The sequence below is a fragment of the Alosa sapidissima genome, chromosome 1, assembly GCF_018492685.1.
Source record: "Alosa sapidissima isolate fAloSap1 chromosome 1, fAloSap1.pri, whole genome shotgun sequence".
Taxonomy (NCBI): Eukaryota; Metazoa; Chordata; class Actinopteri; order Clupeiformes; family Clupeidae; genus Alosa; species Alosa sapidissima.
Window position 1 is genome coordinate 48933622 of NC_055957.1, and position 135001 is coordinate 49068622.

General features: G+C 44.1%; 5 protein-coding genes across 9 annotated transcripts in view; 3 read left to right on the forward strand and 2 right to left on the reverse strand.

Annotated features, from left to right (window-relative positions):
• The first annotated feature begins 8469 nt into the window (after positions 1–8469).
• On the forward strand, positions 8470–63028 carry LOC121677507 (adenylate cyclase type 1-like). Of its 3 annotated transcripts, XM_042056255.1 has the most exons (20): positions 8472–9490; positions 13311–13460; positions 13767–13885; positions 21989–22100; positions 34346–34473; positions 36784–36942; positions 37093–37234; positions 42416–42571; positions 49033–49227; positions 49824–49921; positions 50152–50236; positions 50790–50879; positions 53071–53333; positions 56992–57124; positions 58779–58895; positions 59134–59280; positions 60630–60728; positions 60863–60977; positions 61562–61686; positions 62634–63028. In XM_042056255.1, exons 1-20 carry the CDS (start codon positions 8882–8884, stop codon positions 63009–63011), a joined length of 3420 nt encoding a protein of 1139 aa, XP_041912189.1. In that variant the 5' UTR covers positions 8472–8881; the 3' UTR covers positions 63012–63028. The 3 variants fall into 3 exon arrangements, 2 of the variants coding, with proteins under 2 accessions (XP_041912201.1, XP_041912189.1); XR_006021019.1 differs by lacking the exons at positions 53071–53333; positions 56992–57124; positions 58779–58895; ... (3 more) ...; positions 61562–61686; positions 62634–63028 and having other exon boundaries at positions 8470–9490; positions 50152–50632; positions 50790–50868; XM_042056267.1 differs by lacking the exons at positions 50152–50236; positions 56992–57124; positions 58779–58895; ... (3 more) ...; positions 61562–61686; positions 62634–63028 and having other exon boundaries at positions 8471–9490; positions 53071–53158.
• Positions 63029–66040: 3012 nt separating this feature from the next.
• LOC121717218 (mucin-1-like) lies at positions 66041–70285 on the forward strand. Its single transcript, XM_042102531.1, has 4 exons — positions 66041–66154; positions 67545–67698; positions 68018–68206; positions 69784–70285. The coding sequence occupies exons 1-4, from the start codon at positions 66135–66137 to the stop codon at positions 69913–69915; spliced, it is 495 nt and encodes a 164-aa protein (XP_041958465.1). The 5' UTR covers positions 66041–66134; the 3' UTR covers positions 69916–70285.
• An 893-nt stretch (positions 70286–71178) lies between these two features.
• igfbp1b (insulin-like growth factor binding protein 1b) lies at positions 71179–72777 on the forward strand. The gene is made up of 4 exons (XM_042097509.1): positions 71179–71615; positions 71721–71845; positions 72319–72447; positions 72549–72777. Exons 1-4 carry the CDS (start codon positions 71270–71272, stop codon positions 72672–72674), a joined length of 726 nt encoding a protein of 241 aa, XP_041953443.1. The 5' UTR covers positions 71179–71269; the 3' UTR covers positions 72675–72777.
• A 1668-nt stretch (positions 72778–74445) lies between these two features.
• Positions 74446–83617, reverse strand: LOC121723422 (insulin-like growth factor-binding protein 3). 2 transcript variants are annotated; one of them, XM_042109081.1, is made up of 5 exons: positions 83473–83617; positions 82261–82560; positions 80368–80612; positions 79060–79179; positions 74446–76003 (listed from the first exon to the last, which is right to left on the reverse strand). In XM_042109081.1, exons 2-5 carry the CDS (start codon positions 82514–82516, stop codon positions 75878–75880), a joined length of 747 nt encoding a protein of 248 aa, XP_041965015.1. In that variant the 5' UTR covers positions 82517–82560; positions 83473–83617; the 3' UTR covers positions 74446–75877. The 2 variants fall into 2 exon arrangements, with proteins under 2 accessions (XP_041965015.1, XP_041965005.1); XM_042109071.1 differs by lacking the exon at positions 83473–83617 and having other exon boundaries at positions 82261–82821.
• A 41240-nt stretch (positions 83618–124857) lies between these two features.
• LOC121715776 (tensin-3-like) overlaps positions 124858–135001 on the reverse strand; it is a 44485-nt gene continuing 34341 nt past the window's right edge. For both annotated transcript variants that reach the window (XM_042101699.1, XM_042101708.1), the window contains exons 17-27: positions 132689–132815; positions 131819–132327; positions 131146–131232; positions 130843–130974; positions 129320–129415; positions 128849–128926; positions 128321–128398; positions 127964–128132; positions 127589–127657; positions 126922–126951; positions 124858–126720 (exon numbers count right to left, since the gene is read on the reverse strand). In XM_042101699.1, coding sequence (XP_041957633.1) covers positions 126579–126720; positions 126922–126951; positions 127589–127657; positions 127964–128132; positions 128321–128398; positions 128849–128926; positions 129320–129415; positions 130843–130974; positions 131146–131232; positions 131819–132327; positions 132689–132815 — 1517 coding nt within the window. In that variant the 3' untranslated portion in view covers positions 124858–126578. The remainder of the gene's footprint in view (positions 126721–126921; positions 126952–127588; positions 127658–127963; positions 128133–128320; positions 128399–128848; positions 128927–129319; positions 129416–130842; positions 130975–131145; positions 131233–131818; positions 132328–132688; positions 132816–135001) is intronic.

Here is a 135001-nt window from a genome sequence, read left to right on the forward strand (position 1 = left end):
CTGCTGGGTGTTAAATTGAGCCGCTTGTGCTGGGAGAGGGAAGTCTTTTATTAGGCTCGTGTTGTAAGACATTACAGCCTGAGACACTGTACACCACACAGCAGCGTTTTCAAAAAAAGTTACATAGACTGGTCAAGAGTTTATGAGTGCACATGGAATTATAATGGATGCGTGGGTTGTGAAATATCAGGCAGAAGAACAGTTTTTGTTATCTTGTGCTATGTAGTGATCACGTAGATGACCGAATTGGCCTCCTTTGAATAAATACACATGCCTACCATTAATAAGAATGTCTTCATAAAACTGTGGAATTTTGATTGTCTTGTGCTGCTGTGTTTTCTCTGTAATGTGCTGTTCACTGGAGGAAACTGCTGAAGTCAAGCATTGTGCAGCACAGACAGATGCTGCAAAATCAAGCAAAAGCTCAGCAGGCCTCAATCACGATCTGTCTAAAAACACCTCTGTAATTACTGGGCAAGTAGCTTGACCACGGGCAAATGTTTGCTGTCATCATTTGAAAGTAAATTGAACAACCTGTGTGATGTTTTGTGTTTGTCAAAGAGCACTGATTTCAGCTATTGAAAATAGTGTTTGTGTGTATTTTTTTGGCACAAAATAGATATTCCTAGCCTGGGAATACCTAGACGAACCTTTGGCAAATTTGGGACACGGGCGGGCACGCAAATACAATCACTAATCCATCATGGATGTGTATATTTTTTCGAATTGAGTAAACAACTGCATTTAAAACCTTTGTTTACAAGATTGCTACACTTCTGAAACAATGTGGTAAGAGTTTAATGCACCAATTTAAGTTTAATTTCACTGCTAGTTACCCCCCTGCTGCAAGTTGTGAGTCAATGAACCTTTTCCAGACCCACTCTCAATTATAAGTGAGAAGGTCTGCGTGCTAATCAGGCTAAGATATTACTATTTAATTAGTTAATGTCAAATGTTTTGATGTTAAGTTGTGTGATTCATGTGAAAAGAAGTGGCAAATGTGTCAGCTTTGGTTAAAAATGCCAAATGTAATGTAATGTAAAGTAGGCGTATAATCAGAGCTGCAAAACTCCCCACAAAAGCTCCCATTTACTGCACCATACTGCGGTGCGGTAGGCCTGTCAACAATATCGCAAAAACCATGGTTTTACTATGACAGAATAACCATGGTTTATTTGGTAACCATGACCATGTTTTTTTGTTTTCATGGGTAACCATGATAACCATGGTTTATCTATACTTGATAACTAAGCACCATGCCCCGCAAGGGGCGCTGCTTGAAAATGGGGGCCCTCTGGGAGCTCCCTGTCAGTGCTCGGCCCTTAGAATCGCCCTAGCTCCCTAGCCCCAGTGGCACCCTTGATGTCCCGTGTGAGGATCAAACTCATAACCTTCAGATTATGAGACTGATGTGCTACCTACTGTGCTAACAAGGCTTCAGCTGCATATGTCAGTACGGAGACCTCATGGTTTATCACTATTGTTTTATTACTATTGTTGTTTTCACTGCAGTTAACCCTTGTAAGGTGTTCAGGTCTGTGGGACCCGTTTTCAATGTTTGCTAAAAGAAAAATTATGCTATTTATTATTTGTCAATAACTCATTGTATTAGAAAATAACTTATTTTCAATGACTGCACACAGTACACTGCCCTTACACATAACTGTTACTATGTGGTGTTCGTGTCTACTGGACCCAAGTGTAATAATTGTAGGTGATGTGTACCTTAACCGTGTCTTCCTTTTAACTGGGCCTGCTGTCTGTGTCTGTGTGTCTTTCTGCACCTGCTATTCCCACACAAAGTCAATTGTTACATTTCAAGCACTTTCACCTGTTCTGATTAAGTTCTAAGAAATAAGCACCTATAATGATCCAAAATCTTGTTTTTGTTTTACCTTTTTTATAATTGAGTTTTCTCACATAAAAACCTGAAAATGATCATATGATCATAAATGTGATTTAACAGGGGTAAATGGCAAATATGAACCATAAATTATGTCTATATCATTGGTAATTGGGCTAAAGTATCTGTTTACATCTTTTTTTTTTTTAAATTGTTATGGCTGTATTGATTTAAAAGAATTGGGCTAAAGTAAGCTGTTTACATCTTTTTTTTTTTAATTGTTATGGCTGTATTGATTTAAAAGCCTAATAATGTGGTTGGTCCACCGGGAACCACATTGATTTTTGGAGCCGATCAGACTCAAAGGTTTAAAGCATTTTCCATATTATTGTATTTTCTTGCAATGATCGTGAAAATGAAACTTAGTGCCCTTTTAGTTTAAATGATGCATTTGTAGATGCCTGTGTCATTAATTTTTTTTCACATGTCTTAGGCTACAACATAAATAATGCATGTTAGTAGTAATGTCAGAAATTAACCTGTTTATAGGCCTCTTTTTAACTGTGCGTTTTTAACTGTGAGATAAAATGCTTCATGAATACGACCCCAGATTTCTGAAGAGTTGCAGTGTGCAGTGAGCCCCTGTGAGGGCATTTTCTCAGACAGGAGTCCATCTCAGACAGGAACCTCCTCGGGCCACCTCGGCTCTATGAGGGCCCGTGTGGGCCACAGCTTACTCATGACAAATGGAGTTTGTGCCGCCCTGAGAGGAAGCACACCTCCACAGTGTAATCAGCGTGCCCCAGACAAATGGACTCCCACCAGCTATGTTCCACTGGTGGACACTTTAAAGTGTCACGCAACAAATGGTGAACTTATTAGTGGTCTAGTAGTGTAACTTAAGTGTGCCCCAGGGCACAAAGTATATTATCTTATGATTTAGTTTGATGTAGTTACAGTAGGAGTGCATTTTGTAGCTGCACATTGCAGTGTTGTTTCACAAATGATTAAATGATCCTGAATATGAAATACAGTATGAACATATGAGGATTTGTTCAGTATATCACAAATGGGTCACTGCACCCAGTCATGATGCATCTGCTTACAATAGGGTTTCTGGGTTGCAATGGCTGTAGGCTTTCATCTCTTTCTCTTTAGTGTAAGAACATCTGTCTATCCAATGTGCATGTCTCTCACAAGGATGTGATTCCAAATGTGTGTGGCTGGAGCGTGAGAGAGCACCAGCACTGTGTGTGTTTGGCATTCACACGGCTTCATCTGGGCCAGAAATGGGCTTGTGTGGAGAGATGATCCATGATCCCAGCCAGTCCCATTACAGAGGCATTGAGATGGGGACGGCTGCTATTTCATGTGTGGTGCTCACAGTGTGTGTGGGGGGCGGGGGTGTCCCTCTGAGCACAGCACTAATACCCACCTGATGACAACTAGCCCTACTGCGCTCAACGCTACCAAAACACCTCTGGCCACACACAGAGATATGGGGAATGTACTGTAGAACATATTGTATGTTGCACTAACACACTAATACACACACACACACACACACTGCTGATCCATCATGTTTGCAGACTCATCAATATACAGGGTAATAATGAATATACGTGAGTGAAGAGTCCTGCCATAGGGATGAGATGGGTTATAATATAGTAGCCTACTGTATACCCAGTGACTGACCTATAAAGAATGTGAGCTCAGTCCAGCTCAGATAATGGATAAAGGCTTAGCCCAGAGATGAGTGGCTATGAAGTGGGAAACACATAAGATGCCTGTGATTGTGATACAGGATGTGTGTGTGTATGTGTGTTCGTATGCATGTGTCTGTGCGCGCGCGCGTCTGTGTGTGTTTGTGTGTTTGATCCTGCATGAGAAGAGACTTGTAGCGAAGATGAGATGAGTTGTTGAGATATGTGTGTTTGTCTAAAGCCCCTCACAGGGCCATCATGTGTGCATGGGAGTATGCACAGACATAGCCTATAATAACTATAAGGTGTTTGGGTGTGTGTGTGTGCATCTGTGTTCGTGTGTGTGTGTGTGTGTGTGTTTGTGTGTGCATGTGTGTATTTGTGAGCCAGCCATCTTCCTTTCTGGGCTATTTTTGATCCAGTGTCAGCTCCTGTTTCTATGACAGCTCTGACAGACAGCAGAAGGGAAGTGAAGAGAGGGGGGGACCCCTCCAAAACAACAACATAGAAATGACTCAAATGGGATTTTTCTGCTTGTGACTCTGAGACATTGCCTCTGAGTGTGGATAACGATGGGCAGAGACACCAGCTGAAACCCAGGCCAGTGCACTCTCAAGTCCAGGCAGCCACACTGGCTCTGGTCTCCTGAACTGCTGGCCTTTTCAGAGACATTAACCAAAGGATTCTGGTGTAGGACTTTCTCTTTGTAAAAAGTGCATGGCCAGAAGTAATATTACTTAGTTTTACTTGTGTTGTAATAATTATTATTTTTATTATACACTGTGCATGTGTGTGTGTGTGTGTGTGTGTGTGTGTGTGTGTGTGTGCGCACGTGCTTGGGAGGGGGTGAGTATCGGATGGCCTGCAGAGTTTCACCGTGTGTACCTGGAGACTGGTGAGCAGGAGATTGAGGTGGGCCAGGGGGGGTCAGGATGCTCTCTCCTCGTCAGATGCAGATCCTTGGACCGCGGCTCACTGCAGTCTGCTCCCACCAGACATCATCCTTTGTTCTCAGCCGATGAGGGCTGGGCAAGTGTGGCCATTGACTGACACCTGATGCCCATCAAAAGCTCCAGATAATGGCTTCCCTTCGCCTCGCCTTTCATCCCAGGGCTTCATTTAGGAGCCGGCCGGGAGGCCCATGAGGAATTGCCCTGTTTGGAATGATGGGAAAACTGCTTGTCTAGCAAGGGACACAAGGTGCCTCATGACTAACCCTGCCTCCTTTGGAAATCACCAAAAAGTGGTCCATTTTCTGATTGCTAAGTGAGGAGTCTTTTATGTGCACACATACACCGCACACAGAGGAAATCATTACCACTCCGTCCATCATAAGATGCTTTGGAGCTCAGCTGCAGCTCCCTCAGACAGGTTTCCTGGAGCCGAAGTCCACACAGACCAGCATGTGGGTGGCTACTATGAATTGCAATCTGACATTTCTCCTGTCAAGAATAAAGCATGAGTCAGAGTGCCGCACGTCGAAGTAACTGGACAAATAAGGCTTCACGGACACGCATGCATGCACACACACATACAAGAGGCATGCGCACATGCACGCACTCCCACATTCACATGCACGCGCGCGCACACGCACACACACACACACACACACACACACACACACACACACACACACACACACACACACACACACACACACACACACACACACAAAGGTCCTTTCCTTGCTTTTGCTTTCTTCTCACTCTTCCCCGGTCCCTCTGTCCATCTCTGTGTTCCCACTGCAGTCACTTCACTTCCTGTGTGACCCCCATCGCCCTCTCCTTCCCTCTCAATGTACTTCAGTTCTCCACACCCACAGCAGAAACTACTCCAGCAGCCATTTTACCCATCACACACACACACACACACTTTGCAGTGTGTGAGAATCTTGTTTGCAGAATAATTCAATTTGACTAAGTTACATGAATCCAAGAAACATTTCCGCCCCCTTTTGATGATAGCAGCCTGAGACTGCTAGAGCCCTCCCGGTGGACCACTGCGGACCACTGTATCATAATGCACAGAATATTAGAAGAGATGTCTCTGATGACTGGAGATGAGAATGCTGTAAGACATTACTTATTTCCTTTTGGGTAATAACCTGCCCATAAGCACTGATTAACTGCATGTCCTTTCTAAGGACTGGGTTTGCATCTGTTTGTGTATTATTATTCTGTCAATTAGCTGATGCTCTTCTCCATGACTTACAGGGCCTGTCCCCCTGGACCAACCTGCTTAAAGGTGCTCTAAGCCATGCTGGGTAACGTCACTTCTGTTGACTTTCAAACAAAACAGAGAGCTAGCTTGCTACTTCCTCCCCCTCCCTCCCATGCTGCTCCCGTGCAATTGAAACCCTCCTAAACGTGCATCTCGTCTGTGATTTGCTGGAACAGTTTGTTATAATGTTATGGGCTAGATTTGCCCAGGTTGATTTTGTTGCCGTTTTTGGAGCCTGGGCTGTCCACAGAGATTGCGTGTTTTTAATTGTATTCAGGACACAGACAGCTAGCAGTTGGTTAGGTGATGTTTGCAGAAAGTGACATAAAAAATGCATGGCATCGCTTAGAGCACCTTTAAGCGTCTTACTCAGGGGGCACAATGGTGGCAGCCCCTGGGACCAAAATTACAACCCTCTGGTGGAAAAACTTGCAAGTCCAGACCTCTAACCACTAGACCACATACCACCCCAATGAATACAATAGGTAGAATTCCAACATGTCACAGTAAGATGGTGATTTAACGTGAGATTAAAATTGCCTTGTTGCTTCCTCTAGTCACTCATGGGATGGTGGATTCTATCAAGTGACAACTGCTCTGAGGTCAGTGAAGCAGATGGGGAGAGTGTGGACATACTGTATGTTGCCGTAGGGAACACAGGCTGTGACATTAGCACCTAGCCTGTAGTTCCTCTGACACAAAGTGCATGTTCATCTTGTGGTGTCTCAGGTGTGAATTCTACAAAAGCAGCCCTTTCTGTTGGTTTCTGTTCATTTCTTCTTTTTTTCACTGGTCAACTAGCTGTACTCAAGGAACGATGTGATGGATCTTTTTTTTTAAAAGGTTGTCATCTGGAACTAGAGATTCATTATTCACCTTCTAACTGGTGAGGCCAAAACTAACAGAAGAACTCCACAGCATTTCTCAATCTGAAGACAACACAGCTTCAGTATAAGTACTCTTTTAATCCTGTGAGGGAAATTTGGTCTCTGCATTTATCCCAATCCGTGAATTAGTGAAACACACTCAGCACACAGTGAACACACAGTGAGGTGAAGCACACATTAATCCCGGCGCAGTGAGCTGCCTGCAACAACAGCGGCGCTCGGGGAGCAGTGAGGGGTTAGGTGCCTTGCTCAAGGGCACTTCAGCCGTGCCTACTGGTCGGGGTTCAAACCGGCAACCCTGAGGTTACAAGTCCGAAGCGCTAACCACAAGCGCTAACCCAAGATAATCAGATAATGTCCACTAAAAATGCACACATTGTTATTGCCCTAACAGTGTTTTCTTACTAAACAATAGTGTAAAATATATTATGTGTACAAAAGAACAAGCACGGCTGTTGACAGGGTTAAATCCAGACAAATATTGTGGTTCTGATGGGTAACAGGGGATAGGTGTGGGTGTATGTGCATGTGTGTGTGTGTGTGTTGTCTGTTTTAATGCATCAAAAGCACCTTCCTGAATCTGTTTGGAGTTACCCATGTGGACCAAACACATTTTCCCAGTGGGGCTCAGACCTCCAGTGGTGGGATCTGTGATGGGCTGGCTGCTGGCTTCAATTGGGTAATTATACTGGGAGCTAGAACAACAAGAACAATACAAAAGAATCTGATACTGAGAAATGCAAAGCATAATGGTAGATTATGGGGCTTTATTCCTTACTGGTTCAGCGAGAGACAGACAGAGAGAGAGAAGAGAGAAAGAGAGAGAGAGAAAGAGAGAGAGAGAAAGAGAGAGAGAGAGAGAGAAGGCCCCAACCTCCACACTGTTACCCTACTCTCTACCTACCTGTCATTGATCCATTTGGTTGCTGCTCAGCTGCAGATGTGATGTTTTCCCTCTTCTTCTTCTTCTTCTTCTTCTTCTCTCCTGCCCTCTTTATTTTTCACCTTCTGTGATAATGTGCCAATCTATAGGTTCACTGTGAGCTACCTGTACATACTCAGCTGAAGTGACAGGGAAGCACTGGTGACCTCCCCTATATATGTGCCACAGCTTTTTCACAAGCAGGAGACAACGACATGAGGCTCTGAATTCTATTAGTCTCCAAGGCCTGGTGTGTTATACCTGGAGTTTCCAGATGGGAGAAATTAGCACATAGAAGTGTATGTTGGAATTTTTTTGAACTGTGATTTAAGTAGTTTATTTGTTGTACAGTCAGGTTGTGCATTTCCATCTAACATTATAATAACTGTAACATACTGCTGCCTTTTATAGCTTATTCCTAATGTAGATCCACAAACTGTAAAGGCCTACTGAAAAACGTATGTTGTAATGGCAATGTACTACTATTGGCCAATAAAAAGCAAGAAATGTGCATTTCACACACACACACACACAAATAGCAGTGATGTTAAGATTTTTTTTTTCAGTGTCAGTGCTTGTAGAGCTTGCATTATACCATTTTTCAAAGATTGTCATCTGTCATGACAAAATTGAAAGATTTTGGTTTGGATAATTGCGTACAAATATGCGTGTGTGTGTGTGTATGACAGGGCTTTGTGTACACGGATTATTGTGAAATCCAGTGTGCCACCTGAATTGATTTTACCTTCTACCAATCCAGCACCAATTCAAGTACAGTTTGACTTCTAGATTGCCTATAATGTTTTGAATATTATCGAAGATACATCTAAATTTCGAATTACCAATTACCTGAGCATAGCTTCTTTTGAAATCTTGCTGGTCTTTCCAATCTGTTGAGTTACTGAGACGTGCTTTATCCGAAGCTCACATTGCGCAGGCGTGATCCAACCTGAGCCCTGCGAATTGCAGTTAGATAGCCTAGACTGTTCGTCGAGTCAGCGGCAACAGCCCAGTTTCCTTTATCACAGACAGGAATTTACTCCGGAAAAATGCCGTCAATATCTACCCGTTAGTAGCGTTTCCCCTGCCAGACTGAGGCACGCATGTATCCTCGGCTGCTGCTGTTCTCCACGGCATACAACAGATTTCAACCTGTGGATAGCGGGCGGAAAGAGCTGGGCACAACACTGCCGCTGTGCCCGCTTCAGACACAGCTATCTGGGACGCTTCCCCAGAACTTGCTTCGCGTTTGGTCAGGGGAATCTCTCCGCGGCGCAGACTGTGGTAGAGCATTATCTTTCGGCTTATGAATGGCCCTGGCATGGAGGAAATACCGTTTCAGAAAGTCAAAACCCGGCGGAAGAGAAGCCACTGTCCGCCCGGCGTTCATCTTACCGCCATCGCTTGCGAGGACGAGTTTGATTGCAAAGAGCTTGAGTCCCTCTTCCACAACTACAACCTGAAGCTGGAGCAGACCTCGACCCTGAAAGCGCTGGCTGTACTTATCATCATGGCTTTGACCCTGGCTGTGGTGGAGCTGCTCTCCGGTCCTAACCTCACCATTGCCAAGGGGTCCCATCCGGTGCACTGCATTATATTCATCTCGCTGTTCATTGTGACCAATGTCAAGTACCTGCAGGTGACCCAGCTACAGCAGATCGTCAACCTGACCTTGCTGTTCAGTTTCACCTTCTCATTCCTCAACTGCCCGTTTCCACACAGCACGGTGGGCATGGAGCCGCCGACAGCTCCAGAGCAGGGCATGTGGCAGCTCATGCTGGTGACGTTCGTCGCCTACTCACTCCTGCCTGTTCGGACACTCTTGGCCATTATTTTCGGCGTTATGGTTGCCATATGTCACATCATTGTTACTGCCACGTCGGTGACAGTGAAAAGGCAGAAATTGTGGAGAACGGTGAGTGTGCTTTATGGCTCATATCTTTTGCTTTCCCTCTGCAACCCATCACACCAAAACAGTTTTAGATCTTTGCTCAGGTGTTGTTTACTGCTAGGCTATTTGTGACTTAATTCCCATGCGATACGGGATTATTAGGTTCAGTCAACAACCTTGTGAAAACACCGTGGCGTTACACTAAAGTTACCAACCAAACTGTTCATTTCAGCACTTGTATGTGGACAGCGAACGGTACCGTTTTTGAAGCAGGGTTCAAAAACACTCGGCGCAAAGATCCCCTGACTACTGAAAGACCTGTTCCATAACAACAACATTTCCGATTCGTGTGAAGGCTGTCACCCTTAAATACCAAGACCATGCTTTGTATAAATGAGTTAACATGCAAATCAATCAGCTCTGTAGTTGACCAACTACAGCAGATCAACATAGATACACAGATGCATAAACAATGAGTGAACATTAGTGAACACAGCAGTCACATTGTGCCTATATAATGCCAACAAAAGAAAGTTCACGCAATGGCCGTGGAAATGCGGAGTAAGCTGACAACGCTGTGTTGGCGGACCTCTAAGTGACGCGTCTAAACTCATGCTTATGACGCGAGACGGATTTTCTCAGTGGAGAGTGCAGGAGGTGAGGAGCGTGGGAGTGCTTGCGCACTGGGGCCTTTCTACAGGAAACCTCATCAATTCCATAAAACTGGAAATCACACCGCAACGAAATGGTAGCAATGGCCAGAATCAAATTATTTCTGCTTCTAGTGTTTGATCGCGCTTTGATAACAAATATTGACAGAGGAGAATTGCAGAGGAGAAATGAGATATTAACTCAATGCTCTGTCCCAGCCATGACTCAAAAATCCCCAGACACCACTCCATCAGTTCTTCAGTTTCCCAAAAATTGTACTGAAATCAATGGCATAATACATTTACCACTGCAAAGCAATGCATCATAATGAACTTTGAGGCAAGCTGCTTTGCTTCACATGTAATGGGAATAGACACAGTCTGGCTTAATCCAGTCTGGCCACCTCATGTCTTCTTGTTGATGGTGGATATAATATCCTAGTGAGCCCCCACTGCTGCTGCCAGCCCTGTTTGTCTGTGAGTGGCCAGGCGGTCTCAGCAGGTGGCTGTGGAAGGGTTGCTGGTGTAGGGGCGTGCGCTCCCTGTCAGTGATTAGTGTTCATGTCACCCTGTGTCGAGGCTCCTACACAGACCTAAGAATGTCCCAGTGTAGATGATGGCTGCCTTTGCCCTTCAAAACCAAGCTCCAATACTCTCGTCCCAGAGCAGGGCTCTGTCTCAGCATGCAGCATGTATATGTGTGTGTGTGTGTGTGTGTGTGTGTGTGTGTGTGTGTGTGTGTGTGTGTGTGTGTGTCTGTGTCTGAGTGGGGGGAGGGGGAGGGGGTTGGACAGCTGAATCCCCAGAGGATGAGGCTGAAAAGTCCTTGATGCAAAACCAAAGTGAAGACCTCAAAAAGAAGAACTTGTGAAATTAGGACATGGTCGAGGGTCCAATCCACTTGCGTGCTCTCTGGGCAGAGAGAGAGGGGGGGGGGGGGGAGGGGGGCACTTCAGAAGTTATTTTAGATGTGGAGGATAGAGAGGCAGGGGCTGCAACAGCACCAGCAGCAGAATCCCTGGCTTGCTTGAGCTAGCACAGATAAGCTGTGTGTCTCTGTGTGTCTGTCATGCCATTGTTCACAATGGAGACTATCTTGGCTTAAGCTTAGAAGAGGAGTTCAACATTTGTCTGAAAGTCATAAAGGAAGCGCTTCTTATAACAATCCTTCAGGTCTAATATCTTTAACTGTAGGTTTACTTGAATTGTAACCCTGTGTTTAAACCCCAGAGACCATTATGCCTGAATATTACTTAATGCATAAAATCTTTTCTAATGTTCTTTTCCAAAGACAGACCAGAAAACACATGGCAAGCACACTGGCTGGCTACCTCAATGTCTAACATTCAAACAAAATCCTCTTCTGAGGCTACACGGAATCCTCCAGTGATTCCTAACCCTTTTACATAGATTTTTATCCAGCTAATTAAGGAGCATGTTTGACCCAAGTCTTTTAGATATGTGTGCCACAGTATTAAGCATGGCCTTGATCTAGTCCCGCTGGTGGCCTTCGCCCCTAAAATAACTCCCCTGAAGTGTGTCAGCAGCACACTGCTTCATGTCCGGCCATACGGCAGATGAGCCCAAATTCATAGGCCACTGGAGTGGCCCGGGAGCTGGACAGTGCGAGTGGTGCTTGGACAATGAGAGTGTGGCGTAATCCATATGGTCTTGTGAGCAAGTCAGTGACTGACTCAGCCTTAAGACGGGGGATTAAACAACACTGTTTCCTCTGTGTGTCGTGCAACCCCTTTCCACCCCTAGCACTGGTCAGAGCAATCCCAGGTAAACTTAGTCCCTTAAGATCCTCTGGCCACTGGCCAGTGACTATAGAGTTGATAAGCTCTGAACACAGTGGATGTGGTCATCCAAGGAAAGATGCTGTGCTTTTCAATAACATAACAAGATTTATATAAAGACAAACAGCTCTACCAAGCATATCCAAACCATGTTCTATATGTTATTTCACCTAAAATCTTTTACAGTATAAAGATCTTCTTTAACAACGAATCTCAAATCATGCAAAGTTTATTAACCAACAGAAAAGCTAAGGCACATCAAAATGCAATACACTGGATTGTAACAGTATCTGTGTAGTATTTTTATATGTACTGCAGGTAAATATGTTGTGTTGATATCTATGGCTAACCTGACTCTCGCCAGATGAATTTCGTTCCGCCTAGCTCCACTCACTCTGGGATCGCTTCCGTTGGGAGTGATTTCGGCACTAGATTTTATGGTAGAGCCAATCAGGACGCAGGGCGGGAGTTTCATAGATGTGACGTAGCGGAGAAGCGACTGTGAGACTGTTTTGATTCAGACAACAATGGCGGCTCGCATCAGCGTCATGGGTTGGCTTCGATGTGAGTGGTTGAAGTAGATGACGGACAAGTGGCTTACCCAATCATATGCAAGGATTTTTGATAAGGCCCAGCCTTCTGAAACACCTCTCCAATGGAGCGATCCCAGATGGATGAGTGGAGCTAGGCGGAACGAAATTCATCTGGCGAGAGTCAGGTTAATCTATGGCAGCAATAACTGAAAATGCATCATTATGAGGAATGAATTCATATTCATAACCATTACTAAATAGCAGCATATTATGACAAGTAATTGCAAGACATCAACAAGTCATGAATATTTTAGGTTCTAGCAAATGGTTCAGCCGTTCTATGATGTACTGTATTTTTTGCTCCCTAGACAATGACCCCATTCATGGGTTTCATTAGGTCCCTTTCCACAGGTGTATTAATCAAGCACCATGCAGTCTGCATTGATAATTAAGGTGCTTGATTTTATACACCTGTGGAAGGGGACCTGATGAAACCCATGAATAGAATATCCATTACATTAATGTGAAGTCTGTTTGCTTAAGCCTCTTTTCCCCACCCCTAGCATCTATGAACCAAGCCTGGTGTTATACGTACACATATCCACTCAAGCACAGATCAGAACATTATTGATAACAATGCACACTGCACACACACTCAAACACATCAACTCAACTGTTTCTCAACTCTTTCTAGTTATGAACTTTACTGTGGGTTTATCGTGAGCACACAATCACATACAAAGTATGTCTGTTGGGGTGACAGAAAGACTAACTGTGATGATGTGAAAGACTAACTGTGATGATGTGAAAGACTAACTGTGATGATGTGAAAGACTAACTGTGATGATGTGTGTGTTTGCAGCTGGTGGCCAACACGGTGCTCTTCACAAGCGTCAACCTGTCGGGGATGTTTGTGCGCATTCTCACCGAGAGAGCCCAGAGGAAAGCCTTTCTGCAGGCGCGCGACTGCATCGAGGAGCGCTTACGCATGGAGGATGAGAATGAGAAACAGGTACTGCATGGTGCACGTACAAACACACACACACAAACACAGACACACACACAGTCCAGAGGGTATCTGTGCTCTCTCAGAGTGAGTGGTCTTTAGTCTCTCTCTGACACTATTTGTCCTGCCCTTGGACCTGTTGTTCTCTGCCCTCTTTTTGCATTCTCCTCTTTTTCCCACCACCCCTGTTCTCATTTCTCATTTTGTCTCTTTCTTTCTTGTTCACACACACACACACACACACACACACACACACACACACACACACACACATACACACACACACACACACACACACACACACACACACAGGAGCGTCTCCTGATGAGTTTGTTGCCCAGGAATGTGGCTATGGAAATGAAAGAAGACTTCTTGAAGCCCCCCGAGAGGATTTTTCACAAGATCTACATCCAGCGGCACGACAACGTCAGGTAAGGGAACCCATTGGTCCGCTCCGACGGCTCCACCAATTTGACGTCGTTGGCGTGATTCATCCTGGGAGCTAGTGAAATAACTCCCTCACCCACCATGTGCTCCCTGCTAACGGAGGAGCACAGACAGAGTGCTGCCAGACATCAGGCGTGGTGCACTAAAGTCAAATGCGCGTGCCAGTCAGATTTGTTTTAGGCGGAACATCGTCCGAGGCGTTCTCCGGAGAGCCGGCTGACTAATTTGGATTGTAGATGTTGTTCCGAGGTTAGACAAAAAGATGGCGAAACAGGACCCAAATAGTGGGAAGGGAAGGGTGGCAAAAGGCTAAGATCGTATCACTAAACTTTCTGTTGTGTTAAAAAAACAACAACAAAAAAAACAATCAGAAGTGAGAAAAAGATAACTACAAAGGTTCTGTTTGGAAAATATATACAAAACACACACAGGCAAACAGCACAATAAATGAGGTAGATGAGAGGTAGAACAAATCGTTTTGATTTTTAGAATGTGTCCATTCTGTTTTACTCATGGTCAGACAGGACAGGACAAGTCAGGACAAACAGGCCAGTGGCCTCCTGTACGGAGGGGTGTGTCGGTCACTCAGCACTCTTTCTCACACACACACACACACACACACACACACACACACACACACACACACACACACACACACATTCTCTCTCTCTGGCTGAATGTAATGATTCGGTTTTTACCATTATCAGACCGTGAAAGCAACTGATTTCATGAGATATTTGAATGTTTCATAAGTGTACACACAGTGAAGTGTCTCCCATTGTGATGGGCTCAAATTGTTAGATATCTGCGCAATCCTATGGTTCTTCCTCAGAGAGGAAATGAAATTGAAATATAGATGTAATGAGTTGAAAGCTGGACGCTCTCTCTCCACGTTGTGGGTCCATGTGTCCAGTAAAGAGGAGAGGCAAAGTATGAGTGCTCTCTCTTGCTCTCAATCAGTGGGCAGGCTGGGCCCTCTGGACATGTCCTGCTTCTTATCCTGACTCAAATGAACAGCCAATCTAGCGCAGCAGCGCTCCCAGGCACCCAAAATGGCATCTGACTTCGTTCTTTAATGTGAATGTTGGCTATTTATCTGCTGTGTCGGGTCTGTTTCTGGGTTTGTCCTAGGTTAGGATTTATGTCTACTTTGTTTTGAGTTGTTTTTTGAGATTTGAGTTATCTTCATTAGGCATTAAGGGAGATGTTGTAACTCAGCAGAGGGAACCAGGGGCAGATCAGACACACAGACAATATACTGCAGAGTCCTTGCAGTGTTTTGTGCAGGCTTCCATTACATGATCTGTGAGAACATACATACCATTATTTGCACAACTTGCCCATGCAGGACTAATATGAGGTCATTTCATATAAGTCTCATGGAAGTGGTCAAGGGGCTGTTGTTGGAAGAGGGCCAAACTAACATACACTAATGGATGTTCAAAGAACATCAGTTGAAACATCTGCAAATAGTTACTTACAGTCATAGATTTACCTGTTTTCTTAGTACAACATGGCATCTGAAGGGAAGCCTTTGTGTCATTGTGAGGCCTTGAAAATGTCCTGTAAATGTATATTCCTATTCTGAGGAATATATATTTTTAGGTGCCAGAGATTAGCCTGGAGACAGCCAATTTTCACACCCTGCAACTTGAAAAATGCATTGCGGTGGAGTGTGACAAACTATGCCTCTGCTTGTATTTTTCTGGTGGTTTTGATTTTGCAGGGTGTTCAAAAACATACTGAAGCAGAATAATGTAAAGTGCAAGAACCAGCATGAACAGCAAACGCATGAATAATAACACATACATGTGGATGGCATCAAATCCTTCTTTTCCATTTCTCTGTGATTTAGGGACTGACTTAATCAGTGGCAATTGTCAGCTCTAATAACTTATATCATGCTCAGGTTCTTTAACAGACTAAACAGATCCAAAATGGCTTTATTTATACTGACTGAGGGGGCTTTTACATGACTTACACAACTACATCAATATGTATAATTTTAATTTTAATATTTAAGGTTTATGCAGTAACTTGAGTGATTAAGGTTGCCTTAGATGGAAAAAGGCATCTGATAATGATCTTTATTGTTCAATTAATAATTTAGCCTGTGTGTGTGTTTGTTTGTGTGTGTGTGTGTGTGTGTCTGTGTGTGTGTGTGTGTGTGTGTGTGTGTGTGTGTGTGGTAAGTGTCCACAAGGAAAGGGGAAATCAATCAGAGCAAGTTGATTTGCCGGACGGCTCCTATCACTCAAGCAGAGAGATGAAGTGATTATATTCACCACAGCGACTTCACTCTTTCGTCCACTTAAATACAATTATGTTACTCTTCCTCTGATCTAGCCCACTCCATCACTTTTTATGTGAGCCCTCCCCCCCCTCTTTCTCTCTCTCTCTCTCTCTCTCTCTCTCTCTCTCTCTCTCTCTCTCTCTCTCTCTCTCTGTCTGTCTGCCTTTCTTTAATGTGTCTCCTCCATAGTGTGGAGGCCATTGAGACATGCCCGTGGGGTATAGCAGGGTTTGCTCAGCCCCCAGGATTAGGCAGCGGGTGGGGATTAAGTGCAAGCGACACTAAACTGTCCTTGCCTGATGCCATGTGAGTGCAGGTTAAATCTGGACTCGAGGGCCCCCGGGGGTCAGGGCTTTCCTTCTCGCCTTGCCACTTATTACCGTCCGGCCCCACGACCCAGTGTCCAGGTGAGCGCCGCAGCCCTCTGCCTTCAAAGCGAAAGTCCATGCTACCCGCCTGGGGAGGTGACGGGCAGCTCAGACCGTCTGCTCTGCAGCTCTGAACCTCCAGACCGAAGTAGCCATTTATCCGACGGATTTTGATGGATAAGTGGTCTTCACTGTTTACGGTCAGCAGTATTCTGTGATTGATGGATAAGTGGTCTTCACTGTTTACGGTCAGCAGTATTCTGGATAAGTGGTCTTCACTGTTTACGGTCAGCAGTATTCTGTGATTGATGGATAAGTGGTCTTCACTGTTTACGGTCAGCAGTATTCTGTGATTGATGGATAAGTGGTCTTCACTGTTTATGGTCAGCAGTATTCTGGATAAGTGGTCTTCACTGTTTTCGGTCAGCAGTATTCTGTGATTGATGGATAAGTAGGTCTCAGCAGTATTCTGTGATTGATGGATAAGTGGTCTTCACTGTTTACGGTCAGCAGTATTCTGTGATTGATGGATAAGTGGTCTTCACTGTTTACGGTCAGCAGTATTCTGTGATTGATGGATAAGTGGTCTTCACTGTTTACGGTCAGCAGTATTTTGTGATTGATGGATAAGTGGTCTTCACTGTTTACGGTCAGCAGTATTCTGTGATTGATGGATAAGTGGTCTACGGTCAGCAGTATTCTGTGATTGATGGATAAGTGGTCTTCACTGTTTACAGTCAGGAGTATTCTGTGATTGATGGATAAGTGGTCTTCACTGTTTACAGTCAGCAGTATTCTGTGATTGATGGATAAGTGGTCTTCACTGTTTACGGTCAGCAGTATTCTGTGATTGATGGATAAGTGGTCTTCACTGTTTATGGTCAGCAGTATTCTGGATAAGTGGTCTTCACTGTTTTCGGTCAGCAGTATTCTGTGATTGATGGATAAGTGGTCTTCACTGTTTACGGTCAGCAGTATTCTGTGATTGCTCCGTGATTCTACTGGCTCTAAGTGATGTTGACATAAATGTCTGTAGTGTTGCCATGTTGATACGCTGGCCAAGAATATGGTTGAAGAAGTGAGGAGAGCGAAACAAAAGAACGGAGCCTCTCATTTTGTAGATGTGTTGCAATAACAAGGACGGGGAGTCTAGTTAGGAGTAAAACCAATAACAGGCTATAATTCCCCTTGATGAGGACAATAAGGCCATTACAACAGTGTTTCATAATGTAATATAATACTCTCTCGGAGGTGGTTCTTCACCATGCTACACACACACACTCTTCGTCTGTGCACATTTGTGTCACCAAGCGAGCGGGGGTGTTGCAGCAGGGAGAGGGAAAGAGAATTACACAGCGTGTGAGAAAGGAAAGAAAAGGAGAGAGAAAGAAAGATGGAGTGGGAGAGAGAGAGAGGGATAGAGAGAGAGAGAGAGAGAGAGAGAGAGAGAAAGAAAGAGAGAGAGAGAAGATTGGGAGGATTACTGTAGATGCATACGCTCTCTGAAACTTATCATCATCCCTCCTTTCCTTCCAGTGATGACGATGCTGTTTTCATGCCTCTTTTTAAACATTGCTGTCAGCAGTTGAGGCAGCCAGTTTTTTGCACGAAGCCCTCCTTCCTGCACGACATTGCACTGCCGGCTGTGGCGGCCTCTATGCTGCCACTGTCACTGTTGCTGCTGTCAGTATTACACGGTTCACTTAATCAACACAAGTAATTGCCACAGAGGAGAACCCAGGAAGCAATTAGCATAGAGTTTCAGGTTCAAGGTGGTTAGCCTAACATGTCTGTGAAGGGTGTGACGGTTAGACACGTCTGAGATCTCACTCTTCTCCTCCCGATAATCACTGCAATCTCTTCAGACTGAGAGGTGAGACTGAGGAGGTACATGCTCCATGCACACAACAAAGGTGCAGTACTTTGAGCTTTGCTCGTTGTTCTCCTTTGGTGCTTCCTAGTCTAGTGCCTTATTTTTTTTCTTTAAGCATTATCTCACCGAGCCCAAAGGTCATCATATTGTGAGGGTTATAACTTGCTGTTGCATTGCCTCTTCTTAGTACTTTTTTGTGTTTTTTTTTTAGGTAGTGTCATAGGATTTATGAAATGTGTGAGCTAATGTTATTGTATGTTATTGTGTTGTTTTAGAGTTGTATTAACACACAGTGATTTGGAATGGTAAACAGTGGGTAGGTTGGTAGCCTAGTGTTTGTCAAATAGAAAAGAAATGGCTTGTTTTCAACGGGATACACAATGGTGAGATGCATTGTACATATTTGTGTGTGCAAGAAAAGCATGCATTAAGATTGGTAAATAACATTGCATCAGCATATTTATTCCCTACTGGTGGTATGCACTTATCCATCAGTTTTTGCCTCTCTCTCTCTCTCTCTCTCTATGTGTGTGTGTGTGTGTGTATGTGTGCGTAGGTGTTTCTCTCTTTATCTCTCTCTCTCCTTTGCTCTCTCACTCTCTTTTCTCTCTCTCTCTCTGTCTGTCTCTCACACAGAGAGTGCAATCTCGTGCAATGCTGTGGAGTATTAGGCACACTTCATTTCAGCCGTTTTTAAGGGTGCATTTATGAGGGATTAAGCTACTTAACAGCTGCCATCAAATCACCAGCTCATCAATTATTTCCACCTTGCTAGGCAATGTTCTGTGTTTAGCAGAGGAATGTTTTTAACCTCTTTCCTCGGTCTCAACTCGCCTATGATATATGGGCAAGAACCTTTTCATAATACAAATATGTGTCAGTAATTGATGGCGGCAGCTCGTGGGGTTTAGGGCTTGGTGACTCATAAGCGGTCTGCTGTGGATGTGTGAGGGTGACTCGTCATTTGCGGTCCTGAGGCAGAGGGACGCGTGCGTGGGGGGTGACAGTGGCTGAGAGCCGTTTCACAGGTTTGTGTGCTGGTTTTCCCTAGTCACCACCCCTCCTTCCGTACACACACACACACACACAAACACACACATACTGTCCACCACCACCACCTCTCCCCAGACGCCACACACACACACACACACACACACACACACACACTCCCCCCTACTCTCCCCTCCAGATGAATTTTCAGCCTCATCCTCCCTCTCGTTGAGCAGAGTTTAATCAGGGCCTTGACTCTCCAGCCCCTCAGACGAAGGGGAATGACTGGGATTACCGGGGGAGTAATTGACCCCGGGCTCCAATGTGACATTTCCCCCCCCGCGCCTCACAGATAGCCTCATCAAATCAGCCGCCCCTGGCAGCGCCTTGGCCACAGTGCCATATGTCAAAGGCTGTCAGGCACACACTCACGCACGCATGCACGTATACGTGGAGACACGCAAAACATATTTGCTTCCTTAGGCACGCACCACACGCATACTCACTGTCTTTGGTGCACACAGTGTGCATGCTTTGTCAGCTGTGGTGCATGCACACTTCAAGTCTTTAGTGCAAGCCACACACATACTCATTGTTTCTAAGGGTATGCAGTATGCATATTGTTTACATCTCTGTTGTATTTCACATATTTATGTTGGCTCTAGTACATGCTCCGTATACACAGTGCATTCTGCCTCAGACACAAGCAACATGTAAATTCACACACACACATACTCACACGTGCATATGACATGCTTTCTTTGCTGTGTCGGACACAATGCATGCACCAAAGGATCTCCAGCTCCTGCACGTTCTCCCGACACACACACAGCGGCGAGCCGCTTGGCCGGTCATCTCATTCGCCTCACGCAGCGGCAGGGCGAGATTGCGTGATAAAGTTATCAGCATTAGCATAATTGGGGGAACTGTCCCCCTAGACGTCGCCGCGTTGATAGATGAGTGAGTGACGAGGGTGGACGTGGTGGCGGAGGGAGATGATTGTGTAGCGGGGGAAGGGCGAGGGGGTGTGCGTGTGGGGTGTGTGTGTGGCGCGTGTGTGCGTGAGGTGTGTGCGTTGCGTGCATCGCATGCCGCACGGAGGCCCTGGCCTGATGGAAACGGATGGCTCATTGTGATTGGGAGGATAATGAAACGCCGCTGTAGGGGGCGGCTGGAGCTATGTAAACATGTCCAGCTGCTACCACGCCACTCCACATTCTGTTGCACTGCCAACAACACAAACCAAGATAGACATGCTATAGTAACCACAGATTCACATGGCACCACATTAGTGTGTGGAGCGTCAGCATCTCCACCTGCTTTTCAGTATCATATTTCAGTGCTTGAAATATCAATAGTGTTTACTTCTTAACCTTACCCTAGCTTTATTAACTAATGCCCTGGAGGGCTCCCACTGGTCTTGCAGTTAGCAGACTTGAAAGACCTTGACAAATTTGAAACATGTGATATGGATTATTCAATAATACTTTAGGTTATTATGAAAACCACAGACCATCTTTGTCAGTAGCTATCATATATCACTGCAGAGCTCACTGAATGCTTGCCTGCTGCGGGCCCGCCCATGCTGAAAGCCAGAGTACACTGATGGATCACAGGGGGCTCAAGGGGCCATTCAGGTGGCCCTGCTCAGGCCGCTGTGGGTTGCTGCGTGGCTGTCACCAGTCCAGAGTGTAGAAGTTAGTTCTCCCATCACAGATGGCCACCGGCTAAAATATTCACTGCAAATTTGAATTTATAGCACCCAATTACATAGACATCTGCGACATGACAAAATGGCATTTAGCGGATTCCTCCAAAGACGCTGTGTTCTGCAACAGTGTCAGAGATGGCAGCCCACACGCTCGGTGGGAGGCTGGAAAGTTAGCTTGTTCAAGTTTCTCTTTTCTCTCAGCGTGTCTTTTTCAGTTCACCTAAATAGGAGCTGGTTCCAGCCACTCAGTTCATCGTATCCTTAAGAAATAAAAGTGTGTGTGTGTGTGTCCTGAATTTTTGGTTTTTAAAAGGAGACATGAAAAGAACTGCCTTATTAAAAAAAATGGTTATACACTTAAGAGAAACACTGAATAATTAATCATTAATACATTGAAGGTCTGAATTTCAAACTTTTGGAAGGAAGATTGGATGAAAGTGTTGCTCAATATTATACAATTAAAGAAACTCAGCATTCAGTTAAGGTTTAGATTTCATCAGTATGAGTCTTCTGTGAGACTCCTGGTATCAGCCTTCCCACCTCACACAACCAGTGTACTGGAGCACAAGATTAGAATGTGCTGTTAGCATTGGCCAGTGAATTGATGTGTCACAGCAGGACTTTACATAATGTTTAGCACAGCGCAGGGGAAACATATCTCTCCACTACAGCCTTTCAACAGCCATTGGAAATAGTTCACCAGCAGGAACCAGGAACACAAGTCTCACTCACTCCTCTCTCTCTCTCGCTCTCTCTCTCTCTCTCTCTCTCGCTATCTCTCTTTCTTTCTCCCTCGCTCTCTCTCTCTTTCTGTCTCTCTGTCAACTCTCCCTTCCCCTCTCTCTCTTGCAGTATCCTGTTTGCTGATATAGTGGGCTTCACCAGCCTGGCCTCCCAGTGCACGGCGCAGGAGCTTGTCAAGCTGCTGAATGAACTCTTTGGGAAGTTTGACGAGCTGGCCACGGTGAGTCACCCTCCGCCCTCACCCCCAACCCGCTCTACACACACACACACATGCAGACACACACACACACACACACACACACACACACAGTACACTAACACATACACACACATACAGACACACACACACACGCACACACACACACACACACATACACACACACACACATACAGTACACTAACACATACACACACATATAGACACACACATGTACGGACCACACACAAACACACATCCATCTTCCTCCACCGTCCCCGGATGAGTTCCCATGGCAACTTTAACAGTCAGGGAGCAGTGCGACAGGTGCAGGGGCTGCTCCATTAGGTGGCTAAGCGGAGACAGGAATAACCCCTCTGCATGTTAAACTGTCCCCACTCCTCTCCACGGCTGTCTTTCCTGGCGCACCCCCTCCTCTCTCTCTCTCTCTCTCTCTCTCTCTCTGTCTCTGTCTCTCTCTCTCTCTCTCTCTCTCTCTCCATGTCCTCTTCGCCTCGCCGGGAGAACTACTTAACCTAGCGGCGGGGTTTGGACATACGCCTCTGATTGTTTTTTTTGTAGGGGATTTCTTGAAGTGACAGCGTTGAGTGCAAAGGCATTGAGCCTCGTGGTGTCTATATTGTTGCACAGTGATGCTCTGACTCATCTGGCATGCAGCACGTGGAGCCTTGGCACGCCGCAACGCTCCTTCTGTTGATGTGTGTGCATGTGTGCGTGTGTGTTTTTGTTTGTGTCTGTGTGTGTGTGTGTGTGTGTGTGCACACGTCTCTCTCTGTCTCTTGCTCTCTCTCTGTCTGCACGTGTGTATGTGTGTGTGAGAGAGAGAGAGAGAGAGAGAGGGAGCGAGAGAGAGTGTTTTTGTTTGTGTGTGTGAGTGTGTGTGTGTGTGTGTGTTTTGTGGGCCGTCTGTGGTGTCCAGTGTAAAGCAGAGCGATCATATTAGATTAGCATGATGCCATGAGCGGCCTCAGCAGCACATATGATGTTTAATGTGATTACACACTGTCCCTGTTGGAGGCGAGGGGGCTGACAGAATACTTAATCCACGCCAGATTTAGCACACTCGCTTATTGGCCTTGTCCGTCCCATTGGGGCTGGAGTGTGCTGCACCAGAGAGACAGGCGCGCACAGATAACGCGCGGGATGCTCACTTCAATCTGTCAGTGTCATAGTGATATTAAAGGGGTGGGGGGCACAACCGTCTGTTGATGTGGGGATAGGTGTTTGTTTAGGTTGGGGTTTTTTCTTGTTTGGGGCATGTACTGTATGTACACATCAGCGTGAGTGATACACACACACACACACACACACACACACACACACACACACACACACACACACACACACACACACACACACACACACGCACACACACTGCCGGGTGCTGCAGTGGCAGAGCTGGTGAGTGGTGATGAGAGGCAGGGCCGTATGGAGCCAGAGGACTGATCTGTTTTATTGGTGTGAAAACTGACGAAAACCAGAGCTGCTGCTGTCCTTAGGCTCTCTGGTCTCTTTAGGCAGGGCCTTCCTAAAACGCACATCCACACATCCACACACACACACACGCTCACACACATATACACACTCACTCACACACACACAGACACACACACAGACACACACACAGACATACACACACACACACACACACACACACACACACACACATACACACACACACACACACACACATAAACACACGCATGCATGCTGAAGTTTACGCAGATACACACACTCACTTACACACACACACACACACACACACACACACACACACACAAGCATGCACATGCACACTTCAGTTTCAGTTAAATTCAGTTGAAGGAAAAGGACACACACTCACAGATGCATGCACACAAATCTATCAATGTAATCTGTCTTCCATTACTTGCATTACTTGCACTTGAACATGTGGCGATGATAATCCTCTAATCCCATGGATTATGCTTAAATATTTTTCCTTTCCTTTTTTATTTTTAAAGACAATGCTTTCATGGAATGTTTGCTTGAGTGTGTATGTGAAATAGATTGGATGCACAGGTCTTGAGCAAACACTGGGTTGTGTGTGTGTGTGTGTGTGTGTGTGTGTGTGTGTGTGTGTGTGTGTGTGTGTGTGTGCGCGCACGCGCACGTGTGGGGGTGTGTGTGGGTGTGTGTGTGTGTGAGATCTAGTGACAGAGCTAGAGGTTGCGACCAATGCTGGCTCCATATGACGCATCTGGCTCAGCTGAAACCGATCGGTCAGAGCAGACCCTTTCGAGGGAAGAAACCTCAGATGGACAGAGGAGGTTGCGGGAGGATTGCCTCCCTTCACGGAAGGCCTAATGGCAGCTCACATTTTTTCTGCCTCTCTTTATCCTCCAGCTGTCATGACCTCTGTCATGGGCTCCATCAAGCCCCTCCGAGCGAGCGGCTAAAGCCTGTGCGGACACAAAACATGGGACGTGTTTAACCCCAAAATGCCCGGAGTGGGTCACGCAAGGGGTCAGGGATTAAGATTTATGAGTGTAAGTAATGGGACCATGTGATGTGATGTTACAGTGTGTCCCGGTGCCTGGCCCTGCCCTGCCTCAGGCCTGTTAAAGGCACTGCCATCTCAATGTCCCACGGTCTGGTTTGAGTGTGAAAACATTGACAGCACCTTTTCACACGATGCCCTACACCACAGCACACACAACCAGTCAGAAAGAGAACAAAAATAGTGATGTTCGTAATGTTTTTTTGGTTGGACATCTCAGGACATTAAAGGCAGGGGCAAACCTCCATAAATCTCATACACGCTTTAACCCCTAACCCCACACATGGAGTAATCGGCTTGAATTTCCAGTGTGATCTGGAAGGCAATTCTACAGGAAGACAACCACACAGGCTGCAACATTTCCAGGAGCTGATGTATTTCTAGTATCAGTAAAAAAAAATTGTCAGCGAGCTATATAGAATTCACAGCTTTGTCAAACGTGTGACTGCTAGGATGGAGGATGTGCTGAAACATCATGCCTGTTCTGGGTAGAGCACTTCAGTTCCACTTGGGCTCTGACCCTGTGATGGTCATTTTGATACCACAGATGGATAGAGACCCAGTCAGACCAATAGTATGAAACATCGGGAACAGAGTTTTATTTACAATTATGTGCATCAAGGGAGAGACAGCATGACTTCACCTAAAGATCCATCAGCTGCTCTAACTAGACAAGGAAATAGTTAGGGTTTAAGTATCCTTCCAGGCTGACGGGAGATGGTGTTGGTCATCCCATCTCACGTGGACTACACTGAATCAGACTCTGATTAGCGGCAACCTGGCAATCCGGAGCAGATAGCTACTGACCATGGCCGTAGCTACCATAGAGGACACCGAGGTCATGTCCTCGGTATTTTATTCGTTTCGTTTCATTTATTAAGTAGGCTACAAATAGGCCTAGTCGACGAGACAATTATCTTACGCATCAACGGACCGTCACGTGATAGCCTACCTCTGACATGTCAAAACGAAAGTAGAGTCGAGTCGGCTATCGCGGAGTGTGTCCTAAACTAATTAACGAACGCAACGTAGCTCACATAGTTTAAAAATAAACTTCAAAATAAACTTGACGTCTTGTTAATTTCTGCCAGTAGGCTAATCTTAATTCACCTGACCTGAACAAAGGCTGTCACAAAGTTAACGTTTGGAAAGCCAGCAGAAGAGCAGACAGAGAAGGAGGGAAGGTGAGAAATGTAGGCCTAATGGTTGAATACTAGCCTAGAAATCTAGATGCACCCTAGCGGCAGCAAATTAATGTGGGTCTGGCTCGTCAGGCTATTTGAATACAATAACTAGATGCAATAGGGCTACCAATGAGATGCTAAATAATGTAAATGTATGTTGAAATTCAGTGGAGATACAGTTAGCTAACCTGCATTGAAAACGAAGCTATATCAATGTTATATAGGATGATAAATGTTGTGAAGGATATTATCTCATGGCACAAATATTACCTATTGTCAAATTGTTCAGTAATTTAGAGACTTGTTGTTTTAAGAAATCCAACACAGGAGACAGGGGATAGAAATCAGGCAGTTGAGAAGAAAGAGGAGCTATGGAAATGATAGGTGAAGCGCCCTCCCAAGTGAGTCAAGATGTGACGCTCACTGTGCCTATGACCCTGCAAATTATGCAACATTTGCTACACTGATGAGGAGAAGCAGCTCATTCTTAATAACAGATGGAGCAGGGTCCAGTATAAATTTCCAAAGCCAATTTGGGAAAAGGCTCAGATATACAGGTGCATCTAAAAATAATATTATTGTGGAAAAGTGTGTTGGTTCAAGTTATAAACAAAACATGTTATAATCTGAACAAATATATGGTTGTTGGCAAAATGGGGGGGGGGGGGGGGGGGGGGGCTAGGAAGAACCTCCATAGCATTTTGGGGTGCCCAACATTTCTAGTGACGCCCCTGACCTCGGTATTTGAAAAATCCTGGCTACGGCCTTGCTACTGACGCAGCCATGCAGAACAGTGAAAGTGTAAAGTCATAATATTCCCGCTGTATATATCTCTAAATACAGTCACACAGAGATATACACAGGGACAGTACAGGTATCATACAGAGTCATTACATAGAATCTTACTTTTGGTGTCAAAGTGACCCACGAATGAGCAATGCAGAACATTAAACCACATATTGGAATATTGGACATAATGCTCTATTCCATTTTCTCTCACCTGTGGGGAGACCAACCAGGTCTGGTTAGACAGGGCAGGACACTCTTGGCAGGATTAGCCAAGGAGACATCCCTGTGCTGATTAGTTTTGTTCATTCTGGTGAATGAGCACTCGAGAGTCTCGCAGATGTCCCCTGAGGAAGCCAAAGCTTCAAATGGCCACTGCTTATTGCAATTAGAAGCAGAGCGATGTGGATGAACATCACTAAACGAATGTTAACAGTGGCATTAAAGCCTTGAAGAAAGGATGATTATAATTATGGCATGCGAAAAAAAAAAAACAGTGACTGAAATCCTTCGCCTCTCTGTCAAACTAAACCAATATAGAGCTGTGTTGTTGTGAAGGCTGGAGCCTGTCAGGCTGACTACATGTCAAGAGGGCGGATGCTCTGTCAAAGACAACTGCCTACTTATTGTATGTCTCCCTCAGCATCTAATTGTCGAAGAGCCATGCAAGCTTGTCAGTGGGAAGAAATCTTGTTAGAGAGAAATCAACCCACACATGGTTGTCGTTACAGGATGCTATGGGAGCAACTAGACCTAGGCGCCACTCTGAGCTTCTGCTTCGAACACTGATGCACCATCATTTCCTGCAAAAGCACTTAACACAAATATGTCCAAAACAGACAAGACAAATACAGGCTATGTAGCCATGAGTAAAATGAGTGCTAGGAAACAGACATGTAGCCAAAGGAAGGAGACTAGCATTGCAAGTGTGTGATGTTTGCAGAAGATTACACACCTTCTTGAATAGGAAAAAAAAGATCAAAACAAGAGTTGAGCAATTCAATTTCGATTTATTGTGCTTATAGAGCGCCAAAACATAACACATGTATCATGGCGCTTTACAGAATGTAGGCAATCAGAGAAAAAGGAAAGAAAGGAAGAAAAGAAAAGCAAGAGGCCCATGGGTAACAGGGGCGAGGAAAAACTCCCTAGAATTGGAGATATATATAGGAAGAAACCTCGAGCAGATCCACGACTCAGGGGCCTGACCCATCTGCCTAGGGTCAATACAGGACAGTAAGGTCTGTATACATGACAAATGCATATGATAGTCGGGTGTAGAGAATAAGACATGGTGTTAAAAGCACTTGAGCTGAAAGTTACAAGAGGTGGGATGATTACGTATCCGTTATGGTAATTCATTATTCCTGATTTAGTGACAGAAAGTTCAAATAGTCCAGCGTTGGAATTGTCCAGGGGAAGGGAGTTGTCAAGGGGCATGTGGTGGGTTGGCAGACGGGCCAGTAATCCGGGCAGAGTTGCAGAGAGCAGAATGCAGCTCTTACGGATGGACTCTCAGATCAGACCAAAAGAACAAAGAGTTGTGGAGCATAGTTTTCTTTGTCATGTATATAAAACGCTTGACGTCTTTACAATGCCAATGCAATTGCTTCTGGACGTCCATGTGTCTCATGAGGACCTGACACAGCTGTACAATTACTTTAATGTGTGTTGGGGGTTGGTGTCAAAGCTGTTTGTGACAAAAGGATGTATTCTCCTCCCCCTGTTGACATTCACATTACTGTTAAAGCTCCAGAGCTTCATTCTTTTGGGGATGCCAGCTTTTTGACAACAGACACAACAGCAGCAGCAGCAGCAACCACGGCCTGTGATAAAACTAACAGCACCAAAACGAATGGAACTGTGCCAACACCTGTCTCTTGTTTCATGCAGTACAGTGTCCAGGCCTGTCCTCACATCCGGCTCTCACACATACATTCACACACACTCACACACACACACACACACACACACACACACACACACACACTCACGCACACACACACTCACGCACACACACACACACACACACACACACTCACGCACACACACACACACAAGTATAAGTATTTATATGTATACACACTTGCATATGCATGCACCCATAGTCTTGTTCACATACTCTTGTTCTCTTTCTTGTTTGCTTTCACACTCTCACTTAGCGTGCACAATAAACACACACTCACAGGCGCACACGGTGTCCACCCACAGCCTAACGCGCTCATGTTTGGTGGCTGCGGAGGCGCTCCAGACGAGGAGCGGGTTAGGTGGCCTGTCCATGCGTCCGTCCTCCCACTGCCTCGGCGCTCCAGCAGCCCGTGCCACCTGGCACACGCTCACGACACACGCTGTTCTCCCAACTGCTCGCCTCGTACCGGCCTCAGCAGCCAAACACTCCCTCACACCTCTCTCTCTCTCTCTCTTTTCTCTCCCTCTCTCTCCCTCTCTCTCTCTTTCCCTCTCTTTCTCATTCTCTGTTTCTCTCTTCCTGTCTTAACATTTCATTCTAAGTGCTTCTGGCTTCTGTCTCCTTCCTCTGTCGTAATCTGTCCATCTATGTACTCTGTAGGCTCTCCCTCCTTCCTGTTCCCCTCTTTTGTCCCTCTCTCTCTCTCTCTGTTCTTCTAACTTCCTTTTGCTGCTTTGAACCTCCGCTGTTTCTCTTGGCCGCTCTGCAGGAGATCTATACTTAATAATCTGTTTTCACTCGTTCTCTCTGTCCTCTCTCTGTCTCCCTTCCCCTTTCATTCCTCTCACTTGCGCTGGAGTCTCTTGACACCTGTGCTGCCTCTCACCCCCCCCCCCCCCATCCTCCACTCCCCCCCAGCTCCCCCCCCCCCCCCCCCCCCCCCACACTCTCCGACTCCATTTCACCAGAGTTTTCCTCCATTCTGCTAAAAATCCACTCGACTTCTGTTTGAATGGTACAACTGTGAGTCATCAGCGGCCGCTTGTGGGACAACTTTGAGACTGTGCTCTTGTCAGTTTTATTGGTTGCAAACCCAGCATTTCAAACATGTGATGAGGCCAGCTTTGTGAGCCTCCCCTCAAGCCCATTCAAATCGGTCAAGAGCTGCGTTTGTTTTAGGAAGTGCTTGTGATGTTATACCATATGCACATTTATTTTAAAAGAGCAAGCCAACATTTTAGGAAATGAGCTTATTCAACCTTCTCCCTCAGAGTTAGATAAGATGATGCACACCCTTCTCATCTCTGTCTGCAGAAACTCAGTCTAATGCACTCTGTTAGCCTAGCTTAGCATAGTTCATTGATGTGGTACAAAAATGTACAAATGCAAATGTAAAATTAGACACAGCGATTTCCTAAGCATATATGCTAAGAACTATATGTTCTCATTCAGGCACTGGTATTTTACTGTAGGTACTCTGATGAGAAGGGTATATACCATCTTATCTAAATATGGGGGAGATGGATATATATCATCTTTTCTAATCCTGAGGGAGAAGAGTATATACCATCTTATCTAATCCTGAGGGAGAAGAGTATACCATCTTATCTAACTCTGGGGGAGAAGAGTATACCATCTTATCTAATCCTGGGGGAGAAGAGTATACCATCTTATCTAACTCTGGGGAAGAAGAGTATACCATCTTATCTAATCCTGGGGGAGAAGAGTATACCATCTTATCTAACTCTGGGGGAGAAGAGTATACCATCTTATCTAATCCTGGGGGAGAAGAGTATACCATCTTATCTAACTCTGGGGGAGAAGAGTATACCATCTTATCTAATCCTGAGGGAGAAGAGTATACCATCTTATCTAACTCTGGGGGAGATGGCAAATAAGCTCAAATGTTGGTGTGCTCTTTTAAAGGGAATGGAACAGCATAGAGGCTTTGTTGGTAGTGTGCTGGCAGTTTCCATGGTAGACTATGCCAATCTCTCTGTCTTTCTCTCTCTAATATTTCCTGCCATCATCTTGTTTTTGACACTGCATTCTTATCTACCCTCTGTTTTATATTCTTCATAGTTGTGCAGCTCTGATTTTCGTGTGTGTGTGTGCGTGTGTGTGTGTGTGTGTTTGTTTGTTTGTTTATGTATATGACTCTGTTCTAAAAATATTGCTTTTCTAGACCCAGAACATTACATAAAAAGCCCATAGATATCCATGACCTCCTTCAAGTGAATTGGAGAAGAAATGGAGCAATGATCCATGTAATTAATATCCCAGTTTTTCCACCCAGACATTTAAAGTATAGGAAACATTTTGTTTTTCACCAGAGCTAACACAAAAGTACTTTATCATATTTTGTCTTTCATGGCAGTATTGCGCTGCACGTCTCTGTTGCATTGATGAGGTTTTTGAAGCAGATCAAAACTGGCGTTTTCCCGTGTTTGTATGTATGTAGTGGTCAGTCACAGTGACTGGCGGTGGAGGGAGATGAGGGGGTTGGTCTGGTTGACTGGATCAATGGCAATGTATGTCATCATATGCTCCACAGCTTGGTGTCATTAAATGCATGTGGCTTGTCATTTACAGCAGTGTAAATGTGTGAATGTGTGTTAGTGTGTGTATTTCAGAGGGCAGAGAGTCTATACACATTCAATTTACTCCCTCTCACTAACATCTCTATCTGTCTGTGTTGCTGTGTGTGTGTAAGAAAGAGAGACAGAAGGAGGAAGAGAGAGAGATAGAAGGGGGAAAGAGAGAGAGGAGAGTATGAGATTCACTCTCTCCCTATCTGTGGAGGTTGAGTGGAGCTTCAGCTTACCCGTGGTGCCGAGGCCACGTGACCAGGGTAATCCTGCTCGGATCGGAATTGGCTCCTAAGCCGTGAGCTGGGAGATTAGGCCTGGAGAGCAGGGCCTGAATCTTGGCTGTGCCCAGTCTTCCAACAAGCGACCACACACTGAGCGCAATTGATTTGCCTCCCTCCTCGTGACGCACTCTGCTTTGTTCTAGGCCTCCTGTATCTCACTCCAATGCCCACTGTGTGCACGGACAATGCAGAATCATGTCAAGATGTAAAATGCAGTGTTACCTGCTAATCACTGATATGTTTGTTTGAGCGAAAGCCTCCTATGTTGGCACTGTTCTCAGCACAGCCGTAAAAAGCAACACTTACACAATAGAAACACTGTCATTGATCACTGGTCTTAATATAGACTCGACATTTATTGATTATTAGAGTTAATTTCATGGCATGTTACCATTTCATGGTACATTAACAGTATGAATGTTTTTTTTATTTTAAGTACAGTATATATCACAATGCATTAAAGCCCTTCATGTTTAAGGATTCTCTTCTACCTGTGTGTGGTGGTGGCTTCTAGGCAAGGTCATGTTTCCTATCATCATTAACACTGGCCAAGGCATCAGTATTTGTTGCTCAAGGACAACGAGCCACGCAGCCAGAAGAAGCGGAGCTCCCCCGCCCCTGAACCCTCCAGGGATCGCTACGAACAGATTTACAGTACTGGCAATTTATACCAGCACATGGATTCAGTGCACTTTAATTTACACACTGTTATTCACTGAGAGACACGGGGACATCGATTGTGTTTTCCACCATCTCACCACCGACCCACGGGAGCTGGGCAGTGCGGCGCCGCGGCTGAGATTTAAATGGGTGTAATGGATGTAGTGCTATTTGCATTAGCACAGTGTAAACATGTGGAGGAGGCAGCTTGTCTTGTTGCTGAGTTAGAGGCCAAGGTGCATGTATCTGTGGGTGTGTGTGTGTGTGAGGCTGACACCAGAGATTTGTAATTCAGTCCTCGGTTGCTGTTTGCTCCGGGCGTCCGAGGGGAGTGAGCGGGGCGTCTAGCCTGGCCTAATAGAGATTTATGGCCCCGGCCTGTTCCTTTAGGAGCCTCGGTGAGAGAGCGCTCGACCCACAAAGCCCTTGGTCTCACCCGCAAAGCCACGGGGACAGATTAGGTGAAGATGGCTGCATATATCTGTGCCAGCGTTCTCTCTCTTTCTCTCTCTCTCTCTCTCTTTCTCTCTCTCTCTCTCTCTCTCTCTGTCTCTCTTTCACAGGATAATTCCCGAGGCCAGCAGACTGCCCACTATACAGTATGCTCTCAGACACAGCTACAGGTAGCTCTTAATGGAGGGAGTTGAAAAGGGGCTAGAAAGACTTCTGAATTTGGGAGTGACAGATTATTAAAAGAACTTACTATGATTGTGGTTGTTCTCACTACCTACTGGATCTCTGTGGGCTTTGTCTCAAAATAGCTGACTTTCCATTTAATGGAAATATATTGTTTTGTATGATGATGTTATTAATGATAATAATGTAAATATATTTATAGAGGTAGAAATTAGTTTTAGAGTGTTTTGTTGGGATAATTAAAAATGATCATTAAAACTGGAGCAGTCTCAAATTATTATTTGAGACATTATAGTGTGAGACTATAGATTACCTCTATTAAATAATCATAGAGCGACACTAATTCAAGAAAGACTAATTTAGAGCAACAAATGGTGAAGTGGATTTAATTCAATAGGGCCAGTGCTTTGCAATCATTCAGACCCGTATGGAATGAATATGATTCAAGGCTGAATCTCAGCAAAGCACTGGGGAGGTTGTGGAACTGAGAGATATAGGATTATTATTTAATCAGCTGTGCGAGCTATAATCTTATTGCAAATTCTCTTTTAAGATAGTTTGTCATGCCTCGTATGTCTGTTCCGTATATTAAAACGGTACACAACTGATTGTTGAACATATTTGGCAGTGTCATACATCAAAGAATCTTGTGCTGAAAGACGCTGCAGCTGTCTGAGGTTTCAGCTGAAATGTACGAGTAATTCTCTCTCTGGGTTTCTTTTTTTCTCTTTCTTTCTTTTCTCTTTCTTGTTCTTTCTTTTCATTCATTTCTTGCTTGTCCGTGTGTGTTACAGCAGGCAAAGTAGGGCATTTTCATTCAGCAGGCAGCGCCTTTTTTCTTAAGTAGCAGGAGGGACGCGTGGTACATCTCATCGGGCAGGCCGGCATCCGCTCGCATGAGGACAAGCTGAAGAGCCCTTGACACTCTGCCCATGAGAGCAGCCCACTCCTATGGGAACAAATAGCAACCCATTAAACCCATCCACCTCTGCCTGCCTGCCTGCCTGTTGGTCTGCTACACCCTTAAACACATGGCCACCACCTCAATGACCTCCCCAGCCACAAACAGGGCGATGTATTGATCACTAGAGGGTTTACCTATGTAAAAGAAGTATATAGACGGTGAATGTCATTTTGAAAGACGTTACAACATGTTGCACTTGCTGCCTTTGTAAAAAAAATCTAATTCTTGTTTTGACAGCTCAGGGTTACGCAGGATTGTCAACAAGTTTCAAGATTCAACAAGTCATCTCTCTTTCTAAGGATATTTGGACTGGCTTTGAGCAGTATAGCAGCTCTGTGCTCTGTCACGGGCACCAGTGAAATACTGTAGGAAATACTAATGTGTGTGCAGTGGCTCCACACTGACCCATATGAATGCGTGGCTTGTCTGTGCTATCGTGGGAGAAGGCTTGGAGTGTTCTTTCATCTGGTAAATGCAGACAAAGTCTGTTGGTGTTTGCATATGAATCTAGTCAGTGCAGCAGCCGAGTGACATGTCCTTTGAACAGTCCACTCATCTACCGTGCCCCCGCCACTTTGATGTCACCAGGGTGTAAACAATACGCAGCTCCCTGCGTATTAATCTCCATTCTCCTAACATTGTAGAGAAACTCTAAAAATCACTGATTACTCTTTATCTCTCTCTCTCTCTATGTGTGTGTGTGTGCTCGCTCTTAACAGGAGAACCACTGCCGGCGCATTAAGATTCTAGGCGACTGCTACTACTGTGTGTCAGGCCTGACCCAGCCCAAGACCGACCACGCCCATTGCTGTGTGGAAATGGGCCTGGACATGATCGACACCATCACGTAAGAGTGTGTGTGTGTGTGTGTGTGTGTGTGTGTGTGTGTGTGTGTGTGAGTGTGTGTGTGTGTGTGTGTGTGTGTGTGTGTGTGTGTGTGTGTGTGAGTGTGTGTGTGTGTGTGTGTGTGTGTGTGTGTGTGCGTGCATTGGGCCATGATGAATGGCATCCTCAAGGGAAGAACATTGCGACCCAACGGTGCATCTGGGTCTGCATGATCGCATTAGGCTTTGTTAACGAGACAGCCACATCCCAACCCACGCACGGAAAGTCAACATAAACACGCAGGAATAATCCCTGCTCGCTCTGCAACTGGACAATAACACAACATATACAGTACTGTACCTTCATGTGCATTTTAGCCTTGGCACTCTGTGGCCTCTCTGGTCTTCTTCGCAGCTCTTGTGCAGTTTTTGGTGAAAAGATACACGCCGTGCCTAAAATGTCACACAGCTGGATGACTGACCTATGCAGGGCACTCTGGCTGACTGTCACGACAACATGCAGACTTTTTCTGTGTGTAGATGACTGACTCCAGTCCCTGGTTTCTTTGACTGATATTGCAACTGACAAGGTGACTGACAGCTAAAATTGCGTCCCAAAATGAAGGCACCATCGCCCCTGTCTTCATCTGCCTCAGTGTTATAGGTTAGAATGACCTTCTGTAAGCACACTTTATCACCCGTGCAGCACCACTCTCTAGGGGGTCCACCCCCCTCACAGTGTGGACTTAGGGATGGGGTTGGGGGGCTCGATCCACCTAAACTAATTGATCAAAGCAATTGCCATGTGTCCTTGCACCTGGTATTCCAAGCCGTCAAAGTCTTCCTCCATTGAGAGGTATCTACGGAGGCCAGCGAAGCAAGGTCGTCATTGATTTTATGGAGATCTGGGATGCAGCGGCGTATGTTAAAGCCCTCGCCACACACGTCTGTCCAGGGAAATGGCTTATTTTATGACAGCAAAGGCTTGAGGCGCCACACGTCAAAATGGAGATGTCCAGTATGTCAGCCTGCCTGTCTGATGGGGCAGGGGAAAGGGAATATCACATGAGCGGAGGAAATACGCCTCACTGATCCTCACAAGATTTGGACGTCCCATTAACATGTCTGACACACTCTGCTCAAATGAGAAAAGAAACACAGCATGAAGACGTCTCTAGACAGAGACAAGGAGACAGAAAGACTGCCCCAGGCCCCCCTTCCTCCACACACACACTTATTGCACAACAGTGCTTTGGATTTACGAATTATGTCACCCTAAAATGCGAATTGACATGTGACATTCTAAAATTCGTTATTTTTTTACGTTTTAGATTTGTAACTCAGGTTTCTCATTACTTTCAGAACATATGCTGAAAAAAACAAAAGGACACGCTCATTATTAATCTTGCAAATATTACATTAGATAAGTATCAAAGCAATCTTCCAGTCTGTCTTTAGACTACAATCTGCCCGCTCCACTTGGCCACAAAGCTAAGAGGGACCCCTGCAAGAGGTCACCGCGATGGTACCAGGCTACAGTAGCTGTTTAGGAGACTCTCACTGTCATATGGGGATGCTGTCTTCTTAGTGTCCTCATTGTGTTCTCGTCTATAGGCAATTGTCTCATTGTGAAACTCTGATACTAGTTGCATTTCATTGAACAACACATCAAAATGCTCACTGGAACCACTTCTTGAATCACACTTAGAATAACTGCTTCCCTGAGAACCAAGAGCCTAGTATAGAGGCCACACACAGAAGCAATTTCCGCCCCATTCCTTTATGTCTTAAGTTGAACCAAGCCTCCTTGAGGAATAAAAGAGTGATTCTCTGTGAATGGCTCAGTGTTGTCTGAGAGAGAGAGAGAGAAGAGAGAGAGAAGGAGCATGGCTAGCCACATAGCTGAGAGATGGAGAGAGAAGGGGAGAGAAAGAGTCTCTTGAATCCTGGGCAGCTGCCATGCTGTTTTTTGACCTTATCTCCCCAGAACATACACACCTTGTCATTCATACAGACAAGCGGAAAAATGGGAAAGTCTGAAACCGTTTCATTTTTTTATTATAAAACCCTTGCTGTTAATAACACCAGATGTTGAAACAAATGATGTGTGTTCAGTTCATATAATCATATACACACATACTATACATGAGCACACAATCCTATACAAGTATGTACTGTATAGTTACACTGTACATATAAAAGGCTTTTGGGCATTTCATCCAACACATACTCTTAACCTCTAATGCATGCACACACACACACACACACACATATGCAGGTACACGTACACAGACAGATATAGACTCATACTCTGAACAAAATGTGTGTTGCAGGTCGGTTGCGGAGGCGACGGAGGTGGACCTGAACATGCGCGTGGGGCTGCACACTGGCCGGGTGCTCTGCGGGGTCCTGGGGTTGCGCAAGTGGCAGTATGATGTCTGGTCCAATGACGTGACGCTAGCAAACGTGATGGAAGCTGGGGGACTGCCTGGGTGAGTGTGTGTGTGTGTGTGAGAGAGAGAGAGAGAGAGAGAGAGAGACATTAGCCTCTCTCAATCCTACTTCTCCATTAAGGCATTATGCACTTTTGCACACACCTCTGATTGACCCTAAATGCTCAGCAAATCTTGTGGATCCCACAGGAAGGTCCACATCACCAGGGCCACGCTGGAGTGCCTAAACGGAGACTACGAAGTGGAGCCGGGCAACGGCAAAGAGAGGAATGCCTTCCTGCAGAAACACGACATCGAAACTTTCTTCATAGTGCCATCTCACCGCAGGAAGGTAAAGCAGGACCGATGAAAGGGGGAGACTGGGGTGCAGGTCTTAATCCCCAGCTCTGTCTGTTAGGGTTGGGCGATGTCGCCTAAATTGGCATTTGACGATGTGTACAGTAAAACATTGTGATGGACGATGATATCGTGGGGGGGGGGGGTTAGTGTGGTAAACACTAATTAATTAGCCTATAGCCTAGGTATGTCTGTACAGAAATACATTTAAAATGTTCTACATAAAAAAATAAAAAAATATATTAGGCTATACGGCCTGATGAAAGTGGACAGCTAAGAGAGACATATACTGACCAGGCTACAAGTTGTGTGGAAGATCTGCTCCAAGAAAATTGTTGTAAAAGACGGATAGACAATCAATCTGAACACTTGCGTGTGCACAAACCAGCGGAATATTACACATTGTCAGCCTTCGCTGGGCCCAGCAAAAAAGCTACTTAAGACTACTATCGTGGTCACTCATTTAAAATCTTAGTACTATGCAGCATCCCACCGTCTATGTTGACTATGAGAGCGGCGGGAAGTAAAAAGTAAAGGGCTGCGTTCGCGCAGTCCAGGCTATATATAGGAGGGCGAAGTTAAAACACTTTTACAAATAACGAATCCCGATTACCACTCCGCTGCTGTCTGGGACTTTTGCTAAATGCATGAAATACAAGCCTTACAGTGAAAGACGAATAGGCTACCTTCTGATCCTATAATTAACGAAAGAAATGGTTTATTTTAACACAGAGGAGAAGGACGCATTTGGCGCTGGCTGTAGCCTTGCAAAAATATTTGAGCGCTAGAATGTCCTAGTCGTAGCCTAACAATAATAAATCTATATTTATTTGCTAAAACATTAGGCTACCTATTACGTCCAATGTAGGCTATAGGCCTGCGAGACATGTAGGCTACAAAAAGACAATTAGGCTACACATTTACGTCACAGTCAGGAATTATTTGAACTAGATGTACCGCAGAGCAGTACAAAATATGACCGCCGCCCAGTCCAGCACATTTTTTCCACAAAAATAAATCACGCTGAAAGGACTATATGATTCTAACTGTCTCACTAACTCTCTCACTGCATTATCCACACTCAATTCTCACTGATATCTGCTAGACAACAAGTACCAAAACACGATTAGTTCATAGATTTCACATGTAAAATTAATTTTATACAACCCCACCTCCATCTTGCCTGTTCATAATTCTGAGCGTACATATGTCTACTGTGTGAGTAAGTGTCATACGTATGATTACTGTGAATGTGTGTGTGTGTGTGTGTGTGTATCTGTTTGTGCACATGTGTGCACATGAAATGGGTTAACATGACCCCTGGAGGCAAACATACGGAAAAAAATGGTCATCCTAGTCCCTACAGTTCTCAAGATATTCACAGAGAACTGTGTCTGAGATCGAAAAATGACGGTTCCATGCTATCCATGTGGGGTTACATGCCCACCAAGTTTCATGTACCCCGGTCTTTCAGTGTCCCGGGAATCCTTGTTGGTGTACGTCACTAAATGTACACATACATTATTTTATTGTAAGGCCCCCCATGAACGAAAGTACACAAAACTTGGCATGCATTCGGAGGGTGTCATAATGATCCTACACTTTTAATTTCGTGCAGTTTTGACCTTGTCAGCCAGAGATATTGTGATGAAAACACCTAATTTTTTGCTTTTTAATTTTTAACTAGGTGGCGCTATACATGAAATAAGTGGTAATGGAATGGGTTGACATGCCCCCTTAAGACCAACATACATAAAAAAGGTGGACCTCCTAGGCCCTACGGTTCTCGAGATATTCACAGAAAACTGTCTCCGGCCACCTACAGGCCAGTTGGTGTATAGTAACATAAATTAATTTATTGTGTGGCCCCCCATGAACGGAATTCCACGAAACTTGGCGTGCATACAGAGGGTGTCATAATGGTCATAATGATCCTACGCTTCCAATTTCGTGCAGTTTTGACTATGTTAGTTCCCAGATACCTGCGATTACAACACCTCATTTTTACTTTTTTGTGTTTAACTAGGTGGCGCTATACATGAAATGAGTGGTTATGGAATGGGTTGACATGGCCCTTTGAGATCAACATACAAAAAAAAATGGTCCTCCTAAACCCTACGGTTCTCGAGATATTCACAGAAAACTGTGTCTGCCCTACCCTCCTTTCGGGGTGTCCAGTCCAGCGGGGGGGCTACAGATCAAAACGAAAAACGATGGTTCCATGCTATCCATGTGGGGTTACATACCCACCAAGTTTCATGTACCCCGGTCTTTCAGTGTCCCGGGAATCATTGACGGAAATTTGGGCATGCGAAAAAGAAAAAAAAAAAAAAAATCTGACTAAACCTATATGACCGCCGCTTCGCTGCGCGGCGGTCATAATAAGAGGGTAGACCAGCATTACTCATTGCGCGTCTCGCGAGCCACATGCGGCTCTTCAAGCTATAATTGGTGGCTCGCATGCAGCTTTGGCGAAATTTCGCCAAATTTGGTTTTACTCATTTTAAGTAGGCCTAAACTGTTCGCTAAAGGCCATCATCTCTGGCCCCAGCTTGATAAAAACAAAAGTAGGCTCTGATTTAGCCTAGTCTACTGTATGACTTCAACGAGGTGATCTTTAATTTCGTTCTGCTTACAGTATCTCACTGCCACTTGCAACGCTTTTGAATGCAATCCGCTGCCCTGTTTACCGGCAATGCTACAGCGGACTTAAACTGCCGCCTTGTGGCAATAAGTTGTAATACATTTCATGCAGCTGCGTTTATCACGGAAAGTGCTATGTGGCCATTTCTAAATGGGACCCACAGGCTATGTGGTAACACAGCCAATATATTTTTTTCAAATGTGCTTCATAAACATACAATACTGTACTACAAAAACGCAAACATCTGAATTATACTTCTTCATTCACCCAAATAATGAAGGTGAAAGGAAGTTATTAAGCATTAGCTGTATATATTTAGTTATTTCTTTTTTTGTGGGATATTTATATGTAGAAATGCACATTTGCAAAGGTGAGTTAGTATGTTGTCGTAAAAGTGGCTCTCTTTTTGATTTTGCACTGCCAATGTGGCTCTTGTGAAAAAAATAGTGAGGATCACTGGGGTAGACTAATAAGTCTTTTATTTTACAAGACGGTAGACTAATACGTGATAACTGTTTGGTTGACAGCCTTTAAAGTAGGCTCAATTTTATTTTCAGGGAAAGGTTTTTTTTATGTTTTAGCCTGTTGCAGCAGGAATTAGTGACTGCCATGTGGGGGCGTGGCATCACGATGGTTGCTTTCCATCGTGATGCCTGTCAACCATCACGATGGACGATGATATCGTCCATCGCCACAACCCTACTGTCTGTTCTCCACTCAGTTACCTGTGACTGCTCCTCAGCAGGTACAATGGCAAACATGCCCTGTCCAGGAACTCTCTCTCTCCTCCTTCTTCTTGTCTCTCTCTCTCTCTCTCTCTCTGTTTCTCCTTCTCTCATTCTTTCACTCTAAGCCTCTCTTTATTTGATGTTTAAAGCAAGTGAGGCTTAAGTGAAAATAACAGGACAAATGAATGATGAATAAAACTCTCATTTAGTATGACTGCATTGAACTGCCATCTCTCCCCTGTCTATCCAAATCCCTTGCCACCATTTGGTAATGGGAACCCAGCACTCTACCCAGCACTCTACCCAGAGCAGTACCCAGAGCAGCACTCTACCCTGAGCAGTACTCTACCTTGAGCAGCACTCTACCCAGAGCAGTACCCAGAGCAGCACTCTACCCAGAGCAGCACCCAGAGCAGCACTCTACCCAGAGCAGCAATCTATCCAGAGCAGCCCTCTTCCCAGAGCAGCACTATACCCAGAGCAGCACTCTACTCAGAGCAGCACTAGAGCAGCCCTCTACCCTGAGCAGCACTCTACCCAGAGCAGTACTCTACCCAGCACTCTACCCAGAATAGCACTCTACCCAGAGCAGCACTCTACCCAGCACTCTACCCTGAGCAGTACTCTACCCTGAGCAGACTCTACCCTGAGCAGCACTCTACCCAGCATTCTACCCAGAGCAGCACTCTACCGGTAGGGCACCTTTCCATTTAAGTACGGGCAGGATGGTCTGCCTCTTTTGCCACTTCAGGTTCTTGATCTTTTCCACCTGAGGTGGTGCCTCCTCCTGAGCTTCAACTGAAATACATGAAAAGAGGCAAAAGATGATACACTGTAACCTTTTTTACCCTAGTGTGCATGAACGCATGAACAATTGGCATTTCAAATGAAATACTAGATACAGCTCCTATCAAGTATAGAATGGTAGAACATGTGTGTGTGTGTGTGTGTGTGTGTGTGTGTGTGTCTGTTTGTCTGAATGGGGACTGCACAATGACATTTCAGCCCTCCTCTTAGCCTTGCCATAGAATACTGCCGTGTTCATTTTCTAAACAAAATAAGTGTATATTTTACTATTAAACTTTATAAAAATAAACAAAAAACATAAATAAATGAGCAAAATACAACCATCCAACTATATCAGTCCACCTATACATCTAAATGTCTCATTCAAACAAAGCTACTCTGCTTTTGCATTAGCATGAGCAAATATGGTTCCACTACCGCACAATGTTGCCATATGGCAACATACCTATTTTATTGAATAAAAAGGTAATAATCCTATCAAAACAATGTGACAATGATTAAAAAAAGATAAGAACTTACCCCAGATGCATGAAGTTATTTTTAAATTCTGCAGAAATATGAAATATTGAGGAAAATCTTCACATATTCAGGAGCACTTCTGCAGCGACTGTAGTCATCAAAAGTGTGGGGAAAGACTGACAGTACACGGCAGCATAGTGTCATGTGATGTAATCAAAGCATATCATTGGTTGCCACCAGATTCTACCATGAATTTAAGACCAATCATAGCTCATGTTTATTTTCAAATTTGATAGATAGATAGATATATAGATTTAATATAATTGTCCTTGTTTGTCTTCATCTTATCTGTTTATCTGGATTAAGGTTTTGCTTTGTTTATTGTTTATTGTGTAAACACAGCCACCAGGTCTGTGATATGATGTTGCAGGCCTCTTTGTGAGCTGTCTGTTATGGAAGTGTAGGATCTGTGGCGCCATCCTACTCCCAATCTCATATTTCTCATATTTCTTTGCTGCTCTGTTTTGGGTGTTGACAGATTTTCCCTGGCCTGATCCTCTCCGACATCAAGCCTGCCAAAAAGATGAAGTTCAAGACAGTGTGCTACCTGCTGGTGCAGCTGATGCACTGCAGGAAGATGTTCAAGGCTGAGATCCCTTTCTCCAATGTTATGAACTGCGAAGATGGAGACAAAGTGAGTAAGATGCTGGAACATTTGTGTGTGTGTGTGTGTTTGTACACAGGGAGGCATTATACAGAGCTGGACGAAGTTCCACCCCCATTCACTTCATTGGCTAATGCTAGTACTCTGTGGGCAGTTGGCATCTTTAACCTTTAAACACTGTTCGTTGCTACCCCCCCCAAACGTGAAAATGAACGTTAAGGGTTGTTTCAGGACATGTTTGAGCATGCCTGTTGGCAGCCACTCTGAGTAGTCAAAGGTGATTCAAAACGAGTCAGAAAAGTCGAGACAGGACCAATCGTCAAAATTTCGGTGTCCACCACTCTATTTCATCCAAAACAAACCAGAAAAGGGACTCAATACTGGAATTTTCCTTTAATTTACTGTTCGCGGTCAAATTTGACCGTACAGTTTTAACTGCTCTTATTGTAACATAAATAAAAAATGTACACTATAACAATAGTAATAATAATATTTTTTATGAATATATATTTTTAAGATTTGTTGCCTCAATGGATGTTGGTATGGTAGTCAGGGCACATACTCAACCATAGTGCTGGCACTTTGTAAAACTTCATGAAGCACACTCATGCACTTCACACAAACAGGTGCCCCTCGTACATCCTTCCATCCACTGTTCATCACAGACACAGGGTGCCTCACTAATGCATCACCTTTCCATGGGAGCCCTCATACAGGGGTCAACCTGACCTAAGGGTCCCTCATACAGCTCATACTTTGAGCACACTTCCGTTAGCATCACAGCAAGCCCTTTCACTTCTGGCATTATGTAGCAAAACTAGAAAGCAGTCACCCCACCTGGCCTCAAACCCCAGTACAAAACCTGCACTCTGATTGCATTTTATTTGTAGAGCGCTTTATCATGTACTCAAAGCACTGAACATTGTAGGGTAAAGAAGGGAGGCAGGCAGTATTAAAAGTAAAAAGAAAGTAGAATGAAAAAGTAAAGTATTACATATATAACTCTTTCTAACAAATGCAAACAATACATTTGCCAGTTTACTTACAAGTATAGGCAATACATTTGCTCACATAGGTTCCTATAATTTACACAGGATTGATTTGTTTGGCAGGTGTGGTTGTTCACATTGGGGGAGAAGTACATCAAGAAAACACAGGGCTCCCATAATTTACTCTAAGCTTTCTTGTGGAAAGTATGATGTGTAGAATGGGCACACAAGCACAGGAAAGTTGTAGGAGTGCGTGTATGGAGATGTCTTTCATCTACTTAAAATTATACTCTTTCGCATTCATTTCCTATGGCGGTAGCCTGGGTGTTCCCATGCTGCCTTGCGCGCGATTTGATTCACGCTGCTAAGGCAGCCTGGAGACCATGGAGCAAATTTTCGCCTGAGATAGGGAACCAATCACAGAACAGGGGGGAAAGCAAGACGATGATGAGCTATGCACAGACGCATTTGATAGACATCCGTGGCACCCAATAAACGGATCTGGGCATTTTTTTCTAATACGAGAAAATGAACGTTTGGTTCCCAGACCACGTCTCATTGAGAAGTGGTGGCGCTGGCCAGGCTAATGGCGGTCATTTTTGACCGTAAACAAAAAAAGTGTGACCAAGTTGAATAAATCACTCAGAATTCAAAGAAATTAGTCACAATGAATTTCATGTGTTCAAATTCCTTTTGTGAAGGATATCATGAGGCAATCTGATGAAAAATGTCATATTTATGGTACAGGGAATGTGTAAATCGGTCATTTTTGACTCAGCGCATATTGGAATTTTCCCTCCACAGGTACATGCCTGTAAATTAGGGAATTCGATTGCGCCCACGGGGGCGGTTCAGCGAAAAAAAGACGGGGCGTGTTCCAGCGAACGTTCACTGTTGATATTTTGCAGTTTCAGAAAACAAATACTTTGAGCACACTTCCGTTAGCATCACAGCAAGCCCTTTCACTTCTGGCATTATGTAGCAAAACTAGAAAGCAGTCACCCCACCTGGCCTCAAACCGCCATTATTCCAGCTGCGCTAAGGTTTTAAGCACCATAATTTTGCCTACCTTGTTGTAGCCCATCTGAAATAACTCCAAGCTTTGTTATGTTCCCTCTATCCTTTCGTTATATTCAATAAAACGTTTTATATCCATGATGGCCTTGAAGTCTTGAGTTAGTGAATTAGCTTACATCAGCTTTTATGTGCTGTTAACCAGCAACCATACACTGTAGATAGTACAAGAAAGCAGCAAGTATGGCTACAATTTCTGTAGTTGCTGCATCCATTCATTGTTATTCTCTCTCCTGCTCAAACAAATGTGCGTGCATTAAGTTGATGATAACGTGTTTACAAACTTATATTTTAAATAGCCTACTGTCATGCAGTTAATGGGATACTGTGCAGAGTTGAAAGTTAGGTCAACTTGGAAACTGTTTCTTGTTGTTGAGTTTGCTGAGGGTAAGGAGCCCTTGCTTGGCCGCCTGTGCTGGGCAACGCACACTTCGCTCCTCTCATCTATACATCGTAGTCATGGCCGTAGCTACCATAGAGGACACCGAGGTCATGTCCTCGGTATTTTTTTCGTTTCGTTTCATTTATTAAGTAGGCTACAAATAGGCCTAGCCGACGAGACAATTATCTTACGCATCAACGGACCGTCACGTGATAGCCTACCTCTGACATGTCAAAACGAAAGTAGAGTCGAGTCGGCTATCGCGGAGTGTGTCCTAAACTAATTAACGAACGCAATGTAGCTCACATAGTTAAAAATAAACTTCAAAATAAACTTGACGTCTTGTTAATTTCTGCCAGTAGGCTAATCTTAATTCACCTGACCTGAACAAAGGCTGTCACAAAGTTTGGAAAGCCAGCAGAAGAGCAGACAGAGAAGGAGGGAAGGTGAGAAATGTAGGCCTAATGGTTGAATACTAGCCTAGAAATCTAGACGCACCCTAGCGGCAGCAAATTAATGTGGGTCTGGCTCGTCAGGCTATTTGAATACAATAACTAGATGCAATAGGGCTACCAATGAGATGCTAAATAATGTAAATGTCTGTTGAAATTCAGTGGAGATGCAGTTAGCTAACCTGCATTGAAAACGAAGCTATATCAATGTTATATAGGATGATAAATGTTGTGAAGGATATTATATCATGGCACACATATTACCTATTGTCAAATTGTTCAGTAATTTAGAGACTTGTTGTTTTAAGAAATCCAACACAGGAGACAGGGGATAGAGGAGCTAGGGAAATGATAGGTGAAGGGCCCTCCCAAGTGAGAGTCAAGATGTGACGCTCACTGTGCCTATGACCCTGCAAATTATGCAACATTTGCTACACTGATGAGGAGAAGCAGCTCATTCTTAATAACAGATGGAGCAGGGTCCAGTATAAATTTCCAAAGCCAATTTGTGAAAAGGCTCAGATATACAGGTGCATCTAAAAATAATATTATTGTGGAAAAGTGTGTTGGTTCAAGTTATAAACAAAACATGTTATAATCTGAACAAATATATGGTTGTTGGCAAAATTGGGGGGGAGGGGGGGGGCTAGGAAGAACCTCCATAGCATTTTGGGGTGCCCAACATTTCTAGCGACGCCCCTGACCTCGGTATTTGAAAAATCCTGGCTACGGCCTTGATCGTAGTTCCCATTTCTGTAAACCATACATAATTTCAAAGAAAAATATTACCATTCGAGGAAAATCAGTGTGGTGTCCATTGTCCAGATGTGAAAAAATAGGCATAAATCTAGCGTTCACATTTTCACGAATCACGGATGTGTTGATGACATACATTAGGAAATATTAGAGGACTTAAGGAAACGTGATGTTGAAATGCATGCCGATGCCATTTAACCCAAATGCCCCAGCGGCAGCACGGGAGAGTATGTTAGATTACATTGTACATTGCAAAAATATCACCATGCATTCATAACCTCGTGATTCAGTGAGAGTGATCCCAAAACATCGGAAAGTATGTCTTTGTGACAATTCTGCATTATATTTTGTCAAGAGGAAAAATCAATAGCTAACTGTTCCCAACTGAACAGTGATTATAGCGCTGTGAATGCTCCTGGCTGCGCCTTGCAAATACGCCACCATAATAGCAATCAGCTATGGGACAAGCGTGCCTGTTGTTAAAGGGAATGTGAGATGACGCTCTGATTGGTTTATTGCACGTTACGCCCAAACCACACCCATGATTAAAGTAGCTACTTCAGACCACCCCATTTTAGATTTGCGTCGGGCGCAACAGTCAATTATCCCGCCGGTAAAATAGCATCAGCGCCCAAGATCCGCCCACAAAGTAATTTGCGTTTTGCGCAAAGACACTTCCGTTTCAGACCATTAAAATAGAGCCCCATATGTTTGTGTCAAAAAATCATCAGAGGGGAGATTCCAATCTTCCGGGGGGAAGGCGCAACAACAGTGGGGTCTGGGACTTTAGCATCAGAGGCTAGGTTTTTTTAAACTGTGAAATTAGCTCGTCCCTTTCCATTAAACTACCACCATTATGATCTTTAACGTCTTTCCCACAGCCTAGTAAATTATGACGGCACCTGTTAAGGCAGACATTCCAACCTGCAAAAACTCATTTCAGAGATGTATCATGATTTTTTTTAGCATTTGTGATAGTGATTGTGTGTTGATCATTGATCATGTGTGAGACAAGTGATAGCACTTCTCCATATTAGTGAATGAGAATAATGTATGCTAAGCTAAGGCTAGGTGTCATTGATTTTTTTTTATTGGTTCAGAGTGATACAAGTGTCCAAAGTTAAACCTAGTTAGCAGTTACATTTTTTTCAATGGGAATGGCTATCTCACCGCCATGAGAAGTGGTCTGTGGTTTGTGTCCACCAGTGATTTGGCATTTAATTGGCTTGTTTGTAAACATGTGGGGAGGTGAGCACTTGAGGATGCTATTTTTAAAGATGGTGGATGCTAACTGGCTAAAGCTAACCCTGCAAATCCTGACCCCCTGGAGAGCCTTAGTGGTGTGATCTGGATGTGCAACTTAAATGAATGCAACATTGTAGCATTGCTTTATGTTGGTGTATACAGTGTGGTTGTGGCCATATGTGGATGTGTGAATGCTGGCTGGGTGTGTGCATAACTTTCAACTCTCATGTACTTCTGTGTAAGCATGGGGGTGACATATAAACCCCTATGGTCAGGATTGACTTTGCCATTGACCACAGGATTCACATGTAGGTCACAGACACTTTGTCCACAGACACAATGAGTGACAGAACATTAAAAGCAGGACAAAGTGGTGGAAACTAAACAGCACAGTTCCTGCTGGAACATGGATGTGTGCACTGCATTTGTGTGAGGTTAGCCTCTCCATCATGGCCTGTGCGCTTGGTGCCATGCACGTTCTGTAAACACCAAACCCATCTCTTATGGACCACAGCGGGGCACATCCTACCCCCCCACCTCCACCACACTGAGCCCTGTCACGCTCCACTGCTATCAAACTCCTCCACCCCTGTCTTGCTCCAGTGAGCCCCAGCTAGGGCTGCTCCAGTGACTACCTCCCGCCCCTGCTCAAACTCACTGGAGGAGGAGGTTCAGAAACACACACACACACACACCTCTGTGGCTCCACTGAGCCTCTGCATTCTTAACACCTGGGCACACTCCACTGAACTCCCAGTGCCCCCCCATCAGGTGTGACGCACGCGGTATCGCTCCCCCTATCCATCACTATGGATACGATCCTCCACGCGACAATGGGCGTTGTCATGGATATCATCTTTCACACACGTGCCTCTTTGTCTGTCTATATCGATAATGAAGCGTCGCTAATTCGGAATCGCATGTATGCATGACGTGTCTGATGCCTGATGAGGTCACAGAGTTCATTACGCACGTGCCGTCTGTCGCTGCTAGACTGAGGCGCCACTGCTGGCCGCTGAACCCCGCCGACAGCTCCACAGCTCGGCGGCCCTCCTGTCTGCATGATGTGTCTGGGGGGGGGGGGGGGGGGGGTGGACAGGACGTGACACAAACAAGTGTTGTTGGTCATTGCCACATCTTCCCAGGGCTGCCATCGTTGTTCACGCTCATGCATTAGACATCTTGTCTCCCTACACAGCAGCATCGACGTCAACAGCGACACTCATCCATCAGTTGCAAGGCATGGCGACAGCACAAGTTGCCGGCACAATATTTCAGAGTCGGTGGCTCCCGGAGCCCACTGGAAGAGCGCACCTGCCGAGAGTTATGCTCATTAGAGACCGCTGTCAGACACCGACACCGTGTGTGTGTGTGTGGGGTCTCTGTTTGGAAAAGGGGCTTGTCAGAACTTGATGTACTGCTTTGTTTCAGTATTAATGAGGCTGAAATGCAGTGTTGACATTTCTGACAGAAGGATGTATGTGCTTGGATAGGAAGGCATGTGTGTGCTATCTGTGCTTTGTGTATCATTGGTGTTGTTGGTGATGACTTGATGATAGATAAACTACATGTCCCATGATCGCTTTTGTCCAGAGACGGGTGCTGCGCTCAGTGCCGGAGAAGCTGCGGAACCGGACGTCGGTGTCGGCCAACGTTACGCAGAGCAGCCCGGGCACGCGGGTCAACCGCTACATCAGCCGGCTGATCGAGGCGCGCCAGACAGAGTCGAACACCACAGACCTGCACTTCCTCACGCTCATGTACAAGAGCTCAGAGAGGGAACATAGGGTATGCCAGCACGTGCACACACACACACACACACAGGTACACATACAGTATACACATAGAAGTACAGGACATGCCACAAGGTCACTCACACATACACACCCCCTCATATACATATAATATATATATAAATATACATCAAACTATAAATATAAAATATATATAAAAACTGAGATCGACACACACTCTTTCTCACACACACACACACACAAACACACACACACACGTGCAGGGGCAGCCGTGGCCCACTGGTTAGCACTCTGGACTTGTAACCGGAGGGTTGCCGGTTCGAGCCCCGACCAGTGGGCTGCGGCTGAAGTGCCCTTGAGCAAGGCACCTAACCCCTCACTGCTCCCCAAGCGCCGCCATTGTAGCAGGCAGCTCACTGCGCCGGGATTAGTGTGTGCTTCACCTCACTGTGTGTTCACTGTGTGCTGTTTGTGTTTCACTAATTCACTGATTGGGTTAAATGCAGAGACCAAATTTCCCTCACGGGATCAAAAAAGTATATATACTTACTTATACTTACCTGCATACACTCCCCTTTAAAATTCTGAAATGTGTTGTCCTTTTCTCTCTGTCTCTCTTTTTGCTCCCAGTACCACCAGCTCCATGATGAGTACTTCACCAGTGCCGTGGTGCTGTCTCTGCTACTCGCTGCCTTGTTTGGACTCATTTACCTCCTCATCATTCCACAGTAGGAACTCCACTTTTAGCCCCACTCCTGTCCTCATCTCTCTCTCTTCTCTCTCTCCCTCTTTTTCTCTCTCTTTCTCTTTCTCCCTTTCTCTCTCTCTATCTCTCTCTCTCTCTACACGTTTAGTCTCTAGGACATTTACCAAACAGCTGCTCTGCCACTAACAGACCCACTCACTCAGGCCTTGCTCTCTTCTGTTCCTTCTCTTTCACTTTCTATTCTTCTCACAGGAGGACAGTGGTTCTAGGGCTGCTTGTCTTCTGCATCTGTTTCCTGGTGGCTTGTATCATGTATTTGCATATCACTAGTGTACAGGTAACAAATTTCAGCACGTCTTTTTGTTTAACCCTCACTGCTTTCTTTCTTTGAAGTACACACGCATGCTAATTGACCACATTTAGCATACCAGTCCAAAAGTGTTCACCTTCAAATGCAAATGTTCCGTCTTGGCTGTCATAACTGCAGTATTAACAGACACGGCATGGCCTAACAAATTCAGTGTTGGAATCATGTGAGCAGAGAGAGACTGATGTTTTTTGTTGGATGTGTTTTTGCCTGTTAGCCTTGGCTCAGACTGCTCATGCCATTCCAGCACGCTAAGCTAGTTAGCCAGATTCTCTCGTTTGTGTGGAGCGGAGGCTTCACTTTTTCACATCTGACACTCCTCTTAACCCCACTGCTAAGTGGATTTTCAAATGCAAATTTGCTCAGGTAATCTCTCTCTGCCACTGGCTTCCCCCCACATTCATAATCTCCATACTCTCTCTACCTTCCTCCACATTTATCACTACCCCCTCCCCTCTCTCTCTCCTCTCTCTCTCTCTCTCTCTCTCTCTCTCTCTCTCTCTCTCTCTGCTGTCTCTCTCAGTGTATCCCAGGGTGCCTCACCATCCAGATCCGAACGGCTCTGTGTGTGTTCATTGCGTTCTTAATCTACGCCATGGCCCAGGCTTGTGTGGTAAGATGACCCTTCCTGCTGCTCGTAATCCTCTCTCAAGCACAGAATCATTCAGAAGACACTTCTGTTTGGATACTAGACAAATCAATTCAGTTAAATTTAACTCAATTCAATTCAGTTGTAGTTGTATAATATCTACTCTCATAGCTAGCGTGTTGAAAGGTTTATATAAACAGACACAACAACAGACACAGAAAAAGGCTATTGGAATGTGATTAGAAACATTTTATGTCATGGATCAGCATAAAGATGAAAATGAAGACCTAGGGCCCTAACTTACACCCGCCAGAAAGAGTAACACAAGGCTTACACTCAATAAAGTGATTCATTTTTTGCCATGCACACTTTTATTAAACTTTGCGCCCAGTGGTGTGGCAATTAATGACACAAGCTGTGGTCTGACGCATGATCCAAAAAACGCTTACACCCTCTAAAAATCATTACGCCACTGATCAAGAAAAAACTGGTCTATAGCGAAAGGCGCATATAAAGCACAGCTGAAGACACACTGTCATGAGATGTAAGCAGCCCTTAGCAACCAGTTCCAAACAACTTCTCTGCAGGATAAATATCCTTAGGATATTTATTCAGTCATTCGAACATTATTGGGGTAAGCGTTGTTTTTTTTCAGGCTATGTTTTCGATGGTAACTCCTTGTCAGTCAATAGTGAAAGTAAATAACTGTGTAGTACTGTTTTGTTGTTGACTATGAGACCATGGTGAAGTTAGTTTCACTTTGCCTAAGAGTTCAAATAATAGGCTAGTGCAGATGCATGTAGGCCATACTCTGCTAGTCACACACAGGATTTAGTAAAGCAAGGTTTATTTGAATCCCTGTGTTCCCTACATAGTCTAGCGTGCAAGCAGATTCTGTCAAATGTGATGCTGACTGTCAAAATACTAATAAGCTATTTGAAGTTGTGCTGCTTGCTGTTAAAGGGAATGACAGATATTACTCTCATTGGTTTAAAGGATGTTACACCCAAAACACACCCATGACTGATTAAGAAACAGAAGATCGCAAAATCACCTCGAATGTGGGCTGGACACGCCCTAAATATCTTGCCTCTGACCAAGCGTTTCTGATCGCCAAGATAGGGCCCTAGGAGTCATAAGACATAAGCATTTATATTGCTTGGAGTGTGCATCAACGCACAAAATATTTTTATTTGCATAAAATTGTGCAGGTATGTTGATGTTTAAAGCTGCAGTTGGCAAGATTGTTTTGAACACATTCACTGAAACCGACACTATTCTCCAACAGAACAACATCAATCAGCCGGTTTTACAAAAAAACCCGCACTTCTACCTTCACCTAGAGCCTGTTATTTGTTTTGCAAAAATCCACAGCTTCCGGTTCTTCTGGTCCAATCAGAGCAGGGCTGTGTGAGATCTGACTGTCAATCACAGTCTGGTGCAGTCAGATAAGAGGGTGCTCGGTGGTAGTGGGGGAGTAGCATGAGAGTTGTAAACATTCAAAATTTTGGCTAAAGGGCCATTCACACCAAGAACGATAACAATAACTATAAATAAATATCGTTCTCGTTAATATGAATGACGACGTTCACACATAAACTATAACGATAACGACATGAAGAACGATATCGTTGGGGATCACTTTCAGAGTGATTTTCACAACGATAAAATGCTAATAGCCAATCAGAACCCATCGAATTTTAGCCCTCACATTTATTAACACAATGAGAGACTTTGTTTATCGTTGTTCAGTGTGAACGCTTTTATCGTTATGGTTATAGTTATAGTTATCGTTATTGTTCTTGGTGTGAATGGGCCTTTACTCCCTTCAATCTGTTAGACTTGCCAACTGCAGCTTTAATGTGTAATAGTAGACTGGTATGGAGTTAGATTTGTTCCACTTTTATGAGCGAGCAATAGCACAATTTGAGCGCAGAAAAATTGCGAGCGAGTACACAAATTATATTTTGAGGAAAAATGAAACTCGAGCACAAACAAACTTGTAGTTGAGCAAACAGGAATCTATGTTGTGCTCCACAAATGTCTTTGCCTGTTTGCTAATATCAATATGTATGTGCAACATCAGCCCCCTTTCTTTCAGTTTCACTGTACGTGCTCACATAAACTGTTCCTCCGCTAGCTCAGGAGATCTGTTTCACTGTACGTTTGACTGTTAGACTGGCGCCAGACTAACCAGTGTGCCCAACTCTGGCAGGTGGGCTGCATGCCGTGGGTGTGGAGCTCCAACTCCACCAGCTCCATCATTATTATCGACATGGACGGCGGCGGCAACCGCACCATGGACGAGTTGCCCTGCGATGGCGCCCGCTACACCTTCCTGTCCTGCGTGGTGGGCACGCTGACGCTGGCGCTGTTCCTGCGCGTGTCCTGGCTCCCCAAGATGGTGCTGCTCGTGCTGCTCAGCGTCTTCTACATCACCGTATTGGAGCTGAGCGGCTTCCGCAAGACCTCTGTGGGGTGAGGGCATACACACACACATGCGCGCACACACACACACACACACACACACATACACACAAACACACACACACACACCAGGGCTCCAGAGTAACTTTTTGCACTGGTTGCACTGGTGCGCCTAACTTTTTGTTGGGCTATGAGACATACGTTCACACTCGGTATCATGTTTCAACACACTTTAGGTCAATATCACACCGGAATTCTCCTTTAATGAAGTGTTGGTGCTTTAAGTGCTCCACTGAGCTGAAATTTAAACTTAAAAAATCTCAAGATGAATTAAATAAAAATAACAGTGAGTAAATTAACAGTGTCTTTTAAGGGCTTCAAACTGCACATCTCATGGCTCAATGTCTTACATACTATCCTTCATGATCTTTAGGCCTTGGCTAAACCAGCTCGCCAGGCTAGCATCTTCCATAGAAATGTAGGATATTTGAGCACAATTTAAAGAGATGTTCCAAGTAGCCTGGGGGATTTTTATGTGATTTTGCAATGATGATTGCAATAATCATTTGACAGCCCCACAATGCAATTTACTTTTTAATTTTAGTATTTTTAAATTTTCAATAAGAACATCCCTATAGTTAATGCAGTAACGAAATGGTAGGCCTATTATTATAGGCTATTGCAATGACTTGCCATGCTCAATCTAAATGTGTCCATTCAATTCACCGTACACAATGACCACAGTTATACATGCAGGGAATATTCAGGCTTTAAATGTAGCAGCGATATTCGGTTTGCGCCAAATACCGGATTAAATTGATTGATGCCATCAGAATGAGTTTACACAACTCGCGCGCAAAATGAATGTTGCTGTTGAAAACCGGGTTACTCCCTGCATGTAAATGCGGTCCTTTTCGGCGATATCTGTAGGCTATCTCTGTAGTTCGGAAAGGCCTTGTATGCATTGTTCGCACTTTTAAGACGTCTTTTCATCTGCAATGACTCCTATAAATGTGGCGCAAATGGCATTCCTGTACGTCGGGGTTACGTTCAAACTATTTTTCTGGTAAATCATTTTTTCGGACTGAACTTGGTGAAGGGAAGTTTCACTAGGCCTATCGTAGGCAACGATAAACTTGATCATTATCTCGGGCTCGTCTGATCGGTTTGCTGCTGCCAGCCGCCGAAAGGCAGTGGGGAGAGGGGACATTTATCTCGGCCTATGTGACCACACTGTAATGCAACTGCATCCACTCTGTTTATCTGACGGGTCTCTGACCTCTCTCTCTCTCTGCAGCACACGCATTTTCAAATTTACACACAGGCACTGGGCCACGGCCAATCAGGCCAATCCCGCCCTTCACTATCTGTGATTTGTTTAAACCACGATATTGGCCAAATATGTGTTTGTTATTGAACCAAAGGTAGAGTTTCAATGCGGACACTTTTTCCTCTCTCGAATAGCTGGTCGCACCGGTGCGACCTCCGATTTTTTTTAGTCGCACTTTTGAAAAATTAGGTCGCATATGTGACCAAATTGGTCGCACTCTGGAGCCCTACACACACTGAGCAGCTCAGCATGCACCACATCCCACATCTGTGTCGGAGAGCATACTGCCTGTGTGAACTGAGCTTGAGGCAAACAGCACCCAGCAATTGACTTCACTTCACTTGACTTCACTTCTCTCCATTCAAGTCCTATGGAGTGGCTCTGTCCATTTCTTTTACTGTCTATGCAAAGAATACACACACACACACACACACACACACACACACACACACACACACACATACACATGGCGTGGGGTGCAAGGGCAGAAACACACCCATGCACATAAATACACGCATGCATGGTGACACAAACCTACTACAGTCCACACATGCATGCACAAGTCAGTCATGTATGCACACACACTCATAGGTGTAAATGTGAAGAGGCATTTGCATGCAGCATGCATAATATGTATGAGATGAGCACAGAAAAAAGGCAAGAAAATATGAAATAGTGGAATTTATTAATGGCCTTTGACGTTCATGTTACGTTTAATGTCCAAAAGAGGAAGTAGTCCTATAGTAATATAGTCGTGGGTTAAGCTCTGTGATGCTGCCTGTGGGGTGGGTTTGCTTTGACCGTTTTAGCACACCAGAGCTCCCTCACTGCAAGGCAGCCTCACTGAGCTCTCTCACAAATAGGTCAAATCGCTATTTGAGGGAAATCACTTAGCTAAAGATCTTTCTATCACTCATTGTTGCCTTTCATTTTCAATCTCTCTCTCCTTTCGTTTTCACCCCCCCCCTTTCTCTTTCTCCCCGTGCCTTTCATTTACGTGATCATTAGAGGAGACATTTCTATTTCTGATGAGAGCAACTGTGGGTCTTTGTGTGCTCCCATCCCACACGCTCCCCCCCCCCTCGCAGTCTGAGGCCAAGCGTGCGCTCATTAGCCACATGAAAAACAATCAGGTGCTCACCCCGGCAGTCTCGTCACAGCACGCCCACTCCGTCTCCACAGCCTCGGCAGGGTGGAGCGGGGCAGAGGAGAGGGGGAGCTGGTGGCCAGGCAGCAGGTGGGGAGAGGTGGTGGGGGGTGGGGGTGGGGTGAGAGACAGAGAGGATATGGACGGATTGGAAGCGAAGGGTCACCGAGGAAAAGAGAGCACACAACAGAAGGAGAAAGACAGAGATCAAGAAAGGAGAGAAAGCAAAGGAGTGTGTGTGTGTGAGAGAGAGAGAAAGAGAGAGAGAGAGAGAGATGATAAAGAAGCAGACTCTGTGGGAGACAAACATTACGCCACAACCGGCCCAAAACACATAGATAGATGAGCAGCTACTGATTACAAACATGCTTCCCACGGTGCTTGTAACAACAGTTCTAATCACAACAGTGGGAGTCATTCTCTAATAAATCAAGTATTGGATAGCCCATCATACTGTGCAAAGTGAAAAATCCTTTGGTAAACAGAAACGGAAATGCTCCTGGCCTTATATGATGTAACACTCAAGAGATAAACAGTGTTCCCAGATAAATACTATCTACTGTATTATATGTGTTTATTGTACAGCTCTTCACAATGCTAGTAGAACGCTCCATTGACTTGAATGGGATTTCCCAACGTTCTACCGGTCAATTGTGTTCAACACCAAGGACCATGCTGGAAATAAGTTTTGTACTTTTGCATGTCATCCTTTGGATTGCTGTATTTTATTGTCTTGATCCTGAAATAAATAAAATCAAATCAAAATTGTATTCATGTAATTACAGTTGAAAACATATAATGACCGCTGTCAATGGCAACAGGTTTTGTGCTTCTGATTCACGTCTTTCATTTCACTCTGCAAGTAGCCCGGTCACTTCTTGCAGTGGAACTTCATTCAAAAGTGAAAGCAGATGGTTGGTCAGCTGTGTTCTAAAGAATATTTGATTCAGGTTCAGCGTGTGTTGCAGACTATTTGCTTCTCAGCAAAAGCCACAACGAAATGGTAGCAAATGCAGAGACGGATCACCTAAAGTTTCTTTTCCTTGTGTTGGCAAGTAGCCGGATTATAAGTTTCAATGTATATTCTGGTGTGTCCAGGCACTCCAAATGGTCAACAAATGCATAAAAAGCATTTGTGTGTGTTATTTCTCTTGCATGTGTTTGTGTGTGTGCTACTGCTCTGGTGCAGGCGTGTGTACTGATAGCTTGTTACTGTGCTTCCCTCCACAAAGGGTCGGCGTGGGCTACTTCCAGACGCAGGGCCTCGAACCTCTCCTCTCTCTGCTGCTCTTCTCAAGCGCCTTGGCCCTGCACTCCAGACAGCTGGACCTCAAGCTCAGAATGGACTTCCTTTGGGCCACACAGGTCAGTGCGACAGCACCATGCACCAGACTGACCAACAGCACCATGCACCAGACTGACCAACAGCACCATGCACCAGACTGACCGACACCACCATGCACCAGACTGACCAACACCACCATGCACCAGACTGACCGGCACATGCAGGAGACTGACCGACACAAAAGCATTTGAGGAATTTGAATGCTCTGAGGTTTGAATGTGGCCTTTCATGTTCAGCTGCAGAGTTCTTATTTTGAGTAGATACTTAACTTACTTACTTACTTAACTCAGGGCTAGTTTTAGATTGTGTTTGTATGTTTGTGTCTGTGTGTGTGTGTGTGTGTGTGTGTGTGTGTGTGAGTCATAACCCCTTTCGAGTGAAGGGGATTCCTTTACCACATTTCAAAGGATCCTGTACATGATGGCTATTGCTTTATTTTGTCTTAAGTTGATGTCCGCTATGGGTAGATATGTTTATGTGGGAAGCTGGCTCACATGCAAATGTATCAACATGTAAACATATTGAGCATGACAATGACTCCAACTGTTATCTGCAGTGTTGGATTTGGTTGGGAACTGCTGGTTCGGAAATGAAAAATGACAATCACTCATGTGTAGTTTGAATTCAGTGACGGATGTAGTTCTCATAGAACTCCACATAATGAACTTTGAATTGGAGTACTGCTTGTGTCCTTGCGTGGCCTGTGTGTGAAGTGCTGAAGGCTGGTCGGTGGCCCGGTGTGAACCTCTGGCTGCGGTTGATCTATGCTCAATCACTTTGGCTCACAGCTCCGAGTGCTTGTCATGAAGACCAGTTGGTGAAGTGGAGTGAAGGCCATTGGCTGCCATGCTCGGGGCTGGCTGGCAACATAATGGGATGTACAGCGAGCAAGGGCTGGGGCAGCGTGGCACAGTGGGGGCATGGAGCCCATCTGGCTTTGTGTGTGTGTGTGTGTGCACTGTCTATGTATCTATGGCTTTGTGTGTGTGTGTATCTGTGCACTGTATATGTGTATCTATGTGGCTTTGTGTGTGTGTATGTCTGTGCACTGTATATGTCTATCTATGTGGCTTTGTGTGTGTGTTTGTGTCTGTGCACTGTATATGTGTCTGTGGCTTTGTGTGTGTGTATTTGTGTGTGTGTGCATGCGCACTTGTGTACACATGCATGTGTGTGCTCATTATATTTATGGGTAAGGATTATAGCACTGCAGTCCTCCTCCCCATTTGTATATGCTATTATTACATGTCACTTGAGTTGTACACTCAATGGATAGATAAATTATCTGCAAATGTTCTATCCCAGTCTGCAGTGCTTTGGAGATATTGCAGTGTTCTTGAGGTTTTGTCACGTTCTTAAAAGCAGAGTTAGCATTGAATTATTTCATTTCTGCTTGGCTACCCAAATAGATATCTGCTTAGCCCCAGGAGTGTTTGTCAGACATAATTCGGAGTGGGTGTGATTTCCTACATTAATTTGCCTGAGGGTGTATGCTGGCCTCTAGTGGTGAAAAGGGCTGCCTACTGCAATAGAAATGTTTGATGTGTTTGTGCTGATGTTTAAAATACGAAAGTTACATGGAATCAATGCAATGAGTGATTTTCCAACAAAATGTCTGTGTGCGTGTGCATGTGTGTTTATGTGTGTGTATGCGTGTGTGTGTTGTCTCTGCAGGCGGAAGAGGAAAGGGATGGGATGGAGAAAGTCAAACTGGACAACAAGCGGATCCTGTTCAACCTGCTGCCGGCCCACGTGGCCCAGCACTTCCTCATGTCCAACCCTCGGAACATGGTGAGTCAGCTGGACGCTAGACCTCGAGACCAGGAGCCATCAGCACAGACCCAAAACCAATATTCCCTATTGGTTTTGAAGAACGAGGTCATTATCATCACTTCTAGCAAACATGCATGGGCCAGTACAATGATGTGACAATAATGGCTTTGTGTTGACACAGGCTTTCTAAATATTTGTTGTGACATATTGTGACATGCCGGTACTAAATATATCTCAATATCTCTCTCTGTCACAGGACCTGTACTACCAGTCCTATGCCCAGGTCGGAGTGCTGTTTGCCTCCATTCCCAACTTCAATGACTTCTACATTGAGCTGGATGGAAACAACATGGGCGTAGAATGCCTGCGACTGCTAAATGAGATTATTGCCGACTTTGATGAGGTCTGTGTCTCATTCCTAATCTCCATGCCTCCAACAATTCAGTGTGTGTGTCTCTCTGTGTGTGTGTGTGTGTGTGTGTGTGTGTGTGTGTGTGTGTGTGTGTGTGTGTGTGTGTGTGTGTGTCCGTGTCCAATGGTTGTCTCTAAAATTGCCCTCTAAGTTTTCTTATCATCTTAAGAAAACTTAGGAGGGCTATTATCATCTCTCTACATTCTGAATAATACATGCAACAAATATGGACAAATGAATAACACTAATCATTATGGACAACCCATTTTCCCAAAAAGTTAGCATTCTATTTGAAATGTAAATAAAAAATGCTATGATGCTATGATTGTAAATCATATATCTAATCAAGAATAGTGCAAAGACAACATATCAGTTCTTGAAACCGAGAAATTGTATATTTTTTTGGAAAGTATATGTTCTTTTTGAATTTGATGTAAGCACATTTCAGTGCTACATCACTTCATCTTTTAGCAGCAGTCTCTAAACATTGGGGAACTGAGCAGACCAGTTGCTAGAGTTTATAGAATTAGATGTTCTTGCCCAATATAGCCCAGGGTCTTCTTAATCATGTTTTTCTTTCCATGATGCACCAAATGTGACATTTCTGGACTGCAGGCAGACCATTTTAGCACCTGGACTCTTCTACTACGGAGCCATATTGAGTAATATGTGCAGAACGCAGTTTATCATTGTTTTCCTAAAAATATCCAAGGCCTTTCCTGAAAAGAAATTTGTCTGGATGGCATCATATGTTGACAACCTGTAATAATCATTCAGCAATAACTGAGCCTTTCCAGACGTGAAAGCTACCCATGCCATAGACACTGATGCACTCCCATACTATCATAGATGTTGGCTTTTGAACTGTGCCATAATGACAAGTTGGATGATCCCTCTCCTCTTTAGCTCAGAGCAAGCCAAATCCATGATTTTCAAAAAGAATGGCAAATTTTGATTGGTCTTACCGCAGGCCAGTTTTCCACTTCGCTTCAGTCTATCTTGGGCCCAAATAAGGCCACAATTTTGGATTGTGTCTAAATATGGTTTCTTCTTTGCATGGTAGAGTTTTAACCAGCTGGATGTGTCAGACTGTGTTCATAAGACAGTGTTTATCAGACGTTTTCCTGAGCCCATGCAGTGATTTTCATTACAGTAAAATGTCTGTTTTTAATGCAGTGCCATCTGAGGCCCCAAAGATCATGGTCATCCAATATTGTTTATCAGCCCAGTCCCCCTATTTGTCCCACTTGTCCCCCCAAAGATTTCTCTGGATTCTTTGAATATGTTAATGATGTTATGTACTACAGATGATGAACTGTATGATGTCTGATTTTTGTTAGCTCATGGACAAAGAGTGTTACAAGGACATAGAGAAGATCAAAACCATTGGCAGCACTTACATGGCAGCAGTGGGACTGGTGCCCACCATTGGAACCAAGGCAAGATGATATCAAATCATTTTCTTTTATAAATACAAATTCATAAAATCGGGTAATAAGCATGACTTATTTTACCAACTGATGCACATAAAGTGTAGACCTACATGCTAACAGCCCCTTCTTGTGTGTTGCAGGCCAAAAAGTCTGCGACCACACATCTAAGCACAGTGGCGGACTATGCCATTGAGATGTTTGATGTTCTAGATGAAATCAACTATCAGTCCTATAACGATTTTGTCTTGCGAGTTGGTATGTTTCTGTGTGAGTGAGTGTGTGCATGTTGCGTTTGTCTTGCGAGTTGGTAGATATGTATGTGTACATGTATGTTGCCTTTGTCTTGCGTATTGGTGTATTGGTAGGTTTGTGTGTGTGTGTGTGTGTGTTGCTGTTGTACATGTATGTGTAGATGCTAGGTTTCTGTGTGTGTGTGTGTGTGTATGTTTTTTACTTGTCTTGCAAGTTGTTAGATTTCTGTGTGTGTACAGTATGTGTATGTGTGTGTTGCTGTTGCCTGACTGTGGGGCTTTCTACAGTAATGCATCCTATTTGCTAGCCCCTATCAGGCAGACCACAGTAAATTGGCTTTCACTTCAGCAGTGGTGACAGTGCACCTTAGGCGTCTAAGCAACAGCTGACTCCAGGATTAATGAAATTAATGAAAATTCATGAGGCGTTGATGGGTACATAATGCATCGCTCAGGGACTTGTTATCACAATAAATCATGAGACATTCTCGTTGCCTCCGCATAGCAAGCAAGTTCATGGCTAATTCATGGCTAATTGGTAGCATGTTTGGTGGTCATTAAGATTCTACCCTTCTACTGTGTCCACAGGCATCAATGTGGGGCCTGTGGTGGCTGGGGTCATCGGGGCAAGGAGGCCGCAGTATGACATCTGGGGGAACACTGTGAACGTGGCCAGCCGCATGGACAGCACAGGAGTCCCTGGCAAGATCCAGGTATGCAGGGTCACTATCAGGCTGGTTGTCTTTTAATCAGCATGTGTTATGAAGTCAATGGTTTACACTACTTAACGGTTATAGCATTGGGAACTAGGGCTGTCAATTGATTAAAAAAATGTATCTAATTAATTACATACTCTGTGATTAATTAATCTAAATTAATCGCATATATCATTTTTGCTGTAAAGGTATTTTAAATATTTAAATTCAAATGAATCATTGATTAATCAGCATTAGTGACATTAAAGTTCAAAAACTCTTTTGTTATTGTTTTCACTGTTCAAATAATTGCCATAATAATCTATGATATGACCTAATATGCTGAGGAAATAAATTCAAAAGTGCTTCGGGAAGAAGTTTTTTTTTTTCACATTTCAGTCCACAGATATAACCTAGGGAACACAATGAAAATAAATTAACACTCCCCTCAATGTCAACACTTATTTCTTTGCATTGATGTGCGACTATAGAGTTGATGAACTCGGTAATATGCAAATTCCTTGCTGCAGACATTGCAGAGGACTTTATTTTCAACACTTTATTTTTTATCAACACCATCAGGCCGTTTTTTAAAAGTAAATGTTCTAATCAATGATCCAGGCAGCACGTTTTCTTCTCTCTCCTTTATTTTACAGTCTAATTTTTACTGACTAGAACGGATCGGGGTCAAAGGTCATACGGAATCGATTAATCTGCACTAACTTTTTTAATCAGTTATTTTTTCTCAAATTAATTAATCCAAATGAATCAGTTATTTTGACAGCCCTATTGGGAACATAACATAAATGAAATGCGTCATCCCAATACACAAATACACACACGTGTTTACATTTATTAATGTAGATGAATCATGTGTTTCCCAAATAAATCCCAATACAGACCTTTTCTGGTCTAGCACTATGCACTGCATCCGATGAAACACAAGTTTGTTATTTGTTGCCCAGGTGACCGAGGACGTCTACCGCATGCTGAAGATCAACTACGACCTGGTGTGCCGGGGCAAAATCAGCGTGAAAGGCAAAGGGGAGATGCTCACCTACTTCCTGGAGGGCAAGGCCCAGGGTCTGGGAAACCAACCACGCTCATCCAGCCTGGAGAGACGGCCGCCCGCCTGCGGCCGTGGCAGCATCAGAACCAAGGCGGGCAGCATCTCCTCCGTGACCAGCAGCTTCACCACGCGTGCCAGCATGAGTACCATCCAGACCTCAGCGGGCAACAGCAGTGCCACCCCTGTCCTGCACCTGCCCTCCACCTGCGTGCCCTGCCTGGAGGCGGAGGAGGAGGAGGAGCAGCAGACGGAGGAGGAGGACGCGGAGGTGTAGGACAGACAGAGAGCACATCTGAGAGAGAGAGAGAGAGAGAGAGAGTGGGGGAGGGGGGGGTGGTGCTTAGGGGGCCTGTTGCTCAACACGGGGCCCAGAAATCGGTCTGCCAAAGGGGACAATGCTCAGGCAAGGCCAGGCCAGGCCGAGCTGCAGCCAGGGAGGTTGCATGGCCACCCCCTTGCTACCACTCCCAAACTGGGCATGCCACTGTCTCCAGTGAGGACCCTCTGAGTCATGCAGTCTCTCCTCCCACTGAGTCCCTCTGCACACAGGGAGACGAGGCTCAGGAGAAGGAGGCATCTCCCCTCTGGGGGTGTGGAGCTTCATTCCAACTCCATTTAGAGCAGTGTCAGCATTCCAACGAGGTGCTTTTGTTTTTGCTTTTTTTTAATAATCACAAGCACACTTGAACTGAAATACTTAACATTGTATGGATGTTCATCTAAACCGAGGCATGACTAACTAACTTTTCTTAAAATATATAATGCCAAGATTACAACTTCTATTATGCTGTACAAAAAAGTCCTTGGTGTTGTAAATATTATATATTTCTCTCATTTTGTATACTGTGTGTGACTGTGTGGATGTGTGCTTGTATGCATGTGTGTATAAACTGTATGTAATGCAATTACATGATATTTTTGCAGTGAAAGCACACTCTGGTTGCTTCTGTTACTCAGTTGCCACTTCTATGAGGTTTTTATTTTGGTTCTTTAATGGGAAACGAGTAGACTTCTTTAGCCAAAGCAGTGGCTTCATGATTGTTGCACAAGGGCACCCATTCTTGAAAGATTACGTTAGCAGCATAAACCTCTGAGACAGTATTGATGCTGTAACACCACATGTAACAATATTGATATACACTGATTAATGTTGTCACGATACCAAAATTATGGCTTTGATACAATCCCATGCCTAAGTTTCTCAATACCAATACTAAAGTGATATCACATCAGTAATAGAAGTGGTAGATTAGACTGACACGACAGAACATGAAACTATTTTTTTTTTTTTTTTTTTAAACTGATGAAAATATGACTTTTCTTATAACCTTATTAAAGCACCTTTCTTCAAGTATTGGTACTAATAAAATAATAGGGTATCGTATAACATTTTCTATTTCAGGGTACTGCGATTCCTTTCTATTATCAGTGTACCGTGCAACACTACTACTGATAAAACATTATTTGCTAATTAATATGGGCTAGAACCGGAAGATTCCTTTGTGCTACTATGACATAAGTATGTCATTCCACCATTAATGCCTTGCATGCTGCAATTGGAAATGTGGTTCTTCAACATACCTTAGCACATCATACCCAATTCCTGGCTCTCTCAGACCTTTAAGATAACCCTACAAAGCCTCTATGAAATATCCCAAATGTAGTCTTAAAACATTTATGAGCAATGCAGGTCTGTATAGGCATTGAGTTGTATTCATGAGTTGTAAGCTGGACACTCACTGACATTTCAAGATAGGCCTGATGATGGATTTAATTGGTGATGAGATTTGCATCTCCTCCTCCCTCAGATCTATGGCCTTGATGATCAAGCTGATTACTCCCACTGTTTTTTATTTGTTTTGGGGCTTCTGCTTTCCATATAAGGACACTGAAGGAGTGTGATGACTGCACAGAAACACACAAAGCCAGCACACGCACGCGCGCACACACACACAGCTCTGCCTGTTGCCAAGGCTTTGAAGTGAAACTCTGCTTGATAACAGCTGAATTGAGAAGGGCTAAAAGAGACAGTAGGATGGCTGAGAGTTTGTTGACCCACACTGACTGCGCCATCGTTTGGCGGGCTAGTTTACACACACAGACACACACACCCACACACATTTGCAACCATATGTAAATAACCCAGGACTTACATGAGTATATTTCATAACTACATGCACTGTCACAATTGATTGAAGCGATTGCGAAAGCATTGGATTGAACTCAACATATTCACACACACTCTTAAGTGTCCTGTCATTGTTATTTGGCTTTTGCTATGACTTTTCCTGTGATTCCCTATCATTGATAATATGTGTGATTTTGCCTTATTTTACAAGCTTACAATGATTATACTTATATTTGCCTTGTAGTTAATCGATTTGATATGCAGATCTTAATTTTGTAAATAAAGCTCTATACAAATGGACTGTACAGTGTAAAGTTGGATAAATAACATTTTGTAAGAAATAAAGTATTGGTGTTTAAAGACTTTGCATTTGTGAAATGATTGAAGAGGGTGACAATGGTGGAGATGACTATCGTGATGACGTCATTGTAAATTAATTATTACCCACGCAATAATAATTAGAGGTGATTTTCAACAGTGAGAATTAGAGAAGGTCAATACAGAAATTAAAATGCATGATATTTGAATAACTGATGTGACAAACATAGCAAGTGGAGCCATTGGACAATGCTATCACTCAATTTGTTTAATTTGTTTGTTTATTTTTGTATCCATTTGAGGCCTTGGAAGTCAATGATTCAGTGGCAGCGCACAAACAGGTATATAGCTAGCCTTTGACGGCTGAAAAAGTAACCCATATCAAGTGAGCACCAAATTTCGTAAATAGCTTAAGTGATTACGTGTTATTCGAGACATAACTTAAATCCAAGGCTATGCGGTAGACCTACATAAAATGCAGTTTGGAACACTGTCACACCAAAGGAAGTAGCCTAGGCCTACACACAAGTAGGGCACCATGGCCTAACCAACTGCGGTGCTGTTTACGTGCCAATAGGGAATACGTCCACAGTGTGCCCTTGCTGTAACCACTGAGTCAACATCTTTCACAATGCAAGCCAACACACAGAGATGTCTTCATATTCTAACTTTCAGAGCTGACAGACGGCCCTCAATTAGCCTACCCAAATCTTGATTTACCCAAATCTTCTGTGGTAGTGGCGTTTAAAACCGGCTACCCCAGTTTAACCCACGTCGTATAAGCCACTTTTCAAGTTTCCGTGCCTTCTCGACTTACCCAGACTGTTCTATTGATTGCGTAAGAGAACACTCCCACCTGGTGGAAGAAACAGGTGACATTGTTAAGGTAGCCAATTGTTCAGAGACGTCCGAGATGTGCTGCCTTTTTAGTGGTGTTCTTCGTTAGACAACATGAATCCGTGTCCAGAGAGGTATGTTTTGCGAAATAGTTTGTAAACATATCCAATTAGCTCTTGAATTATCGTAGTCAGTGTGTCAACGTAGCCTAGTCAGTCGTAAGTCAGTTCAAGAAGGCTATTTGACTTGAGTAGGCCTATAGGCTATATCATACGTAGCCTAACCTGTTAAAAAGCACGTTTACTCTCTTAAAAGAGCCTAATTTGTATTTTTTCAATCCCATATAACGTTTCGTTGATGTGGCTGGCTTTAGGTGATGGAGGGTTTGGAAAAGCCAGTCTCACAACATTAGGATACCTTACTAACCTCTGATTGTCTCTTTGGTACTATGGTTGCTCGCGCATGTGTAGACACAGAGAGAAACAAACGAACAACCTGCAAGTATACATTATCCTATGTCCTCAGTTGTCCTTTTGCGCAATTGAAGTAACCACGTTTCTATCACTTGTTGAGCAATGCATGTAGAAGTGTTTGAACATAAACAGGCCAGGCCAACACTATTTCGCCACACACTTACAACATACTGAATGACATGTTGATATAGAGCAGTGTTTTTCAACCACTGTGCTGTGAGAGATCATCAGGTGTGCCGCAGAAAATTACCCAAATGTCACTCACTGGTCCAGAAAAGCAACTGTTGCATCAAAGAATTTATAACCACATGCTCTCATTGATTGTATGATTGCACTATTTGTGGTATGCAGGCATTGTACAACGGGGCCCCCATATCCAGTATTCACAGAATCATCACATAGCCAGTTCATAACAACAATTAAATTAGACATAGTCACCTACAAATGAAACAGAGGGCGCTTGTTTCATTGAGCAGGTCTTGCATAGAAGCCATAATAAGGCCATATCTGTGTATTATTTGAAATGTTAGGCTATGGTATTTTTATTTTTTCTTCACACAGGATGTTAGTGTGCCGTGGGACATTTTAAGTGTCAAAAGTGTGCCGTGGCACAAAAAAGGTTGAAAAACACTGATATAGAGTGTTATACTGTAATACATAGCCTACTCAATTTTTAGACCCATTACATGTCATGAATTGAAAATGTCCCCTCTAAAAGTAATTTTACAGCTAGACATTGTATATGTTACTTTAAAAGAATGTGTTAGTTTTGAATGATACTGGTTCATTCAGATGTGTGCACTGTATTAGAACTGAGTGGTGTATTAAGGATAGGAGTGTGTTTCTGTTTAACTGTCTTAAAATTACAACTTATTTTGATAAAACATTTTACTAATATACATTATACTAAAACGACATTTACGACAATTACACACTAAAATGAAATGAAGAACTCCATTTCAAACACTCTTCAAACACAAAGACCTTAGTATGGTGCAGACATCACACACCAGTTTGCGAGTGGCATCTCCACATCTGTCCTTTCTGTTAGGTGTACCCTCACGCCTATCCAAGAGAGTGAGGAGTCTGCTGAAGAGAGTCAGAGCAGCTTTGGCATCCTGCACAGTGAACTGCCCACACCAACTCCCACAGGGAAACCCACTGGCTGGCAATCTCCAGATGATGAGCCTTTCAGTTCCCCACAGGTGTGGTTATTTGTTTATTTGATAGGTAGCCTACAGATGTGTGTGATGTGTGCGAGTCTGTGTGGTGTCAAGCCCTTTGGCATCTATTTGCTTTAGATTTCTTTCAGCGCACTGATAATGTTTGACACTTTAGGTTATGTTATTTATTCACTCAATCTTTAAAACAGGCATGATTAACAGGACTATAAGTAAATGTTAAAACAGAGTAGAAAGCTAGGCTATCTCCTGAAGAAAAAATGGGCATTGAGACTGGCAGAGAGGATGAATTCCTCACTAAGCCATCAGTGATTTTGAGCCCTACATTTTAATCATTTATTAGTCCTCACCTGTGGAGCCGGGGGACTGTAGCTCCACTTCAGAGGCAGAACATGGGAAGTCTTCACATGAGCATGTACTTAGTCAGCACAGTGTCCTCCATCAGCAACCTACAGAGTCACCTGCAGCGCCACCACCACGCGAGACAGCCAAGCGTCCAACCAAGAGGAGGAGAGCCAAGACCGATGGAGAGGTACACACTCCAGCACCTCTGCTGACATGAAATGTAAAGATCATCACCATCAGGCTTGCTCCCAATCAGTGGGTCTCATTCCCTGATCCAGGGGTCCCTCCTGCTGTCTCACTTTCCTTGACTGAACTCGTTAGTGGCCCCTCTTGATTAGTGGAGCACTTCTGATTAAGCAAATTGAGAGTTTGTATGTCAATCAGGTGTAATTAGAATATAGCAGGGATAAGTAGAGTGTATGGAAGATGGTTCCAGGAAGGGGACTGAGAACCCTGGTTTTAAATCACAGGACTGATGATGATCTCAGTTGTCCTAGTAGAAACTAGGATGTAATATGAATGATTCCCTCATCCTCATCCATTCCCTTAAAGGAAAATTCCGGTATTTAGCACTTTGAGTCCCTTTTCTGGTTTGTTTTGGATGAACTAGAGTGGTGGACACCGAAATTTTGACGATTGGTCCGGTCTCGACCTTTCTGACTCGTTTTGAATCGCCTTTGACTAGTCAGAGTGGCTGCCAGCAGGCATACTGTAGGCTACTCAAACATGTCCTAAAACAACCCTTAACGTTCGTTTTCAAAACTGTGCAACTCACCGAGTGGTTAGTGGTGTTCGTTGATGTTCCAAAACAAGTAGCGTAGCGAAATACAGTTTCTGTCATGTTTTATTTGGCATTTTGTAAAATCCCATTGATTTCTGTTGGAAGACTCATTGCACGTTGATATTACTGCGCCACCGTCTATGCTTCAGGTTCAAATATTGAGCGGTTGTGAATAGTTCCACAATAGCAAATAAGACGGCTGGAAATCATATATTGCGCCGATATATTTGCTTTTAATAATCAATGAACACCACTAACCACTCGGTGAGTTGCACAGTTTTGAAAACGAACGTCAAGGGTTGTTTTAGGACATGTTTGAGTAGCCTACAATATGCCTGTTTGCAGCCACTCTGAGAAGTCAAAGGCGATTCAAAACGAGTCAGAAAGGTCGAGACAGGACCAATCGTCAAAATTTCGGTGTCCACCACTCTAGTTCATCCAAAACAAACCAGAAAAGGGACTCAAAGTGCTAAATACCGGAATTTTCCTTTAATTGTGCATACCATAATTTTCATGCATACTGGATACATACAAAACCCAACATATAACACTGCAAAATGAAACTATAGTGCAGTATGTTTGACTTTATGTGCATTGTACAACATAAGGAAAGAGTTCACTGCCCCATACACTAAAAGTGCTTAAAGCTCTTAAAGCTCTAGTCTGTTCCTCCTGCGTCCTTCTAAGAGTGCATGATGTGCTGTGTCCTATATCCTTCTAAGAGTGCATGATGTGCTGTGTCCTATATCCTTCTAAGAGTGCATGATGTGTTGTGTCCAACATCCTTCTAAGAGTGCATGGTGTGCTGTTTCCTACATCCCTCTAAAAGTGCATGATGTGCTGTGTCCTATATCATCTAAGAGTGCATGTGTTGTGTCCTATATCCTTCTAAGAGTGCATGTGTTGTGTCCTATATCCTTCTAAGAGTGCATGATGTGCTGTCTCATACATCCTTCTAAGAGTGCATGATGTGCTGTCTCTAGGCTAAAAGCCAGAAGCGGCCTGCGAAACAAAGAGGTGCCTCCACACCACCGCAGCCCCCTCTACCCCTCTGGCTTGTTAGCCTGATGCATAACATTGAGGAGGCCACTCACTATGAACTGCTGATAGAATAGGTTTGATGGAAGATTGAAGAAGAGGTTGAGAGATTTCACAGAGGTTTCAGGTTTCACAGATTAAGCTCATTCTTTTTTTTTTATATGCCCATACTATGTATCGTCAATCTTTTTGTAAAGGTCAGACATTTTTATTATTTGTACTGTGTGTGTAGATTTGTTGGTCTCGCTGTCACCTGTAATAACTACACAAAAAATGGGTAGCCTGTGAACATTCAGTTTTGAGCAGCGTGTCAGGTCTCATTCATTACACTGCACCTTACTTGGTACTCTTTCTGTTAAATAATACATGTTTTTAAGTATTATGTTATTGTAGGAGTACTGCACAGGCTAAAAATAATAAAAGATTCAATATGATATTTGAGTAACATCAATAGTGTTCTTTTAAAATATTTCCCATAAATGCGTTTGGCTTAGCCTCGAAAGTGAACGAGTTCATTTTCTAGGGATTGCTTCTGTTTGCTTTGAACAAACAGAATTGCACTCTCATCACAACATATTTGCCATCAGTGCTTCTCCGGAATTTTCCCTCTCAACTTCGTCCACTTTGAAAACACCTCAACTCAGGTTATAGTATTAAAAGCTTGACCATCTGTGACACATGAACACAGTTGTGTTGATCACGACAGCATGAAAGAAGCGAAATGTACGCAGTGTTTGCTCTAGATAAGTGGCCAACTAATACTACACCAGGAAATTAGTACACCTTTACAACAAACATGTTTTCTTCAAAGGCCAGTAAAGTTTATCTAATTATGCAATAGGAAGATGACCTTGTTTTTATGACCTGACAGCAAGAATATTGGGTAATAGTTGTTGATAATGCCTGACTCAGAAAGACTGTTAGGTGACTAGACTTTTAATTTACACTGATATTATGTGATAAAGAGGACAATAGTTAAAAAGGTTAATTTGCCTAATCACTCATCATTAATTCTGATTTATGCTCCAGTTTGTTGGTATATCTAATAGTGACATTCCATCCATTTTTCTACTGACAATAGTACAAAAGTGCAGGTAGACACCACAAACAGAGGTTAGTCGTGTTTTCCTGTTATGACTACACTGCGTTCAGGCACTCCTCGTTCCAAAGTAAATATTGACATGCACTTCAAACGACCCACAATCTGGTTTTACGCACCCCAACCACTGGGCATGGCCTCGGTCACAGCTGTTTTTGTGTTAAATAATTAATATAAAAACAACTGCGTGAAATATTAACTTCCTTAAGGTCAATGGACCGTATAAATACTACAGAGGACTTCTCAGTAGAATTACAAACTTAACGGAACGTGCACCGATTGAGAGGGAACATATATTCTCATAGGAGTGATTCTTTTTTTTCAGTTCTGAAATGACCGGATTATCTATTTGTTTCACGTGGGCCTTGGCAGCTTTTGTTTTCGTGACACCTGCACAGTCCTCTCCAGTTATCGGCCCGGAACCTATCCGCTGCGCTCCTTGCACTCCAGAACAGCTCAGTCAGTGTCCCGCAGTGCCCACAAACTGCCGTGAGGTGCTTAGAGAACCAGGCTGCGGATGCTGTTTCGCTTGCGCTCTGGAGAGAGGAGATCCCTGCGGTGTCTACACGGCACACTGCGCCACCGGCCTACGTTGTTCTCCGCGACCAGGAGACCCAAGACCCCTCCACTCACTTACCAGAGGACATGGTGTCTGCACAGATCTGGATGGGGGTGAAGGTGCAACTGAATTTCTTTTATTTATCAGAATATTCTCATCTCACCTGTGCTTATACAAGTAATACAAATATTATACATGATACAAGGCCCTCTTGTTTCCTTCAGATGAGGGTACAGACCACGGGTCCATTCATCACTATCTGGGCCTGAACAAACCGCTGGACGCTGTGGATGCCCAGGAGAGCTTGAAGGCAAAAGTGAACGCTATCCGAAACAAACTTGTCCAGCAGGTAGGCTGAGACTTACATTCCAAGTCTCACTGCCTCACAGTTATTGTTAAAATGTTATTTAAGATTACATTTTCTTTATTTATGTATAAAATATGGCTTTAGTACTTAGTTCATCTTATGCTCGGACATGCTCTTCTGATATACGTCCTCAAGGGGGAGCTGTTGATATTTTAAGAATTTGCTAAATGAACATGTATTTTAGTAAGATTTTGACTTTTCTCATTTGTGCTTTTATGATCTGGTTTTGTAGGTCATAGCTCAGCGTTAACTAGTCATATTGTAATGATAGTCCTTTTGTCCCTCATTAGCAGCAATTATATTTTCACTTGTCAAAAACATCACTATCAATCAAAAATCTATTTACCGGTATCACCTAAGATTACTTCTGTTTAGTTAAATCTTCAGGGTGGGGTTTGTCAGGCGTTTCTTTGTCTTTGTTGTGGCACTAAATCCATGCTTTTGATCATTTTTAGGGTCCATGCCATGCTGAACTGCATGCAGCCTTGGACATGATTGCCACATCCCAACAGAAACTGGGAGAAAAATTTACAAGCTTCTACCTCCCCAACTGTGACAAGCATGGTTTTTACAAAGCCAAGCAGGTGAGAGTTGATCGAATTAAAAAAAGATAATAATAATAATAATTCTGCAATTTCATGTAATCTCATCTAATCTGAACTCTATCTGTGTCTGTGTGTTCCAGTGTGAGACATCTCTAGTGGGACAGAGTGCACGCTGTTGGTGTGTGTCACCATGGAATGGCAAACAGATTCCGGGATCCAGTGACATTCCTGGAGAGGCTCAGTGTCATCAGGAAGTCACTCATTAAAGATACTTAAAGCCAGACACACGTGCGCACACACACACACACACACACACACACACACACACACACACACACTACACTTATCCACACACAAACTCTGACACACATGCACACCCACACAAACACACACACACACACACACACACACACATACACACACACGCACACACACACACACACACACACACACACACACACACACACACATGCTGATGGACACATATACATATATGATGGTTTTCATGACCTTTTATCTATGTTAGCATTATATTAAGACTTATTTATTCCAAATGTATGAAGAGAGTAATATGCCAGTCACTGGTGATTTGTTTATGACTATTTATATATTTACTTATTTTTATTGTAAGTAGGAAAACACTGTATTCATTTGTTTCTGACTAAACAACTCCATCTGCAAAGACCACACACCTCCAGGTTCAGCCAAGCCTAATACAGAGTCCTTGGGATCTGTTTTTGATTCACTCAAATATTGGATCATTGCACTGTGGATCTTTCCAATTAATTTAGCTCTGGGGCTACGTGTATATTTTTCTGAGAAAAAAAATAGAAATGCCTTTTTTCTGTTTATGCTTCATCATATTTCATGTTGAGATATTAGGGCTTTCCAAGTGTTTAAGGAAAACTACAGATATCTACAAATGGCATCAGGCGTACAATTGATTTGTTGGTTATATTTCTTTAATATAAACAAACTCTGGGTGTTCTGGCTGAATGATACTGCAATACAGTGCATGTTTTAAGACTGCAGGTGGATAGGTTTGACCAACCCCTACCTCTTTGGGCTGTAGCAGACCGTTGCCCATTTCCGTCTCTTGGCACAGATGGTCAGGTTTCCGGTTGTCTGGCTAATAGGAGGTGTAGCTAGTTGAGTGTGCACTGGATTGGCTTTGGCATTTATCACACAGACATTATATAGACACAGATATATTATTGTGTCAGTAAGCCTGTGATAAAGTTTTATGATACATGTGCCATCCAATGTGATCTTTTTAAAAATACTATTCTCAGGGCCTGGCCTTTTGCTTTAGCGAGTCTGCTCAGCTGTGTGGTGTTACATTGCTGCAAAATTCAACATACAAACTAATACAAACCCCTATCTTTGGGAAAGCCTATTATCAATGTAGGCAATGTTTTGTGTGTTTTTTTTAACTGGAGTGAAGCTGATGCATAGAGGACTGTACTTAGACTGAGGTCACTTTTGTCCATTATGCTGCTGTTGCTGTGTGCAGGTGTAAACTACAGTCCCTCTGCATCGGTGTAGATGAGTGCTGCTACTGTCTTATTTTTGGCTATTCCATTTTGGATGCAGTTCTTGAAAGAGTTGTTGTATTGTTACAACGCTTGTAGTGAAAACTGTATATTCTTTCAATAAACCTGTTGTCTTTGACACAATTCTACCGTTGCTTCATTTCATGTGTCCTTGTCAGAGGGATCCTCTCACTGATGTCAATTTGTGGAGACAGAGCTGAAAGGGCCATAGTTGCTCAGAGCACCAATTAAATCAAAGGCCTATGCGCTTAATAGCCCATCCAGTCACTAAGAGATGTAATGTACAACAATTAGGTCAATGTACTTGATCTCGTAATTGCTGTCAATGGCTCATTGACCAACAATGAGAGCTTAAAACAATGTCCTCCTTTTTGGGCATTCTCGATCCCACACACACACACGACCTGAAGGGAAAGTCTAAATGTGGATGGTTACGTAACATGTCCTAATTGATCACACAAACAAAATGGAAAAAATGCTGATGTCAACAAAAATCTGGAGTTTATTTTCTTCAATAAAAAAACATACTGTACATGAAATGCCTCCCCCAACTGCAATGAGTTTCAGTATCCCCCCTCCCTATCTGAGGAGAATGCTTTGAGAAGAGACTTCATACGTTTAATGCACACTAGCCTTAGTGTGGACCTGCTGGGGACAGGAAAAACAACAACTGTAAGCAGGAAAAAAATGAATAGAAGATGCTTTAGACAAAACAGGAAAGAAACACCAGGGTAGGTGAGTGGTTATGCATACTTTGAGTAGACCACACACCTTGAACTTGACACATGATTTCTATAATGATGCCTGACCTAGAATGATGACCTAGACTAGACTAGGCAACTGAAAGCTTTATATAAGACATACATACCATTTACAATGGCAACCTTTAGCATGAGTGTTGTATGAGGCCTGAATACATGGTGCAAAAAGATTCCAGCTTATTATTATAATTGTTTACCACAGAAGTGATGATGTGCAAAGCAGCCTGAGTATTTTTATGTGATAAAGGCATGTCAAACGACTCCCTGACAGATTAGTGCACTTCAATGAATTGCTTTGTGTCATCCTTGATGCATGCCCATGATCCACTGACACAGGCCTCCCATCTTTTGACAAAAAATTAAATACGAACAATCGTAGGATGCAAACACGGGGAAAACAAACCAAGTAGCAATCATTTATTCCTGGTCTCTCCTCAAGTCGTGTCGTGTAGTGGTTTCAGGGCGTCCCTGTGTGGCCCTGCCATCCGCAAGTGTTCAGAGGAGTTTGTCAAGATGAGCTTTGCCTCTCCCACACAAGCTTACCCAACACCCCCAGCTCCCACTCTGTCCTGGGGATTGTAGTTTTTTCAACACCCTATTGCTCCTCCATGTCCTCAGAGCACTCTCTGCCACCACCCGGGACACTTGCTCATATACCTATTCATGATAGGCAGTGACAATTTATACCATATATATACATAAACATACATATAAATACACATCTATGCGTGATGGAAGCCTTTTGTGGCATGGCTGCACAGTCCTCCTGGTGTGTGTGGTGGATGAGGCATGGCACAGGCATAGTGGTCCATGCTGCCGCTGTGGTGATGTGGCTCGGCGAGTCTGGGCTGTCCCGATGACAGGCTCGGCTCACACTTCAGTCCCAGTGAAGAGCCGCAGGTCAGCAGGATCAGAGAAGGGAGGAGAGGAGGAGACAGGAGGGGAGGAGAGCTTTATTTCCACGAAGCATCAGACAGGCCCCTGCCGAGCCCATAACCAAAAGTCTGTGAGGCGAGGTAGCTCCCTGAGCCAGTAGGCTGCACCTGACTCTGTTCCTAGCATCCTCAGTCTAGCAACGTCTCATTCCAATCCACCCTGACAATCTCTCTCTCTCTCTCTCCATCCCTCTCTCCATCTCTCTCTCATAAACTGCTTCTATTGGTTATCCAAGTTGTAACAGTGGGTGTCGCCTCCCCCTCTCCCCTTGTAACCCGGCAATGGCTGACCATACTTGTCCACACACCAGCAGAATCCACGCTTCCGTCCATTGGATGGGCGACACTGTGGGGGCAAGAATAAGAGAGAGAAAGAGAGATCACTGGTGAGATATAAAAAAACAGCTTTACAAAGCTTCCACAGTGATTTGCTTAATCAATTAAGACTTGATTAGAAAACAGTGGCACAGGGGGTAGAGGAGTCATTTGGTTACCGGGATTCAACGATATGAGATTTGAGAGTACTGGTCATGGATTTTGGCCTACAGGTGAAACAGTATATTTTGAGGATGTCTGTCCCATTAGCCATACAAACAGAGGGCATGGTGTGTGTGTGTGTGTGTGTGTGTGTGTGTGTGTGCCTGGGGCAATAGAGAGTCCCATGCGGCCAACACAAGCAGACAGAAAATCAGGGTCAACACCATTCGTCTGCCCCCTCACCCGCACACATGTGCCCCGTCAGCAGTAGGCGCACAGTGCACAGGTATATTTTCAGACACCGTTTTATGATCAACTTCCTGTTGCCAATCCGCACAGAGTGCACTGAAAAGGTAAACAGAGAGCTGCTAAAATATTTGCTTAGGCCCGTTTGCGAACAAGCAAGCGCCAGGCTTCTATTTTCAGAAAACCCGCCGGCCAGTACAAATCATCTGTTGCTGATTATACCCCGTGGCCCTCAAATTATGGGTGCAACAAATGACTTGCAGAGCACTGTGCATTTCCCCCTCCAGGGCTGTTATTTTACTGCCAATTTTACTAAAGGTCGGAGTCCTCCCCAGTAAAAACATCCAGGCCAGCCTCCAGAGAGCAGGAGACAGTGATGACTCTCTGCATGGCTGTTGCAAAGCCTCGGGGGACCGCCGTGTGTCCGATGGGAGGTTTTTGGTGCGTTCATATGAAAGAGCCATTTGAGAGGGACACATAGAGGAAATGCTGTAGATGCATGGTGGGAAAATGAGGCCACTACTCCAACTTACAACTCACGCGTGAGTAAGCTAGAGACCCTTCATATTGTGTTATGTTGGAGCCAGGGGAAGCAGTATACAATGCCACCTGGTAAAATAATTCAGGGATGTTTTCACAGCAGGAACCAGGCATCTCTACAATATTGTTTCCCCTGCTCGGTTATAGACCTTAAATCCATGTATTTGTTTTGACATAGGTACAAGACACAAACTAAGAAATATAGTTGCTTGGCTGTAATCTGTAAACCAGATTTTTGCTGGCTGAACTCGCTGAACTCAAAGTGATGACAGGTGGTTGCCAGTTGATTGGTGGCGTAACTGTATATCTCTATGTATTTGTCTGTGCTGTGAAAGACGAACAAGGGACATATTTATATTTATTTTAACTGAATGTGATATTGTTTTCCTTTGAGGGCTGTGTGTGTGTGTGTGTGTGTGTGTGAGAGCATATGTGAATACATCTTCAGTTATTTTTAGAGGGGTATTTTCATTGCAACCTCCCAGCTTCCAGTATTCTGCTAATTAGGTTGGAGCATCACAGAGCAGCATATACACCATGTGGTCTAAATATTTAGCTGTGTGCACCCTAATGAAGGCCTGGTCTGAACTGTGTGCACCCTAATGAAATAAAGAATTTGCCAATGTAAACTATATTGGAATAGCTTGTATATTTGAACACAAGGTAAAATGTTCTGCATCCTTTAACCGGCCTGGAGGTCCACAATGACCCCATATCACTGCATCAAATCTATATAAAAAGCCTACATTAAACAGCATATAATGCATAATAAAAGTCAGAATTTCAAATAAAATCGTCTCGCAAAGAAGAACATAATCACTTCACCATTTCGGATAATTGAATCAGACCCGACTCTCCATTAATGAACAATGCATACATTTATAGCTAATGGCTACAACATCTCCTAAATGATTGAAAGTAAAAACCATGGCAACCACAAAAGTAAACACCATGCCATAAATGACCACCACTCCCTCAACTATGTTGTTTTTTTCCACTTCTAATATAAAATCACCACGGTAATAAAACATGGGAAGATAATGAGGCTCCCAGTGGTGGCCTGTTTTTAAAAATGATTGCAGGTCAACAAGAAGACAACCATTAGGCCGCGCCTGCCATGTTGTATAAATATTGCTCTGGCAAAGGGATGGCACGGGGGGAATAACTGCCTCCATATGAGCCCGTAACGGGCCCTCATTTATTAAAACCCGATTGTGGGCACACCACACGGGCCTGGACGCCTCGCGGCGGCTATTTTTGGGGCACACACAATTATGGCCAGGGTGCCGATGGCCACCTTGACGTCGGTCCCCCCAGCGCCGCCTGGATGCAATGGGAGACGGCCGCTGCGTCAGCCGCCGCGCCACGCCGCGTTTTCTGGACATGTGGTTCTCCTCTATCTTGGGGACTGCCGGTAAGTTGTGCGGGGAGTCTGTGACGCACCCGTGGGTAGACGGGAGCGGTGGCAGGGGTGCAGTGTTCTCCCCTCACATCTGACTTGAGTTAAATAACGCGAGTCTTTGCCATGTGGCTGCAGAGCAGGCTGAAGAAAAAAAAGAGTGTCTGTGTGTGTGTTATGTGAGCACTGCTATCAAACTGTGCCCTGTAGTCGATACGTCAATGTCTTCCTCTAGTTTTCCCCTCCTCGATTACATTTCATTTCTGTTTATGAGCACCACTGCTGGGCAGGGCTGCCATCCTTGACTCACAATGGCAGGTAAAGAGCATGTGGCCTTGTTGGGTGAACATCATGACAACATAATGAGAAACACCTCAGCATCTGCGTCTCTGGTTTTATAGGCTTGGAATGGCGCACCCATCCTGTGATAACAGGTCTTCAGCACCTTGGACAGAGATCATGTGACCTATTGGATGAAACCTATCACATCCACACCAAGGCCACTGTGGTTGCGCTTTAATGGCTTCTATTCCTCATCCCTGCCTATCTCTCATAAAAATGTCATGTGACGAACCTCACAGGGAAAAACAAGGTCAGGAGGTTGTGCTATACTATTGCGGTCACCTGCTGGGGTATTCCAACTAATGAGTTTATTTTGTCTGTATTTGCAGAAAAACTGCAAAATTTGATTAATATTCCATGGTCTCTCATTGCTGCTCTCTGTTGGAATGTGGCTTTACCTGTCTTTTCTTGTAGAAGCCTTTTTTGTCACAGTTTGGGATGCGAAAGCCTTTGGGATTGAGGATGTCTGTGACCTTCAGACTGTTGAGTATGCTCTCCATCTCCCGTCGACACGGACCCTGCAGAACGAGGAGGACAAACAGCACCATTACAGACCTCAGCACTGGCCCAAACTACACAGGCTGGACAGGAAGCAGTAGGAGGAAAGCATGCTATTTATTACTACTACTACTTATGCTCTTATCCAGAGCAACTTAGAACTTCCAGAGACCAATTACAGGGGCAGTCCGATCAACTCGGAGTTCAGTGCCTTGCTCAGGGGCACAACGGTGGCAACCATGAATGAACTGAACCCGTGCTTGGAAGCCCAGTTCACTGACCACTACACCAGCCCTGTCTCCTTATATTTAAAAGGAACAAAGAGCAAAGAGTGTAGAACAAAGAGTGTTGAACAAAGAGTGTTGCTTAATATGATGTACATAAAAAAAACACCATGTAAGGGCTGCATAAGGATTTGAAAAGATGAAGTTGTATTCTCCCACACTACTCTCGCTATGTTGAAAAGTAAAGCGGTTTTTAAAAGAAAATGTACACATGCCTGACAACCAACCATGGCCCTCTTGACTGACAAGAAAAGTCTGAGTTACTGAACTCTGTTTACATTTGCAGTGTGCAAGGGGCGGTGCGGCTGGGCAACAAAACACAGCAGCACACACATAGCAGACAGCCCAACGCTGCTGTCCAGCTCTACTCACTAATCAGAGACCCGATGCATGCACACCCCTTGCGTGCACATACACACAGACACACACATGCACGCACGCACACACGCACGCACACACACACACATGCACGCATGCACACACGCACGCACATTCAACCTTAGCCATCCAAAAATAACACACACACGCATACACATACACACACACATTCAACCTTAGCCATCCAAAAATAACACACACACACACACAAACACACGCATACACACACACACACACAGACACACATACACATCCATAAAGGCCCTCAGCACATGGATGGATGCCACAGCAGGGAATTACAGCCATGCTGGTAGGGTCAGCCACAAAGCACACTGCAGGAATCTCCCTGCTGGGGTGAGCTAGTGTCCACCCCCAGGAAGTTTCATCATCTTTCTGAGAGAGTAGCTACACAGGAGGCAGTGAGACACAGAAGGATAGAATGAGAAGAGCCAGCGAGAGGGCAAGAACAATACAGGCAATGAAAGAAACATTGAGTGAAAGCGAGAGAGAGAGAGAGAGAGAGAGAGAGAGGGTAAGGTTACTCACAAATTCAGGCTCTGGCTTGGTTTCCAGGGAGAAGTTCTGCTGGTCCGTGTTAGGTCCAATGGGCATGTCCTCCATCTTGAAGCTCTGGGTCTTTTTGGCGTGCTCACGGCGGATGACCTCTGCCTTGGCGTGGCTGTGGTAAAGGGGGTGCTGCTGCCGAGGAGGGAGGGGGAGATGCGGGAGGCTGGCCAGTGGTGGCTGGGGACTGGCGGCTACTGTCTCCTCCCCGGGGACCTTCTCACCGCCTGCCCGACGGGAGGACACAGAGAGAATGCAGTCAAAGACCTGTGGGACTGGGCTCTTCAGACCGAATGGCACTAATGCCGGTCACTCATTCCTGGGCATGTGCACCATATTACCTTATTAAGTATAGTTATTGTATTATGTGATGGCTATGATACAAACTCTGATGGATTCTGATAGACATGCATTTCAGCAAGTTTTAAGAACAGCACAATGTTACTGATGTGCTTAAAATGTTTTAAATACCTGAGACAACATCCCTAGAATGCATATGTATTTGAACAACATTGCAAGGTCTACAACCAATACAATTACAACAGCTGAACTCTATAATTCTGTGTTCAATATCTCTACCAAAATCAAGGAAACCCCTTTGTTATACAAAGGTCATATATAAAGGTCATACATTGTAGGTTATTAACAGCAAATTCCAAATGCAACTAGCAGAATAAATGATGTTTCTAAGTTCAAAGTATAGCGATTACATGCATAACCAATTCAAATAAGTAATGGCTCCATTTGACTGTTTTAGTTCTTTTCTAGAGATTTATTCCAAAGGTACACTTGCTATGTATGTGACTTCATCAACCAGTTCATCATCACAATATTGTCAATTATATTGTGGGGAGGATCAAAGGAGAATATGGTTTCATATTTTATTGGTGTTTTACAGAGGTGAAATGAACTTCCCATTCACCTGTAACGTGAAACCACAGCTAGTGTAAAGTTATCTTAGCCATGATTGTGTCAGTGTGACAATATTGTTTTTCAAAGCACATCCTGGAAGGTTGTCTAGAGAACCTAAGTTAAGCGAGCAATATAAGCGTTTCCTGTTCTGAATTATTAAACACAAACATCAGTGATATCTGCAAAAGGGAGAGTAGGGTATCAGACATTTCTGTCATGTTTGAAAACAAGCCTGTGTCCACAGAGTATGTGTTTCCAAACTTGCCACCTGATCTTAGTGTAGGTAACCTTTCCAAGTTTGATTATAACCGATGCAAAATAAATAAGGAGCTGAAGACATGAAGCATATGAATATGTTTAAAAAATATATAGCATACTATAGCATAATAAATATAAAAAATATATAGCATACTATAGCACAATATAGCAAGGAGAGAAACCCTGCCCTCCATCCAGCAATGTGGTGAATAACAGCTTCACATATACATGTGAACACACCACCATTTGGCCAAAATATTCCTGAGCCATCAGTAAATTTGAACAAAAAAATCATACATACTTGGTATAATGTCATAACCTGACCTGACAAGAGCAGCCTGCCAAGTTCCTCTTCCCTTCAGAAGCAGCTACACATAGCCGCCCATGCACCAGCCAGAACTATGAGTGGTATGTGCATACAGTAACTCCTCATTATATGGACTTAGGGAGCGTTTGGTCAAACAAAATTTTGGGAAGTGATATGGAGAGTCTTTTGCACAAAGACGGCAATAGTCACATGAGGTGGTCCAAAGCGAGATCTACTGCGTCTCTATATATTTCAGATAGTTTATTAGCAAATTAATTGTGAACCGATACGCATGAAATTCCTTGGCAGGTACGTGAATTTGCTAAATATATCGCCAACTGGACCAGAGTCAATGACGTTGCGCAAATATGGTAAATATATCTCAAATACAAGTCTACCTTCATTTTCCTTGCCTGAAGCTGGGGTCCTTAACAGCTTTTTTGAGGTTGCGTTGGCGCAGATTCCACGTCCCTCCAGTAATGCTTGGAGCGGTTTAGTTTCTCCCGGCTGATGCTGGCAAGTTAAGCCGAACCCGCATCTTCCCGTGTATATTCCACACGGCTGCCCGTGCGCAATGGCACAAGTCAGGCAACAGCCACAGCCTGGCTCGCGTACCTTCTCCGCGCAATCCTTGGGTATGGGCTTACACAGCATCCGTGCGCCGGCATCACAAGGCTCACACCGGATCACCGGTCCCACTGCCCCCGTATAGCGCGCGACAGACGCCAGCACCACAGTTACGAATAAAGAATGAAGCCCAGTCACCATGGTGACGAAAGAAAGTACGGGTATAAGTTCTTGTAGAAATGGGTTCTTTGCCACCACTGGTCTAATCCATGTGAGGCACGTTCACAACTTCACAATATATACCCAGGGACAGGACCACTTTTAGGCACACCCCTTCCAATGAATAATTTAACGAAGGGGTTCACTTCCATCTTCCAATATTCCTTGGTATGTGAAAGAGGTGGCGGCAGGTTCAAGCATTATACAGTAATATATTATATATTCTAATATATTCTTTCATCCATACCAACACATTGATCTATACATGCAGCTCTCCTATCCAAATCATCCAATGTGTACAAGTACATAAATAAAGTAAATAAGTAATATATAACAAATATATAAACAGACTGACACAATCTAATAAGTAAATAATCGAGCAAATCATGGAACAGAATACACATTTTCTGTCAACCATGTCATAGGCTACACAAGTGCATGCGCAAATGTGTTTGGTAGGTTAGCAAAATTGACTTTCAAGCCTTTCGTGAAAAGAAAACAAATTGGTTAAAAATCTGGTGGCAGATTACTGTTGTGGGTCTGGCCCAGATATGACACTGTTTGGCAAAGACCACAATATAAATTGCTGAGCTAAGAAGTAATGGCAGTATGCTATTGTCTTGGTTAATATTTCACTCTAAACTGTGTAAATACAGCAACGTTCTGAAATTCCTTTGAATACATACAAATAATCATGCCCAGTCATAATATGTGTGCATAGTGCTATATTTGGAGCGTTCACCTGTTGCCAATTTGCAGGGCTTTACCTTCAGTTAGACAGCAGTAATTCAATAACTGAATCGTCTATTATCTGAGCCACATACCTTCTCACCATGTTGGCAATACACATTTTGAAGACTGCCCGTGAAAATAGACCTCATGTGAGCAACCCAATTTACTGCGTTGACCTTAAACTTGTTGATCCGCTGTCTGCGACAACTAGGCGGGGGCCATTATCACTCCCTAACCTCGTTCGTTCGTGTGTGTGTGTGTGTGTGTGGGGGGGGGGGGGGGGGGGGGGGTGCAACGGTGGGGGCAAAAATAGCAGAACATTCCACACCAAGACGCGGGAGATTCCGACGCGTCATTACACATTAAGAATCCAAAACGGCCACGGCTGAGCGCCTAAAGTCTGCTACTTTACATGAAACAGAGGAAACTGAAACATGAACTTGAAAGTGACCGGCGCAACGGTTTTGGCGTTGTTTGCCATGCCATTGTGCCTTCTTTAAACTTCATGGGTGGCATTATGCACCCCCGCTGTGAACGAATATGACCAAGGAACATACGCGCTACAGCTGAAAGTGAACCGGCAGGCTCAACAGCAGTGCCCCATCAAATGGAATCTCAACTATTCGTCTCACATGATGCGCTGCGCTGGACTGCGGCTTTTCCCCTCCTATCGTCCGTTGCAGGCACCTTTGTATACCCTGTTTTTTTTATTATTATTTTTTGCCTTCGCCACATGAATATGCCCAACATAGCGAGGGATAGCCTGATGCAGCGAGCGAAAGGTGTTTGGAATACCGTGGTGGTTACAGACAGTCCAAGAGTAAAACTAATGCATTCTTTCATCTTCATACAAACGCTTCTGGATTGTACCATGCTATCAAGATAAAGACTGCTATTTCCAAAAGCCAGTAAAGGCGTCCCTTTTTAGGTCAATATTGTTGCACTGCAATAAGTGTCATGCCATTTAAGTCAATCAGCTGCTGCAGATGGTGTAGCAAAGTCATCCCAATTTAATGTTTCCATCTCAACAACTGCTAATACCGATTATGTATTTGTTTGCTTTTGGGGAGTAGGTTACTTATGTAGGCAAACTGACCCCCTGATCAGCTGTACTCCTCAATACTATCGTTCTAGATGGCAAACTGCAACACACTAGTTTCGGGGGAAAGGGAAAGCAAGTCACAAAAAATCACAGGAATTCAAGATCTGAGCCAACGCTCACAGATGGAAAAAAATACTTACTTAGTTTAACCAGCTGGAGGCCAGTGTTTCTGAGTGTACCCATGAACGGGTGGTGCAGGAGCACCAGTGGGGCTGGCCTGCCCTCATTTCCTCTGTGTGCTTTCTGCTGGGTAAGTGTTGTGAATGTCTTGAGGAGGCTGGATAGCTTTGTGGGGGTAAAATATGAGCACTGTATGGAATGTTGCTGCTGATCTGACATGTGCACAGCTTAGCATACAGCATGTTAACCTCTATCCACTATATGGAACTGGAGAAAATGCAGATGGAACTAATTGCAGTATCATGAGCATTTAAAATGTCCAAACCAACCCCAACAGCTCTGGTAGGACTCTGAGAAGAATGCAAACTCTTTGGCAACTAACACAACGAAATGTTGGGTGTTGAGCTTCTATGGCAATTTCAAGTAGCTACTTGTACCAAACTGTAAACTTTCATCAGGTTAGGCTGATGACCTATAAGATCACAAATGTAATTTAACCTCCAACTTTGATACAGTGTTACAGTGCCATTGGATGTTGTTTGACATGGGAGGGGTGCTGAATTGAGTGCTGGGGTGGTTTTGGGTATGGAAATTAATATGGTGTGATGTTCAAAACATAACTGTATTAGGCTATAGTTGCAACTTCACAACATGAGGGCACTTTAAACTACATTATGTGATTCCATATATGAACTTTGCAACACCTTGCACCTCTCAGGAGTCAATCCAGGAGCGTCTCCTGGCTGTTAAGGCAGGAGCATTGTTAGTAGAAGATTTTTGTTCCATGATCCAGTGCAGAGTTGATGCAGAGACGTCTCCAGAGCAGACAGCACCGATTTAACAGGCTCAGGAACCAGCAGTCAGTCGCGCTGTGCATGGCCAGGCCATGCTGGGATGGGATTGGCTCGACTGGACTGGGCTGGGATGTTGGTGGTGCAGTAGAATCTTTCCTCCCCTTGATGACTCGGGCTGTAGCAAGGACTCTGGCCAGACCTCAGCTGTCCACACATTGATGACTGTGGTTCAGGGCACTGATTTGCAGGGTGCCCGTGCTGTGCTGTGCAACATGCACAGGTTTCCCACAGCAATAGTACCCCTCTGTGGTTTGCCCTGCCACTCCCTGCTTTGGTCACTGGGGGTCTATGGGAGAGGCTTTTTGGGCTGATTCCTCAATCTCCACGTTGGCCTTACACAACCGGTGTGTAATGCCAGGAGAGGGTGGCGTGGGGTTTGCGCTATGTACTGCCCCTTTTTAGGGGGAAAACAACCAGAAGCATACTATTGAATTCAGTGTAAAAGTTCAATAGCAGTTACACTTTACACTTATTACTAGGGCTGTCAAAATAACTGATTAATTTCGATTAATTATGTAGCGCCCCCTAGCGTATCTAGCTATTAGTTTGGAGTGCGCTCCCGAATTCTTCTGATAGCGAGAGATCTCTCTCTCTAATGTTAATTAATGCACTAATGTAATTCACTAATTATTACCTGTAAACATTAGCAATATATAGGCTATAGCAAATTAGCTCCCATTAGCCTCTACCCCTTATGCAAACGTCAATAAAGTGACTATAAGGCTAGTATAAAGCTAAATTAAAGCAACTCTAAATGTGTTCAAATGTCTTCTGTATCTTTAAATGAAATTGAGCTTTTAAAGTTACATCGCTATTTTAACCTTTTAAATAGCTACACATATTACCAGGGTAATCAATAACAAATGAAATATCATGCATCAATATGACTTTGAATTAAACTAATGACAATGTTCTAACCATTACTTACCATCAACAATAGGCTATCAGTATCAAAATACCCAATGACATAAATCCAAGAAGTACGTTTTAACTATTTACTGAAAATGTAATATTTACACATATACACAGGGGTCATTCCACGTCAGTTCAACCAGGGCCCACGCACTTAGGTCTCAAAAAAATCTGAAAAAATTACCAGGTGTACCTATGTTACCCAGGAGACACACTGTAAAATTACACTTATGTAAGATCAATACTTTCCAAGATACAGCCAGTTTTACAGGGGGAGGGGGGTGTTGATTTTGTTCGGCCTCTTTTTTTTGTCAAAGTTCACAAGCCCACAGCGCAAGAACTAAACCATGTAGGAGGCTCAAATTGCATGCTGGTACATAAATAGCAATAGTATGTAGCAAAATAGTCACGTTTGGTCTGGATAATCCTGCATGGTCATAGCTGTCTCTCAAAGTTTATACAAATTTTATTGGAGTTTTTGGCTGGGATCTGTTTAAGCCTTCAGAAGACATATTTGTACTCAACATAGGCTCTTGATTTATTTTCCTTACTGAGATAAGTAGAAACACTCTCACAAAAAGCAATGAACAGAAAACAAATCCCTTCAGGGTCTGAACAGCAGACCTCACAAGTCTGAAAAATCATGGAGAATAAAGAAAAACATATTTAAAAAATCTTTGTATATTCCCACAAGGTGTTTGGGTGCTCTGAAAATGATAACCAAAATGATTTTTTAGACTTGTAAAGTCTGCTGTTCAGACCCTGAAGGAATTTGTTTTCTGTTCATTGTTTTTTGTGAGAACTGCTACTTTTGTGCCTGTTCGCTACAGCTATATTTTGCATATTGCAGCAAATATGTCAACTGGGCTAAAAGGCATGTTAGGTTACCTTTCCTTCTCCCACTGCATTCTCAGAATCTCATACTGTTCCTACGATATCCGATGAATTCGGTGGATAGAAGACGTGATTCTATGGTTTGCACCAGTAATGTTTCTTGATGTTGCGGTGTATTTTGTAGACAAACATTGACATGGTAAGAAGTCATTCGCACCAGTGCGCCTAAATATTTTTTTGCACTCGCACGCCATCATTTTTACTCGCATGTGCGAGTGAAATGGGCGCACTGTAGAGCCCTGATAATACATAAATAAATGTTCAACTTTGATGACTTTGAAGGCGAAGGAAGTGTGAGAAGAATTTTTGTGAATTTCCAAGGCCCCTTTGTCCCAGGATTACTCAGTTCGGCTTGCTTTTTTGCGGAGTTGGAGGATTTTGTGTAGATGTTGATGAAGATGATATGTTTGTTATATCTCTGTCAGTCATCTGAATATTTTTAAATGTTTTTTTTAAATGCCCAAGCTATTGTTATTTTTTTTCTCTCAACGTCAGGTTTAATTTACACTGAATAAATGCTGTTAAATGAGATACTGACTCTCTAATTGTGTATATACACCACATCCTTTAAAATGTATAGTAATAGACTTATTTAAAACATGCATAACTGCTCAAAATAAGTGAGGCAACTATATTACACGTGATTTTATCATGCAATATAAACCAGAAAAAAAATCAGGGAATCATTTTACACAATTTGTTTTTGTATACATGAATAATTTAAGTAAATTTCCATGATTTGTTAAAGTCTATATTCTTAAAAATAATAGGGTTATATTTTTCCCTAATACTTTCACGTGTAATAAGTTGCCTCATTTTTTTCATGCATTCCTACTGTCATTTTTTACAGTGTAAGTGTAACTCTAGTATTTTCCTAGTTTAATAATTACTCCTCTATGAACTATGGTAAGTGGTTGCTCACTTGCCTTTCCAGGTTCGTCATAAGTAAGTCTAAACACAGGTTTTATTTGTCTTTTCTCAGTTATTCTTGGTCCAAGTACCCTATTAACTTTTGGTTTACAGCTCAGTTTTTTTTTTAGGATTTCTCCCAGCATCCAGGTCTGTTTCGGACTCATAAGGATCCGAATCTGCCTCAGCTCGACCTTCTTCGTCATCATGTACATCTCTGCCATCCAGGGCTCACCCTATTCACACAAAAATGTTCTTTATATGAAAATACACTGTCCCAGTTCCTTCCCTTATTCTGTCTGCTGGGGCCTGACTTTGGTGGTAGCTGGCTTGTCTTGACAGAGGAGCTGGGCCACACTGGGTAGATATGATGGTAGCCACTCTCTCTGTGTGTATAGCACTCTGGCAGTGATTCAACAGAGCATGCACTCCCTTGTTAGCATAATTAATCTCTTTCATGCAGAAAGTACATTTGGCATGTCCCTTTTTTTCAATTTTTTTGAAAAAGTCTGACATTTTGAATTTGTGTTTGGCTGTCTTGACCTCAATCTCCGTTTCAACCTGTAACCAAGACCAATTCCAATTTGTTTTACAACACTCATCCACTTTCTTAACTGTTAGTGCCTCTCTCATCAAATTCTCTCATTCTGCAAATGAAAAGTTGCATATATTAGCCATAGTGTTACCCTAGACCTGACAGTATCATAACAGAGTGCAAAATAGTTCCCTTCACTTTGCCCCCTTTCTCAATGCGCCCCAAAATAACGTTCTTCTGCACGAAGATGTACAGTTAAAATGTATCAACAGTAGTGCGGTCTGTCTGTTAGGATAAGCCCACACATCAGTTTCTCGCCCTTATGTGGTAGGTGTCATTGAAAATAAGTCAGTTCGTCACTTGTCACTTCGGGTTGCATTTGCGAAAAAGCCTAGACCAGCGGCTCATTAGGCTACTAGACGTCAACAAGCTGCTAGCCTAAACAAGTACGTTACCATTAGGCTACACGTTGGAAAGGGGGTAGAGTTGGATATAACGTTAGGCCGCTACTAAAATATTACAGGACAAAATACTGCTAGTCTGTCCGGAACTGAACTAAACTGAACTGACTGACGCAACAAACAAGGTTAAAAAAAAAATCCAACTGTATTTTTGCTAGTCATGTAAAATGTAGCGCTAGTGTGCTACCTAGTACTAACCTGGCATAGTTATTGTAAAGACTGTAATGACACATTAGGACAACCTAAACATTACACAATGCAAATGGTAGAAATTATGTGATTAGAAGACATCAAATATGGTTAACCTTACCTGTCTTGCAAAAAAGACCAGGCACGACACAAAATTACTGGATCCCAGACTGATAGATGTAACGTTAAATCCTTGCAGTGAGTGCAGTGAAGTGCAGCCCCGTAGCAGTAGGATAATGGTGCGCAGCAAATGGGATTTTTACGTGCGCAGCTTTTTGATTTAGTGTTGTCTGAAGGCTCTGGTACGGTCCCGCGTCACATTTGCGCGTGTCCAAGACGTGCGTCATTTTTGCCGTGGACGTGAAGCATACTCCACATTCTGCTGTCCTGAATGCATGTTAAATCTTTACGGTTAGCGCCTGTGGACTACGGATTAACTGTGATACTCTGCCCCACCAACTGGGGGCACTACGTCGAGCCTGAAAGTAGGACACAACCACCAAAGAAGCCTGAAACGCCTGAAGAAAAGAAGAACGTGGGATGTGCGAGCACTGAACGAATGGAGAGCTAACGAAGGAAAAAGCACCACGAGTAGGCTACTTTCGCCTGTCTGCTGGGAAGTTTTGATAAGTTGGCCCATCGCACCGCTCCACGTAGCCGATCATCCACCAGAACACACACAGCACACCTGTTGGTATAGCTGAGAGACTTGCTTATAGCTTAGCCTACTTGCTTGCCTATAGCTAAGTGCCGATAGCTAAGTGACTCGGTGCCGCGAGGGCAGTAATATTGGTGCGATACAAAGTAAAGATTTTTCTAAACACAGCAGTGTCATGGTAAGAAAGAGTTGTGCGTACAGATGTCCTCAATTCAATTTGTATTGAGTCTTCACACCTGCCTCATACCAAAAAGTATGAAACAAAAACCTGTAATTATGACGTGTCAATAAAAGTTTTGAAGTAGCCTAACTCTTTGTGTTCATAATGTATAATGTCTCACTGTGATAATGGGTGTATTTAGAGCGAGATGTAGCCTAGGTTATTCCTTCAATTATTATTATGATAACGCATTATCCAGTGTTGACAGGTGAGTTTCGAGATTTGAGTTGAGCATTGTTCAGGAGTAGGTGATAATGATTGCACCTGGGAGAGGTAGGCTACATTCCCTTTATTATTATAATCACTATTGATAACGCATTATATACGGAACAGGCTACGCTCATTTTTAAAAGATGCATTTAATCCAAAGTCATGTCAGCTCTATGCAGGGCTGTCACTTTTTATTCGAACATGACGTGAAATATCCGTAGTCGAACTATAAATAAACTATTCGGTTTTTAGTGCTGTGTAGCGCATTTCTACAGTCTATGATTAGTTTTATTTTATTGTTTGCCATCTCATTCATTGCTCTATGATCCAGGGCTCATGACCAAATCAAGCCAATATAATAGCCAGTAGCCAAAATGCCCTGTTTCGACAATGAAAGATAACGCACAGAACGGCCAGCCTGAGCGGACAATTACGTCCCCAACTCATCTAAAATGTGGTGTCTTGAAATACTTTGGGTTCTACACCATAGATGGTAACGTAACCGTTAAAGATAATGTTAAAGAATGTATCTGTGGATTGTGGCTTTACATCGGTCTAAGTTGACTCCATGTGGTGTTTCACGTAACTCGATAGCCAGGCAAACTGAGGACATGCGTTCTGCTCCATCGTCGTTATGGTAACCAAACAAGTCTTCTTCTGTCTAGGTTTGTTTCTAGGTTTTAAGTGTTCTTCTTCTATGTGGTCCACCTACTGGAGGGGAGTGTTTACAGCAGTTCCGTTTCACACATGCGCAGTCTACGCGTCACTTTGACGCGTGGTCTTAAATTTCGGTCGACTCAAAGACGCGACGCATGCCTTAAAAATGACGCAATTCTCGTCACGCGCTCACCAGTGCCACGTGCGCGGGACGCAGACGCGGGACCGTACCATAGGCTTTACACTTCCTATGTTTCATGAACTGTAACGGTAGGCTGTGTTTATGTAGCCATTTTAATACAGAATTAACTTTGATGAAATTATAATCAGACACTTCAACCCCCCCCCCCCCCCCCCCCCCCCCCCCCCAAAGAAAAACTCGTCGGATCTGCACGGTTCACACAAGTCCCCCAGACAGCCGTGAAAAGGCGGCATCCGCCAAAAGGCGCGCTGTTTGCATCCCTGTCAATAGGTTACGTGCAATCATTTTAATATGTTTTAATAAACATTGAACCAGTCCGGCCCTCGGCTTGTAGCAAATTTGTTTTTTTGGCCCTCTAATGTATTTGACTGACATCCCTGATCTATGGGAATGGCCACACTCCACATCAGATGAGGAATCTGTCAGCTCTGGGACTTCTTCTCTTTGACTCACAATCGGTTGTCTTTGTCTTGTTCGGGTTGAACGTGTTCTAGGTCTTAAAGGGGTTTCTTCACAGGCTTGATCCACTGGGCAGGGCTCGAAATTAACTTTTTTTCTCAGTGTCCCGAAGCTGTCCCGAATTCTACTTGGCACTGTCCCGGAATTCAAGTTCTTGTTTTTTTCCCATTGTACATAATAAACAGCATAATAATCAGTAACTTGCATCACTTAATTAACTCGTTCTGGTCCACCATGTCAGATCTGAACAATTTATTAAACACCATTTTATTAACATTAATCATCTGCTGTTTCACACAACACTCATTTTCAGAGATTGCGCTTTTGGCTCTTTTTTGAGGTTGCACTAGACGTTCTCATTGTCCATCGTTTTGACTGACAGAGTTGTAAAACATTGCGTCAATAATCTATTTTCACGTTTAACGCAATTAACGTGGGAAATTACCACGAAGCTGTCAGATAGGCTACTCTCCTGCCGTGCTCTCACCCTCTTGTGCACACTCAAATGCGTTCCCAATTAAATAAAGTAGCAAAACGGAGTTAGATCTGCTGCAACTATCCCGATGTAACAAGCTGTTTTGACATTGTAAACGTTCTCTAAGAAGAGTGTAAAGCAGTTTGCAGTTGCCACAACGTCGTCTATTGATGGAAAACATAGCGAGCGGTCTATGATAACCTAAATGCTCGGCAGGCCAGATTAAAGTGCGTGGCGGGCCGGATCTATGATAAACTAATAAATGCTCGGCGGGCCGGATTAAAGTGCGTGGCGGGCCGCAGTTTGGACACCCCTAGCCTTAGAACTGCCACAGCGAAATGTCAAATGCTAACTTAAATAACTGTTATCATTGTTATAGGCTACCTTGCAACACTATCGTTTTGTCAAATCGCAGTTGCAGTAGGCTATTTAGCTCAGCATGATATTGGTGACGTTTGTCTGTCACTGACAGAAAACACACAGCGTTTTAGTCAGAGAGGACTGTCATCTCGTCTGTCATGAAAACAAATGCCATTTACCTGCCTGCTAGTTAGGTAAGTTAACCTCTATATCAGAAAGTGACCCATTAGGCCTACCGCCGTCACTTAATATTCATTTAACCAATTAAATGGCGGATTCCTAAGGAAACGCAAGCACCCAGCCCATTTGGGTATCTTACTATATTTGTACCAAAAATAACATTGTAGCCTACCATGATTTGAAGAGCAGTAGCCTAAACAGTGTTGTAAGGCTGCATGTAGGCTACAAAACCACTTATTTACAGATCAGCTGGCTGACGCTGCTTTTGCCAGCTGTCCGTTACGCCAGGTCAAATGTTGTATCATTTTATCCAGACGAGAAAGATACGTTTAGATTCCCATGTGAACAGTTTAGGCAAAAAGTACCTATTTTGAAATTTGCTTTGCCATTTTTTCTACTGTCCCAGAGTTGTCCCAGACATCATTCTATTGTGTCCCGGAAGCATTTTTTATGGTCCCCGGGACGTCGGGACATCGTTAATTTCGAGCCCTGCCACTGGGATCCTCACAGATTGCCCAATAGGTAAGATGTGGTCACGATGGATGGTTCTTACTCCGCCTCTGCCTCCTTTAGGCCTCACACGGAATACAGGTAAGTTCGGCATCTTTCCTACTACTACATGTGGTATGGAACTCCATCGACTTTCCAGTTTGTGCTTCCCTTTTAGTCCTAGATTCTTTAGAAGAACACGGTCTCCTTCCTGTATGTTCTGAAAACTGACTTTTTGATCATAGGCTCTCTTGTTCCTCAAGTGAGTCTTGTCAGCCGCTTGACTAGCAAGTTGATAGGCTCGTTGCAAGGATACAAGGAAGTTTATTGTCACATGCATATAGATACTGGAAATAAGAAATGCAGTGAAATTATGTCTGGTGTCAACCTATTTGTGCAAAGTGGGGGGGGGGGGGGGGGGGGGGGGGTAAAAAGTGCAGTAGAAGAGGGGTTTAGTAGATTAAGTGGCAAGGGCTGCATAAGAAAGCAGTGTGCTGTAAGTATGTAGAGGATGTGTGTTGGAGAAGATCCTGAAGACAATGTGCTGTGTATGTAGGGAGGGGGGGGCAGTGTGCAGCAAGTATGTAGAGGAGGCTTACTGTAGCGAGCAGTGTGCTGTATGTATGTGAGGTGATGACAGTGATGATGTAAGTGTGTGTGTTTTTTGTGTGTGTGTTGGGGATGGGGGTGGGGTGGGGGGCAGAAAGGCTAGGCAATCAAGGACATGGGTAGATGGAGGAGAAATCAAAAATAATAAATAGAAAGTTCTATGGAGATGTGCAAAAGTTGGAGAAAGTCAGATATGTGTCTGTGTGTGTGTATGTGTGTGTTTTGACGTGTGATGAAATAAGAAAATAAATAAAAGGTCTATAGCATAGGGTGAGGGATTTAAAAGTGCTAAAAGTCTTGTAGGTGTGTGTGTGTGGGGGGGGGGGGGGGGGGGGGGGGGAGGTCATGAGTGCTGAGGAGTGAACGAGTGCAAAGTCAGTATAGTGTGAGTTCAGATGGCCTGGGGATAAAAACTTCTCCTGAGTCTCTCAGTTCTGGCTTTGTGACTACATAGGCGTCTTCTTGATTTCAGCGGTAGGAATAATCCATTGTTAGGATGAGAAGAGTCCTTCAGAATCTTTTGGGCTCTTAGGAGTACTCATCTGGAATAGATATCTTGTAGAGCAGGGAGTTGAGTTCTTCAGCTGAGCGCACTACTCTCTGCAGAGTACTACAATCTCTAACTGTGGAGTTCCCATACCAGGTGATGATGCTACCAGTTAGAACACTCTCAACCGCTGAAGTGTAAAAGGCCTTCATGATGGATGTAGAAACTTTGAATTTCCTTAGCTGACGAAGGAAGTAGAGTCGTTGTCTGGACTTCTTCAGAACATATTGAGTGTTAACAGTCCATGTTAGGTCTTCAGTAATGTGGACACCAAGGTATTTAAAACTTGTGACTCTCTCTACAGGTTGCCCGCTGATCATTAGTGGGGTGTAACTGTAGTTCTGCTGCTGCCTTCTGTAATCCACTACCATTTCCTTGGTTTTATTGATATTCAGTGTCAAGCTGTTAGATTGACACCACTGTGCCACCTCATCAACCTGATCCAAGTAGAGCTGTTCATTGTTGTTACTAATCAGGCCCAAGATCACTGTCATCTGCAAACTTGATGATGGAGGTATGACTACTGTTGGCTTTGCAGTCATGTGTGTAGATGTTGTACAGCAGTGGACTCAAAACACAGCCTTGGGGAGCACCAGTGCTGAGGGTTAATGAGTCAGATGTCAGACCCCCCACTCTAACCACTTGTGAACGGTTGGTGAGGAAGTCAAATATCCAGTGACACAGGGTGGTGTTTAGTCCTAAGGCCTTCATCTTTGTGACCAAGGTGAGAGGTACTATCGTGTTGAATGCAGAACTAAAGTCAATGAACAGCATCCTCACATAATTCCCATTCCCCTCCTCCAGGTGAGTTAAGGTCACGTGTCAGGCTTTCGACATACTGGAAATGATTTCTCTCCTCAGTTCCATCTTTGGATGTCTTGAAGCACAGGTCTACCGGTAGTCTAACTTCCGTACCGAACATTAAGTAGTAAGGAGAGTATCCCGTCGCATCACTCTTTGTGCTGTTGTATGCATGCACTAAGGAGGCTACATGCTGACTCCAGGATCTCTTCTTCTCTTGGCCTAACGTAGCCAACATAGAGAGCAGCGTGCGGTTGAACCGCTCCGGTTGGGGGTCCCCTTGCGGGTGATACGGAGTCGTTCGTGATTTCCGTATGCCCAAGGTTGTCAACAGCTCTCTTATCAGTCTCGACTCAAAATCTCTTCCCTGATCAGAATGAATCCTAACAGGTAAGCCATAGTGAACAAAATACTTTTCGACTAGGATCTCGGCTACCGTCAGGGCTTTCTGATTCTTTGCAGGAAAGGCTTGAGCATATCTGGTATAGTGATCGGTCACAACCAGGGGGTCGTTTCTAGAAAAGTTAGCAACAACGTTGCTCAACCACCATGGTACGACGCAACTTGCGACCAAACAACGACACTGTTACACCTGTTTCCAGAAAGCATCGTACCTGTGTCGCAATTCGCTACCTCCGACGTTCGAACACCATAGTTCCAACAACGTTGTTGATGATGCAGCGATACATATCATTGGTGGAAACAGTGGCAACGTGTAATACCCCACCCCCTAGAAATGTTCTGTCACGGCCTATGTCGGCATGTTTCTAATCTAAACCGAGTGATTAATGCTGGTATTGTCATTGCCATCAGCCAAAACCTAAACCTATTGCAAGCATATAAAACAGTTAACTTAAGCAGACCAATATGAGTCATTATTTGTGTTAAATATCTAGGTGTTGGAAAAAAAATATAGCCTGGACAAATATCTGGGTATCCCATAGGTTATCAACTGTCTCGTGGCTTAACGGCAGCGCGTTGGTGCACTGCGCGCTCGGCCGGAGTTCGCATCCTATCTCTTCTTTTCATCTCTGAGTAAGAGTAGGCCTACGAGACACAACAACAGGTTTTGACCATACATATTTATGTATATAGTTACTCTACATCGAGAGACCATAGGTACAATACATCAGTCAAAAACAATTGAATCTACGTGTCACACTAGTTCACCTGCAGCGAGAAGCAAGAGGACAATCTCACATCATAAGAAAATCGAACCTACAACGTTGGGATAATAAGTCATCTGCTTTAGCAACTACGCCATTTAACACTGCTGTTGTTAGGGACTGTGAAGATTATAATACTAAAAGCAAGGCAATACTTGAATGAACATAAATAGCAAGAATGAGCCAAGTAGGGGAGCAGTGTCTTAATCAAAATTAAGCTACAGGATAGATCAATCATTGAGTCACGAGATAAACATCCACTTCGCAAATTTTGGTTAGGCGGTTGTGATTTTTGGTTAGGCGCTCCGGACACCAACAGGAACTACCAAGGAACGACACAAGTGCGACTGCCTAGGGGCAGTAGTTCAAACGACCAAACTTTGCGTCCTTGTTTGCGATTGAGAGTTCGAACTACCCTTTATAGAAACACCAAATCCAAGAACGATGGAGCGTACTACCAAGGTTGCGACGCAAGTTAGCAAACGATGCTTTCTAGAAACGACCCCCAGGACGTTACTAATGCCTCTGGAATCGGGTTCCATTGACAAAAGTCAATACACACGAGATCCATAGGACCACTGCTGGTGATTTGGTGTAAGGAGGCGGCTTTCTTGGCAGGTGTTTTGCGAGTGATGCACAGTCCACAATTCCGCACATATTTCTCTGCCTCATGAGCCATTTTGGGCCAGTAGAATCTTGCTCTTAGGTGTTGAGTTACCCTCTCCACGCCTAAGTGGCCCATGTCGTCATGAAGAGAGTGCAACACCACTTCTCTGAACTCAGCAGGCAGCACAAGCTGTAGTGCCTCCTCTGCAGCTTTCTTGCTTGCTCTGTACAAAAGTCCATCCCTCATCACAAGTCTGCCAACTTCCCTCTTCATCAGTAACATCTCGGTGTCTAAATCTTTGTTCCTAGGCCAGACTCCCTGTTTCACTGCCTCAATCACACGTCTGATCACAGCATCCCTCTTCTGAGCAGTCAAAGTCCGCTTTTGATAGTTGCTCCAGTGAGCCGAGATGTAACTGAGACGGAAAGGCATACACTTCCGGAATACAGGCTGGCGAAGCTCCTAATTGTTCCACATACCTTGGGGACGAATTTGGGGATACATCCACTTCCACCCGCCGACATATGGACTTCACTATGTTCTGAGATATGCCATCCCACTGCCCATCTTCAGGTAAGTTGCGAGACAGCATGTTGGCATCAATGTTTGCTTTTCCAGGCCTATACTTTACGTCAAAATCATAGGTGGCCAGGGCTGCAAGCCAACGATGACCTTTCGCATTGAGTTTGGCCGTGGTAAGTACGTAAGTCAAAGGGTTATTGTCGGTACATACGGTGAACTTCGCTCCATAGAGGTAGTCGTGAAATTTATCAATGACAGCCCATTTCAGCGCAAGAAACTCTAGCTGATGTACAGGGTATCGCTGTTCAGGAGAGCTCAACTTTCTGCTGGCGAACGCCACGGGTCTCAACCCTTCTGGATGTTCCTGATAGAGTACAGCACCGAGTCCTTTGAAACTTGCGTCTGTGTGTAGAACATATGGCTTATTGGCATCAGCAAATGCCAGTACAGGTGCATTGAGCGGACACTGAATAATACGATTGAATGTGTCTGTGCAGGACTGATCCCATCGGTCATTAAATGGTTCTGAGTCTTTAAAGTAGGTCTTGGTCTTGTCTGGGGCTTGTTTCCTTCCATGGTGGGTGGGTGCATAGCCCTTTGTCAGCTCTGTGAGGGGCCTAACGATCGCAGAATAGTTTGCTATAAAGCGTCTGTAATACCCACAGAAACCTAGAAATGGCCGCAGCGATTTAAGATCTGTGGGCCTAGGCCACCTAGCGACTGCCTCTAGCTTCTCAGGGTCAGTAGCAACACCATCAGCGGACACTATGTGACCCACATACTTAACCCTGGGTTGACAAAATTGACACTTGTCAAGGGATAGTTTTAGCCCAACCTCTTACCTCCTCCAGATGGTAATGGAGCAGTGGGTGATGCCTCAACCATCAACATGTCTTTACCCAGAGGCCTCTGCAACTCTACTTCACAGATGGCGCAGCATTTACCACCAGGAGGTAAGGTTAGAAAGCCCGGACCCATCCACTTCACACATGCCACTTCATCCTCTTCACCCTCAGTGGTTGGTTGGTCGGTGTGAATGATGGCGTTCTTTGTCTTTATGCCAAGAGTCTGGGCAATGGGCAAGACCCCTGTGGTCTCTCGGCAGAGCTTGGACAGTCTCTGGAACAGGTTTGCATTTATGCCTAAGATCACAGGGGTCTTTTCAGGACTTTTGGGACTTGGGCAAATCAGAGCAAGAACGGAAAGGGTCTCCTTTGCACCTGTGACCTCTGGAAATTCCATCTCCACTACGACATATCCCAAGTAGGGGTAACTGGTGTCGCTTAAACCCCATATCGCCAACCCTGACACTGGCTGGATTTGGACATCAGGTAAGTGGTGCTTATACCAGGTCTCAAAGATGATTGTGATTTGAGAGCCGCTATCAAGAAGCGCATCACAGTGCTGGCCATTTATCTTCACTGGAATGATTGAACAGGGGCCGATCAGTCCTTGAGGAATGCCTCTTTCAAGGGTGGTTACTTCACTTTTCTTAGCTGAGCACACGGTGTGACGACTGCCTGATGCTTGGGAAGATGGATCACCCTGTCTAGCTTTCTTTAGAGACTGTATCAGCTTTTGAATCACTTTGCCCTGATTCTCTGCATTCTGACATTTGGCAGAGTAATGGCCGTTTTCACCACAGCGATAACAAAAGTTCCCATCTGAATCGTTAGATGGTTGCTTTCTATTATCATTATGGGCTTGTCTTGATGGCTCTACTCTAAGAACTGAAGTAGGGGATTCAGAGACTTTAAGCTTATGGCCTGCCATTTGCTTTTGTAGGTTCTTCACCTGTTTTCTTAAAACATCTCCTTCACTATCCCCACCTGTCTCGGGGGTGAGCCTCTTTGTCATGGACACAGGTCCTTTGCTATCTGCTACAACCTGGCTAGGCAAAGTACTCATGGCAGTGAACATTGACTTGAGTTCTTTAATTTCTGTTCTCAAACGATCAACATCATCCTGTCTACTGTCTGTAGCAGGGTTTGTGTAAACTCTCTGGACAGAGGTGTTCAGCTTCATCCTAGAAGACTCATATTCTTCTTCACTTCTGATCTCACTCAGCAGTTCCAAGAATGATGGAGGGTTTTCCTTCCTTTCCCGGAGTTTGAGCTGGACAAGCATCATATCGGAGTGGACAGCACCTCTCAAAAGCTGCTCCACTCGAGCACGGTCAGCACGGCCTGTAGGGAGACCTCCGCGACGAACTACCTTGGTCAACGACAACTCTACACGCCTAAGAAAGTCAGACAACTTCTCCTTTGGCTGCTGCTGTAGCAACCTAAAGGCAAAATACAGGTCTTGACCTGTCTCAGCAGACCCAAAAGCACTCTCAAAGGCTTCTAAGCATAGAGCAGGGCTAACCTCTGGATCAGCAGTCCGCACAGCCTTTACAACAGCTAACGCAAGACCTTTCAGACTTTCCATGATACGCCATTGTTTCTCCTTAGTAGAACACTCGCTCTCCTCAACCATCAGACGCGCATGCTCTAACCAATGCTCAAGAGACTCTTCTCCAACTGGAGTTGGCAAAGTACCTGAGAACACTCTCAGACGACGGTAACTGCTGTTCTCACCTGATGGTTTCCCCATCTTAGTCAAAAATTACCTACCGCACGAATAATAGACTCTGCTGAGCCACCCTCCTTTAACTAGTTCTACAGTGCTATTCTGAGGCTCCATTTTCTGTTAGGCTTTTAGGTTTTCTCTACAACTTTTTTTTTATATTATTTCTTAAAGAAGCTAATAAATTCTGAGGCTAATGCTATCCGCTAAAACATATGTTAACCTATAATAAGTATCAGTATTTAGCTTCTCAGTAAACTTCAATACTTTGAGACACCAGGGCTCCAGACTAACTTTTTGCACTGGTTGCACTGGTGCGCCTAACTTTTTTTCTTAGGTGCACCAGCACAAAAGTTAGGTGCACCCAAATTTTCAAACACAACGCATTTAACTACTTTAATTACTGTCCTATATAGGTTGTCCTATGACTTATGATTTACAATTCTACAAGAAAAGTAACTTAATGAAGTGTTGGTGCTTTAAGTGCTTCACTGAGCTGAAATTTAAACTTAAAACATCAAGATGAATTAAATAAAAATAACAGTGAGTAAATTAACAGTGCATGTCTTTTAAGACTTCAAACTGCACATCTCATGGCTCAATGTCTTACATACTATCCTTCATGATCTTTAGGCCTTGGCTAAACTACCTCGCCATGCTAGCATCTTCCATAGAAATGTATTTGAGCACAATTTAAAGAGATGTTCCAAGTAGCCTGGGGGATTTTTATGTGCTTTTGCAATGATGATTGCAATAATCATTTGACAGCCCCACAATGCAATTTACTTTTTAATTTTAGTATTTTTAAATTTTCAATAAGAACATCACTGGTTAATGCAGTAACGAAATGGTAGGCCTATTATTATAGGTTATTGCAATGACTTGCCATGCTCGATCTAAATGTGTCCATTCAATTCACCGTACGCAATGACCACAGTTATACATGCAGGGAATATTCGGGCTTTAAATGTAGCAGCGATATTCGGTTTGCGCCAAATACCGGATTAAATTGATTGATGCCATCAGAATGAGTTTACACAACTCGCGCGCAAAACGAATATTGCTGTTGAAAACCGGATTACTCCCTGCATGTAACTGCGGTCAATGACGCACTCCTTTTCGGCGATATCTGTAGCCTATCTCTGTCGTTCGGGAAGGCCTTGTATGCATTTTTCGCAATTTTAAGACGTCTTTTCATCTGCAATGACTCCTATAAATTTGGCGCAAGTGGCATTCCTGTACGTCGGGTTTACGTTCAAACTATTTTTCTGGTGAATAATTATTTCGGACTGAACTTGGTGAAGGGAAGTTTCACTAGGCCTATCATAGGCAACGATAAACTTGATCATCATCTCGGGCTCGTCTGATCGGTTTGCTGCTGCCAGCCGCCGAAAGGCAGTGGGCAGAGGGGACATTTATTTCGGCCTATGTGACCACACTGTAATGCAACTACATCCACTCTGTTTATCTGACGGGTCTCTGACCTCTCTCTCTGCAGCACACGCATTTTCAAATTTACACACAGGCACTGGGCCACGGCCAATCAGAGGGGAGGCGCATCAAACAAAAGAAAACTCACTACCGTACACTGTTGCCAATTTAGCGACTTTGTCGCTAGATTTAGCGACTTTTGGCCGTCTCTGGCGACTGAAAAGTATATCTAGCGACTGACAAAAAATCTGGCGACTTTTTCGTGTGTCTGGCGACTTTTGTTTTCTCTATGCGTTATCCTTCGGTTTGCCCAGGTTGACTGCAGCAGCAGCTTAAAGCGTGAGAAAAATCTTCTCGCAAAGATGCCAAACTCTGTTTCGTTGTTGAAACGTCAGAAAATCTCCCCCCTCATGCCTGTTTCGTTAGTGAATTTCATCGCGAATTAGCCCAAAGCGTTGCCCCATGATTATAAAAGGAATGACTGGCCTATATAGTATCAGCCCATTTTATCACAAGGAAGTAGATGTTCTAAGCTCAGACAATGCTTATTGGAAGGTGCAGCAACTTCGGCTGAAATTACAACAAGAGAGTCAACGAGACGAGAGCAATGACCAAGGGGGCAGGCGAATTCCCGGAAGTAGAAGAATCAACGTAGGCTGGAGGGACCACCTCTCTGCTAACTCCCATAGAAGCCTCCAGACTCCAAAAAAACAGACAGACTCCACTACCTCGTCCGTAACGTTGGTTACCCGTAAGAAGAATGGTTAGCTTGTTCGGTTGGAGGGAAGCTAGCTTTGACGTAAGCTCTCTTTCGCGCCGTAGGGAGATAACCGTATTGTTTGGATAAGAAGCTCAGTCCACCTTACTGTCTATGACGGTAACTCATAAGCAAAACCTAGCATACACGACCGTATGTTAAGGTAAAGCATTACACAGAGGCAATCTAATAATAATAAAAAAAGTAAACCTATTTTTTTTTTTAAAAACGGCACTAATCATTTCAGAGGTTTTCGATGGATTGACCGTAGGTCGGAAAAGTGGAAAGAAGATTAGCTTCAAGGCTATAACTTTTTTGTTTTGTTTTAGCATGACTGTTTTTGAAGATGATCATGTGTGGTAGCTTCAACATTAACACGACTTGGTGAGGATGATATTAATAATAATCAGGGCTCTACACTAACATTTTTTTCCAGGAGCACTTGTGCGCCCAAGTTAAAAAATTTAGGAGCACAGACAAAAATTTGGGCACACAGTCAGTTCTGTACTTAACTTAAACATAATCTAACATTACACTGCAGCTAACACTTGCCAGTGCACCAATTGCGAATATTAAGAATGACTGACAACATTTAGGCTACAGGAAACAGGATTTTAAAGATAAGTGCCTACTTTATTTTCAGTCTGTTTTATTTTCCTACATTTTGTTAATGTAAAATAATATAATACATATTCCACAAAACCCAACATAGGCTAATCAAGGATATATGTTTTATACTTTTAGTTTTTATTTGAAATATCTGCATTGATAGGGGCAGTAGGCAAACGTTAGGCCTACTTTCGTTTTGCACTTCAGCTTGTATTCGGTGTAAACAAACAAGCATGCGTGGAAGCCTGGAATTGTCAGTAGCGTTCTACCTTTGAATAAAATGCGAGTATTACGGGAGGCTAATTTTTGTGCCGGTTCGCTACAGCTATTTTGCATATTGCAGCCAATACGTCAACTGGGCTGAAAGGCATGTTAGGTTACCTTTCCTTCTCTCACTGCATTCTCAGAATCTCATCCTGTTCCTCCTATATCCAATGAATTTGGTGGATAGAAGAACTAATTTCTTCAATCTTTGCATCTTGGCTGGCTAATCTAACTTTCCACTTTTTCTGCACGCTCTTGGATTTGATAGAAGCGACTACTAGCGAGTCACAACGCAAAACTGCTAACGTTGATGGGAGGTGTAGTATTTATGCTGCATTCGCGACGTGATTCTATGGTTTGCACCAGTAATGTTTCTCGATGTTGCGGTGTATTTTGTAGACAAACATTGACATGGCTAGAAGTCATTCGCACCAGTGCGCCTAAATATTTTTTTGCACTCGCACGGCATCATTTTTACTCGCATGTACGAGTGAAATGGGCGCACTGTAGAGCCCTGTTAGGCCTACTTTCGTTTTGCACTTCAGCTTGTAGCCTATTCGGTGTTTAAACAAGCATGCGTGGAAGCCTGGAGTTGTCAGTAGGTTTCTACCTTTGAATAAAATGGGAGTATTACGGGAAGCTACTTTTGTGCCTGTTCGCTACAGCTATATTTTGCATATTGCAGCAAATACGTCAACTGGGCTAAAAGGCATGTTAGGTTACCTTTCCTTCTCCCACTGCATTCTCAGAATCTCATACTGTTCCTACGATATCTGATGAATTCGGTGGATAGAAGAACTAATTTCTTCAATCTCTGCATCTTGGCTGGCTAGTCTAACTTTCCACTTTTTCTGTGTGCTCTTGGATTTGATAGAAGCGACTACTAGCGAGTCACAACGCGAAACTGCTAACGTTGATGGAAGGTGTAGTTTTTATGCTGCATTCGCAACGTGATTCTATGGTTTGCACCAGTAATGTTTCTTGATGTTGCGGTGTATTTTGTAGACAAACATTGACATGGTTAGAAGTCATTCGCACCAGTGCGCCTAAATATTTTTTTGCACTCGCACGCCATCATTTAATGAAAAGGGCGCACTGTAGAGCCCTGATAATACATAAATAAATGTTTAACTTTGATGACTTTGAAGGCGAAGGAAGTGTGAAAAGAATTTCTGTGTATCTATCATATGAGTTATAAGATTCAGTTCGATGGCTAACGTCACAAAGTTAAGTGTGAGTCGGCGCAGTACTGGGGGGACCAACTGAAAAATCGTTCTATTTGACTCAGTGCCCTCCCATTGAAAACGACGGCGTCTGTTCGTCCATTTCTTTTACTGTCTATGGCAATGACATGACGACAGGGAAACAGGGACACGCTTGCCAGCATCGTTCAACAATTGAACAAAGGAAGTAGGCTAGCCTACAACTTTATTGTAGGCTAGCTAATGTTGTCAATGCAAGTTGATGCAGGACTGTCGGCTGAGTAAAAAAAAAAAGAAAAAAAAATTCTATCGCTCTGTCCGAGTGACATTTAAGCCTATATTATGTAGCCTAAATATATCCAAAATATAGCCATTGCCGTAAGGGTACACTGCGTGTAGGCTATCCTATGGTCACATTATAATCAGACTTCAAGCAGTGCAAAGCAGATGCAGCAGTGAATAGGTTGGAAATGACCACCTGATGCTAGTGTAGTCTAGATGATAGGCTACAGAAAGTAAAGTGTAGCCTATCAATAAATATACAAGTATATTAAATCAAATATATTTAAAATAGGCTCTTAAAGCTGCCTATATGAGTAGGAGAAAAGCAAACAGGAATAAAAGGGAATTGAAGGGCCATTACCGGGTTTTTTTTTTTTTTTTTGGGGGGGGGGGGGGGGGGGGTACGACGTGCTGACCTAATTAATATGCAAATTAGCGTGTGACATCATCTAGCGACATTTAGCGACTTTTGGAGCTGGCTTTAGCTACTTTTCATTCGAAATAGTTGGCAACACTGCTACCGTAGTGCTGGTCAATGTCGTCCTCGCCGTGGCCACGCAGTTCTGGCGGGCTAGTGAAGTCGTCAAAGCAAAGCAGGTGATCCCGGAGATCGGAGCTCGTTCCAACAGTGCACACAGGGCGGCCGAGCAGGCTACTCGTTGGCAAAGTCTTTTGAAACTCCTCTTGGCTAAGTCGAGCTGACTAGCTTTCCGTTTTCTCCTCGATGAAAACTCTATCCGAGTTCTCCACACAAAGCACGCAAACTTACTGCAAAATGTCTCTCTAAGACTCACTGTCCGTGCAGTCTACAAGCACATTTACACCAATAAGCATTTAACTGAATTTTAGCAACTTCTAAAGCAAACATGGAGTGCGCAGTTCTCACTCATGCCTCTCTCCTCCTTTCTTCTTCTCGTTCTCCCCACGTACATCTTCCTGCTTCCTCGCGACCTCTCACCCCGACTCCTGATTGGATCTTTCTTCCAGGTAAGTGAACTTTAACCAACGTAATTTTTAATATTTAATACATGTAAAATCTTTTTAACCAACGTAATTTTTAATATTTAATACATGTAAAAAACACATTTAAATTTTTTAACACATTCTTAACAACATGAAATGTACATTTTACAAGAAAATAACCAAAATAAAAATAGTGGTTTTAGGAAATACCCTAAATTCCCATGGGGCTACAATTCATTTGAGAAAAAATAACTGATTAAAAAAAATAACGCATATTAATCGATTCCGTATGACCTTTGATCCCGAGCCGTTGTAGTCAGTAACCATTAGACTGTAAAAAGAAGGAGAGATAAGAAAATGTGCTGCCTACTGTAGATCATTGATTGGAACATTTACTTTTAAAAAAACGGCCTGATGGTGTTGATTAAAATAAAGTCCTCTGCAATGTCTGCAGCAAGGAATTTGCATATCACTGGAGTTCATCAACTCTAAAGTCGCACATCAATGCAAAGAAATAGTGTTGACATTGAGGGGAGTGTTAATGTATTTTCATTGTGTCCCCTAGGTTATATCTGTGGCCTGAAATACCTTGTATATGAAAAAAAACTTTTGAATTCATTTCCTCAGCATATTAGGTCATATCATAGATTATTATGGCCATTATTAAAATAATAATAAAAGAGTTTTTGAACTTTAATGTCACTAATGCTGATTATTTAATGATTCATTTGAATTTAAATATTTAAAATACTTTCACAGCAAATATTATATATATGATTCATTTAGATTAATTAATCACAAGAGTATGTAATTAATTAGATTATTTTTTTTAAATCGATTGACAGCCCTACTTATTACCATTTTAAAGATGGTGGCAGCCAATCTGGACGCTAACTGACTGAAGCTAACGCTCTACATTCTGACCCACTGGTGCCTAGACTGTCCTGGCCAAACTAGAGTTGCTGTGCCTCTTCTGTGACTGACATGTTTGCCTGCTCTGCTGATCTGAGATTGATGAGGACCTGCAGTGCTCTGCCCTCCAGGCCAAGAGCGTCTTGGATCCCGTTTCTGCCGTCCAGTGCATTCCTCTCAGTGTGGCTGTCTGTCCTGAGGAAGTATGCTGATGTGCCCGGTCTGCGGTGCTGGTGGGGCAGTGGTGGCCTCCCCAGGTCCTAGCGGGGTGACATTTTTCTTAGATTCAGACTACAAACTGACATAGAGAAACGCGTGTGGCTAGTGTGGATGACAGTTGTGTTTATCTGACTTTCACATGACCGTATATCATCATCACAATGAATTTGACTTGATAATAACAGGGATCTGTCAGGTTATAAACAGGACTTATACACAGACATGACTCACAGTGATGGGGACCTACAGTATACAATAGAGTAGGATTACTGTTTACTAAGGCATCAAGCATTAAATTATACAAATAAATAGCATCCCCATTCTAAGCAGTTAACACTGAAAATGTCAGAATGTTTGAAATTGGTTTCCTCTCTCTGCTTTCTCGTGCCCCAGACTTTTACACGGAAGCCAATCCACTTGGCTTCTGTCAAGCTGAACGTTTCTTGTCTCAAAAAGTGAGACTTGCATTAAGTGATTCTTAGAATAGTTACACAAATAAAATACAGCTCCATGACATATTACTGCAGTCTTTTTATATGTAAATAAATCAAAGAAGGATATTATTGTGATAATATATCTCTGTTTTATAAAAAAAAAAGATAATAATTGTATTCTATAAACACACACACACACACACACACACACACCAAAGGTAACAAGACTCAGTATTTCCACCAGCGTGGACGGCTCGCGAGGCTGAGGCTCTGGGCGTGGGCCCTCCTGCTTTCGTGAGATGTGCGGCGGCCCCTGGAGCGGCTGCCCCTGCGAGAGGCGCAGCACCACAGGCCGGCAGGGGCCCGAGAGTGAGCGAGCGAGCAAGCAGCCAGCCCAAGGCTTTAATTACAGCCACGGCCGTCCGCGACCGAGACATGCCAAGAGCAGCTCTCAGCACCCGCCTGATGGATTGTGAGGCGCATGAGCGTGCACGCACATGGGCTAAATGTAGCGGCACTGTGTTTGGGGCATGCAGCTCACGTGCATTCTGGCTTCACGTGCATTAACAAACAAATACGCCAGGGCACCTATTGACTCACCTATTGACAACAAACACACTCTGAAGTCCATATGCACTCATGAAACAGTGAGGCTTTTAGGCAGGTTCAACAACAATAGGGATGTTGGATGTCCTCCACAATACCAACCATGAATAAAATCAATGACCATAGAGACATAATCACGCATGCATACAATACACATACATATTTACTAGGGGTGTGACTTTCGAAACCGACGTCTCGAATCAGTGTCGAGGCTTCGAAGCACAAGTGTTTCGAAACACTGCTTCGAAACGTGGTTCAAAACAGCCATGTCATGTGACCACTGCTTCGAAACATCGTTCAAAATCCCCATGTCATGTGACCAAAGTTAAGTGAACCTTCGGTGCATTTCACCGGTGTCGGCAGGCGTGCCCGCGTTCAATTAACAGTGTAGCTTTCTCTTAAGCAATAACCATGAAGGTGTAGTGGTTAGTGAGGGTGTTTTTTAGAACACTTACACTTACATAGATAGATAGAGATAGATAGATAGATACTTTATTGATCCTCAAGGGGAAATTCAAGGGTCTCAGTAGCATACAGACATAACACACAACATGCACTTACAGCAGAAATGGTATGGAGTATAAGTATATATACTCTTTTGATCCCGTGAGGGAAATTTGGTCTCTGCATTTAACCCAATCCGTGAATTAGTGAAACACAGCACACAGTGAGGTGAAGCACACACGAATCCCGGCGCAGTGAGCTGCCTGCAACCACAGCGACGCTCGGGGAGCAGTGAGGGGTTAGGTGCCTTGCTCAAGGGCACTTCAGCCGTGGCCCACTGGCCGGGGCTCGAACCGGCAACCCTCCGGTTACAAGTCCAGAGTGCTAACCAGTGGGCCACGGCTGCCCATAAACATATAACTAAACTCCACTGTACAATAAAGACAGTAGAAGATAAGACAGATAAGAAAACTAACAAAACGAAATACTAAATACACTATATAAGTTAAATTAAGAAAGTCCAATGTGCTTGAGGGTGATCAAGCATAAGACGCTTGTAGTGACAGGGCCGGGACTGGTGAGGTGCTAAAGGGAGTGAGTGTCATGGTGAAGGTGCAAACAGTAGTCCAACCATATTCCTTAGTTATGTGTGCCTGGCAAGGTGCTCAAGAGAGTGAGTGTCATGGTGAAGGTGCAAAAAGTAGTCCAACATTAGTCCAACAGTGCAACATTGCAAGAGTAAGGCCAGCCAGCCCCCCACCTAATCACCCCTGCCCGTCCCACCCCGTCCTGCCCCGCCCCGCCCTTGCACGCACGTATTAGAATGAACTGGATGGAACATGTCATCAGTTTCACAAAAAAAAATTGATAAAACACATCAGCAATTACAGATCAAAATGCAATATTGCTAATTGCAGCACCCCCTACAGGTCAAAGGTCACCAAAGTTTTTGAGCGTCCTCCTAATGGGGTCATGAATCCATGTAGTAAGTTTGGTTATGATACATGGCAGGGTTGCTGAGATATGAGCTCACTTAATTTTAAGCACAAGAGCAGCTACAGGCCAAAAGGCATGTTTCTTAATTACAGCGCCCCCTAGAGGTCAAAGATCACCAGATTTCTTGAGCTTCCCCCTGATTGGGTCCTGAGTCCATGCACCCAGTTTGGCTTTGATACATTCAAGGGTTGCTGAGATATGAGCTCACTTCCTGTTTGGCGGCTTTGCCGCAAATTTCGATTGGCTGTTACAGCCGAATGCTTCTGTCAATTGCTCCAGAAAGCAATGCACTGATAAGGCATGGTCCGAAGATGGTCTCTGCCAATTTTGGTGAGGATCCGCTGAAATTTGTGACTTGCAAAACCTTGTATGTGTTTTTGATTAAATCCAATATGGCGGCCGAATCAATTACGATGACATCACAAGATGGCTTGGGTCAGCCTAAGGACCTTCAACAGTATTACCAGACACCACTAGTTCGTTTTAATTCTAAGCACAAGAGCAGCTACAGGCCAAAACGCATGTTTCTTAATTACAGCGCCCCCTAGAGGTCAAAGGTCACCAACTTTCTCGAGTGTCCTCCTGATGGGGTCATAAGTCCACCTACCAAGTTTGGTTTTGAAAACTGCAAGGGTTACTGAGATATGAGCTCACTTCCTGTTTGGCGGCTTCGCCGCAAATTTCGATTGGCTGTTACGGGAGAACGGTAATAGTTCCGAAGACGAAAAGCACGAGCCGAATGAGGCATGGTCTGAAGATGATCTGTGTCAAATTTGGTGGGAATCAGAGAAAATATGTGACCCCTGATACATTTTAAGTGTTTTTGATGCAATCCAAAATGGCGGAAAATCCATCATGGCGGAAAATGACGTCATTGAACTCGGCTTAGCCCAAGCATTCCAACAATACCTCATTTTTGACAATCGGGCATACGGGTCAAAAGTTACGTGCGTGAACGCACATCCAACTTTGGCCTGTTGGTGGCGCTAGAGCGCTTGAGATGCCCGCATGAAACTTGGTGACATTAATTATTGGACTGTCCCCAATCAGTGTGCCAAATTTCACAACTTTTGACCAGACGGTTCTATGGGCTGCCATAGACATCCATGGCGGAATAATAAGAAGAAGAACAAAGAGAAACACAATGGTTGCCTCCCAGCTTCGCTGCTTGGCCCCCAAAAAGATTCGGGGCTTTTAAAAAGAGATTCGGGGCTTGAGCCCCCGAAGCCACCCCCTCGCAATGCACCACCCAGCAGTAACTTCTACATTCAGTGAGATTTGCACCGCCCTAATTTTATTTTTGACTCTTCCCGTCACCGTTGCAACCTCTGAGCGCTCATTCTCCAAGTTAAAGATCATTAAAAACCACTTGAGGAGCACAGTGGGACAGGAGAGACTGAGTGGACTTGTTGTCCATAGAGAATGAGAGAGCAAAGAAAATGGACATACACAGAGCATTGTGGACGAGTTCGCGGAGCGCAAGGCTCGTCGTATGCCCTTCAAATAGTGTTGCGTATTATTGTTGTTTTATTATTAGGGGTCATGTAGCCTAATGTTTTTGTTGTTGTTCTCTTGGTTACACTTCATGTACGTTTGATGGACTTTAAAATTACATAGTTGCTCTCCTTGGCGCTGACGCTTGTAAGACAAGCTGTTGCGGGCATTTGTAGCCTATGTTGTAAAATTATGTTATGATGAGTTTAATAAAGGGCCCGGTCATGTGCCCCGCCCCCGGCCCGGCTCTGACTTGTTCCGCCACTGGTGCATGCATGATATCTAAAGGCATGAGGGGATGTATGGACTACGATAGGGGGTGGGGTGGTTGGTTTGGGGTTGGAGGGTCATAGCTTTTATGTTTACATGGTTGTTTGTGTAAGTGTGAATATGTGTAAATCTAGACTCTACTTAGTAAGTGCATCCAATGTAGTCTCTGTTGCTCAACTACCCAAAACAAATTTCTCCATCCAGAGACAATAAAGGCTCATCTTATCTTATCTTATCTTATATTATATTATATTACAGTACATTACATTACATTACATTACATTTAGCAGACACTTCTTGACCAAAGTGACTTACATATGTCAGCTATATTACAAGGGATCACATTGTCCCCGGAGCAACTTGGGGTTAAGTGCCTTGCTCAAGGGCACAACGGTGGAAGCCGGGAATTGAACCGACAACTTTCAGGCTACTGCACGCTAGCCCAGCTCCTTAACCACTACACTACCACCGCCTGTACATTACACACCATGTGCCAGTCATTTGCCAGAGTGCAATGTGTTGAGAGCGTTCACTTGACCACAGCAAGCTGACAACATTGGTAGTGTTTGTAGGCTAGCTAGCCAGAAAGCTAACATCATGTTAGGACTCATCCCACTTCCCAGTTACCTGTAAACACACCAAAAGCACACACACAGGCTTTACACAGACACTGAGCTGGTCCATACTAAATCATTGTAGCCTGGGTGAACTCAGACAAATTTAAATTTGCTCTGTAGGTCTGTCTGGAAAGGATCCCATTGACGACCATTTCCAAAAAAAACAGTGACGTATTTTCTTTGGAACTGTGTAGACCAGTGGTCCCCAACCACCGGTACCGGGCCGCGGGACATTCCTAACCGGGCCGTAGCCTACGACAAGAGTTTAAAAAAAAATGCATGCAAACTAAATAAACTCAATTTAATTCGCAATTGTAGTATATGGGGCTGGAAAGCCCATACATGTACCTGTGTCATGTTCTGACAGCCAATCACATTGGACTAGGGGTTGTCGTGGGTGGTGCTATTAAGTTGAACTAGAGTTCGGGTCTACTGATGAAGCTGTAATCAGTGGCTACTTTACCTGCCTACTAGTAAAGGTTATGTTTTGCCTCTGAGCCAGTGTGGTAATTTCATACAGCACGCGTACAGCACACATGATATGGTGTCAGAAGAAGTGAACCGCTGTACATCTTCGCCTGGCGTGTGGATGAATTGCCTGTGGATAGCTTGCTTGGATAGCTAGTCTACAACCATCGTTGCTAGCACACGCTAACGCTGCAGTGAGTACGTGGAAACTCGGAACTTTGAAACGATGCAATCATTCACTCCGCCGTCACCGTTGTCCCTGACGGGAAACCTTGCAGAAAATTGGCGAAAATGGGAGCAAAGATTGCGCCTCTATCTCTTGGCTAGTGGACTTAATGAGAAAGCAGAGGGTCGGAAAATAGCCGTGCTGCTACACTGCATTGGTGAGGATGCGTTGGAGATTTACAACACACTGGAAATTACCTACGAAGATACCGACAACAAAACAATGGAAGAGGTAATAAAAGCTTTTGAAAATTACTGTGCACCACGACAGAATACTGTTTTTGAAAGGCATCAATTCTGGGCACATCAGTTTCATGAACATACGGGTATTGACAAGTTTGTCACGGAATTGAGGCAGAGAGCACGCACTTGTGAATTCAAAGAGACTGAGGATTTAATGCTTAGAGACAAAATTGTGTTCAGTATTTCGGATGCACGTCTCAGGGAGAAACTCTTGACTGTCTTAGACTTATCTCTAACCAAAACCATGGACATATGCCGCGCCAAAGAAGTTACTCAGGCTCAGGCCAAAGTCATGGCGGCTAGTGGTAGCACAGAGCAAGATGTGCTTGCAATAGAAAAACATGGGCGCCAACGGCAGGCACCGAAATTGCGCGAGCGCCAGACCAGTGAACAGCAGGAGAAGACATGCGACAGATGTGGCAGAATGCACAAGCCCAGGAACTGTCCCGCATTCAATGTGGAATGTAGGAAATGCGTCAAGAGAAACCATTTTGCAGCCGTATGCCGGTCAGCACCTGATGTTGCACCCATTGATACAGAAAGCATGGGTGTGGATGCACTGTTCATTGGTGCTGTCACACAAGCACAGGCTCGTTCTAAAGACAGTGGGTGGCACACAGCGCTCCGTATCGGGGGAGGCGAACGGTCAACTTCAAGCTTGACACAGGGGCTGAAGCCAACGTGCTGCCACAAACAATAGCAAATACAATGCCCAAGCAATATAACATGAAGAAGATAGACACTGTGCTTGTAGCCTATGGCGGCACCCGCATCAAGCCCAAGGGTATACGTTGCATGTGAAGTCCCAACACAAGCAGGCCCTCCTACACTTTTATGTGACGGATACATCTGACACGCCACTGCTTGGCAGAGCTGCTTGTGTGAGTCTAGATCTCGTCAGAAAAGTGGAGACATTAACACAGCGAAATCCACCTTGGACCAAAGAGGAGCTGCTCCAGCGCTATCCAAAAGTGTTCCAGGGACTAGGTGAATTTCCAGGCATACACCACATCCATGTCGATCCGAAGGTGCCCCCTGTTGTCCATGGGTGCAGGAAAATCCCATTTGCTGTTCTGGATAGGCTGAAAGACACACCGGACATTCAAGAACAGAGAGGTGTGTGTCGCAAGGTAACAAAGCCAACACCATGGGTGAGCAGCCTTGTTATAACTGAAAAGAAAAATGGTACCCTACGGGTGTGTTTGGACCCGAGGGACCTCAACAAAGCAGTGCTTCGCCAACACTACTCCATACCCACACCCGAGGATGTGCAAGTTAGCAGGAAAGACTGTGTTCACAATTCTTGATGAAAAGGATGGGTATTGGCAAATAAAGCTTGATGATGAGTCAGCTGACTTGTGCACGTTCAACACCCCCTGGGGGCGGTACCAGTTTATGCGCCTGCCATTTGGAATTAAAAGTGCAAGTGAGGTGTTTCAGCAAACCAATACAGACAGCTTTGGTGATATTGCTGGAGTCCACGTCATTGCTGATGACATGATCATAGCAGCAGCCACCAAGGAAGAACATGACGAGATCCTACAGCAGGTGATGGACAGAGCCGTCAAGCTGAACGTGAAATTCAATGCTGACAAGAACCAGTACATGGTGAGTGATGTCAAATACATGGGGCACATCATCAGCGCAGAGGGAGTCAGACCAGATAGCGCCAAAGTGGCAGCAATCGCAGCAATGCCTCCACCTGGAGACAAGAAGGGCCTACAGAGGTTGTTGGGTATGACTCGATATCTTGCCTAGTATATCCCACACGAAGCCACTCTTCTTAGAATGTTGCTAAAAAAAGACATGATGTGGCAATGGCAGCCAGAGCACCAAGCCGCACTTAACAGGCTGAAGGCAGCCATCACCAACACCTCACTGTTAAAGTTTTTCAACCCACAAGAGGAAGTTGAAATACAAGCTGACTCGTCCAAAGATGGCCTGGGAGCAGTACTAGTGCAGGGCAAGCGTCCTGTAGCTTTTGCATCCAGAGCCCTCTCTACAGCTGAGCAGAACTATGCTCAAATTAAAAAAGAGCTCCTGGCCATAGTGTTCGCACTGAAAACATTTCACCAATATGTTTATGGCGTCACAGTCAAAGTCCAGTCTGATCATAAGCCTTTGGAGGCTATAGTCACCAAGCCCATTGGCAAGGCACCTGCCCGCCTCCAAAGAATGCTTCTCCAGATACAGAAGTATGACATTAACATCACCTATACCCCAGGCAAGGACATGGCGGTAGCTGACACACTCTCCAGAGCTTTCCCACCAAATGCCGGGCCGGAAGACTGTGAGCTGGGGGACGAAAGGGTTGTATATGACATCAGTGCAATGACTCAGCTGGATGGGTCTCTCCTGGAGCCACTGAGAGCAGTGACGGAGACAGACAGCGAGATGCAGACATTGGTGAGTCTTCACAAGCGAGGGTGGCCAGAGAGGAAGAAGTGCCTTCCACTAGAGGCAAAGCCATATTGGCATGCGAAGAATGACATCTACATTGCAGATGGCTTGCTAATGGTCAACCTCTGTATAATAATCCCCAGAGGCCTCAGGGCTGAGATGCTGAGGCGGCTGCACACTGCACATCAGGGCATCCAGCGCTCCTTGGCGCACGCCAGAGGTGTAATGTATTGGCCTGGTCTCACAGAAGATGTCAGAATGATGGTTCAATCATGCCCCTCATGCCAAGAGAAGCTACCTGACAACCAGAAGGAGCCCCTCCTTCCTCACACAGTGCCTGATACACCATGGGCAAAGGTAGCGGCTAGCGGCTGACATTTTTGAATTTCAAGGACGCTCCTTCTTACTCATAGTGGGTTACTTCTCCAAGTATCCTGAGGTCCTGAAGCTGTCCGACAAGACATCAGGTACTGTCATAGCCAAGTTCAAGGGTGTTTTTGCTAGGCATGGTATACCCACTGAGTTGATTGCAGATCATGTACCCTTTGCCAGTGCTGAGATGGCCCAGTTGGCAAAGAAATGGGGTTTCAAGATAACGCATTCTAGCCCAGCCTACCCACAGTCAAATGGCTTGGCTGAGAGGACCATTCAGTCAGTGAAGAACATGTTGAAAGCCACGACACAGACGGGTATTGACCCTCACAGGGCTCTCCTGCATTTCAGAAACACGCCAGTCACGGGACTGAAATACTCACCAGCTCAACTGTTGATGGGGCGTGTTCTTCGTTCCGATCTCCCTGCCAGCAAGGCTGCCCTGGCACATGCAATACCTGAGAAAGTCTCAGACAACAGCAGCTTCGCCAAAAGCACAGCTATGACAAGGCGGCGGCGCCGCTTCCTACCTTTGAGGAGGGTGAGAGAGTGTGCATGAATACAACAAAAGGATGGCAGCCAGCAACAGTAGAGAGAATCAGGGAGGAGCCGAGGTCCTATGACATCATCACACCAACAGGTGCAGGATACAGAAGAAACCGCAGGCATCTCAGGCCTGACAGAGTTGCTGTGCGTGGAGACAGTGATGAAACCGTGGGCCCAGACTCTGAGTCCGACCATGAGAGTGAGCAAGGGCAGAATGGGACACATGATGTGCCAGGACAAAGGCCTGACACAGAGACTGATACAGGCCAGACAACCAGAGCAGGAAGAAACCTGAAACTGCTAACTCGACTACAGGATTACATTCTTTAGTACAGCTTGACTGAGTAATATACAGTGAGGCTGTCAGCTGTATGATGTTTTGAGTTAAATGCAATCACTGTGTTAAATAATGTTTTTTTAATGTTTACTCTTGAAGATGGGAATACTACATGGAATGCATTTGTGTGCTACTGTTTAGCTAAGAGGGGGGATGTAGTATATGGGGCTGGAAAGCCCATACCTGTGTCATGTTCTGACAGCCAATCACATTGGACTAGGGGTTGTCGTGGGTGGTTCTATTAAGTTGAACTAGAGTTCGGGTCTACTGATGAAGCTGTAATCAGTGGCTACTTTACCTGCCTACTAGTAAAGGTTACGTTTTGCCTCTGAGCCAGTGTGGTAATTTCATACAGCACGCGACATGATAGCAATAATGTCACATTCGCAATAATACCCACTGACGATGGTGAGCCAGATACCTCAAAGAAAAAGAAGGGGTCATTTAATACGAAATATGACGAGTTATATTTAAAATATGGTTTCACAGAGAACGGTGACTCGCATGCACCAAGTCCTTTATGTGTGGTATTTGGCGATAAGTTGTCAAACGAAGCAATGAAACCATCAAAGCTAATTCGACATCTAGAGTCCAAGCATCCTACACTTAAAGACAAACCCCTTGAGTTCTTTGAGCGTAAGAAACGCGAGCAAGAAGGACAAAAAAATAGTGCGTGAAGCAACCACATCGGTGAACGTGGCTGCGCTAAAAGCCTCATAGTGGCTAGTCGGATTGCTAAATCTAAGAAGCCCTTTACTATTGGGGAAGAGTTCATTCTGCCTGCTTGTAAAGGCATGTGCAATGAACTCCTTGGGGAGGTTGCAGCTAAAAAATAGCTCAGGTACCGCTTTCTGCAAGCACTGTCCATAGGCGAATTGATGATATGTCAGAGGATATTGAGGCACAGTTGTTAGAGAGGGTGAATGGGTCACCGTGGTACGCTATCCAAGTTGGTTGGTTGCAGGTCACTGGCCAGAGTGTTTGAGTTGCGAGAGCCGCAGCAGAGATTTCTTACAGAAAAAGTCACCGTTAGCTGCATATTTTAGCGATGAGGGCTGGTTGTCAAAACTCGCTTACCTGTGTGACATATCAGGTTGCTTAATGACCTCAACCTGTCACTGCAGGGGAGAATGACGACTGTCTTTAAACTGGCAGATAAAGTCGTTACTTCCTCCAAATCCTCCAAAGATCCACGGCAAACCAATGAGTGGGTCCGTAACCCATTTGTCAATATCTCGAATAGTCCTAAATTGTCAGGGAAGGAGGAAGAGCAGTTGATCGAAATTGCAAATGACGGTGGTCTAAAGAGTGTGTAGGCTATGAGGAAACCTCTCTGGCGGGTTTTTGGATGAAAACCAAAGCAGAATATCCCGAGATAGCCGTAAAAGCGCTGAAAACGTTGCTACCATTTCCCACCACGTATCTAGGCCAGGTTTTCGGCAATGACTGCAACTAAGACCAAATTGCGCAATCGACTGGACATTTCAAACACACTGAGGGTGTCACTGTCTTCCATCACCCCCAGATGGAACCTTCTTGTTGCAGGGAAACAAGCACAGGGCTCCCACTGATTATATTCGTAATGCACGTTTAGTTCCCATGTTTTGTTACCATATTTTGTTAAGCATGTTCACACATGATAGATGTAGCTTCAAGTTGTTCAATATTCATAGTTCATATTGTTCAATTTTCACTTCTTCAAGTTCACGTTTTTCACATTTTTAAGAGTTCGTTACCTTCACTGTTCATACATAACTGGAGCTAGTTCTTTTCAAGTAATGCATGCACAACACGGAACATGGAACCCCCGAACCCCCCCGCCCCCCCACAAGTCCGTGAAAAAAAAAATGGGAATCAAACTGGTCCATAAAAGGTTGGGGACCCCTGGTGTAGACAACAGCAATTAAAACCTTACTTTACGAGAAAGATGTGTTTGTTGCACTTTTTAAACGATTTGGTAAGAGTTTAATGCAGTTTTTAAACGATTTGGTAAGAGTTTGTTGCACTTTTTAAACGATTTGGTAAGATTTTAATGCCGTTTTTAAACGATTTGGTAAGAGTTTAATGCAGTTTTCTGCAGGCCTGGAAAGGACGAGCATTTCTGAATCATCAAAAACCCAGGATCGTGTATTTCCCTTGGAACTGTGTAAACAACCGCATTTCAAACCTTCATTTACGATGTGTTTGTTGTTCTTCTTAAACGATTTAGTAAGTGTTTAATGCACCAATTTAAGTTTAATTTCACCGCTGGTTACTTCGCTAGATGTGGTAAATCAGGAAGTTCAGAAACCGGCGTCAACAGGATCTTTTCCAGATGGACCTGCAGAGGAAATTAAAATATGCTAGCAAGTTTGTCGGGGTAGACTTGGGCTAAAATCATAGGTGTCTGACTGAAAATGTCTTCATGTGTCAGTGGCCTGAGGCTGCATGTGGGCTCTGTGTTTTGTTTATTTACGCGTCAGTGGCAGTCCAGTTTTTTGGGAGAAGCAGAGCTGTTTAGGTGACTGCCTTCAGCTGAGAGTGGTGGTGGATCACCACTGGACGGGCTCTACTGAACTGCAGTCCAGTCCAGCTTGGAGTGGAGATTGAGTCTGAGGAGATCAGAGAGAGCTTGGCTAAGCACTCCCACTGCTGCTGTTAGTCCTGTGAGGAGGATGTCATCCAAAGATGTGGTGGGGGAGGAGGTGCCGACGCCATCCTGCCCAGCCCGTCTGCTCTTGGACCGGAGACTTGCCCCGCGGCACCAAGGAACACCATGTTCATTTAGAGGGTTGGGCGACACTGTGCCTAGTAGGGCAGAGTGCAAAGAAGCATCTAAGAGGGTGAGAGCAAGAGCAGGCAGCAGAAAGGACTGAAGAGCCACAGAGAGACCTGTCTACATGAGGATGTATGCTGCATCTGCGAAACTGCAATAACTGCTTGACAAACAATCAAGCTGTTTACAAGTGAACACTTTACTACACTTGCATTAAAACAACAAAACAAGAGGAGTCTGGCGACTGTAGACACTCGTCCCTCAAATCATAGCGTCTGCATGCGTCTCCGGATCTGGAGGATAATGTAGGAGGACAGAGATATGGTGGCCCTGTACTCTGTGTAAAAATATGAAGTACATCAAATCAGTTCCTTGGATGGATGGACAGCCCAAGACCCCTCATCCATCCACTACTAACCCCATAGTGCTGGTCTTTCATCACTGTGGTCCCACTGCTGTGCTGTCTTCCTGTGATTAGAGTGATTAATGTTTCCCACTAGACGTCCACAGCAGGCCAGACTGTATGGCGTGTTGATGTGTGGAGTGAGCAGAGAGCCCTGGCATCGCAGTGCTGGCTGAGGAGCGCAACAGGACTGTGAGTGAATGGGGCTCATTCAGAGTGGGGCAGACCCCCCAACACACACACACACTTACACACACACACACACACACACACACACACACACACACACACACACACACACACACACACACACACATACTCACACACACACACACACACACACACACACACATACATACATACATACATACATACATAAACACAGACACACACACACACACACACACACACACACACTCTGTGTCTGTGTCCCACAACTGTACAATCAGGGTTCCAGCAGAGTGGAAAAAAGTGAGTGATAGCTTAGTATAGCTTTGAAGAATACAGTAACTTTGTGTTCAATAGCATGTGGTGTCTCTAGTTCTGATGAATGTCATTCTCTCTGGCCTACATACTGTATGCTGTTCATGTGGGTCCAGTCTCATCATTTCAAGACCTTGAATGTATATGTTATCGAGAGAATGTAAGGAATGAAGGACCTCTTTCTCAACGTCAAATCAACATACCTTTTCGAGGCCATGGGCTCCCAGGACCTGTTGTCTTGTGCACACATTGCTGCCATACCAAGAATTGAATCTTCAAATACTTTCATGTAACATACATTCCTTTTTTTCCCCAAAACTTTAACTGGGGTTCACATGAGTTTGCTGTTTTAATCTATGGTATTTTAGTATGAGGAGTTATTGTGGGGTAGACTGGAATGTAAGTATTGAATGGAGATGAAATGCACATTGGACAATGAGAGATGTGTTGCTCAAGACATCAGCATGTGTATCAGCAAATGTATCATTTCCATTCTCACTGCATTACCAATCCCAGCCACAGGTTGTATTTCCAAAGCATTCCCACCACCACAAGATGGATGTCCACTTCCAACCTACAGACCGTTAAACGGACAGACATGAACAACAGGTCAGTGAATGACAACACTGAAAGTTGATGGTGAAAATAAGCACACACACACACACAAACACACACACACACACACACACACACACACACACACACACACACACACACACACACACACACAGAGAGAGTGAGCTCCAAAATGACCTGGACCAGGAACTGGGTGTTGGGCGGCGGAGAATAAACACAAACAAAGCTTGGCATTATGCAATTATCCAAATTAAGCAGAGAGGGATATTTTCTGCTCTCCCAATTAAAGCTTGTGAATAGGGTGAGGCTCTGTCCGCGCTAATGGCCATGACACAGCTGTGCAACATTACTCTTGACACTACAGTGGCGCAGCCTTTGGCATAGGCCTTTGGCAAGACCTTGGGTGAACCTGCAGAACTGTTCAGGAGACAAGACAAAGCCTGCTGTGGGTGAATGTGCAACAGTCAAACCCAATTAGCGTCCACTAACGTCCTCTGCAGCGCATACACAAGGAGGTGGGTAGTGTGTGTGTGTGTGGGGGGGGGTGACTCGCAGTTGGCCCTCACACTGGCATCTCATTGTAATGAATGCTGTTGGAGCCGAGGACCTGATGTGAACTTGTGAAATTACTCGAAGGATGGGGGGGGGGGTGCATGGAGTGGAGTGGAGGCCATTCCATATACACCAGTGTCCCCACTGCCCCAGGAAGGAGGAATGATACAGGACCTCATTTCCATCCCATTATCTAGCCAGACACCAATGGCACCAGGGGAACTGTAGCTTTTTGTTAGGCGAATGCCAGAAAGGCTGTCGCCATGAGAATCAGGATCTCCATGGAAACGCTGTACACATATAGAGCTGCTCATGCAGTGGAATGGGGGTGTCATGCCAGAAGCAAGGGTTGTAAAAGATGCTATGATCCTTTCAGGAATTTGGGAACAGTTAAGAGTAATGCTGCCATATCAAGAATTAATGGAAAATGGAATCAGCCGTATCGATGATTCACAACCGTGAGGATATCCTTCACCATAAATCCCTCTATTAACAGTAGGAGCCTAAATTGTATTGTTGGCCAATGTGGCTTCTAACATGTATGGCCTAAAGCAAAGTCCTTTTAGGCAAGTCCCATAGGCGGCCATATAGCAACGCTTTTTGGGTACTCGTCGGGCATCCTATTCGGCAGAAATGCGCAAGGCTTCACGACACCAATCTTGCTCCAGAGTTCACAACACATGATTGAGAAGATGTCTTCACAACACACCATATGATTGGCTCAATGTATTCACATCACACCACATGATTGGCTCAATGTATTTACATGTTGACGTTTTGCTGAGGAAGGGGTGGGATATGTGTAGACAACGGCCATATTGGTGTTACAAACTAGCCCCATGCATTTCTATGGAGGATTTTTTGAGTGCTGTGTCTCCTCATTAGAAAGTCTTTGCCTAAAGTTATTTCAATAACTTCATTCAATTTCAAGACATAAAGATTGAACAACATTTGAAGTGGGTCAGTGGAATGCAGGGGTGTGTTCACATTCAGACACCCAACTTCCATGTAGAAATGACTTCCCTCAGAGCATGTCCTTTTCCACAACACTTTTACTATTTAATTTCATGCAAACAATCTTCATTCATGATTGGAAATGCGCTCCATTGTAGAAGAATCCACATGAGCTCCACGCAAACTTTATTAACATAGGGGTCCAAACATTGTGATCAGCTGATTGACGTAATTGTCACATGCCCTCATTATTCAAACCATTGACGCTTGATTGCTCCCTGCTTTGTGCCATGAAATGGCAATATTCTCACTGCACAGTTGCTAATGGACAAAGCCAGTTCATGGAGCTTGATGCGCCTCTATATCAGGGGCTCCAGACTCCATCGCCCACAGCCTCAGCAAGGGGCAGGTAATGATAGAAATTCAAATATTTCAGTATAGTTGAATTTGTAGTCAGAATAGAATTTAAAAAAATGAACAACAGATTTTGCGATTTAATATAGCATACACCATAATATAGCCTATTGGGCAACCATTTATTAGTCTTGGAGTATCCTGGAGTCAGCAGGATTTGAGAAGCTCAGACTCCCCTCATCTGCCACATTCCACGGTGCTTAGCGGCTTTGTCTGGGGCTTTCTGGAGTTTCCCCTGTCTCTTTTCTCCGGATGTTCAGGCCAGGCTAAATAAGAGGGAGGACCACGAGGAGACTCTGTGTCCTACAACCACACACCTGGCCCTGGGTTTCCGTTCGGCCCTCCCCGGGAATTCTTCACTTTCACCACCTGCCTGAGTGAGGGAGAGAGAGAGAGAGAGAGAGAGAGAGAAGGAGAGAGTAAAGAGAGAGACAAAGACTGGGAGAGCATTCTTGAATGTATTTTATGTATGTATGTATGTATGTATGTATGTACAATATATGTATATATATGTGTGTGTGTGTGTGTACAGTTAAGAATACAATTATTCATACCCCTGGCAAATATTAAATATTTAATGTTGATTTTCTCTTAACAAAGATGTTTGTTCTGACTGAAAATGACACAGTCACATGACTAAAGGTTGTAAGACAATGTGGTAGAATCTTGGAATAAAAAAAGAAGCATTTTTATCTTTTTAAAATTTTTTATGGAAAATGGAATGAACAAAATTATTCATTTTCACCCTTTTTAAATAATCAGTAGAAACAGCTCTCAAAATGGTTCTTATAATACCTACCGAGCCTCTCCATGTCTCCACCATGATTCTAGACTGCACCTTTTTAGCAGCAATCTGGGTTTTGAGGCAGGAACGATTCTCTGCCATCACTCTGGCCCATGTGCTCACTTTTTTGACAGATTAAGGTTTGGCTGGGCCACTCTAAAATGTTGATATTGTTCTCTGCTATCCATTTCTTGCCTTGTTTGGCTGTATATTTTGGATCATTGTGTGGTTTAATGGTCCAATGACGTCTATTGGGGTAGGTCTCTCGGCACACTGCCTGATCATCTTAATGGAATCCCTTGTTTTAGTGTTACCGTTTACTTTGAGAAGGTCACCATACCATTTTTCATAAAAAAGTTAAAAAAGATGAAAATGCTTCTTTTTTTATTCCATATTTCTCCCACATTGTCTTACAACCTTTTGGCATGTGACAGTGTCATTTTCAGTCAGAACAAACATCTTGATGAAGAGAAAATCAACATTAAATCAATATTTGCCAGGGGTGTATATGAAGAGTTTGGTTCCAAAATGCTATAACCTCAATTTTAATGAATTTAATTTAATTTATTTTAATTTTGTTTTCCAAGTAATTTCAGTGGAAATGTAATTGGGTATTATTTGATTTATCTACTCAATCAAAACAACAGAACTGCAATTTTATTGATATTACCTGAAATACACACTTAAATAACATGACTTATTAATGTTTTCACAAATGGATTAGCGTTTTGGAACCAAACTCTTCATATGAAGAGTTTAGATTTACATATTTACATATGAAGAGTTCATATGTAGAGTTTACATCTAAACTCTTCATATGAAGAGTAGATTTACACACACAACTCCTTATATCTCTGTTCCCCACACTAGGCCTACTCCATAGCTCTCCCTCTGTTCCCCACACTAGGCCTACTCCATAGCACCCCCTCACATGTTCTGTGTGCAAATACTGCCACCTGCTGGTAGGATTAGCAAGACCAGGACTGAGCCACCCATCCCAATAGCTAAGTGCGTGTGGAGTTACTATTTCTGTTTATACCAAGCATAAATAGTACGATGTATAAATGTTAGGCGAAGTATTATAGGCCTATACAAATTGAGATTCATCTCAGTCTGAAGAAGTGTTAGGTGTAGATGCTAATCTTAATAGTATTTGGTGATAAAACAATAAACATGACTAATTAGATATATTACATATTCACAACAAAACAACAGCACTGTCTTTACTCTATAAAGTCTAACATTGATATTGAGTCTATAGGTTCCCTGAGGATCATGAGAAGAACATATTTCTGTAAAAAACTTCTGAATTGAGCCAACATTTTTGTGGCTTACTGGGTATAAATGGCTACGTTCAGTAGGCTTTAATTAATCCCCAACCGCCATCTCAAACTAAGCTGTCATTTCCTCCTTCACAGTGCTGCACACAGACTGATTTGAACTGGTTGTAATTCCCAAAATCACTTATTCAAGAGCATCCCTCTTTTACCCTTTCATTTCAAACCCATTTAATATCCAACACATCTGGTTTCAGAGCTTTCAGCTTCCCCTTTTCCTGACAAAATAACTCTGATTTCAAGGTTCTTTTTAAAAGCATGAATGATAAGCTTGGCAATGGACATTTCCAAATAAAATTACTGTAGCAACATTTTTCAGATTTTCTGAACTAATGCATTGTGTTGCAGAGGTAAAAGACCATATTGAATCAAGCGTAACAAGTTGAAAACAAATTGCATGAAGACCACACAATATGGAAAGGTCATGCTTATGACATCCCTTTTTATTTATTTACATCCATATCTTATAATGCCACTTATATCGAGTGGTTGGCCACAGTTCATGGAGATCAAGAAACACACATAGAAAATACAATACAGTGTCCTCTGGCAACTGAGCTGCAAGTTCATAGAATAAAGAATCTTAACAAATATCAAATTCCATGAATATACGCATTCATAGTCAACGCCATACTTCTCTATGGTCCCATAAGTCGTAAGTATATCATTCATGAGAATATATATTTTTTTAACATAGTTTGAGACCAAGTTGCTAAAAGCTCAGTGTCCAAATGTCTTTAAATGTCTGTTGACCGTATGACACATAACACCATAACCAGCTTGGAATGCTCAAGCATTTCATCAGTATACATGATACATGTATGTTGCTAGCATTTCAGAACAAGACGTTTTGATCCCCATGCTGTATACTCCACTAGATAATTCTATATATAAAACTAAACTGATGCAAATGATGCCGTCTCTACAGTCGTAATATTTTCATCTTCTGAACACAGGCTCTTTGTAAGGTACGTTGTTAAAATAATACAAGACATAATATAACTTTAGCAAATTATTAGATAAAATGCTTAAAGAGAATGAACTCACATTACAAAAACTTGCCGGTGTCAAGATTAAATCTTCAAAATATTAAGTTTGAATACATAATTCTGTGACTAATAGCATATAATTGAGCATCATGGTTTGGGTGTATTCATGGACAATATAATTTCATCTAATCATAAATACATATACATATCAGGGTTGACATACAAAAATAGACTTGTGTTGTTAAATTGCTATGATATTCGTGTCCTTTAATCACATCTCAAAAGCTTCTCAACAAGAAATACTTGGGCAAAAATATAGAAACTCAAATCATAAAAGAGATGTGCATATATATTTAGCCAGTTGTAGATCAATTTCAATGTTTTTATTTACATCCTTTGCATAGATTAAGGGGAGCCTAACCTCTAGCTTTGCTCACTGTGGAGTTGAGCATATACATGCTGTAAGAGCATTGGAGCCCGTTCTGGAACAATACTAACTTTGTTTTTGAAACAACTTTGGTTGACCGCAAATTCTGTCAGTGACGCCTTAAGAGTACCCAGAGATAAGAAGCCATACACAACGAAAATGGTAAAATGTCTCTTGTATGCCTACATTGAAGTAGTAGGCTACTTCATATACGTTCACCAAAAAGCAGCACATATGCATCTCAGTTGAAAATTTCACTGACTCTTTAGAATGGACTGTTTTTTATATCACAGCATATAGTAATTTACACTCCGTTTCTTATAGTATCATTACGTTTTCTGGTGGCTATCTGATATAGCTTCAAATAGTCAGAGTTAATTCACATGTACGTACAGTTTTAGACTTTAGAAAAAAACAACACTTGGAAATGGTTTGGAAATGATGATAGTAAAATAAATATGGATTTCATAACATACTAATACATAAATATACATACATGATTATGGGTCCCTAATTTTAAAGTACAGCTTGTGTCGGTTTTGCCAAGATCAAAGTCTTGTTTACACAACAAAAAGCTCTCCCATACTGTATCACTATGGCAACTGGCCTCCACTCTCGCATGCTGTTCATAGGCCACGCATGGCCACTGGCTTTCATTTCCCAGGGAAAAGCATAAATAACCACTTTCAGCCCGATGACCCCTTTCATATGCACTCAGGTGACCGCACTAGTTCTTCTGGGAACCAATCATGACCTTGGACACAAAGTTGACGATGGCACTAGCTGGTTGCTCCGGGTCGTGCTCAGCAAACAGGTGGCACACATTGTCCATGGCACTTCCTGTCTTCCTCGCCACAAAGCCAAATATCCTGCAACACAGGTAGAGGTCAGGTAGAGGTCAGGAGAGAAGGCCATTGTAACGCTTCAATTTAATTCAAACACATTCTAGATGGATATATCAAAACACGGTATATAATATTCACTCCATGGAGTGCATCTAATCATGTGTTGGTCTTTCCTCATAGATGCCATGTGAATATGAATTACTAAATCATGGTTAAAGAACTCACCTTGCTGAAGCACAGCCATCTCTTTTCCACCTGAAAGGCAGGAGCAACATCAGTCAGTACATGCAGTCATTGAGGCCAACACTGGGCTGTGGACATTTGATCTGCTCCCATCAGCACATACAGCGGGACAGCCATTTGTGTTTAAGCAATAAGCCCCGAGGAGGCCGTAGGCTACAGGGATGTTAGCACAGCTATGGGGTGTTGTGCGTGTCATGCCTAAACCCCCCTTAGCTGTTCTAACATCACTCTACCTACGGACTAGAGTAGCTTATTGCTTTTCTAAAACGGTTACTAAATATACCTGGCAAGATTTCACAAATGATTTATTCATAGATAATCAGTCGTCCACCAAAAAATATACTCCTTCTATCAGAATGGTTGCCAAGCAACATTGAGACACAGCAACTAACTTTTGTATCAATTTGTGGTAGTGCAGTAATACAGAACCAAATATGGCCAATGTGAAGGGTTATGCTGGGTGCTACATCGGCATCGCACAAGATTCAACCAATCATAATTAAGGACCGGAACTATCCGTTTTAAAATATCCATTTTAGCACACTGTTACACATGCTTTTTGGCCAGAGTCACATAAGATTAGAACATGCACCAATTATGTTTCCTCTTTTGTTTTTGACAGCATGAGGGTCAGTAGGCATGCACTCACTTTCTGTCTTGGGGGTCCAGAGCACAGAATATCACTGTGTTCACTGCATAATGTCTCCTAAAGAACAGTCTGAAAACAGATGAGACAAGTCATTAGAACACTTATCAAAGTATATCAAATCTTTGGGAAATATAATGTTGCAGGTATATTTACATCTGTCTGTATCTGCATCTACATTTGAGTTGGAGAACTACCGTTTCTAAACGCCACTAAAATCCAAATTTTGGTCTCTCTTAGCTCCTGTGTGTGTGTGTGTGTGTGTGTGTGTGTGTGTGTGTTGGTGTATGTAAGCGTATGGGGGTATGTAGACCAGCATTTTTCTAGCAGAAATGCTGGTGTGTGTGTGTGTGTGTGCGTGTGTGTTGCGTGACTCACTTCCTCTGATTGTCAGTGAGCGTGATGCCCTGGGAGGACACTTTGAAGTGCACCACAGTGGAGGTTGGCAGCGGGCTCATGCTGAGCACTTCACCAGTGGCCTTCTGCACCGCCTGGCCGCCCGTCAGAGACTCCATCTCCACCGAGCCCAGGAACCACACGTTGCACGCTGGGGAACCACACAACAAACCCAGCTGATTGCTCCAGCACAGACAACAACTGACACGCTCACACGGGACGGACACTTAGCTCTTATCACTGACTCAAGAAACAGCACTAAGTCATGAGTGTTGCTGGACTGTCCAGAGAGAGTGGACTGTGGGACTGTAGTAAGGGGTGGCGTAAGGGGACACCTACCTGCCCCTTGCTTGAGGAGCTCTGTGGCGGAGTTGGTGATGGACTGGGTTGTGGTCTCCACTACGTCCTCCAGGGGATCTGCATGGGGTGGGCCGGAGCGGGAGTGAGAGTCACATCAGACAGTTAAACAAGACAGAAAAACACCATGGAGATACATGTGCTTCATGGATGTGTTGGTGGCTCATTACACATTTTAAAGTACATGCAATATTTTCTTTTCAGTTTCCAGCTCTTTTCTCTCTTCAAGGGACGTTTGTTTATAGTGATACGAACAACATAGTGATAAATTCTTTGACATTAGTGGAATAAAATATGAACTATTAACTATTAACACTATAAGACAATTTTTTCAAAATTCAACCAGCATAATCTAGACAAAACTCTTTTCCTTTTTACTGAAAGCCCAGAGCTTGAATGTGTGCTCTGGTCTCAGAGCCATGAATCCTTTGGGACCCTGGCCTGTTTATTTGCTCTCCCACAATCACGTGTGTCTGCCATCGAGCAGCGCTAATGGGGTTGACCTCTCACCTCTGTCCGGGATGATGAGCTTGCAGGGCAGAGCCAGGGGCGTGATGGAGTGCTGGCACACCAGGGCGGTCAGACTGCCTGAAGGACACATAGGTCACACATGTGGTTCACTTGTGCGTTCACAAACTACATGTCCCTCGTCTACCTAAAATCCATATCAGCAAACCTTTGATCCTGGAGTATGCCATTACAAACCATATATAGCAAAACAGCTCAATGTCTGCACTCCACGGGGTCTCTACCGTTGACTGTATATTGTATATGTTTATGGTCTCTACACACAGCAAGCCAATGTGACAGTGACACTAACAGACCACAAGGGGGCTCTCTTTAGCAATACCACCACAGAGACCTCAGAAAACATGTGCTATGATAGGTGAGTGCAGCCAAACAGTGGCTGTGGCTATGCATCCTCATATCAGTACAACTTCAGGCAATGGAGACTGGGTGAGTATCAGGTGGAGAACTTACCAAAGTAGGGCTCATTGGGACAGCCCTTCAGCCGCACGCCTTTCTGAGTACACTCAATGAGGAAGTGACGAACAAGCTCATTGGACAGATCTCCTCCTGAGAGAGGTGGGGGTGAGAGAGTCAACACATATATCTATATTTTTATGTCAAAGCTCAGTTAGCTTTTGTAATTCAAACAGTGGGAAAAAAGCAACATGAATCTGAACTTTACAAGAACATGAATGGATTTGAAACACATAAAATGCATAAAAGCTTACATAATTTAAGTTGCAAAGCGTAGATAAACAATATGTTACTTGGCAAAGGGTCCTCTGAAAGGCTTAAGATTTCCTTGGAAAGTTCTCAAAAAGTTATCCCCCCAAAAAAACACACACACACTCACTCACACACACAGACAAAAGGCCAGCGATAGAGTTTCAGGTGTGTAGGGTGTGAGTTGTGTGTGGGGTATGCACTCAGAAGACATGGAGCCTGTGTAGTGCTGCTTGAGGGGCCAGTCTCAACAAAGGGCCTGTGAGCTCTGAACTGGACTGGTCATTATGGGCAGAGCAGCTGGGCAGTGGCACACAATGGGCACCCAATGCTCCCTCCTGTTCCCCTCTAACCCGGCCGAAAGGGAGAGAGAGAAGAGGAAACTGATCTGTTGCTATCACCATGAACAGGCCTTTCAACCTCCCGGACAATGTGTGGTAACTCCAAAGCATTTCTTTATTTTTTTAAATGAATGATTAAAAAAAATAGTAAATGTATTTTATGATAATAACATTGCTTTTGCGTAAAATAAAAACTAAATTTCACCTAAACATGTTTTTATTGTAGATATGAGTGTATTCAGAAAGAAAATTCAGTTCAATATTACTATGTAAATAATATTATATTATGATATGCCTCCAGGTTACTTCTGATACAATCTTAACAGATTGGTCATGTTATACTATATGTCATAAATAGCGACCACTCTTCAATGACAAGGTTGAACTTCAGCAAATTCAGATTTATGAGCTAAAAAACGAATTGAATCCTTTTCCCCACTTGTTGCAGTTAATCATTTCAAGACCTCTTTTTGTCATCGTGCCGTTACCATCTTGCAAACGTGTAATGTTATCTGACTGACTCAGGCAGCGTGATTGAAGCTAGGTGAGCTGCATTGTAAAACCCACAAAGACTTCCAAAAGCCTGGCCGCAGGAAGCATACCATATCTGCCCTCGGCCTGAAAACAGAAAGGGAGTGGGTGGTGGCGGTGGGGGCGCTGGTGATAGGATGGGCTGAGCGACTGGGTGTATGGTGGGTTCACCTATCACATTCCACTTCTGGCCATGGGTTCATGAGAGGGTTCCGTGTAACGTTAGAAGGCTTTCATGCCACTTGAACAATTCCCCAGATACTGTAAGTTTGCTCCCCTGGCTAGTCCCATTGTGAGTAGAGAAGGTTCTGGAAAATGTCACCCACTGTACGCCTGTGTGTGTGTGTGGTGACTCTCTTCCCAAAGCCCATCCCTGACCCCTCTGCCGCCCACGCCTACCTTTCTTACTCTGCTGTAGGACTGAGGGCGGGGGTGTGGCCACCTTCATGGCCAATCCGTACGCTCCTCGGAAGGAGTGGCTGTCTCGCACGATGAAAGAGCCCGGTTCTTTGTCCTTCAGGACAGCAATGGCTAGACATTGGGCGACAAAGATAAGCTGATCAGTTCCGTTCAAGCATTGTGTTTGAGTTCAAAGGTCCCCAGTTCTTTGGTTATATATAAACATTACTTTCAGTTTTAGCTTCCATGCCATTTTGCTCTATACAGAAAGTCCCAGTACAAGTGAAAAGACCAGTGTCTCACCTTGGTCCCGTGCGATGTCAGGCTTATACCAGAATTTGGATGTATCCTGAACAAACTTCACAGTCACTTGTTTGCTTGCCAGCACATCTGAAAGCAGTCAAGAGATTTCATCATCACCACAGCATTGCACAGCCATGCACCTAAAGCCAATCCTAATTTCATACACATGTGTTAATCTTAATTTCATCCACATGTGGCTTCAACAAGCTACCACTACAAAAGGGTCCTATGCCTATATACTATGACACCATCGCAGGTTCCCGCAAGCAAGCTGCCCTCTGGAGCTGAGAAAATATCAGAGCACATCGCATGTATCCCTCTATGTCCATGTTATGAAGACTGAAACTACAACTCCAAACTGAAAGTAAGCTCACACATTTCACTTATCTCTCAGTGTTTTTACCTTGATCATCAATTTACTCACACTGCACATCACTGCTGTGCAAAAAGGGTTTGGTGTAAAACTAAAATTCAATTCAAAAGCACAATTAACCGGAGAGCTGTGGTGGCAAGTGGCTACCACACTTGAATCCCGTGCACATCTCCCAATCCCACCATAACTCATCATTACCACTTGCTTCACTGATTATCTGAATAAAGGCAAAAGCCCAAAAATCTTTTTTAAAAAGGATTACTGTGAGGTTAGTGAAGGTGAGAGTGTGTGGCTGTGTACCAGGGAGAGGTGAGGAGGTGCCCGGCGTGCCGCGGCCCTGCATCTCGGGCAGCACGCTGGGGAAGGGGATGCTGAGCGAGCTGCCGCTGTGGGGGCTGGAGAAGCCGCTGAGTGCCGGCGAGGCCGAGCCCAGCGAGTGCTCCCCGTCCGACGCCCTCCTCTTCTCGGGGAGCAGCGGGGGCTGGTGCAGGGGCTGCTGGTGGAGCTGCGCGCTCAGGCCCTGCGTGGCCTCCACCAGGAGAAGGCCGGCCGCGGGGCCCAGGTCGGCGGGGGTGGCCAGGCTGTCGTGCTCGTCGAAGCTGCGCGCGGGGCTTCGGCAGGAGGCGTAGCGGGCGGCGCGGCTGCGCTGGCTGCCCCGGGGAGAGCTGTGGGCGTTGGGGGCAGGGTGAGGGTGGTGGCCCGGCGGCGACGACTGGTGGTGGCTGAAGTCGGTGGTGCCGGAGCGCTGGGGGGGCAGGGAGGCCTGGCGGCACAGCAGCGGGCTCTCCTGCCACGGAGACTGGACCAGGCTGGACAGGAGATCAGACGAGAGGGTCAGGGAGCAGACGTAAACTCACCTCCCAAACCAGTACTGACGCTAGAGCAAGCCGCTCTGTGACAAGGTCTGTTGTGACCATGTCTATTGTTAATGAATCAAACTGAAACAGAATTGAACTTGAATATACTGTAGATATCGCACATGACGAAGATCTCGATGTAGATCAGGCCTTTGTCAGTCAAACATAACCTCCTTATGAGCTTGCATTTATGAGTTTAAAATCTAACAAATTCACAGACGTGGGCACCAACAATACGCACACACGCACACACACACACACACACACACACAGTGATACATTAACTGCAGCATAAAGCTTTAAAGTCACATACTTGTCTGTTCGGGTCAGAGTTCCCCCGAGGGTTGCGGAGCGACCAAAGGTGTGGTGGCAGGCTGGGGAGTGGTCAGGCAGGCCTGGCTCTGTGGCGTGACCCATGATGTCTGTGTAGACCCTGGAGTCTGTGGACAAGCATACCCAAACATGAGGCCACAGTGTCTCCACATTCTCAGACACACACAGGCAGAGATTACATTCATGTTTTAGATGCCTTTCTGTGGCAACCTGTCCATTCATATACAGTATATATCCATCTCTGCAACAGATCTGTGATAATCAGCCATTTATTTAAAGGCTTAACCTTCGAAAGCTCACAAAAACAACAACAACCGCAACAACAACAAATCACTGAGATTGTTAACGTCCCAACAAACTCTTGATCTGCACGTAACTAGTGAGAGGGCAGCCAGTCAAACAGCATGGCACATGTGCTGACGTCAGGCACTAGCAGCAAGTCCCGTCATGACGCCACGGCACGACTGCCCCTTCCTGTGGTCCCTGGCCAGGAAGTGCAGTACACCAAACTGCTGACTAAACAGCGTCCTCCTCAGCAGCCCTGCCCTGTACCCCCGCCCCACCCCCCACACCTCTTCCTCCTTCTCCCTCTCCTCCTCCTCCTCCTCCTCCTCCTCCAATGAGCTCGGGCGGTGTGCGAAGAGAGAGAGAGGGGGAGCGAGGCACTGAAAAAGGGCTCTGGGCTAATTAAGAGAAAGCTTTTATTTCATCAATCTCCCACTTGGCATTTCCCACAGGTAGCTCAAACCAGCGGGCGACAGCCACTCACTCATTCACCAGCTCCCAAGGGTTCACGCCAAGTCAGGGGTCTTGTGCGACCTGCGTTTTTTGTGCAGTTGTCCATGTGTGCACACATGCGCTTCTGTGAATGTGTGTGTGTGTGTGTGTGTGTGTGTGTGTGCGTGTGTGTGTGTGTGTGTGTGCGTGTGCGTGTGCGTGTGTGTGTGTGTGTGTGTGTGTGTGTGTGTAAGGACAGGGGCCTCTCATGCACCTCTGTCTGTATTTGCTTCTCTCTCATTCCAAACCCGGGCGCAAGACTGAAATCCCGGGGCCCTGCGCCTCTGCCCGTTGTCCCAGAAACGCTTCAATGGAGCCTCTGTGTTTCCATCACAGCGCCTAAGAGTTACTCTCACGGCCGCCATGACAACAGACCAAAGGGTCAGGCACGGACAAACACTAGAATATGGGTCACGACAGGAAGTATCACGGCAAGTAGGACACTGTCACTCAACTGTGACAAAGCACTCACTTTCTTTGAAAGTCCACACAAAACTGAGGATACTCTAAAGCCCCACAATTACTCATAGTTAACAATGTGCAAAATATGAAAACACGCCACAGCCTGCAATGGTATTGCGCCATTCTTGATCTTGATAATTACAGTTCAAAGTCAAAAGTTACAAAGGTTAATATACAACAGACCAAACAACAAGACAAGACCAAATATCAGATGTAGCCAGAATTCCTGCACATCCAAGTTGAGAAAATGAGCAGTTGGTGAGTGGGGTCTTTTCTACATAATGGTCACAAAAAGCTTGGCCGTAAACGGAGAGCCAGTGTGAAACACAAAAGCATGAGGGCCTGGCTGTGTGAGAGTGAATAAAGGGGACTCCTGCATATATGAACAGTTGTGATTTTTTTCACTGACCACTCATCCATTGTTCAAATGTCCCCGCAATCTGCTTCCTCCAATCAGTGGCTTTAGCCAGGGGTCAACGGAGCACATATGTTGACCCTTCCCTTCACAAAGCCCTGGCATTTTAATATGTCCATTCGTCTTCGGCGGCCCGGCCTTATCTCAGCAGCAGGACAGAGCAAATTGTTCTCTTGGCCTTAAGGAGGTATATCAGATAGGGAGTAGATCTGCTGATCACCCCCTGCCTCCACACCTCTTCCCAGTCCTGCATGTGCTACCAAAATAAACAGGCATGCTATTTTGGGTCACATTGTCCAATTCAGTTGTACATGTAACATCTGATTGATGTGGGAGGCAAACGGATGTAACTATAGCAAATATAGATCTATGTGTACAGGCAGATCTTTGTTAAATCGGAACTGGGGTTGGGAAGTGGGTTGTAAGACACTGGTCTAAACCCACTGATCATCTGTGGTCTCCTTATCTAAAGCTTCACGTTTGTGTATTGGTGATTCCTAAACTATCTCATAATCAGGGACTTCTTGAAGCCTGGCCATGGTGAAGAGTGGTGGGGAACAAACTGTTTTTGTACTTAAAGGCATCCAGTGGTAAAGTCATCCAGCAGAGTTCCACGATTATTTTCAGTGGACGCCAGAT

What these genes read in the sequence shown, in the direction of transcription:
- LOC121677507 (XM_042056255.1), top strand. Translation starts at nt 8,882, where the DNA reads ATGAATGGCCCTGGCATGGAGGAAATACCGTTTCAGAAAGTCAAAACC. An exon ending in CAGCGGCACGACAACGTCAG is followed by an intron (nt 13,886 to 21,988) that starts GTAAGGGAACCC and finishes TCTCTCTTGCAG; the next exon opens with TATCCTGTTTGCTGATATAG. An exon ending in GAGTCCCTGGCAAGATCCAG is followed by an intron (nt 61,687 to 62,633) that starts GTATGCAGGGTC and finishes TTTGTTGCCCAG; the next exon opens with GTGACCGAGGACGTCTACCG.
- LOC121717218 (XM_042102531.1), top strand. Translation starts at nt 66,135, where the DNA reads ATGAATCCGTGTCCAGAGAG. An exon ending in AGCCTTTCAGTTCCCCACAG is followed by an intron (nt 67,699 to 68,017) that starts GTGTGGTTATTT and finishes ATCATTTATTAG; the next exon opens with TCCTCACCTGTGGAGCCGGG. An exon ending in GAGCCAAGACCGATGGAGAG is followed by an intron (nt 68,207 to 69,783) that starts GTACACACTCCA and finishes TGCTGTCTCTAG; the next exon opens with GCTAAAAGCCAGAAGCGGCC.
- igfbp1b (XM_042097509.1), top strand. Translation starts at nt 71,270, where the DNA reads ATGACCGGATTATCTATTTGTTTCACGTGGGCCTTGGCAGCTTTTGTT. An exon ending in AGATCTGGATGGGGGTGAAG is followed by an intron (nt 71,616 to 71,720) that starts GTGCAACTGAAT and finishes TGTTTCCTTCAG; the next exon opens with ATGAGGGTACAGACCACGGG. An exon ending in GAAACAAACTTGTCCAGCAG is followed by an intron (nt 71,846 to 72,318) that starts GTAGGCTGAGAC and finishes GATCATTTTTAG; the next exon opens with GGTCCATGCCATGCTGAACT.
- LOC121723422 (XM_042109071.1), bottom strand. Translation starts at nt 82,630, where the DNA reads ATGGTGACTGGGCTTCATTCTTTATTCGTAACTGTGGTGCTGGCGTCT. An exon ending in CCAAGCCAGAGCCTGAATTT is followed by an intron (nt 79,180 to 80,367) that starts GTGAGTAACCTT and finishes CTCGTTCTGCAG; the next exon opens with GGTCCGTGTCGACGGGAGAT. An exon ending in GCTTCTACAAGAAAAGACAG is followed by an intron (nt 76,004 to 79,059) that starts GTAAAGCCACAT and finishes TTGCCCCCACAG; the next exon opens with TGTCGCCCATCCAATGGACG.